General features: G+C 43.0%; 2 protein-coding genes across 7 annotated transcripts in view; one reads left to right on the top strand and one right to left on the bottom strand.

Moving 5' to 3' along the window:
* klf5l (Kruppel-like factor 5 like) overlaps positions 1 to 1,955 on the top strand; it is a 24,764-nt gene extending 22,809 nt beyond the window's left edge. The window contains exon 4 of the mRNA XM_021563320.2: positions 831 to 1,955. Within this exon, the coding sequence (XP_021418995.1) occupies positions 831 to 1,009 (179 nt within the window). The 3' untranslated portion in view covers positions 1,010 to 1,955. The remainder of the gene's footprint in view (positions 1 to 830) is intronic.
* A 16,422-nt stretch (positions 1,956 to 18,377) lies between these two features.
* LOC110490127 (Krueppel-like factor 8) lies at positions 18,378 to 131,132 on the bottom strand. Of its 6 annotated transcripts, none has more exons than XM_036944432.1 (7): positions 131,003 to 131,132; positions 68,594 to 68,827; positions 44,310 to 44,624; positions 42,923 to 43,160; positions 34,619 to 34,730; positions 25,113 to 25,255; positions 18,378 to 22,825 (listed from the first exon to the last, which is right to left on the bottom strand). In XM_036944432.1, the coding sequence occupies exons 2-7, from the start codon at positions 68,639 to 68,641 to the stop codon at positions 22,644 to 22,646; spliced, it is 1,038 nt and encodes a 345-aa protein (XP_036800327.1). In that variant the 5' UTR covers positions 68,642 to 68,827; positions 131,003 to 131,132; the 3' UTR covers positions 18,378 to 22,643. The 6 variants fall into 6 exon arrangements, with proteins under 6 accessions (XP_036800327.1, XP_036800322.1, XP_036800323.1 ...); XM_036944427.1 differs by lacking the exon at positions 131,003 to 131,132 and adding an exon at positions 129,039 to 129,359; XM_036944428.1 differs by lacking the exon at positions 131,003 to 131,132 and adding an exon at positions 129,039 to 129,359 and having other exon boundaries at positions 44,310 to 44,621.
* Positions 131,133 to 135,841: the final 4,709 nt, after the last annotated feature.

Here is a 135,841-nt window from a genome sequence, read left to right as displayed (position 1 = left end):
AAAACAACTGTACAGGATATTCTCTCTCGCTCTCTCTCTCTCAAAACAACTGTACAGGATATTCTCTCTCTCTCTCAAAACAACTGTACAGGATATTCTCTCTCTCTCTCTCTCAAAACAACTGTACATGATATTCTCTCTCTCTCAAAACAACTGTACAGGATATTCTCTCTCTCTCGCTCTCAAAACAACTGTACAGGATATTCTGCTCTCTCTCAAAACAACTGTACAGGATATTCTCTCTCTCTCTCTCTCTCAAAACAACTGTACAGGATATTCTCTCTCTCTCTCTCTCTCAAAACAACTGTACAGGATATTCTGCTCTCTCTCTCTCAAAACAACTGTACAGGATATTCTCTCTCTCTCTCTCTCTCTCTCTCTCTCAAAACAACTGTACAGGATATTCTCTCTCTCTCTCTCTCTCAAAACAACTGTACAGGATATTCTCTCTTTCTCTCTCTCTCTCAAAACAACTGTACAGGATATTCTCTCTCTCTCTCTCTCAAAACAACTGTACAGGATATTCTCTCTCTCTCTCTCTCTCTCTCTCTCTCTCTCAAAACAACTGTACAGGATATTCTCTCTTTCTCTCTCTCTCTCTCAAAACAACTGTACAGGATATTCTCTCTCTCTCTCTCCCAAAACAACTGTACAGGATATTCTCTCTCTCTCTAAAAACAACTGTACAGGATATTCTGCTCTCTCTCTCTGTCACATTACAAAGTGTCACACATCCCTGTCTTAACAGCCACTCAGGCTTCAACAGTTTTGCCATACCCATAGTCAAGGACAGACCGTGTATTTATGTATTCTCTCTCTCTGTGTTTCAGGAGAGAAACCATACCGTTGCAGCTGGGAGGGCTGTGATTGGCGTTTCGCCCGCTCTGACGAGCTGACGCGACATTACCGTAAACACACGGGAGCCAAGCCCTTCAAGTGTGTGGCCTGCAGTCGTTGTTTCTCCCGTTCAGATCACCTGGCCCTACACATGAAGCGCCACCAAAACTAAACACACACACACACACACACACACACACACACACACACACACACACACACACGCTACGGCCACCTGAAGCATCACCCGAACTGAGGGACATCATCCTGAAGCCCCCAAAATGCATTGCACCGCACTGCATGAGGGCTGCGGATGGACTGCCTGACTGACAGACTTATCCTCCTTTTCAAAACTCCTTATCACGAAATATTTGACACCATCTACAACGATACAATGATCAAAATGTCTGCTCCTGACCTCACTACTATCGGGAGGTATGGACTTTCAAAGAGATAGCGGGCCATGGACGCCAGCCACCAATTGAACCCACGTAATAATGGATGTATGCCTGTCTGTCTGTATATATAGTTGTGTATAGTGTGTCGTTGTGTGTGTTTCTGAAAAAGCAAAGGATTTATTGACATTTTATACTTGACTATTATTATTTTTTTTTACACATCTGCAGTTGAGATTTCATTCCAATCATGACCATGTTGGATAATACTTTCATGTCACATGAGCTTCCTTATATGGTAACATATATCTTCGTGACAAATCAACAGAATACTCTGGAAAACGCCGTTGGACATCGTCTTACATTGATAATAACTTGTTTCTATTCAGGTGCCTGAGAGCCTGGAGCGTTTAGCCATGTTTATTATTCTTTCTGTAACCACGGAGACAAACCTCTTTGATAGGGGCTCGCAACAACATTACCCTGCATCTATTTGCAGTTTCATCTTTAATAGTTTGTCTAACAGTTCATGCATGTATTATAACTTCTTATTTTGATTATTATGTTTTAATGTTAATTAATTAGTCTTGTCCTGCGACCTCACTATTTATGTATAATAATTACGGAGTTGAATTTACTACAGCTCAAAAGACAATAGTTAACCACATTACCTTGAAATTAGAATCGTCCCCATGCAGATTTTGATATTTACAAATCAGTTTTTTTTTTTTTAATTATGTATTGTAGCCTGATAAGAGTTGAACTAGTGTGTGTGCCAAACGATTAGAGAACATGTTTCATACAGGTTATCATGTTGAAAGATATTGGCAGCAGGATATGAGACAATGCCCAACCCCTCCATGGAAATGTCACCTTTATTACACTATTAGTCAGTCCCAGTAATGATTCATTAAATAATGATGCTGGATGGACACTTTTTTACATGTTTTGTTTTAAACACGAGGGCACATACAGTACATTCATACATATCGGTCAAAGCAGTGGACATACATTTAGGGTTTAAGCCTAATTCTGGACAACAACAAAAAAAATGAAATAAATGGAAAATCTCCATTGGTGTCCAGGGAACTTTCCCTTTCTGCTGTCAGTTGTTTTTTACCTGTCAGATATGATTGGCTGACCTTTGCCCTTTAATAGTTATAAGGCTGGCAACTGTTTACCCTAAGTTGCCCTTATACCTATGTAATAACTGTAGTAAAGGGTTTAAATCATATCAGTTTGGGCAAATGCCCAGTTGGTTTTATACTCTGTGTCTGTCATTCTGCCTTTCTGAATGGAATCTGTCTCTCATGACCTTATCAATGTTTAGACCATTAAGCATTCTTCCAGCCAGTACTGTCGGCTACCTTTCTCTAGCCTTCCCACTAAGTACTGAGTTTCTGTACCTATTGTTGAACATGTAGGGACGAATTCCTGCCCCCCCTAGTGGATGTACATTCAACAAGGCGGACTTCCTCTCTGGGTGGAACGCAACGACAATGTGGACAAAAGTGCGAGCTGCCCCAAAAGAACAGTCCTTGCACATGCACGCATGTCGATCGACAGAGTGAAGCTGGAAGAAACCTTAAGCCTAGCCCTAGACTAAAAAAAGCACTTTGAATGGAGGTTGTTCATGAAGCAAGTTTTTTTTTAGTTGAGCACTCGGAGTAGGCTTAATCTGGGTCCGGGAAACCATCTGGGAGTATTCAACACTTATGAGGCCACTGAATGATACATTTCCGTCTCTCTGACAGAGAGACTGTTTTGTTTTTAACTCACTGAATGACTAAAGCACTTCCTTCACTCTAGGAACAAGTTCTCTGCGTTAACTTCCTTCAATGAGAGGGAGCTATGATGAATCACTGTATATACTGTCATTTTTGAATAGAAGACTTTAAGTTGTGAATATGTTTTCTCTAGTATAGGATCTTTTTGCTATGAACAAAAGGGGATTCTAGGTTGGTGTTTAATGGCTGGTTATTCATTTGGACACCTATTGTGTGTACGGTATGCAACAGAATCAGTTCTGTACGACTTTTTTTTGTGTATTTCATTCGTTTTTTTGTTTGTGCAAAATCCTGAAAGTGAATAAAGAGATTACAACTAGAGACAGTATGTTTTCCTGTTGATGTTTTGAGGTGGGCCTTTCGTAAGTGTTTTACGCTAGGTAGGACTTTCTGTTCGTTATCTTAGAGCTATCCGCGAGGAGATAGGCGGAGTGACTCTCAATAACATTCACCTGGAATGACTGACAGCATCCAAACCTGACATCAGAAATAGGGTAAGTAGTTATTTGGACTTCCACTTTCATGGAAAAACATCTTAATTCAGAGTATTACAGCTATAGGCTACATTAGAAAGAAAGCAGTGTTTGTAGAAACACAACATACAGATAGACAGTTATCTAGTCCAGATGATAGAGAAGCATCGGCATCCTTAAAACCCTAATACATTGCTTTGAACGAAATGTCTTCCTATAGCATTCTGAGTGATGTGCCTGTGCACTGCTGAGTATGACCAAAGGGCAGGTTTCTCTTAGATCACTTGTTAGAAAAATAGAATTTTCAACTAATGGTGAGATTTTAACCTTGGCCTACAATTTCCATGCCCCCGCGGAAATCGAATTAACTTAATAAAAAATCCCCATCAAAGTCTGTTTTGCATGGGCCGTGTCTCCATCCACCACATCCACCGATGTCGCCCTTCTGCATCTGTGGTGAAAGGTGGCAGAGTTAGAGCGGTGTTTGTCAGATCATGAGACATCCCGAAAATTGGTCTGTAAGCGTCCATACTGTTTGGCTTAATATTATGACACCTCTGTGGAAAGCTGAGACTCTAATGAACACTATTGTATTCTCAGTATTGCTCTGGGACGCCCACAAGACTCATCTTAAGGTCCCTGGATCCAGTTTAAAAAATGAATGGTAATACAGTGGACTCGGAAAGTATTCAGACCCCTTCCCCTTTCCCCCATTTTCTTAAGTTACAGCCTTATTCTAAAATGAATTAAATACAAATGTTCCTCATCAATCTACACACAATACCCCATAATGACAAAGCGTAAACAATTTTTGCAAATGTATTACCAATTTAAAACAAAAAATTCTTTATTTACATAAGTATTCAGACCTTTTGCTATGAGACTCAAAATTTAGCTCAGGTGCATCCTGTTTCCGTTGATCATCCTTGAGAAGTTTCTACAACTTGATTGGAATCCACTTGTGGTAAATTCAATTGATTGGACATGATTTGGAAAGGCACAAACCTGTCTATATAAGGTCTCACAGTTGATAGTGCAAGTCAGAACAAAAACCAAGCCATGAGGTCGAAGGAATTGTCGGTAGAGCTCCGAGACCGGATTGCGTCGAGGCACAGATCTGTGGAAGGGTACCAAAAAATGGCTGCAGCGTTGAAGGTCCCTTAGAACACAGTGGCCTCCATCATTCTTAAATGGAAGAAGTTTGGAGGAAGTTTGGAACCACCAAGACGCTTCCTAAAACTGAGAAATTGGAGAGAAGGGCCTTGTTAAGGGAGGTGACCAATATCCTGATGGGCACTCTGACAGAGCTCCAGAGTTCCTCTGTGGAGATGGGAGAACCTTCCAGAAGGACAACCATCTCTGCAGTACTCCACCAATCAGGCCTTTGTGCTAGAGTGGCCAGACGGAAGCCATTCCTCAGTAAAAGGCACATGACAGCCCGCTTGGAGTCAGCCAAAGAGCACCTAAAGATTCTCTGAACATGAGAAACAAAATGTTCTGGTCTGATGAAACCAGATTGAACTCTTTGGCCTGAATGCCAAGTGTCGCGTCTGGAGGAAACTTGGCACCATCCCTACGGTGAAGCATGGTGGTGGCAGCATCATGCTGTGTGGATGTTTTTCAGCGGCAGGGACTGGGAGACTAGTCAGGATTGAGGGAAAGAACAGAACAAAGTACAGAGAGATCATTGATGAAAACCTGCTCCAGAGCGCTCAGGACCTCAGACTGGGGCGAAGGTTCGCCTTCCAACAGAACTTTCCGAATGCACTGTATATATGTGAATAGGTTAGTGCTTAAAATAAGGGAATAAATACATGTAAAAAGTAAATAAAATAGTTTCTTGATCTTTGTTATATCTCTCAGATATGCAGTAGGACAGACACTTCAGAACAAACTTCCTATTTTTTGGGGACTATCTGTTGTTCCATGTAGTGAATCTGTTATTCAATGCGTTTCTATTGGCGAATAGCTGTAACGCCAAATTCAATGTTTCATCCAATATTTTTTTTTGTACATATATTTTTGTATACCTTGAGGGGTCTTGAAATAAAAAATCAAATAGCTATATATTCCTTGGTATGACCATCTTAAAACAATTCCATATGTTAGCTTAGAACCCCTCCTCCAGCATAGAAAGGTCTTTGACGCTAGAGAGATATTATTAAGAGAAGGTTATTGATGGTTTTTAACTTATCGGGGTAAAACACAGAGTGAATAATTGTCTCAACATTGACTTTTACACTGTTATCGCCCAGGTAGATTCCAGATTCTTTATTGTCTCTGGCCTGCGTGTTCCAACTGGTGAAAGGAGAGATTGCAAACAGGTCTGTGGAGCTTTGGAACACAAAAGCCCTGAATGAAAAGGCTGCAACTGCGGAGGAGAGAGCAGAGAATAGACAGGAGGGTGGAGTCCCTCCCTTCAGTTAGCTGCTGACATGAAAAATTATAATTATGTTGATGTCAAGATCATTCATAGCAGGGATCCTGAACACGATCACTGGTGATTACCAAAGGCGGGCTACGCCCTGCTGTTAAAGGGAGAGAGAGAGAGAATGTGTGTGTGTGTGTGTGTGTGTGTGTGTGTGTGTGTGTGTGTGTGTGTGTGTGTAAGCTGTGGAATTGTACAGAAAGACACTTATCTTAAGTTTCAAAAAGAAGAGCACGTAATTCTGTCTCCAGTGCCTTTAGGCCAAAAGACTGCAGCGTCAACTAGTACACTAAATATAGGGTTCATAGGTTTAAGCTTCTCCACCATTTGATACATACACTATCTTCCAAGAAAATAGAGACATTAAAAAGGTGTTTCTTTCCTCTAGCCAGGTTCCAGATCTGCTTGTACTGTTTTGCCAACTCGTGTTTGGCGCGACGGCCATAATGGTTGGCGATGCACCACAAACAGATCCGGGAGAGGCTATATTTTTCCCCCAGAAGAAAGGCACCATCTCCCTCCTCACATGGTGTACCTGACTGGAGGCCAGAGGCGTGGATAAAAAGCCTACAGGTTGATCTCTGTTCTGTTCATTCCAGAGTTCAGGGTGATTAGCACGGTAGTAAAGACCCATCCAGTCAAAACATGTCGAATTCCTGCCCCGTGAGAAATCTCTGGGGAACAAGCACTGAAACATACCGCTGCTTTTAGGAATAAGTCAGGTAGCTCATTTATAGTGCAATATGGAATACTAGAACTGGAATCAGAAAAGATGACCAACGTCGTCAGAGTTACTTAGAAGCGGGGAATCGTATAACATGTCTCGCTCAAAGGAACAGTTTCCATTCAGAAAAGCAGCCCCCGAGTCTCCCGAGTGGCGCAGCGGTCTGAGGCACTGCATCGCAGTGCTGAGGCATCCCTTGAGCCTCGGTTCGATCCCAGGCTGTGCCACAGTCGGCCGTGTACGGGAGACCCATGAGGCGGCGCACAATTGGCCCAGCGTCGTCGAGGTTAGGGGAGGGTTTGGCTGGTATTTCCTTGTCTCATCGTACTCTAGAGACTCCTTGTGGCATGCTTGCGCCTGCAAGTTGACTTCGGTCATCAGTTGGATGGCGTTTCCTCTGACGGCTGGCTTCCGGGTTAAGAGAGCAGTGTGTCAAGAAGCCGTGCTGCTTAACAGGGTCGTGTTTCAGAGGACGCAAGGCTCTCGATATTCGCCTCTCCTGAGTCCGTAGGGGAGTTGCAGTGATGAGACAAGACTGTAACTACCAATTGGATACCACAAAATGAAGGAGAAAAACGGGGTATAACATATTTATATATTTTTAAAAGCAGCCCCAGGCTGCCAACCACAACATAACCTCACATGACGTGACCCTGATAGAGGAAGAGGGTGAGAGCCTCAGAGGTGTCACATTTTAAAGGTGTGGTGTATCAAAGCACAACACAAAAGGAAAAGACAAAAGCTATTCACAAATCATGAACAGATGGCATGTGGGAATAGAGGCAGAGATATGTCAACTTCACCTCTCTATCATAGCAACCTGGTCGGTGTCCCAAATGGCATTCTATCCCCTACATAGTGACCTACTTTTGACCTGGGCCCATAGGGATCTGGTCAAAAGTAGTGCACTTTGTAGGGGAAATGGTGCCAATTTGGATGCATCTTAATTGAGTTAGGATCAGTATTTCTATTCAGGTGCGCTGACTCTTGTCGCTGAATAGGCAATAGTACAGGAAATAGAATAGGCAACTTGAATGAACACAACCCAACATGTTGAAGTAGGCAAAGTAGACTGTTGAACAGTTCAACATGTCAGTGGATATGCAATGGTATTTAAGACATAGTCCTGAACTAAAAAGAGCAACTCAAATGTTGATTCTCAGTTAAGCATGTTTTTAGTCCATGACTAGTTTTATTCTGGGCCCAGGAAACAGGCATCTAAGATTCTTTGCACTGTAAACAATTCTCACTACTTTACAGTGATGCAACCCCACTGGTCCGTATCAAACTGGGTTGGGTTCCATGCATGTTTAAATGTTTTATGTCGCCTACTCTACTCTGTCTGCCTCTATTAAATCATCATGTGTCAGGTACACTGTTAATGATTGGCCGACCTGTTGGCCAGTAAGACGCCATAAAACCTGGGTCTGTCAACCACCTGGTAGGATAACTCCCTCTCCAGCCGTACACAGACCATAAAACATCAACCTATCTGGAGAGCAAACAGGGGAGGGGTCAGCACAGGTCCACTCAGGGATGTACATTCACAAGTGCACATACAATTTCAATGTTTTACTCGAGTTTCTGCAAACCAAAACCTCTGACATAGTGTCTGTTTCTGAGCATAAATATATATATATACAGTTGAAGTTGGAAGTTTACATACACCTCAGCCAAATACATGTAATTCTAAATTGTTCACAATTCCTGACATTTAATCCTAATAAAAATTCCCTGTCTTAGGTCAGTTAGGATCACCACTTTATTTTAAGAATGTGAAATGTCAGAATAACAGTAGAAAGAATGATTTATTTCAGCTTTTATTTATTTCATCACATTCCCAGTGGGTCACAATTTGACATACACTCAATTAGTATTTGGTAGCATTGCCTTTAAATTGTTTAACTTGGGCCAAATGTTTTGGGTGGCCTTCCACAAGCTTCCCACAATTTTGGCCCATTCCTCCTGACAGAGATGGTGTAAATGAGTCAGGTTTTTTGGCCTCCTTGCTTGAACATGCCTTTTCAGTTCTGCCCACAAATGTTCTATGGGATTGAGGTCAGGGTTTTGTGATGGCCACTCCAATACCTTGACTTTGTTGTCTTTAGACCATTTTCCACAACTTTGGAAGTATGCTTGGGGTTATTATCCATTTGGAAGACCCATTTGCAACCAAGCTTTAACCAAGCTTTAACATCCTAGACTGATGTTTTGAGATGTTGCTTCAATATATCCACAGAATCTTCTTCCTCATGACGCCATCTATTTTGTGAAGTGCACCAGTCCCTCCTGCAGCAAAGAACCCCTGTGTGTAACGAACCTCGTCCTCCTCTTCTGAGGAGGAGAAGCGAGAAGGATCGGAGGACCAATTTGCAGCATGGTTAATGTCCATAATGTTTATTTTAATACATAAACTGAATACTCTGAAATAAAAAACAATAAGCGTGAAATGAATGAAACAGTCCCATGTGGTACGAACACTAACACGGAAGACAAACACCCACAACCCAAAAGTGAAACCCAGGCTACCTAAGTATGATTCTCAATCAGGGACAACAATTGACAGCTGCCTCTGATTGAGAACCATACTAGGCCGAACTCAAAAACCAACATAGAAAAACAAACAGACTGCCCACCCAACTCACGCCCTGACCATACTAAAACAAAGATATAGTAACAGAACTAAGTTCAGAACGTGACACTGTGCTTCACCGTTGGGATGGTGTTCTTCGGCTTGCAATCCTCCCCCTTTTTCCTCCAAACATTACGATGGTCATTATGGCCAGACAGTTTCTGTTTGGCCACATTCTTTCAAAAAGTATGATCTTTGCCCCATGTAGTCTGGCTTTTTATGGCGGTTTTGGAGCAGTGGCTTCTTCCTTTTTTTTTTAACCAGGCAAGTCAGTTAAGAACAAATTCTTATTTTCAATGAGGGCCTAGGAACAGTGGGTTAACTGCCTGTTCAGGGGCAGAACGACATATTTGTACCTTGTTAGCTCGGGGGTTTGAACTTGCAACCTTCCGGTTACTAGTCCAACGCTCTAACCACTAAGCACAGCTTGACAGTCAACCCTGCCGCCCAGCGGCCTTTCAGGTTATATCTATATTGGACTCGTTTTACTGTGGACATAGATACTTTTGTACCGGTTTCCTCCAGCATCTTCACAAGGTCCTTTGCTGCTGTTCTGGGATTGATTTGCACTTTTCGCACCAAAGTACGTTCATCTCTAGGCGACAGAACGCGTCTCCTTCCTGAGTGGTATGACGGCTGCGTGGAGCCATGGTGTTTATACTTGCGTACTATTGTTTGTACAGATGAACGTGGTACTTTCAGGTGTTAGGAAATTGCTTCCAAGGATGAACCAGACTTGTCGAGGTCTAAAAACAATTCTGAGGTCTTGGCTGATTTCTTTTGGTTTTCCCATGATGTCAAGCAAAGAGCCTCTGAGTTTGAAGGTAGGCCTTGAAATACATCCATAGGTACACCTCCAATTGACTCAAATGATGTCAATTAGCCTATCAGAAGCTTCTGAAGCCATGACATCATTTTCTGGAATTTTCCAAGCTGTTTAAAGGCACAGTCAACTTAGCGTATGTCAACTTCTGACCCACTGGAATTGTGATACAGTGATATATAAGTGAAATAATCTGTCTGTAAACAATTGTTGGAAAAATTATGTCGTGCACAAAGTAGATGTCCTAACCAACTTGCCAAAACTATAGTTTGTAATAAGACATTTGTGGTGTGGTTTAAAAAAAAACGAGTTTTAATGATTCCAACCTAAGTGTATGTAAACTTCCGACTTCAACTGTATAACATGAGAGTTGGACAGAACAACTACTGGACAAAAAAACATCTCCTGATGGAATCGTAACAGACAGCTTGACAGTCTGATGACTGAGATGAGGCAACCTTTGAGTTAGGACACACACACACACACACACACACACACACACACGTGGGAGATGAGTGGCGGGACAGACAGTCAGCCAATTTCTATAGTGGGAGATTGCTGACAATATTGTTGTAAATGAAGACTTCCTGAAAGGGCAGAAACAGACAGGAGAGTTGTGGCTGCGTGTTAGACAGGTACTCAAGTACAATACAACAATAGTGTTGAAATACCGCAGCGTCATTCTCTGTAATAGGGCTCCCCCTTGTGGTTGAATATTGTACTCTCATGCAAGTTATTCCTCCCACTCTTTATCATAGGCGACTGTGCCAACAGTCACTCTTAACTGTCATACTTCTTCTTTTCAAATAATACTTACAGGCCAACATTTTCGTAGTACAATAGAATTGTGCAAAGCGCAACCAATACCGTAAACCTTACTATAATCTTGCAGTGTGATTTAATTAAAAAAGTTTCTTCAACAATTTGTGAGGCACTTATTTCACTACAATTTATTAAACTGAGCTACACATAATTAGTCACTTCTTTATAAGGCACATTGTTGAAGAAAAGTTACGCAGACAGATTTTTACAAGGTTTATAGTCATTTTTGCACTTTGCACAATCCTTTGAGCTAGGTGAAACCAGATTGATTGCTGCATTCACCATTCTATTTCACTTTATATAATGGTGAACACAGTGATCATGCTCGTTCCACCAGACTACAATTATTTTGCATTAGGAAAATGTCACCCTTTTAACTCTCAGTTGAGCAGTGAATTTCAAGCACTGATTCAACCACAAAGACCAGGGAACCTCCCTGGTCCTCCCTTGTCCAATGCCTCGCCAAGAAGGGCACCTATTGGTAGATGGGTAAGGGAATTGTAAATATAAATGACACTTGTTTTAGATATATTTGTCCTTAAAATGGAGACAAATGTGAAACCAGTCATAAAGAAGCATAACTGAAGCATGTCAACACATCAACTTTCCCACAGTAAAGTTTCTGAAATGCTGTGCCATTACACAGAATTGAAATTTGCATGGCCTTTTAACTTGCTGGAATGGGCACTCTCGAATGTCTTAATTATAGGCTACCCCGACTTTCTCTGTTTCCTAATTCGATCATGTTAAATAGTAGCCACTATCAGTATCTAAATGTAGGCTAATTAAATCCTTATGGAGCGGAGCACAGACCAACTCGTAAAAGTTGGAACTTTTACACAGTTCCATGGTTAGTGCAGGCAATAGATGAGGGCATAGCCTACTATTGTATACTATTTTTCCTGTTATAATTCTATCTACACTAATCTTCCAACATTACAATGGGTTAAACAGCTGAATGTGGCAATTTTCCACCGATTTCTATCTTTCATTCATAAAGGCTCTCCAAACCTGTTTTTTTATGATTCATAAATACTTTCCTAACCCTAAATAATCTAGAAGATCAGAGTATTTTTAAATGTACCAAGTGGTGCTGTAACTGAGACGAATATTCATATACAGTGGGGCAAAAAAATGATTTAGTCACCCACCACTTGCAAGTTCTCCCACTTAAAAAGATGAGAGAGGCCTTTCTCATTTTGTCTGTCATAGTTGAAGTGTACCTATGATGACAGTTACAGGCCTCTCTCATCTTTTTAAGTGGGAGAACTTGCACAATTGGTGGCTGACTAAATACTTTTTTGCCCCACTGTATATATTTCCCAAGTTTTCTCCTAGATATATGACAGACACTTCAAAACCTTAGTATTTTTTTCCATTCATGAATGTGTTATTCAATGTGTTTCTCCAGGATATAGTAGTAAAGGATAAATTCTCAAGAATATTAAATATTTTCTGGGATACCTAAAGAGGTCCTCCTATCAAATATCTATATGATCCATGGTATGACCTTATGTCAGACTATTGAAAACAAACTACTGACCACAACTACTGAACTACACACCTACTTAACAAAACTACTGACCACTACTGACCACAACTACTGGCCAAAATGACTGACCACAACCACACATCCACAAACCACACAACTGTTGAACCATACAACTACTGACCACAACTCCCGACCACAACCACACAACTACTGACCACAACTGCTGACCACACAACTACTAACCACAACCACACAACTACTGACCACAACTGCTGAACCACACAACTACAGAACCACACAACTAATGACCACAACTACTGAACCACACAACTACTAACCACAACTCCCGACCACAACCACACAACTACTGACCACACAACTACTAACCACAACCACACAACTACAACTGCTGAACCACACAACTACAGAACCACACAACTAATGACCACAACTACTGAACCACACAACTACTAACCACAACTCCCGACCACAACCACACAACTACTGACCACACAACTACTAACCACAACCACACAACTACTGACCACAACTGCTGAACCACACAACTACAGAACCACACAACTAATGACCACAACTACTGAACCACACAACTACTAACCACAACTCCCGACCACAACCACGCAACTACTGACCACAACTACTGAACCACACAACTACAGAACAACACAACTAATGACCAAAAATACTGACCACAACACAACTAGAGAACATAACTACTGACCACAACAACTGAACACAATTACTGAACCATACACCTACTTAACAAAACTACTAACTGACCAAAACTAATACCCATAATACCCATAACAGTACAACTACTGAACCACATAACTACTGACCACAACCACACAGCTACTGACCACAACACAATTACAAACCATAATTACTGAGAACAACCACACACATACTGACAACTACTTCACCACACACCTACTTAACAAAACTGCTGAACATTACTGACCACACAATTACTTAACAACACAACTAATGACCACAACCATTAAACTACTGACAACAACTTCTGACCACAACCACACAAATACTGACCACAATCAACCAACTACTGATCACAACAACATAACTACGGACCACAACTACTGAACACCACTCCAGACCACAACCACAAAACTACTGACAACAACTACTGAACCACAACTGCTCACCACACACTACTGACCACAACTACTGAACTACACACATACTTAACAAAACTACTGACCCCTGCTGACCACAACTACTGGCCAAAACTACTGACCACAGCCACAAAACTATTAACCACACAATTATTGAACTACACAACTACTGACCACAACAACAGAACTACTGAGCACAACTACTGACCACAATTACTGATCACAAAACTACAGACCACTACTGATCACAACTACTGACCAAAACCGAACGACAACTGACCACAACCACACAGCTACTGACAATAAAACTACTAACCACAACAACACAATTACAGACCATAATTACTGACCACAGCTACAAACCATGACTACACAACTACTTACCATAGTGTCACGCCCTGGTCTTAGTATTTTGTGTTTTCTTTATTTATTTGGTCAGGCCAGGGTGTGACATGGGTTTTGTATGTGGTGTGTTTTGTCTTGGGGTTTTTGGTACGTATTGGGATTGTGGCTTAGTGGGGTTTTCTAGGTAAGTCTATGGTTGCCTGAAGTGGTTCTCAATCAGAGGCAGGTGTTTATCGTTGTCTCTGATTGGGAACCATATTTAGGCAGCCATGTTCTTTGAGTGTTTCGTGGGTGATTGTTCCTGTCTCTGTGTTTGCACCAGATAGGACTGTTTAGGTTTTCACTTTTCTTCTTTTGTTTATTCATGTATAGTTTTTCTTCATTAAAAAATCATGAATAACAACCACGCTGCATTTTGGTCCGACTCTCCTTCACCTGAAGAAAACCGTTACACATAGCTACTGACCATAATAAGACAACTACTGTCCACAACTACTGACTAAAAATCTACTGGCCACAAACACACAATTACTGACCACACGTTTAATGACCACAGCCATACAAATACTGACCATAACAACACAACTACAGACCACAACGACACAATTACCGACCACAATTACTGACCATAACCACACAACTACTGACCACAACAGAACACACCAACATAACTACTGACCACAACCACACTACTATTGACCACACAACTACTGAACCACACAACTACTGACCACAACAATACAACTACAGACTACAGACCACAACTCCTGAACACAGATATGGACCACAACCACATAACTAATGACCACAAGTATTCACCACTAGGGCTGTGGCGGTCACATATTTAGTCAGCCGGTGATTGTCAGCCAAATAACTGTCGGTCTCACGGTAATTTACCGTTAATTAACATAAACACATTAAGCATCACCTTGCTTCCACACATATCCCACAAGCCACTGATGCAGAACTTTTACTACACGAAGCCTTAGCTTATCCATCACGACTGGACTACCGACATAATCTGCACAAGGTTTTTTTTCCTTCTTCCAACAGGCCCCTGTCGAGACGTCCCCTGAATGCCCATCTGCTAGCCTGCTAACCGCGGCCCGCTAGCTGTCTAGTGCATATTGGACTGTTAGCTGAAGAGTTATAGGTATAGTGGCCCAATTTCTTGGGCCACTATACCTTTCTATTTTACCAATTGGACTAAACCCCTTTGCTACATGGAAACCTACTACTCCATCAAGACTGGTCTATTCGACGTAACCGAACGAGGAGACTATAACAGACTTCCTCCGTCATGACGTCCCTCTAAGGCCCTTTTGCTAGCTTGCTAGTGTGGGAGCAAGCGGTACATATGGGGACAAACATAATACTGTAGAGCAAAGGTGTACATTAGACCACAAGAGGAAGAGGATACACTTAGAGTGCATTTGCCATTCTGGTAAAAACAGGAAACCAAGAAATAACAGACGTAATGGCCAAAGCCATCAAATGCATAAATGTTTAGGGTAAAATGCATTGTCTATTGTAGAGGACAGGAAACCAAAGCACGGCCATGAGAGCATAGGACAGCTGGACATACCGAGGTCAGAGGGACACACAAAGGAGGGGGTCAGCCAAATGACCAACTGATGGACTATAGACATAGTACATATATTATTTTTAGGACATGAAGATGCTGAAGGAATGTTAGAAGAGACACATAGTCTACGAGTCCTAATAAGGACAGACATACCACAGAACACACCAAGCTAAACATAAGGGATAGGATAAGATGGGCATGTATTATTTTTGGGACATGAAGAGGTCCTGCCACCATTATAACTTAAGCTATCAACACCAAACCAACGTTGAGATGTTCAGTCCAACTTCTATGGCTTGTCAAAGGTGATCTGATACTATGTATCATTTGGAAATAAAACCATTTACATGTTTCATAAATAAACATGGGTTTGAATGAGAACAATAGGAATACAGTGGTAGCTTTCAAAATGGTCCAGGTCCAAATTTGAAAAGCTAAGTTTATCCTAACTTCCTAAAATCCTTTATAAACGATGAAAAATTTGAATTAGAATAAAATGGCACAACACAACTCACCAACAGTAACTCTTGATCCGTTCAAGCTAGAGACACCAAACCAATATCCACATGTTCAGACTATCCTAACTTAAAATCTGGTTCAAATGTTATAAATTATAACTGTACACATTTGCATAAATTAGCATAAAACAACTCACCAACAATAACTCTTGAACCGCTCAAGCTAGATACACCAAACCAACAATGTTCAGGCTATCCTAACATTTTTTCTAACTTTATCAACTATAACTATATATATTTTCATACATTTCCATAAAATAACCCACCAACAGTAACCTTTGAACCATTCAAGCTGGAGACACCAAACCAACGTTCACATGTTCAGGCTATCTAACTTCAAATTATTAAAAACGTTATCAACTATAATTATATAAATGAACTATAATTATAAACATTTGCATAAATTAACATAAAATAACCCACCAACAGTAACTCTTGATCGGTTCCAGTTAGAGACACTAAACCAACATTCACATGTTCCTCTTATCCCAAATTCAAATTCTTAAAAACGTTGATCAACTATAACTATAGATTTGCATTAAATATCCCACCAACAGTAAGTCTTCAGCCATTCAGGCTATAGGCACCAAACCACCTTTCACATGTTCAGGCTATCCTAACTTAACATTCTGTGAAACTTGCATGAACTGTAACTATATAAATGTGCATAAATTTGCATACAATAGCCACCAACGGTAAGCTAGAGACACCACACCAACTTTTACATGTTAAGGCTATCCTATCCTATCAATAAATGATTCACAAGATAGCATTCACACCACACTTTATTCAAGGAAACGCAGGACAGGCTTCAGGACAAGTCTCTGAATGTCCTTGAGAGGCAAAACCAGAGCCTGGACATAAAACCTGATCGAACATTTCTGGAGAGACCTGGAAATTGCTGTGAAGCGACGCTCGCCGTCCAACCTGACAGAGCTTGAAATTATCTGCAGAGAAGAATGGGAGAAACTCCCCAAATACAGGTGTGCCAAGCTTGTAGCGTCATACCCAAGCAGACTCCATGCTGTAATTGTTGCCAAAAGTGCTTAATGATGTAAATGTGATCAAAAATGTCTAAAATCCTGTTTTTGCTTTGCCATTATGGTGTAGTATTGTGTGTAGATTTAATACATTTTGGAATAAGGCTGTAACATAAAAAGTCAAGTGTTCTGAATACTTTCCGAATGCAGTGTATGCACTTAAATAGTGAACACGCTGTTCCCGTGTTTCATTTTGTTTTTTTATATTAGGAAAGTTGAGAAATAAATATAGTAGTCCCAGCCTATAGAAAGCTGATGGGATCCTCCTCTTTTAAATAGAGGCCATCACTCTTGTTTTCTAACACAATTGCATAGCCCATAGAAATGTTGCGCAACATGAATTCATGGGCTTTCATGAAGTGTTTGATTAGATTTTCCATTACATTTCCATTGATGTCAGAGTGATTAAAGGGACAATAGAGTGCTTGAGTACCAGTTAGCAAGTTTGGTAGGCTACTAATGACCATCAGCAGAGCTTGGAGAAGCCTAATTACGGTGACTAAATGGTCACGTGGAATTTGACTGCCTTCATGACTCGTGACCGCCGATGTGCCGGTAATACGGTCACCGCGACAGCCCTAACTGTCAATAGAGTCTCTGAATGTCCTTGAGAGGCAAAGCCAGTTAAATAAAAGGTTAAATAAAAAATAAACTGTACGTACCATTATCTTTTCCCAATGGTATTCTGTCTATACACACAGCGTATTGATAGTCTCACTAATATACCTACTTGGATTGTTATTTCTTGATTTGTTGTTAAGATACAAAAAAGGTATGTATTGCATTTGCGAGACATTCTAGTGCACTGTTGGAGCTAGTAACAACAGCATTCAGCTGCACCTTCATTAACATCTGCAAATCTGTGTATGCGACCAAAATTAGATTTGATACGAATAAAACAAAAAACTGAGTGAAAGCTTGAAATGTGCAGTTGAAATATTAATGTGCTGTTTAAATCTGTGTACCAATAACATTCGATTTGAAATGAATACACTTAAACTGAGTGAATACTTTAAATGTGCTGTTTTACATCCAGTTTAATTGTGCAGCCGCAGGAACGCCCCGAATTGCGGGCCGCAATCACACACTACTAAAAAATTATACAAAGACTCAGCAGAAAAGGACTAAATGCAATTTCAGGTTAAATAACAACCAAATGTTTATCTTCCAGGACAAATTAGCTAGCAACACCAAGTCCATGAATGTTTCATGTGTGTTTGTCGATGGACAAAATCAACGTGTGAGACGGCGCATGTGGACGCACGCCTGTGGCTGGTGTCGGCAGCACGTAAAAGTCAACAATAAAGACATTGCGTCATCAATCTGAACCAAAAACATTTTATTCTATAAAAGGAGTGGGGTAAATCACAACTGTACAGGGGGAAACTGACTTAATGAAACAACATCTCACAGTATCAAAAAGCTCACGTTTTCCTCACTGATCTTTACACATTTGTTCTGTACAAATACAAAAGAAATAATATTAATGACTTGTATTATTATAACGATAACTGCATTGCACTGAGTAATATAGTACTGGCCCATAAATTACTGCATTCAATAAAAAATACCTAAAATTATGATTTCTTAAAGAGTTTTGATTAATGATAAGAAAAAGCACACTCACACACGCTCAGTAATACACACGCGCGCACACACACACACACACACACACACAATCAATCAATCTACCCTTACATTATGTGGTGCCGTATTGTAGAAGTGATGGGTGACTAGCGAATAGTGGATAAACGTGCTTGTTCAGATACAGTAAGGAGCAGATGGTCATGAAGTCTTCAGTTGTATGCTGCCAAGTCTGAACCATAGATGCATGTTCTTGGTCAAGGGCATCACTATCGTGGTGTATTGATGTATTACTGGATGGTTTTCTTTGTGGTATATGGAGTACATAAAAAATTATTCTGATGTTATTTCATATGGATGAGTTGGTGTCTTGTATTGTATATCACTGGCATTGCCATGTCTATGCATTGAGGTGGGTTTGACCGACGACAACAGATATGACACATTATCAGTTTTTCAGCATTGGGGTGTGTCCACAATTGCATCCTTCTCTCTATATAGTGCACTACTTTTGACCAGAACCCTAAGGTAATGCACTACGTAGGGAATAGGGTGACTTTTGGGATAAGGATATGGTCGAGACGGTTCTTCAGATTTTTCAGTGCTTGTTGCAGGTCATCATAACTGTTAGGTTAGGGCACCATGTTCACACCGACATGCTCACCGACTTCACAAAAACAAATGCTACTCTCCATGCAACAACAGTGAGCACAACACAAAAGGGACCGATTTTGGGGGATTTTTTTTGTAAAGAAGGAATTTAACTTTTTATACACATTTCATTTGTAAATCCATCCAACAGAGGAGAAAAGAAAATACAAATGATATTTTCACATTGTCTAGTCAGTGTTAAAAATAGAACTCCACCTGTTACATTTATTTTGCTTTTTGATTTATATACAGAATGTACACTTCTTATTCTTTTTCATTATTCTCATAGTCCTTAACATCTAATATGAACAGTTTACAAAACAAAACAAGTTGCAATCAAATGCATATACTCTTCTAGAAAGATGTGCTTAGTATCATTGTTAGGAGTCGAAGCAGAGAATGAGAGAAACTCATAGGAACATTGCATTGCTCTGTGTGGACCAATAAGATCTCTCGCTGCTTCCGGCATGCGCTCAACTCAACTCACACCAAGGCTGGGCTCAGAGTCAGACAAGCATTATCTGCATTTAGTTTTTTAAATTGTCAACAGAAAAGGGATGTTACAATTCGCTCGTGTTTTATTTAGCTAGCGTTTGAAATGATTATGGCTGCTGCGACTGCTAACGAGACAGCCAAACAATTTGTTTTACATGTCCTCAAGTATGCCCTCTCTGTATGCATGTCCCACATAGTGCTGAGCGATTAGTACTTTTTGAGGTCGGTTCGGTTTCGGGTTCAACTATTCAAATATAATCGCGGTTTTGATGATTTAAAAAAAAAAAAAACATTAAATGCACTATGCATTATGCGGGTTGAATGCTGTAATAACACAGGACAAAACAAATAACAAAAGTCCCATGGAGGTAGTGACTGCCCATTACTGTGCATCACTTATATTAACCAACATTTATTCACATCACTTTACTTTAATCAAATATTTCAGCTGTTGTGTATATTACATTTGTTTTATTTGATGACTTTACAGCCAGAACTGTTTGATGTAGGAGGGAGGTGTAGTTTTGTATTTGTATTTCATTCCAACTCATCTCATCTCTATTGAGCTGCTGCCTGCTGTCTGACAAAATCACTATTTTAGTAGTGCTTCAAAGTAAATAACGCATATTTTATGACTGCTGAATACCAACTATCAATCACTTAGATCATGTATTTGCAGGTACAGATACCTTGCGAACCAACAGCTGCTCTCTGCATCCTCTCACGATCACGCATTCTTCTTCTTTTTAGCTGGCGTAAAAGAAAACATAGACCAGACAAGTAGATGCGCAATGGATTATGGTCATTGTAGTTATTCACCGCGTTTTATGAGCTAAACTATTTGGAATATTGGCCCTGTTGAAACTACAACTCCCTCCCACATCAAACATTTCAGTCTATATCTGATTTATTTGTACAGAAACTGTGCAATGAGCTCACTGAAAAAAAAACGGAACAATGGAATTTAAATAATTGAACTGATGTTGGTCAATTAGTTGTTTGAAAAACTTAAAATAACCGACATTTCAGTTAATCACTCAGCACTAGTACCACAGGAGCTGTGCGTTCCAGTGGCAACACGTACTTAGCCACTGGCTTCAGTACAGCCCTTAGGAGCAAGATCTGTGTATGTCCCAGTAGCAAGATGTATGTTGCTACTTACTCCATAACAGCACTTTGGAGTGAGCTCTTTGTATGTTCCACTAGCAACACATACTTATCCACTGACCCCAGTACAGCGTAAGGAGTGAGGTCTGTGGAAGTTGCATAATCAAGTGAACCCAGAGAGCAGGAGCTAAAAACAGCCAGCTTAAGACATGAAGATCAGTAAATTCCTGATCTAGGATCGGTTTTGCCTTTTTAGATCATAATGAATAAGATCGTATGGAAAGGGCAGATCTGATCCTAGATCAAAAATCTTACTCTGTGACTCTGTAAATACAAGCCCTGATCTGAGTCTGGGTAGAAATGCTTGTAACAAAAAAGAGAGTGCCTCGTGACCTGTCGTCAGGGCGATAAGACCCCGTTTCCTGGGTAACCCTGAAGACCAAAATAAATGCGCGTTTCTAAAACCAGAGTTTCTCAGATTGACTTTGATTCATTAAGGCGCCGACGAGCAAGAGGTAACACTCTGCTGCCCCAAACACACACTTCTAAAATCATCAGTTCTGATTATTTGTTCCACACACACACACACACACACACGTCCATAGACACGCAAAAAACACACACACAAGCTCCCCTAGATCCCTGCGAGAGTTCCATTTGTAATCTCAAACTTTTTTTTCTTATACTTTCACAGCCTCAAACACAATCTAAGGATTTGAAATATACAAAAAAAAGGGATGTTATTCTGTTAAGAGCCATTCACTGGCAAAGAGAAGGAGGGAAGGAGAAGAAGGAAAAAAGGCCTTTTTTAAAACAACAAATACTGTTACTGAACAAACAAGTTAAAAATGTGGGGCAAGTGAACATGATTTCATTTCTGATTGAAATGGAGGAAAACAGAATCTTAATAAAAATTCACAGTCTTGTAGCTCCCTGTTTTAGGGGAAGGGGGAGTGGAGGGGGGGTTGAATTAGATAGAATAGAACAGTTCTACCCCACACACTCCGAGGGGTCTGCGAACTCTGCTCGGGAAGAATATGGAGGAAAGGACTTTATGCATCTTCAACTGTCTTTAAATAGCACACGCTTCACTAACGCACGCACGCACGCACACACACACACACACAATGCAGGATCACAGAAGTTGAGAAGGAAAATACAGTAAAGGTATCTACAGTATCTTCCCCTCTGAAATCAACAAACAAGACAAAAGCCACATATCCTTCCCCGCCCCCTTCACCTCCTCTCCGTTCTCTTCCTCCCTCATCTTCTTCCTCAGAGCTGAGTGTATGGTTTAGGCATCCCTGCATCATTTCAAAGTCCGTTCTCTGTCTCTCTCTCAGTCCAGGATAGGATAGGAAGCCATAGAGGAGGATGGTGTCATGCCATGGTCACACTGAGTGGGGTGTGAGGGAGAGATGAGAAGGTAAGCATTGGGGTGAGAGTGGCTGTGAAGAGTGGTGGACTCCCCCTTCAGGTGCTGGGCAACCAAATAACAACAATGAACTGCTCTCATCATTTACTTTGCAATCTGTGTTCTCCACCTCTTTCATTTCCTGATCTCCATGATGACCCACAGTTCAAATTAGAGGACGAGGAGAGAAAAGAGACAGGAACAGGAAGTGACCATTCAGGGTTTAGCCCCTCCCTTCTGAGTTTCAGTTGAGTACCCGGGGGGGTGGGGGGGGGGGGGGGGGGGGGGGATGGTAGTAGGGGGAAGGGTTTAAAGATCAGGGGCCAGAGGTCATGGTTCACATCATGACGTGGCGTCTCCGGTGCAGGGCTAGGTGGTCGGACCGGGAGAAGGAGCGGTCACAGTCGGTGCAGCGGAAGGGCTTGATGCCCGTGTGTTTACGGAAGTGTCGTGTCAGCTCGTCTGACCGGGCGAACCTCCAGGTACAGCCCTCCCATGTACAGTGGTATGGCTTCTCTCCTACAGGGAAGAAGACAGAGTTAGTTGGTTGATTGGTTTAATAGGAAGTACATTCAGTGCATGTAATTGAAAAAAAACGAGGCATCTTCAGATAAGAAGTTATAGTATAGATCTACTGCCTATTTTTTTAAATAACTTTTTCCACCTTTATTAACCAGGTAGGCCAGTTGAGAACAAGTTCTCATTCACAACTGTGATCTGGCCAACATAAAGCAAAGCAGTGCGACAAAAACAACAACACAGAGTTACACATGGAATAAACAGACGTACAGTCAATAACGCAATAGAAAAATCTATATACAGTGTGTGCAAATGTAGTAAGAGTAGGGAGGTAAGGCAACAAATAGGCCATAGAGGTGAAATAATTACAACTTATCATTAACACTGTAGTGATAGATGTACAGACGATGATATGAAGTAGAGATACTGGGGTGCAAAAGAGCAAGAGGGTAAATAACAATATGGGGATGAGGGAGTTGGTTGTGCCATTTACAGATGGGCTGTGTACAGGTGCAGCAATCGGTAAGATATAAGTCTCCAGCTTCAGTGATTTTTGCAGTTCGTTCCAGTCATTGGCAGCAGAGAACTGGAAGGAAAGGCAGCCTACGGGGGTGTTAGCTTTGGGGATGACCAGTGAGATGTACCGACTGGAGCGCTTGCTACGGGTTGGTGTTGCTATGGTGACCAGTGAGCTGAAATAAGGCGGGGCTTTACCTAGCAAAGACTTATAGATGACCTGGAGCCAGTGGGTTTGGCGACGGATATGTAGTGAGGGCCAGCCAGTGAGAGCGTACGGATCGCAGTGAGAGCATACAGGGCGCAGTGGTGGGTAGTATATGGGTCTTTGGTGACAAAACAGACGGCATTGTGATAGACTGCATCCAATTTGCTGAGTAGAGTGATGGAGGCTATTTTGTACGAGGGTATGTTTGGCAGCATGGGTGAAGGAGGCTTTGTTTGCGAAATAGGAAGCCGATTCTAGATTTAATTTTGGATTGGAGATGTTTGATATGAGTCTGGAAGGAGAGTTTACAGTCAAACCAGACACCTAGGCATTTGTAGTTGTCCACATATTCTAAGTCAGAACCGTCCAGAGTAGTGATGCTAGTCGGGCAGGCGGGTGCGGGCAGCAATCGGTTGAAGAGCATGCACTTAGTTTTACTAGCATTTAAGAGCAGTGGGCTACAGCAGTGGATATTAATTGGCTACAGCAGTGGCTATTCATTGGCTACAGCAGTGGCTATTCATTGGCTACAGCAGTGGCTATTCATTGGCTACAGCAGTGGCTATTCATTGGCTACGGCAGTGGCTATTCATTGGCTACAGCAGTGGCTATTCATTGGCTACAGCAGTGTTTCCCAACTCCAGTCGTCGAGAACTCCCAACAGCATAAAAAGTGTGTAGCCTGGGTCAAACATACCTCATTGAACTAATTTAGGGCTTGATGATCAATTGAATCAGGTGTGCTTGTCTGGGCCTGCAATAAAAATGTGTACTGTTGGGGGTACTTGAGGACGGGAGATGGGCAACACTAGGCTCCAGAATGCGGGCCCTGGATCAGTCATTGGCTATAGATGAGTATGTGGGCAGGTCACGGTGTGTGTTACCCAGTGTTGGGGGTATCGCGTTACAGAACTAACAAGTAACGTAATCTGATACATTTTATGAGCAACAGAGTAAAGTAATGCATTACTTGGGTTATTTTATTACAGTTACTTTGTCAAACAACGTGTGTGTTACTTTCAGAATCTTTCCTCCACCGGGTGTGTTTCCATGATCCGATCTCGACTTGTTTCCTCATTTAGTTCTTGAGCGAGCGGAGAAAGGGTGTTTTGAGAAATATAATGACGGGCTGCTGTCCATAGAAATGTATAGAGGGCGCACCTCTGATGTCTATGCATCTCTATAGGCTGTGTATGTGAGGTCTAACAGAAAGAACTGGCGGCTCCAAGGAAAGATTTTCAATGAAAGGAGAGGAAATGTGTACAGATCTGTGGCTTACAGTATACAGTATACGGCTAATTAAGCAGCGCCACAGATGGAAGGAGAAAGCAGTGATCCAACCTGACTTAGTAAGTAGCCTATCAGTACGCACGGCTCGCCCTGCTCCCTCTGACAGTCAAACACACAATGAAATAAACGGTGAGATTGGGATTTTTTTCCCATGAAAGCAAAGCAAATGAATATAACTCGTTACTTACCACACAAAGTAATATTGTAAAGTAACGTTACTTTTGCCCAAAAAGTTTCAGTTAGTAATATATTACTTTCCCAACACTGGTGTTACCTGTGTGTATCCTGCGGTGGGCTTTAAGGTGTGAGCTCTTGGTGTACACCTTGTTACAGCCATCATAGTCACACATATGGACACGCCTCCTCTTCATATCCGGCGAATCAGGATCCACCTGCATGTCCATGTCTACGCCCGACCTGAGAGTGACAAAGAGAGAGAGAGGGCAGACATTATATGGGTGAGGCTGGAGTGAGATGCACTAAGTTATGTATTTAGTGAAATGACAGAATGTCAGAGGATCACCTGTATTAGCAGGATTACTAGAAAGCAGCTAGCTACCGGTATATTAACTCTTCAGACCTGGGTTCAAATCATATTTGAAATATTATTAGGATCATTATTTGAATTTGAATTTCACCGGGACAGTGCACATTAACCAACACGAATATTACAGTAGTGCAACTTCCATGGAAATGTGCTGGGGGTAGAAAAGAGGTCATTTGCACCAGTAGTCTCTGGGCAGGTAAGGGCCTTTACACAGCCACAATGCACATACAAATAGTCACTAAAACAATAGAAAACACAAGTACATGACATCCAATAGAATATGAGTATAACAACAACAACATATTGAAATACTTAATGTGGGCTTGATAAAAGGTCTTTAAATGTTAGTGTTACACAAGCAGACATGTTCTATAAGGTTTACCTCCCCAACCCCACCCATACTGTCTAAGCCCTAACTAAACCTAGAAGGAAAGGACTGTGATGTAACACCTATAGGGAACTGCCCTAGTGTGGCTGACTGGACAATTAAAACCTATCCATGAGTTTATTGTTCATGCACTCTATTGTACGGATCTGTGTGATTGATGAATAGAAGTCTTACAAATGATTTTGTCATTGCTGCATCATCATTAGGTGACACTATTCGGTGGCGAATCCTAACTTCCAATTTTATTTACTTAGTCAAGCATTGATATCAATGGGAAGTTGTGATTCGCCCCTACGTATTTGGACATGGCTACATGAGGGATCTACACTGAACAGAAATATAAACACAACATGTAAAGTATTGGTCCCATCTTTCATGAGCTGAAATAAAGATCCCAGAACTGTTCCATTCCAACAAACAGCTTATTTCTCAAAAATGTTGTGCACAAATTTGTTTAAATCCCTGTTAGTAAGCGTTGCCTTTGCCAAGATAATCCATCCATCTGACAGGTGTCAATCAAGACGTTAATTAAACAGCATGACGATTACACAGGTGCACCTTGTGCTGGGGACAATAAAAGGCCACTATAAAATGTGCAGTTTGGTCACACAACACAATGCCACAGCTGCCTCAAGTTTGGAGGGAGCATTGAATTGGCATGTTGACTGCAGGAATGTCCATGAGAGCTGTTGCCAGAGAATTGAATGTTCATTTCTCTACCATAAGCAGCCTCTAACATAATTTTAGAGAATTCGGCAGTACGTCCAGCCGGCCTCACAACCACAGACTACATGTGACTATGCAGCCCAGGACTTGCACATTCGGCTTCTTCACCTGCGGGATGGTCTGACAGCTGATGAAACTGTGGGTCTTAATCTGACTGCAGTTCAGCATCGTAACCGACTTCAGTGGTAAAATGCCCACCTTCGATGGTCACTGGCACACTGGAGAAGTTTACTCTTCATGGATGAATCCCGGTTTCAACTGTACCGGGCAGATGGCAGACAGTGTGTATGGCATTGTGTGGGTAAGCGGTTTTCCGATGTCAATGTTGTGAACAGAGTGCCCCGTGGTGGTGGGGTTACGGTATGTGCAGGCATAAACTATTGACAACAAACTCAAATGCATTTTATCGATGGCAATTTGAATGCACAGAGATACCGTGACGAGATCCTGAGGACCATTGTCGTGCCATTCATCTGCCGCCATCACCTCATATTTCAGCATGATAATGCACGGCCCCATGTTGCAAGGATCTGTACACAATTCCTGGAAGCTGAAAATGCCCCATTTCTTCCCATAGCCTGCATACTCGCCAGACATGTCACACATTGAGCATGTTTGGGATGCTCTGGATCAACGTGTACGACAGCGTGTTCCATTTCCCGCCTATATCCAGCAACTTTGCACAGCCATTGAAGAGGAGTGGGACAACATTCCACAGGTCACAATCAACAGCCTGTGTTGTGCCACATGAGGCAAATGGTGGCCACATGAGGCAAAATAATGACTGACCGAATACAAACAGTGTAGCCATTCCCTCCGCAAGGCAATCAAACAAGTTAAGCATCAGTATAGAGACAAGGTAGAGTCGCAATTCAACGGCTCAGACACAAGAGGTATGTTGCAGGGTCTACAGTCAATCACGGATTACAAAAAGAAAACCAGCCCCGTCGCGGACCAGGATGTCTTGCTCCCAGACAGACAACAACTTCTTTGCTCACTTTGAGGACAATACAGTGCCACTGACACGGCCCGCTACCAAAACCTGTGGACTCTCCTTTACTGCAGCCGACGTGAGTAAAACATTTAAACGTATTAACCCTCGCAAGGCTGCAGGCCCAGACGGCATCGCCAACCGCGTCCTCAGAGCATGCGCAGACCAGCTGGCTGGTGTGTTTACGGACATATTCAATCAATCCTTAGTCAATCCTTATCCTCAGTCTGCTGTTCCCACATGCTTCAAGAGGGCCACCATTGTTCCTGTTCCCAAGAAAGCTAAGGTAACTGTAGAACTCACTTCCGTCATCATGAAGTGCATCATGAAGTGCTTTGAGAGACTAGTCAAGGACCATATCACCTCCACCCTACCTGACACCCTAGACCCACTCCAATTTGCTTACCGCCCAAATAGGTCCACAGATGACGCAATCGCCATCACACTGCACACTGCCCTAACCCATCTGGACAAGAGGAATACCTATGTGAGAATGCTGTTCATCGACTACAGCTCAGCATTTAACACCATAGTACCCTCCAAACTCGTCATCAAGCTCGAGACCCTGGGTCTCGACCCCGCCCTGTGCAACTGGGTACTGGACTTCCTGACGGGCCGCCCCCAGGTGGTGAGGGTAGGTAACAACATCTCCACCCCGCTGATCCTCAACACTGGGGCCCCACAAGGATGCGTTCTCAGCCCTCTCCTGTACTCCCTGTTCACCCATGACTGGGTGGCCATGCATCCAACTCAATCATCAAGTTTGCAGACAATACTACAGTGTTAGGCATGATTACCAACAACGGCAAGACAGCCTACAGGGAGGAGGTGAGGGCCCTCGGAGTATGGTGTCAGGAAAATAACCTCACACTCAACGTCAACAAAACAAAGGAGGTGATCGTGGACTTCAGGAAACAGCAGAGGGAACACCCCCCCCTATCCACATCGACGGGACAGTAGTGGAGAGGGTAGAAAGTTAAGTTCCTCGGCGTACACATCACGGACAAACTGAATTGGTCCACCCACACAGACAGCGTGGTGAAGAAGGCGCAGCAGCACCTCTTCAACCTCAGGAGCCTGAAGAAATCACCAAAAGCACTCACAAACTTTTACAGATGCACAATCGAGAGCATCCTGCCGGGCTGTATCACTGCCTGGTACGGCAACTGCTCCGTCCACAACCGTAAAGCTCTCCAGAGGGTAGTGAGGTCTGCACAACGCATCACGGGGGCAAACTACCTGCCCTCCAGGACACCTACACCAACCGATGTCACAGGAAGGCCATAAAGATCATCAAGGACAACAACCACCAGAGCCACTGCCTGTTCACCCCGTTATCATCCAGAAGACGAGGTCAGTACAAGTGCATCAAAGCAGGGACCGAGAGACTGAAAACACCTTCTATCTCAAGGCCATCAGACTGTTAACAGCCACCACTAACATTGAGTGGCTGCTGCCAACATACTGACACAACTCAAGCTCACTTTAATAATGGAGATTGATGTAAAAAATGTATCACTAGCCACTTTAAACAATGCCACTTAATATAATGTTTACATACCCTACATTACTCATCTCATATGTATATGCTGTACTCAATACCATCTACTGCATCTTGCCTATGCCGTTCTGTACCATCACTCATTCATATATCTTTATGTACATATTCTTCATCCCTTTACACTTGTGTGTATAAGGTAGTTGTTGTGAAATTGTTAGGTTAGATTACTCGTTGGTTATTACTGCATTGTCGGAACAAGAAGCACAAGCATTTCGCTACACTCGCATTAACATCTGCTAACCATGTGTATGTGACAAATAAAATTAGATTTGGTTCTCTGATCCACGCTCCTACATTATATTTAAGGTATCTGTGACCAACAGATGCATATCTGTATTCCCAGTCATGTGAAATCCATAGATATGGCCTAATGTGTGGATTTCAATGAACTGTAACTCAGTAAAATCTTTGAAATTGTTGCATTTATATTTTTGTTCAGTATACATACATAATAGTCAAATACACCATGTTAATTTAAATGATTCTAACAGAGCCTCACTCCTGGTAATCACTGATGACTAAGTTTATTGTTTAGGTTTATCACAGTTAATAGTGATCTATGATCCCTGGGTGAAGTTACAGGCCACAGGCAGCAGAGAGGGCTAGAGAGTAAGTGTTGAAAACCCATACAGCTGGACAGCTTCCAGTTCAATGCTGATCTCTCCTCTCTCTTCCCTCCTTTCCTTCCTCTCGCTTTCCCTCCCATCCTCCGGGTTCCTCGCGGCCGGCCTTCCCTTTCTCCAGCCTGCCTGCCAACTAGTTCATTCCTTTTCCTCTCTCTCTCTCTCTCTCTCTCTCTCTCTCTCTCTGTCGTTGGCTCAAACACACTAAAGAATAGAATAGTATTCCTTCTTCACCCCATCCCGCCTCTAACACACTCACCCCGCTCCTTCTCTTTCTCTCTCTCCAAACCGTTTATAAGGAGGTGTGACGGCAAACTGCATTACGTAACCTTGTTTACACCCAGTTCTGTGACAACCCTGCCCAGCAACACACACAAACACACAAACACACGTCAGCTAAGTGAACTCTCCAAGCACACACCCTGCATTTCAGTTAGATCGAGTGCAGCAAGCTCTGACACACACACACACACACACACACACACACACACACACACACACACACACACACACACACACACACACACACACACACACACACACACACACACACACACACACACACACACACACACACACACACACACACACACACACACACACACACACACACACACACGTCAGCTAAGTGAACTCTCCAAGCACACACCCTGCATTTCAGTTAGATAGAGTGCAGCAAGCTCTGACACACACACACAAAGCTACGCCTTGGGGTGTTGAGGTTGCTGCATCCTCCTACCAAATAGAGATACACATGAATACATTCTGTCTCTCTCGGTTGCTGCCTCACTACACATTGTGTGCCACATACACACTGCCTCTCCTCCAGTGTTCAGAGGTTATGTAAGGGTCCAGAGAAGAGCAGTGCTGCAGTAATGTGATTAATGCCAGAGAGAGGAGAGGAGGGACGGGCCCAGCTCACCACAGCCAAACCCCCAGTGAAGGGGCAAATTCAACCTATATCACTTTTCTCTAATACACTCAACACCAGTCCTGCAAAACACTCTCCCTGTATCACTCTACTCCTACAGTGCCTTAAGAAAGTATTCATACCCCTTGACTTATTCCACATTTTGTTGTGTTACATCCTGAATTCAAATGGATTAAATATATTGTTTTCCTTATGGGAGGACCTGCCAATACCAAGTAGTGAAGACATGCTTTTACAGCTTTTAAAAAAAACATTCATTGAAAATTAAACACAAAAATGTCTCATTTACATAAGTATTCACACATTCCAAATTGAGCTCAGGTGCATCCAATTTCCTTTGATCATCCTTGAGATGAGTGATCCTCATCACTGTCAAACGCTCCCTAAAACACTTCTGCGAGCAGGCCTTTCTAATCGACCTGGCCCGGGTATCCTGGAAGGTTATTGACCTCATCCCGTCAGTTGAGGATGCCTGGTCATTCTTTAAAAGTAACTTCCTCACCATCTTAGATAAGCATGCTCCGTTCAAAAAATGCAGAACTAAGAACAGATATAGCCCTTGGTTCACTACAGCACAAAAACATCCTGTGGCGGACTGCAATAGCATCGAATAGTCCCCGCGATATGCAACTGTTCAGGGAAGTCAGGAACCAATACACGCAGTCAGTCAGGAAAGCAAAGGCCAGCTTTTTCAAGCAGAAATTTGCATCCTGTAGCTCTAACTCCAAAAAGTTCTGGGACACAGTAAAGTCCATGGAGAACAAGAGCACCTCCTCCCAGCTGCCCACTGCACTGAGGCTAGGTAACACGGTCACCACTGATAAATCCATGTTAATCGAAAACTTCAACAAGCATTTCTCAACAGCTGGCCATGCCTTCCTCCTGGCAACTCCAACCTCGGCCAACAGCTCGGCCCCCCCCGCAGCTACTCGCCCAAGCCTTCCCAGCTTCTCCTTTACCCAAATCCAGATAGCAGATGTTCTGAAAGAGCTGCAAAACCTGGACCCATACAAATCAGTCTGGACCCTCTATTTCTGAAACTATCCGCCGCCATTGTCGCAACCCCTATTACCAGCCTGTTCAACCTCTCTTTTGTATCGTCTGAGATCCCCAAGGATTGGAAAGCTGCCGCGGTCATCCCCCTCTTCAAAGGGGGAGACACCCTGGACCCAAACTGTTACAGACCTATATCCATCCTGCCCTGCCTATCTAAGGTCTTCGAAAGCCAAGTCAACAAACAGATCACTGACCATCTCGAATCCCACCGTACCTTCTCCGCTGTGCAATCTGGTTTCCGAGCCGGTCACGGATGCACCTCAGCCACGCTCAAGGTACTAAACGATATCATAACCGCCATCGATAAAAGACAGTACTGTGCAGCCGTCTTCATCGACCTGGCCAAGGCTTTCGACTCTGTCAATCACCATATTCTTATCGGCAGCCTCGGTTTTTCTAATGACTGCCTTACCTGGTTCACCAACTACTTTGCAGACAGAGTTCAGTGTGTCAAATCGGAGGGCATGTTGTCCGGTCCTCTGGCAGTCTCTATGGGGGTGCCACAGGGTTCAATTCTCGGCCGATTCTTTTCTCTGTATATATCAATGATGTTGCTCTTGCTGCGGACGATTCCCTGATCCACCTCTACGTAGACGACACCATTCTATATACTTCCGGCCTGTCCTTGGACACAGTGCTATCTAACCTCCAAACGAGCTTCAATGCCATACAACACTCTTTCCGTGGCCTCCAACTGCTCTTAAACGCTAGTAAAACCAAATGCATGCTTTTCAACCGTTCGCTGCCTGCACCCGCACGCCCGACTAGCATCACCACCCTGGATGGTTACGACCTAGAATATGTTGACATCTATAAGTACCTAGGTGTCTGGCTAGACTGTAAACTCTCCTTCCAGACTCATATCAAACATCTCTAATCCAAAATCAAATCTAGAGTCGGCTTTCTATTTCGCAACAAAGCCTCCTTCACTCACGCCGCCAAACTTACCCTAGTAAAACTGACTATCCTACCGATCCTCGACTTCGGCGATGTCATCTACAAAATAGCTTCCAATACTCTACTCAGCAAACTAGATCCGTTTTGTTACTAAAGCACCTTATACCAAACACCACTGCGACCTGTATGCTCTAGTCGGCTGGCCCTCGCTACATATTCGTCGCCAGACCCACTGGCTCCAGGTCATCTACAAGTCCATGCTAGGTAAAGCTCTGCCTGATCTCAGTTCACTGGTCACGATGGCAACACCCACCCGTGGCATGCGCTCCAGCAGGTGTATCTCACTGATCATCCCTAAAGCCAACACCTCATTTGGCCGCCTTTCCTTCCAGTTCTCTGCTACCTGTGACTGGAATGAATTGCAAAAATCGCTGAAGTTGGAGACTTTTATTTCCCTCACCAACTTTAAACATCTGCTATCTGAGCAGCTAAACGATCGCTGCAGCTGTACATAGTCCATCTGTAAATAGCCCACCCAATTTACCTACCTCATCCCCATACTGTTTTTATTTATTTACTTTTCTGCTCTTTTGCACACCAGTATCTCTACTTGCACATGTTCATCTGATCATTTATCACTCCAATGTGAATCTGCTAAATTGTAATTATTCGCCTGCCTCCTCATGCCTTTTGCACACAATGTATATAGACTCTTTTTTTTCTACTGTGTTATTGACTTGTTTATTGTTTACTCCATGTGTAACTCTGTGTTGTTGTCTGTTCACACTGCTATGCTTTATCTTGGCCAGGTCGCAGTTGTAAATGAGAACTTGTTCTCAACTAGCCTACCTGGTTAAATAAAGGGAAAATAAAATAAAAAATCTAGGGGGTGTTGCAATTTTCCAAGAGCACAGTGGGAAATGGAAAAAGGATGGAACTACCCAGACTGTCTAGAGCTGGCCGTCCAACCAAACTGAGCAACTGGGCAAGAGGTGGTGACCAAGAACCCAACGACCACTCTGACAGAACTACAGAGTTCCTTGGCTGAGACGGGACAACAGTCTCTGTAGCACTTCACCAAATTGGGTTTTATGGGAGAGTGGCCAGACGGAAGCCCCCCCCCCCCGAGAAAAAGGCACATGCCTGGGATCAAACCCGTGTCTGTAGTGACGCCTCGAGCACTGCGATGCTGCGCCACTCGGGAGGCCCTGTATTTCAATACATATGCAAACATTTCTACAAATATGTTTTCACTTTGTCACTATGGGGTATTGTGTGTAGATGGGTGAGAGAAAAAATATATTGAATCCAATTTGAATTCAGGCTGTAACAACAAAATGTGGAATAAGTCAAGGGGTTTGAATACTTTATGAAGGCAGTGTATGACAGGACTACTCAACTACCCACAAATCATGCAAGATATCTTCTGAAATAAGTATTGTTCTCGTACATTGATGAAAAAAACAAACAATGTATCACCCAGCCTCCATCCTCTGAAGGCGTCAGCCTGCTTCAGTTCGTTCGGCTGGCGCTTGCCGAGCTCGTTCCCTTAAAAGACCTTCGCTTGAAAAAAAACGTTTGTCCATTTTGAGACGCCGTAGCCAGGAGCCAGATTTATCTATGATAACTCGAGAAATCTGTCATACATTTTTGCAGAGGAGATACTTAGTTGCGCAATTTTGCATCTGACTAAGATGTTTGGTGCAGTATTTCTCAAGTGGAAAAATGTGCATGAGTACAAGTCTCTTGTTGAATGACAACAGGCACTTCATTGAAGAATCCATACTGTTGACCAATCGCCGACAAGGGGGCGTAGACTTCGGCTACCGAGAAAAAAAACGGTGTGCCCGAACAGCTGAAAAGACCCTTGCCGAAGTCCAAAACTAACAAAAACGTCACAAAATGTTGTCATAATAGATGCACAAACTGTTTCCGAACTCTTTTGGCTGGGAAGCATGCGGAAGCCTTAACACTCACCCTGTGTCCAAAGAAGGAAGCCTACAGTACCACCAACCCTGTGTCCAGGCCTATACCACCACCTTCCATTATCTGACACTCACCCTGTGTCCAGTCCCGGTGTACTGAAGGAAGCTGAGCCCGACTCTGTCCCACTCTCCACATCACTGTCACTCTGGTACTCCACTGGGGACGCCGAGCCAGGCTTGATACGCACTGTAGGGAGGAAAGGGTAGACAGAGAAAGGGGGGGAGGGAGAGAGATGAAGATGAAGAGCGAGGGAAGAAAGAGAGAGAGGAAGAAAGATGGGTATAAATAGAGAAAGACAAACAACAGGGGTTAGCAACTTAAATCCAGCATTAAAACACAGTACTTGGCAACACAAAAGGTAAGTCAAGACATCCCAGCTGAGCTCATTTTAATTTCTATTTGGGTGTGAGAGAATTCCTCATTATACTTAGGTATGGTTGGCTGTGCTGCGGAGGCTGCTGATTGTATTTGTGAACCCCCCTCTCCCTTCTCCTTTAGTGGGTCAGAATGTGGTGAGTGCACTGTTTAAAGGTTATCTTGCCTGAGGATGAGTGAGGGTGAGGGTTGTTTGTGATGATGGGGTTCGGATGGGGGTAAATAACTGTCCTTTGTACGTTGGGATAACCCACCACCTGTTAACCCTAATACCCCTGAAACCCACCTTATTCAAAGGCAAAACGACCCACCTCCTCTCTTCTAGAACACTTCCCCCTTCTAAAAGTCCCTCCCTCCGTACTCCACACTCTTCTCCGTACTCCACCCCTCTCTCCCGTGCCCCACCCTCTCTCCCGTGCCCCACCCTCTCTCCCGTGCCCCACCCTCTCTCCCGTGCCCCACCCTCTCTCCCGTACTCCACCCTCTCTCCAGTGCTCCACCCTCTCTCCCGTGCTCCACCCTCTCTCCAGTGCTCTACCCTCTCTCCAGTGCTCTACCCTCTCTCCCGTGCTCCACCCTCTCTCCCGTGCCCCACCCTCTCTCCCGTGCCCCACCCTCTCTCCCGTGCTCCACCCTCTCTCCCGTGCCCCACCCTCTCTCCCGTGCCCCAACCTCTCTCCCGTGCCCCACCCTCTCTCCCGTGCTCCACCCTCTCTCCCGTGCTCCACCCTCTCTCCCGTGCTCCACCCTCTCTCCCGTGCGCCCCCTCTCTCCCGTGCCCCACCCTCTCTCCCGTGCCCCACCCTCTCTCCCGTGCCCCACCCTCTCTCCCGTGAAATAAAAATAAAATAAATTGATTTCATGTAAGGAACTCAGTCCGGCTTTCAACTTACTCTTGAAAGTTGTAATAGTATAACGCACATGGTGCAATTTGGAAATATTGACATGAATACACGTTAGACATGGCAAAATGTATAGAATTGCAAGAAAACTTGCTTTAAAACCTGTAAAATTATCTCTCCGCCAAACAAGAGGGGTGTGAACAGTTTGTGTCATGAACAGTGCTTGTCCCCATAGAAACAGACATGGCAAGGGATTGCACCCCTCTCCAGCATGGCCTCATGGTGAGTAGTCAGTCTGCAAACATTTTGGAGAAAATGGTGAGCAAGTTAGTAAATCTTCATGGATAATAAAAAAAATTTTTTTTAATGTCACTACCGAACATCTAATTTATCAAGAAATATGTAAAGTACGGTTTTGGGACTAAAGTACAGGTAACTGCCAAAATAAAAGGACACACCAACAGAGTGTCTTAATAGGGCGTTGGGCCATCACGAGCCACCAGAACAGCTTCAATGCGCTTTGGCATAGATTTTACAAGTGTCTGGTATTCCATTGGAGGGATGCGACTAGGGCTATGGCCGTCACGAAATTTAGTCAGCCGGCGATTGTCAAGCAAATAACTGTTGGTCTTGCGGTAATTGACCGTTAATTAACATAAACAAATTAAGCATCTCCAGGCTTCCACCGATGCAGACCTTTGGAACAGCTACATTTTAAAAAGTCTAATAAAGCCATGTAATATAGCCAACGCTTTCACAAATCCATTATTTCTTTTAGACAGGTCTAAAGAACATGATATCATGAAAATGTAGTTTATTTCAGAAGAACAGAATGGCATATAGAATTTGCTATTCTGCATATTTAAGTGTATGATTTGATAGAGCAGTCTGAGCGGTGGTGGGCAGCAGCAGGCTCGTAAGCATTCATTCAAACAGCACTTTCCTGCGTTTGCCGGCAGCTCTTAGCAATGCTTGAAGCACAGCGCTGTTTATGACTTCAAGCCTATCAACTCCCGAGATTAGCCTGGCAATACTAAAGTGCCTATAAGAACATCCAACAGTCAAAGGTTAATGAAATACAAATGGTATAGAGGGAAATAGTCCTATAATTGCGATAATAACTACAACCTAAAACTTCTTACCTGGGAATATTGAAGACTCATGTTAAAAGGAACCACCAGCTTTCAAATGTTCTCATGTTCTGAGCAAGGAACTTAAATGTTAGCTTTTTTACATGGCACATATTGCACTTTTACTTTCTTCTCCAACACTGTGTTTTTGCATTATTTAAACCAAATTGAACATGTTTCATTATTTATTTGAGACTAAATAGATTTTATTTATGCATTATATTAAGTTAAAATAAAAGTGTTCGTTCAGTATTGTTGTACTTGTCATTATTACAAATAAATATATAAAAACGTCAGAGTAATCAGTACAGGCTTTTTTTGGTTCTCTAATAATGGGTATTGGTGTTGAAAAATCATAAATCAGTCAACCTCTAATCAAAAGTGACCACAAATGCATTTTTGCATGGTATGCTTTTACTAGAAATGTGCATTTTTATGGTGAAAATTATCTTCCCCAAACTCGAAACTCACACGCTCCTTATATATGCTAGTTTGGCTCTACACACCTTCAGTAAAGCAGATTGATTTTAAAAGAGGTTATTTGGCCACTTTAGTTGTGATACAAACCTTATTACAACATTTAGGACTATGGACTAGACTACATGAGGTGTGATACAAACCTTATTAAAACATATAGGACTATGGACTAGACTACATGAGGTGTGATACAAACCTTATTAAAACATATAGGACTATGCACTAGACTACATGAGGTGTGATACAAACCTTATTATAACATGTAGGACTATGGACTACATGAGGTGTGATAAAACCTTATTAAAACATATAGGACTATGGACTAGACTACATGAGGTGTGATACTAACCTTATTAAAACATATAGGACTATGGACTAGGCTACATGAGGTGTGATACAAACCTTATTAAAACATATAGGACTATGCACTAGACTACATGAGGTGTGATACAAACCTTATTAAAACATATAGGACTATGGACTAGACTACATGAGGTGTGACACTAAGTTGCAAAAAAAAGGCATTGTTTCCTATTCTGGGCATCATTCACAAGTGATAATGTATCATTCAAGCGTGATAGGCTAATATCGTCACCCATCAGACTGTTCTTGATTGAATCTTGTCTTTATATATATTAAATATGGGCAGCGGAAAAAATACATGTCATCTATGCACTTAAATAGCGAATCAAGGATGCTTTTCCTGTGGTTTATTTTCATTTTCACACTCCGTCGTAAAGTGAAGCAGTGTGCTTAATATTAGGAAAGTTGAGAAATACATTTAGTAGTCCCAGCCTATAGAAAGCTGATGGGATCCTCCTCTTTTAAATAGAGGCCATCACTGTGTTTTCCCTCGCAATTGCATAGCCTATAGAAATGTTGCGCAACATGAATTCATGGGCTTTCATGGAGTGTTTGATTAGATTTTCCATTACATTTCCATTGATGTCAGAGTGATTAGAGGGGCAATAGAGTGTTTGAGTACCAGGCAGTTAACAAGTTTGGTAGACTATTAAGGACCATCAGCAGCATCAGAGCTTGGAGAAACCTAATTACCTTAACTAAATGCTCATGTGGAATTTGACTGCCTTCATGACTCGTGAACGCCACGGTCACCGCAACAGCCCTAGATGCGACACCATTCTTCCACAAGAAATTCTATAATTTGGTGTTTTGGTGATGGAAAACGCTGTCTAAGGCACCACTCCAAAATCTCTTATAAGTGTTCAATTGGATTAAGTTCTGGTCACACACACACACACTTTAAACCCCCTATGCCTCTTTGAGACCCCTCTTTCGAAGAATAGCCATCGTCACCAATGGGCAACTGTGCATTTTTATACATGATCCTATGCACAAATTGATGTTAATTGCTTAATTAACTCAGGAACCACACCTGTGTGGAAGCACCTGCTTTGAATATACTTTGCATCCCTCATTTAAACAAAATGTTTCCTTTATTTAGGTAGTTACCTATATAAGTTTGCTGTGATGTACACAGTAGGAGGTAGGCGGCACCTTATTTGTGGAGGACGGGTTCGTGGTATTGACTAGAGCGGAATCAGTGGAATGTTATCAAATAATTCAAACACATGGTTTCCAGGTGTTCGATGTCATTCCAATAGCTCCGTTCCGGCCAATATTACGAACCATTCAACCCCTCAGCAGCCTCCACTGATATAATCTTTCATTTGGACAGATGTACATCTCTTATTTTCATCTTTGTATCTGTGCCATTATTACTGTGCTTTACTGTACTGTACTGCAGGATTTCCCAAACTGGGTCCTGGGGCCCCTCCTGGGTACATATTTTGGTGTTTGCCCTAGCACTACACAGCTGATTGAAATAATCAAAGCCTGATGATGAGTTGGTTATTTGAATCCGCTGAGTAATGAAAACTACATGTGCAACCAGGGGGGTCACCAGGACCGAGTTTGGGAAACCTTGCACTTCTGTACTGTGCTCTATTGTATCCTGCTCTACTGGTCTTTACTAGATTTTACTGCAGGGGTCAGCAACTAAATGTAACATTTATTTAACTAGTAGGTAAGTCAGATTTATTTTGGCACGCTAAAGTTTTTAGTAACGTTTTTTTATTTTTTTTGGGGGGGGGGGGTTTAGTTTTTGGTAAAAAAATTTAAAAAGACTAAAATCACCAGGAATTCAGCAAAAAAATTGGCTTATTTTAGGAAATCTGTTCCCAACTATTCCCACAAATAATACAAATTGACATATGTGATCGTGTATCAATGTAATCAAGATATCATTTTCAAATACAATTTATTTTGGGGCTTAGTTGTTGTCAATTTGCAGTGCACAAATTAGTAGAATTATTAGTTCCGGACCCTTGACAAGCCACGCAAATTATGTTACAAGTTTCAGATTCATACAATCAACGTTGAACATTTCACAGAGAACAATAGAGGTTTTATTTCTCTAAAGGAAATGTAAAGGTTTTGAAAATACATGTTGTAAAATAAACCTGTAATAGATACTATACTATATAGAATACTAGGCATGGTTCTCCCTTCACTGCAACTTTTCTTTCGATAGGGACACATTTCGTGAGGTGGTAAGAAATTCGGGTAAAGATTTCAAATATGCAATACAAACAAAGTGTGTGAGAAGTGTCTACCTGACATGCAGTATCAGTCAAAAGTATGGACACCTACTCATTCCAGGGTTTTTCTTCATTTGGACTATTTTCTACATTGTAAACAATAGTGAAGACATCAAAACTATGAAATAACACATATGGAATCATGTAGTAACCAAAAAAAGTGTTAAACAAATCAAAATATATTTTATATTTGAGATTCTTCAAAGTAGCCATCCTTTGCCTTGACGACAGCTATGCACACTCTTGTATGTATTAAGACATGTGTGCTGAAAGCTTGGGAAAAGCAGAATACAGATTTGCACCACTTCCGTAGAACGCCCCAAATAGGGAATAATGTAATCTTTGGGACACAGATTGACTCCTCAGGAAGAGACATACTGTACTATCCGGAGAGCTCTGCTTATGAATTAACATGTCAGTCTGTATATGCAGTGCATCATTAACGTGTGTGTGCGCACGTGTGAAGAGGGATCCTTAGAAAGACAATACGGGGCCGTGCCAGTGGGAGAGAGCGTGGCGGGGGTGAAAGAGAAACAGTGACTGAAAGAGAGGGAAAGAGAGAAGGAGAAAGTCCATGACAATGACATACAACTACTGTGTGTGTGTCTGTGATAGAGCGAGAGAAAGAGCTCATGCGTGTGTCTGTGTGTGTGTGTGTGAAGATAAGCCAGTATGGTTTAAAGAGAGTTAGCATGGACGAGACTCGAGAGACGTATTTGCTTGCGAGGAGGATACTGTTCAAGAGGTCAAGAGACCGAGATGATGAGATAAAGTGACGAAGATAAAGAGCAGGGGAGAGAAACTGTGTGTTAGTGAGAGGATTTACTCCGCCCAAAATCTGCTGGTGTGCGATAAGCCATTTTTTGTATAGAGGTCTATGAGAGAGTGTCGAATTACGCGAGGCTTATTTGATCGAATAGAAGTTCCGTAAGGTTTAGGCTGTTACAAATGTACTGACATACAGTGCATTCAGAAAGTATTCAGACCCCTTGACTTTTCCCAAAATAAATGACTTTACAGCCTTATTCTAAAATGGATTCAATTGTCCCCCCCCATCAATCTACACACAATACCCCATAATGACAAAACAACATTTGGGGGTTTAGGTTTAGAACATTTTGCAAATGTATTAAAAATAAAAAACTGAAATATGATACTTCCATAAGTATTCAGACCCTTTACTCTACTTTGTTGAATGACCTTTGGCAGTGATTACAGCCTCAAGTCTTCTTGGGTATGACGCTACAAGCTTGGCACACCAGTACTTGGGGAGTTTCTCCCATTCCACTCTGTAGATCCTCAAGCTCTGTCAGATTGGATGGGGAGCGTCGCCGCACAGCTATTTTCAGGTCTATCCAGAGATGTTCGATCGGGTTCAAATCCAGTTTCTGGCTGGGCCACTCAAGGATATTCAGAGTCACTCCTGTGTTGTCTTAGCTGTGTTCTTAGGGTCGTTGTCCTGATGGAAAGTGAACCTTCACCCCAATCTGAGGTCCTGAGCACTCTGGAGCAGGTTTTCATCAAGGATATCTCTGTACTTTGCTCCGTTCATCTTTCCCTCGATCCTGACTAGTCTCCCAGTCCCTGCCGCTGAAAAACATCCCCACAGCATGATGCTGCCACCTCCATACTTTACTGTAGGGATGGTGCCAGGTTTCCTCCAGACGTGACGCTTGGCATTCAGGCTAAAGAGTTCAATCTTGGTTTCATCAGACTAGAGAATCTTGTTTTGCATGGTCTGAGAGTTCTTTATGTGTCCTTTGGCAAACTCCAAGCGGGCTGTCATGTGCCATTCACTGAGGAGTGGCTTCCATCTGGCCACTCTAATATAAAAGCCTGATTGGTGGAGTGCTGCAGAGATGGATGTCCTTCTGGAAGGTTCTCCCAGCTCCACAGAGAAACTCTTGGTCACATCCCTGACCAAGGCCCATCTTGCTCAGTTTGGCCAGGCGGCCAGCTCTAAGAAGAGTCTTGGTGGAGGCCACTGTGTTCTTGGGGACCTTCAATGCTGCAGACATTTTTTGGTATCCTTCCCCAGAGCTGTGCCTCAACACAATCCTGTCTCGGAGCTCTACGGACAATTCCTTCGACCTCAAGGCTTGGTTTTTGCTCTGACATGCACTGTCAACTGCGGGACCTTATATAGACATGCGTGTGCCTTTCCAAATCATGTCCAATCAACATTTTTTAGCACAGGTGGACTCCGATCAAGTTGTAGAAACATCACAAGGATGATCAATGAAAACAGGATGCACCTGAGCTCAATATCGAGTCTCATAACGAAGGGTCTGAATACATGTGCAAACAAGGTATCTGTTTTTTATGTTTAATATAGTTGCAATGTTTTTTTTAAAACAAACTGTTTTCGCTTTGTGGGGTATTGTGCGTAGATTGATGAGACCTTTAAAACATTAAAAAACATTTTTATTTTAGAATAAGGGTGTAACGTAACAAAATGGGGAAAAAGTAAAGGGGTCTGAATACTTTCTGAATGCGCTGTAAGTGGATGCATGTGGCATTTTGGCAACTTTAAGAAAAATGTCTTAGTTGGGCCTGTTGTGTATCTGCCCTCTCATTGGCTAGAATGGTCCCACCTGATCTCGCCTGCCTTCAATCATTGACGACATGTATTTCAATCGTTAGTCAACTCGTTAGTCAAACAATCGTTTGTCAACATAATAGATGAACTTTAAGTGAGAGAAATCGGAGAGAAGAGAGTGTGTATAGGGAGAAGAAGAGGACGGACGTGACCAGAGAGAACTCAATTATAATTTCTCCAACTTTGAAGCTTTCATTTCAACACTTATTTCACAAGGTTGCACTTACGACGTTCATGTTGTAATTGTTTCAGCCTCACCATTTCTATGCTCTAGGGAATAGCTTCATCTCAACAAAACGGAACATATCCTTCCCTCCCTTTCCCTCGGACTCACCGGATCCCTCAGAGCGCCCGTCGCTCCCGATGAGGGGCACTGTGATGGCAGCGGTGGCCACCCCGTCCGTGGGCATGGTGGTGTAGACCAAGGGCAGAGACTGGACCACCACGGGGATGGTCTGCAGCTGGCCCATCTTACTGGGCATGTTGACCGACGGGATGGTGTGGATGACATGCAGGATCTGCTGACCGCCTGCCCCCTGGGTGGATGCTAGGATGGACCCGGGAGAGAGCATCTGGAGGAGGGAGGGATGGAGGAGAGCAGGGTGTTAAGGTGGGTATACAGGGGGGGGGAGCAGTACTGTCTGAAATGGCACCAGATTCCCTATATAGTGCAGTGTTTCCCAAACTGGGTAGTACATCATCAGTTCCTCTTGTCGTGTCAGTCATTACAGACCTCGGAGAGGTAGAACTTGTCAGAAATGTCCAGATCAACTTGCCCATGCCGGCAACTTTTTGTTGTAGGGTTTGAGTCACTCCATGTTGCGAATTACAGGGGAGCCAGGGGGCTCAGCCCCCCTAAATCCAACAAAAGTCAAACTTTGGTGGGGTCTCTAAATTGTATACCCATTTTAGGTATTCCAACTTCAGGCTACTAAAAAGGGCGATTTGTCAACAAGACGCATCAATTCATGTAGGCCTAATCAATAGAAATCACTGAATGTCATTCAGCACACTATGGTGTTTTATAACAGATGTCTATTTCCATGAATCAGATGGCACGAGTATACATGCAGTTTGGATGTTGGAATTATTTTGGAGTGTTTGACAATCAGATTAAAATATCATAACTGGTTGTGTTCATGCCACATTAAACGGTAATAATTGTGTAGAATAATGTGTAGAATTGTGGGAATTAAGCTTGAAACCAGCAAAATGTTCTCTCCACCAACAAGAGGGGTGTGAACAGTTTGTGTCATGAACAGTGCTTGTCCCCATAGAAACAGACATGGCACGTCCGGGGTGGGGTCCAATGCCTGAGTGAAAAAGTTTGGGAAACCCTGACAAAGTGCACTACTTTTGACCAGAAAGGGAAATAGGGTGCCATTTTAGACAGACATTGAGTCAACAGCTAAGCTGAGAAGAAAATAAAGAGCATGTCAGTATGAGGTAGGCCGTCGTTGTAAATTCGAATTTGTTCTTTAACTGACTTGCCGAGTAAAATAAAAAGGTTAAATAGAAAAATAAAAAACAATTGTTAAACTGAAAGACAGAGCCTGTCAAAATAAAAAACATTGTAAACTAAGTTACTACATAAGACACATTTTTGGCAGGCCCTAATTTGTGTGAGTGATTTCACTTTTCAGCCAACAGACACGACTACCCATCATTCCAAAAGAGGAGCTAGCTAACGAGCCGACTGGCTTAATAACTGGCGTGGTTACCATGGTGTCTAGAATGGTTACCGTAGGGATGTGGTTTGCCGACAGTGTGGGCGGCGCCACGGAGCTGGGGGCGGGGTTGGCTGTGGTGGACGGTGTAGAAACGGGCAGGGAGGGGCGTGGCTTGCCAAGTGACAGGTCGACAGGTTCTGTCTGGTCCTCTGAGGGGCGGGAGGAGTCGTCTTGTGTGTCTGTTGTGGTTGTGTCTATGGTCATGTCTGTGGCTGTGCAGAGGGGAGGGGGAGACTCAGGTTGGGTCTTCTCTGTCTTGATCTTCAGGTCTGTAGGCTGGGGAAACTCCTCACCCACTTCAGCCTGCTAGAGAGAGAGAGGGAAGAGGATATGAGAGAGAGGAGGAGAGGGAGGGGATGGGCGTGAGGGAGGGTTGGAGAGAAAGAGAGGAAAGAAAGAGAGGGTAGAGAGATATTAAGAAGAATGATTGACAGAGTCAAGGAGAAAGAAGTGAGATGAATAGTGAGAAAAAGGAAGAGAAAGAAGGAAAGAAGAGAGATGATCAGCACATGATTTTCCTCCACATACATACACACACACACACACACACACACACACACACACACACACACACACACACACACACACTGCTCTCCCTTGGCTCAGCTCAGCTGTACTCTCTGGCTGCACAAACAGAGCAGAGCAGAGCAAAGCTGGGTAGGGGAACAATGGCTGCTGTGTGGGGCCCTGGGAGCTGAGAGGGAGAGGTGGGGCTGGGAGGTGGAGAGCAGAGCAGCAGGCCTAAAGATGGCACGCTGCCAGGAGAGAGCTGCCCTGCCCTGCCTAGCCCCGGCCAAGCCCTGCACTGAGGCACAGAGTGCACCCAGCTACAGCATACAGAGCAGAGAGCACTAAGCATAGAGCAGAACACAACATCCCTATCCAGCCTGGAGCAGAGCATGACCCAGTGCTCAGGCATACGCCCAGCCCAGGGGGGCAGGCATGCACATACCTACACTCGCCCACGCTGACACAACCGCCACCATGCACACACGCACAAGAAAAGGCAGGGGTTTGTTAGTGACTGTACACAGACACTGAGCCTCAGTGCATGTGAGATGAATGATGGGTATGAGTTCATCATTACTGAAGTCATTTCAAGACAAACACACAATTCCTGCTTTTGGGTTGTCTGGTTCAGTATTCAGTGAGAGATGGCTATAGGGATGATGGGCTAAACCCACTACCCAAACTCTCCTAGCCTACATAACCACACTTAGAGAGTGGACACAGGTGGACCCAGAGAGGGAAGGAGGTCAGTCAGTGTACATAACATAGGAGGTTAGGATACATGTTGTTGGGAAAAGGAAAGAGAGAGAGAGAGAGAGAGAGAGAGAGAGAGAGAGAGAGAGAGAGAGAGAGAGAGAGAGAGAGAGAGAGAGAGAGAAAGGGTGGCAGAGTGAGAGAGAGCGAGGGTGGCAGAGTAAGAGTGAGAGAGAGCGTGGCAGAGTGAGAGAGCGAGGGTGGCAGAGTGAGAGAGAGCGAGGGAGGCAGATCGAGAGAGAGCGAGGGTGGCAAAGTGAGAGAGGCCGAAGGTGGCAGAGCGAGAGAGAGCGAGGGTGGCAGAGAGAGAGAGAGAGCGAGGGTGGCAGAGAGAGAGAGAGCGAGGGTGGCAGAGAGAGAGAGCGAGGGTGGCAGAGAGAGAGAGAGCGAGGGTGGCAGAGAGAGAGAGAGCGAGGGTGGCAGAGAGAGAGAGAGCGAGGGTGGCAGCGAGAGAGAGAGAGCGAGAGTGGCAGAGAGAGAGAGCGAGAGTGGCAGAGAGAGAGAGCGAGAGTGGCAGAGAGAGAGAGAGAGAGGGTGGCAGAGAGAGAGAGAGTGGCAGAGAGAGAGAGAGTGGCAGAGAGAGAGCGAGGGTGGCAGAGAGAGAAAGAGCGAGGGTGGCAAAGTGAGAGAGGCCGAAGGTGGCAGAGCGAGAGAGAGCGAGCGAGAGAGAAAAGGAGAGTGGGTGGGAAAGGCCTCTGGTTGTCATGGAAACTGGGAGGTATCAGCTGACAATTTTTTCCCCTCATTCTATCTTCACGCCTACCCACTCCCTTCCTCCCTCTCCTCCTCTCTCCCTCCCAGTCTCTGCTTCCACTCCCTTCCTCCCTCTCCTCCTCTTTCCCTCCCTGCCTCTGCTTCTACTCCGTTCCTCCCTCTCCTCCTCTTTCCCTCCCTGTCTCTGCTTCCACTCCCTTCCTCTTTTCCTCCCTGTCTCTGCTTCCACTCCCTTCCTCCCTCTCCTCCTCTTTCCCTCCCTGTCTCTGCTTCCACTCCCTTCCTCTTTTCCTCCCTGTCTCTGCTTCCACTCCCTTCCTCCCTCTCCTCCTCTTTCCCTCCCTGTCTCTGCTTCCACTCCCTTCCTCCCTCTCCTCCTCTTTCCCTCCCTGTCTCTGCTTCCACTCCCTTCCTCCCTCTCCTCCTCTTTCCCTCCCTGCCTCTGCTTCCACTCCCTTCCTCCCTCTCCTCCTCTTTCCCTCCCTGTCTCTGCTTCCACTCCCTTCCTCCCTTCCTCCCTCTCCTCCTCTTTCCCTCCCTGTCTCTGCTTCCACTCCCTTCCTCTTTTCCTCCCTGTCTCTGCTTCCACTCCCTTCCTCCCTCTCCTCCTCTTTCCCTCCCTGTCTCTGCTTCCACTCCCTTCCTCCCTCTCCTCCTCTTTCCCTCCCTGTCTCTGCTTCCACTCCCTTCCTCCCTCTCCTCCTCTTTCCCTCCCTGCCTCTGCTTCTACTCCCTTCCTCCCTCTTCTCCTCTTTCCCTCCCTGTCTCTGCTTCCACTCCCTTCCTCTTTTCCTCCCTGTCTCTGCTTCCACTCCCTTCCTCCCTCTCCTCCTCTTTCCCTCCCTGTCTCTGCTTCCACTCCCTGTCTCTGCTTCCACTCCCTTCCTCCCTCTCCTCCTCTTTCCCTCCCTGTCTCTGCTTTCACTCCCTTCCTCCCTCTCCTCCTATTTCCCTCCCCGTCTCTGCTTCCACTCCCTTCCTCCCTCTCCTCCTCTTTCCCTCCCTGCCTCTGCTTCCACTCCCTTTCTCCCTCTCCTCCTCTTTCCCTCCCTGTCTCTGCTTCCACTCCCTTCCTCTTTTCCTCCCTGTCTCTGCTTCCACTCCCTTCCTCCCTCTCCTCCTCTTTCCCTCCCCGTCTCTGCTTCCACTCCCTTCCTCCCTCTCCTCCTCTTTCCCTCCCTGCCTCTGCTTCTACTCCCTTCCTCCCTCTCCTCCTCTTTCCCTCCCTGTCTTTGCTTCCACTCCCTTCCTCCCTCTCCTCCTCTTTTCCTCCCTGTCTTTGCTTCCACTCCCTTCCTCTTTTCCTCCCTGTCCCTGCTTCCACTCCCTTCCTCCCTCTCCTCCTCTTTCCCTCCATGTCTCTGCTTCCACTCCCTTCCTCCCTCTCCTCCTCTTTCCCTCCCTGTCTCTGCTTCCACTCCCTTCCTCCCTCTCCTCCTCTTTCCCTCCCTGTCTCTGCTTCCACTCCCTTCCTCCCTCTCCTCCTTTTTCCCTCCCTCTCTGCTTTCACCGCATCCTCTCATGCTAGTCTGTTTGTCCCCCACACCTTCCCTCCAGATCACGTTCTCTCGCTTTCTTTCTAGCCATCTCTCTCCCATATCCTCTTCACAATGGTCTACATTTGGAAGGGCATTGAGACACATACATGTCATTCTCTCCTGGCTCAAAGTAGAAGAGAGATTGACTTCCTCACTACTTGGTTTGTAATCAGTGTTGACATGCTGAACGCACCGAGCTGTCTGTTTAAACTACTAGCACACAGCTCAAACACCCACCATACCACACAACACATGCCACCAGAGGTCTCTTCACAGTCCCCAAGTCCAGAACAGACTATGGGAGGTGCACAGTACTACATAGAGCCATGACTATATTGAACTCTATTCCACATCAGGTAACTGATGCAGCAGTAGAATCAGATTTAAACAGATACACACCTTATGGAACGGCAGGGACTGTGAAGTAACACAAACTTAGGCACAGACACATGTATACACACACACATGATAACATACGCACTATACACATGTACACATAGATTGTGTGTTGTAGATATGTGGTAGTGGAGTAGGGGCCAGAGGGCACACTTAGTGTGTTACGAATGTATTATAATGTAAAAATTGTACAACTGCCTTAATTTTGCCAGACCCCAGGAAGAGTCTGCTAATGGGTATCCATAATAAATACAAATACACAGACAATATTCTCAGCTAAAACATTTAAAACAATGCTCCTGAAAATCAGATAACAAATTACACCCTGTTCCTACTACACACTAACAAATGGCACCCTATTCCCTATTTCAGGGGCATTCAACATTTACCCTACGAGGTCCGAAGCCTGCTGGTTTTCTGTTAATTAATTAACCTGTTAATTAATTACACCCACCTGGTGTCTAAATAAGTGCCTGATTAGAAGGGAAGAATTTATCAAAACAGTGAAACTTGCTCCGAGGTCCAGAGTTGAGTTTTCAGGCCCTATATAGTGCATAAGGGCTCTGGTGTAAAGTAGTGCAGCATATAGGAAATAGGGTGCCATTTTGGACAAACCCAGTGACTGTATGAGCGGTGGAGAGCTCACCAACACTGAGAGACAAAGTTGGCCACATCACACACAGAAAGTGGTGTCAGAAGTTAGGCAACAATAGGTTATAACATCTAACTCAAGCAAACCACTGGGGTCACACTGGTTGAATAAACGTTGTTTCCACGTTATTTCTTTGAAATGACGTTGAAGAGACGTTGAACTGACGTCTGTGCCAGAGCGAAGGCTTGGTCTCAAAGAGAAGACAATGCCATGGAGATCCTGAGGCTGGAGTGTGGTTGCAACAGGCCTAGCGAATGGGAGAAGTACTGTAAGTACAAAGACATGGAGGGCAGCAATGAAGTGTTCTCTGCACCTACTTTTACTACTACACCACTGAACACTCAGAGATCCTGAGTATCTCTCTGTACTCTATACTGAGTGACTTTCTATCAGTCTCTAACCCTGTATTCTCTGTACTCTATACTGAGTGACTTTCTATCAGTCTCTAACCCTGTATTCTCTGTACTCTATACTGAGTGACTTTCTACCAGTCTCTAACCCTGTATTCTCTGTACTCTATACTGAGTGACTTTCTATCAGTCTCTAACCCTGTATTCTCTGTACTCTATACTGAGTGACTTTCTATCAGTCTAACCCTGTATTCTCTGTACTCTATACTGAGTGACTTTCTATCAGTCTCTAACCCTGTATTCTCTCTGTACTCTATTACTGAGTGACTTTCTATCAGTCTCTAACCCTGTATTCTCTCTGTACTCTATACTGAGTGACTTTCTATCAGTCTCTAACCCTGTATTCTCTCTGTACTCTATACTGAGTGACTTTCTATCAGTCTCTAACCCTGTATTCTCTCTGTACTCTATACGGAGTGACTTTCTATCAGTCTCTAACCCTGTATTCTCTGTACTCTATACTGAGTGACTTTCTATCAGTCTCTAACCCTGTATTCTCTCTTTATACTGAGTGACTTTCTATCAGTCTCTAACCCTGTATCCTCTGTACTCTATACTGAGTGACTTTCTATCAGTCTCTAACCCTGTATTCTCTCTGTACTCTATACTGAGTGACTTTCTATCAGTCTCTAACCCTGTATTCTCTCTGTACTCTATACTGAGTGACTTTCTATCAGTCTCTAACCCTGTATTCTCTCTGTACTCTATACTGAGTGACTTTCTATCAGTCTCTAACCCTGTATTCTCTCTGTACTCTATACTGAGTGACTTTCTATCAGTCTCTAACCCTGTATTCTCTCTGTACTCTATACTGAGTGACTTTCTATCAGTCTCTAACCCTGTATTCTCTGTACTCTATTACTGAGTGACTTTCTATCAGTCTCTAACCCTGTATTCTCTCTGTACTCTATTACTGAGTGACTTTCTATCAGTCTCTAACCCTGTATTCTCTCTGTACTCTATACTGAGTGACTTTCTATCAGTCTCTAACCCTGTATTCTCTGTACTCTATACTGAGTGACTTTCTATCAGTCTCTAACCCTGTATTCTCTGTACTCTATACTGAGTGACTTTCTATCAGTCTCTAACCCTGTATTCTCTCTTTATACTGAGTGACTTTCTATCAGTCTCTAACCCTGTATCCTCTGTACTCTATACTGAGTGACTTTCTATCAGTCTCTAACCCTGTATTCTCTCTGTACTCTATACTGAGTGACTTTCTATCAGTCTCTAACCCTGTATTCTCTCTGTACTCTATACTGAGTGACTTTCTATCAGTCTCTAACCCTGTATTCTCTGTACTCTATACTGAGTGACTTTCTATCAGTCTCTAACCCTGTATTCTCTCTGTACTCTATACTGAGTGACTTTCTATCAGTCTCTAACCCTGTATTCTCTCTGTACTCTATACTGAGTGACTTTCTATCAGTCTCTAACCCTGTATCCTCTGTACTCTATACTGAGTGACTTTCTATCAGTCTCTAACCCTGTATTCTCTCTGTACTCTATACTGAGTGACTTTCTATCAGTCTCTAACCCTGTATTCTCTCTGTACTCTATACTGAGTGACTTTCTATCAGTCTCTAACCCTGTATCCTCTGTACTCTATACTGAGTGACTTTCTATCAGTCTCTAACCCTGTATTCTCTCTGTACTCTATACTGAGTGACTTTCTATCAGTCTCTAACCCTGTATTCTCTGTACTCTATACTGAGTGACTTTCTATCAGTCTCTAACCCTGTATTCTCTCTTTATACTGAGTGACTTTCTATCAGTCTCTAACCCTGTATTCTCTGTACTCTATACTGAGTGACTTTCTATCAGTCTCTAACCCTGTATTCTCTCTGTACTCTATACTGAGTGACTTTCTATCAGTCTCTAACCCTGTATTCTCTCTGTACTCTATACTGAGTGACTTTCTATCAGTCTCTAACCCTGTATTCTCTCTGTACTTTTTACTGAGTGACTTTCTATCAGTCTCTAACCCTGTATTCTCTGTACTCTATACTGAGTGACTTTCTATCAGTCTCTAACCCTGTATTCTCTGTACTCTATACTGAGTGATTTTCTATCAGTCTCTAACCCTGTATTCTCTCTTTATACAGAGTGACTTTCTATCAGTCTCTAACCCTGTATTCTCTGTACTCTATACTGAGAGACTTTCTATCAGTCTCTAACCCTGTATTCTCTCTTTATACAGAGTGACTTTATATCAGTCTCTAACCCTGTATTCTCTCTGTACTCTATACTGAGTGACTTCCTACCAGTCTCTAACCCTGTATTCTCTGTACTCTATACTGAGTGACTTTCTACCGGTCTCTAACCCTGTATTCTCTGTACTCTATACTGAGTGACTTTCTATCAGTCTCTAACCCTGTATTCTATCTGTACTCTATACTGAGTGACTTTCTATCAGTCTCTAACCCTGTATTCTCTCTTTATACTGAGTGACTTTCTATCAGTCTTTAACCCTGTATTGTCTGTACTCTATACTGAGTGACTTTCTATCAGTCTCTAACCCTGTATCCTCTCTGTACTCTATACTGAGTGACTTTCTATCAGTCTCTAACCCTGTATTCTCTCTGTACTCTATACTGAGTGACTTTCTATCAGTCTCTAACCCTGTATTCTCTGTACTCTATACTGAGTGACTTTCTATCAGTCTCTAACCCTGTATCCTCTGTACTCTATACTGAGTGACTTTCTATCAGTCTCTAACCCTGTATTCCATCTGTACTCTATACTGAGTGATTTTCTATCAGTCTCTTACCCTGTATTCTCTGTACTCTATACTGAGTGACTTTCTATCAGTCTCTAACCCTGTATCCTCTGTACTCTATACTGAGTGACTTTCTATCAGTCTCTAACCCTGTATCCTCTCTGTACTCTATACTGAGTGACTTTCTATCAGTCTCTAACCCTGTATCCTCTCTGTACTCTATACTGAGTGACTTTCTATCAGTCTCTAACCCTGTATTCTCTCTGTACTCTATACTGAGTGATTTTCTATCAGTCTCTAACCCTGTATTCTCTGTACTCTATACTGAGTGACTTTCTATCAGTCTCTAACCCTGTATTCTCTCTGTACTCTATACTGAGTGACTTTCTACCAGTCTCTAACCCTGTATTCTCTCAGCAATGACTAACAGCTTGACCTCCATCATCAGCCTCTGCCTCTATATCCTTGTACTTTGAGCTAAGTATCTATCCTTTCCCTGCAGCCTCCATCTCTCTCCCTGTACGGTCTCTGAGTGATCCACCTCCTTCTCTATCCTCGTAGGCTGCCCTCCCAGCACTACTTTATATATAGACCTCTATCTAGCTCTGTGCACTTCTATAAAAGCTAAGCCTCCAGCCCCGCACCGCAGCCCCCACTATCACCACAGAGAGATAAAGGGAGGAGAGAAAGAGATTGAGAGAACGATAGAATGAGAGAGCTGGAGATGAGACTTACAGGATGAAGAGAGAGAGAGAAAATGTATGGGCCCATTAACAACGTGATTGGGTAAAGACGATGGCGACACATTAAATGAAGGAAGTAACAGAGAACAATATTGGTGGCAGAACTGTGTCAGACCCCCTGGAAGGTTGGCAAGAGACGAGAGGGGTATTTACTCTGACTTTTAATTCAACAACTCTGCCATATAAATGGGTCACCAGATGCAGAGTAGTTGATGCCATTTAAACGTGAATGGCTTGCTATGCACGGGTGTATGTCTTGTGATGTGCTATGCATGCCAGGAATAGCCTGTATTGTTGCCAGACACATTTCCCTATGGTACAATACAGTATTCATTCATGCTACTGCACTGCAATGCTGGTGTTGATATTGCATTGTAAGGTTATTGCAATGGAGTGCTGAGAGGGAACCTATAGCTCTGGCAGTCAACTCAGTTGAACCCCAATAGGCTCTGACTAAGTCACTAAGTTATTCTAAAGGAGGAAATCAATAGGTCACAAGGTGAGAGAAACAATGCTTTGTCTGTGTGTGTGTGTGTGTGAGAGAGTGTGAGTGTGAGTGTGAAAGAGAGAGAGAGCGAGAGAGAGTAGAGAAGGAGGCATGAGAGTAGAGAAAAGGAGGCATGAGGACAGAGAGAAATGCAGGAGGAGAGAGAGAGAGTAGATTAAAGGAGGCAGGGGGAGAGAGAGAGAGAGAGAGAGAGAGAGTAGAGAAAATAAAAGGAGGCAGACAGAGAGTGCAAGTGCAAATGGTACCTCTCCCAATTTCAGTGACCCTCTCTTTCTCCCTTCCTACCCCTCACTCTCTCCAGGCTTATCGGTCGGTCTCCAGTCAATAGCTCTCTGCCGTGGCCCTGAAGGTCATGCCTAAAGTCTGAGGTGAATCTTAATAGAGCCAACAGCTCAAAGGGTTAATGGATTTCTACTCACAGCCAGATAGAGAGAAGAGAGGAGAGAGAGAAATAGATACTAGAGTACAGTCATACGCCCTGGTTAAGGTCCATATGATGATGGAGTCAACAATGTTGTGTTCCAGCTATAGTACTACCTAGACAACTAGATAGCAGTGGTGAGAGAGAGAGAAAGAGTAAAACTACTTTGAAATAGTACTTAAGGAGTTTTTGGAGAACCTATACTTCACTTTACTATTTATATTTTTCACAACTTTTACACTACTACATTCCTAAAGAAAATATGTACTTTGAAATTTTTACATTTTCTCTGAAACCCAAAATTTGTTACATTTGGAAAGCTCAGGCAGGACAGTAATATGAGCCAATTCACTCACCTATCAATATAATGCGTTATCAACTTTACTGTCTCCGATCTGGCGAACTCACTAAACACAAATACTGTGTTGGAGAATGGCCTTGCCTGTCCGTAAATTAAAAGTACAAGAAATCTGAGCCAGACGGTTTGCTTAATATAAGGTATTTGATGTATAGCATTTACTTTTTACTTAAGTAAGAACATGTTTTACTTTTTCCACCACTGTAATTAAGTACATTTTAAACCAGATAATTTTAGACATTCACTAAAAGTAGTTTCTAACTGGGTGAATTTACTTGAGGTATTTTCTATTAAAAGGCATCTTTACTTTTACTCAAGTATGACAGCTTTGCACACTCTTGGCATTCTCTCAACCAGCTTCACCTGGAATGCTTTTCCAACCGTCTTGAAGGAGTTCCCACATATGCTGAACACTTGTTGGCTGTTTTTTCTTCACTCTGCGGTCCAACTCATCCCAAACCATCTCGATTGGGTTGAGGTCGGATGATTATGGAAGCCAGGTCATCTGATGCAGCACTCCATCACTCTCCTTCTTGGTCAAATAGCCCTTACACAGCCTAGAGGTGTGTTGAGTCATTGTCCTGTTGAAAAACAAATGATAGTCCCACTAAGAACAAACCAGATGGGATGGCGTATCACTGCAGAATGCTGTGGTAGCCATGCTGGTTAAGTTAAGTGTGCCTTGAATTCTAAATAAATCACAGACAGTGTCACCAGCAAAGCACCACAACATCACACCTCCTCCTCCATGCTTCACGGTGGGAAATACACATGCGAAGGTCATCCGTTCACCTACTCTGCGTCTCACAAAGACACAGCAGTTGAAACCAAAAATCGTAAATTTGGACTCATCAGACCAAAAGACAGATTTCCACCGGTCTAATGTCCATTGCTCGTGTTTCTTGGCCCAAGCAAGTCTCTTCTTATTATTGGTGTCCTTTAGTAGTGGTTTCTTTGCAGCAATTTGGCCATGAAGGCCTGATTCACGCAGTCTCCCTTGAACAGTTGATGTCGAGATGTGTCTGTTACTTGAACTCCGTGAAGCATTTATTTGGGCTGCAATTTCTGAGGCTGGCAACTCTAATGAGCTTATATTCTGCATCTGAGGTAATTCTAGGTCTTCCTTTCCTGTGGTGGTCCTCATGAGAGCCAGTTTCATCATAGCGCTTGATAGGTTTTGCGACTGTACTTGAAGAAACTTTCAAATACTCCTTCCCGATTGGCTGACCTTAATGTCTTAAAGTAATGATGGACTGTCGTTTCACTTTGCTTCTTTGAGCTGTTCTTGCCATAATATGGACTTAGGGCTGACTTCTGTATACCACACCTACCATGTCAAACTGATTGGCTCAAATGCATAAAGGAAAGAAATTCCACAAATTATCTTTTAACAAGGCACATCTGTTAATTGAAATGCATTCCAGGTGACTACATCACGAAGCTGGTTGACAGACTGCCAAGAGGGTGCAAAGCTGTCATCAAGGCAAAGGGTGGCTACTTTGAAGAATGTCAAATATAAAATATATTTGAATATGTTTAACACTTTTTTGGTTACTACATGAGTCCATATGTGCTATTTCATAGTTTTGATGTCTTCACTATTATTTTACAATGTAGAAAATAGTTCAAATAAAGAAAAACCCTGGAATGAGTAGGTGTGTCCAAACTTTTAACTGGTACTATATGTTAGGGCTGACCACATTTAGTCAACTGGTCAATTGTTTGGTCGATGGGCTGTTGGTCGACTGATCATTTTTTTAGTCGAGCAGTTGCAAAAAAACGAAATGGTTATGGGACATTTTGATTGATGCATTTCTCAGTGGACTAATCCTTTGCGGAGGCCACGCACACCAGTACCACCACATTCACCGTTAATTGACAGAATGTCTAATCTTCATTGTTTGTATTGTTACTGTCATTTCTGTTAATGCTTTCAATATATTATTACTATTACATTATTTTACAGTTCTCATTGTCAGAGTGGAACACTCTGACAAGGACGAGCACCTGATTATGCACAGAAGTATACACAGTCGAAGTCGGAAGTTTACATACACTTAGGTTGGAGTCATTAAAACTCATTTTTCAACCACTCCACAAATGTCTTGTTAACAAACTATAGTTTTGGCAAGTCGGTTAGGACATCTACTTTGTGCACGACACAAGTAATTTTTCCAACAATTGTTTACAGACAGATTATTTCACTTATAATTAACTTTATCACAATTCCAGTGGGTCAGAAGTTTACATACACTAAGTTGAATGTGCCTTTAAACAGCTTGGAAAATTTCAGAAAATGATGTCATGGCTTTAGAAGCCTCTGACAGGCTAATTGACATGTTTTGAGTCAATTGGAGGTGTACCTGTGGAAGTATTTCAAGGCCTACCTTCAAACTCAGTGCCCCTTTGCTTGACACAATTGGACAAATCAGCCAAGACCTCAGGAAAAAATTGTAGACCTCCACAAGTCTGGTTCATCCTTGGGAGCAACTTCCAAATGCCTGAAGGTACCACGTTCACCTGTACAAACAATAGTACGCAAGTTTAAACACCATGGGACCACGCAGTCATCATACCACTCGGGAAGGAGACGCGTTCTGTCTCCTAGAGATGAACGTACTTGGGTGCGAAAAGGGAAAATCAATCCCAGAACAACAGCAAAGGACCTTGTGAAGATGCTGGAGGAAACAGGTACAAAAGTATCTTTATCCACAGTCAAACGAGTCCTATATCGACATAACCTGAAAGGCCACTCAGCAAGGAAGAAAGCACTGCTCCAAAACCGGCATAAAAAAGCCAGACTATGGTTTGCAACTGCACATGAGGACAAAGATTGTACTTTTTGGAGAAATGTCTTCTGGTGAAACAAAAATATAACTGTTTGGCCATAATGACCATCGTTATGTTTGGAGGAAAAAGGGGGAGGCTTGCAAGCCGAAAAACACCATCCCAACCGCGAAGCACGGGGGTGGCAGCATCATGTTGTGTGGATGCTTTGCTGCAGGAGGGACTGGTGCATTTCACAAAATAGATGGTGTCAAGAGGTAAGAAAATTATGTGGATATATTGAAACATCATCTCAAGACATCAGTCAGGAAGTTAAAGCCTTCCAAATGGACAATGACCCCAAGCATACTTCCAAAGTTGTGGCAAAATGGCTTAAGGACAACAAAGTAACGGTATTGGAGTGGCCATCATAAAGCCCTGACCTCAATCCTATGGAAAGTTTGTGGGTAGAACTGAAAAAGCGTGTGCGAGCAAGGAGGCCTACAAACCTGACTCAGTTACCCCAGCTCTGTCAGGAGGAACGGGGCAAAATTCACCCAACTTATTGTGGGAAGCTTGTGGAAGGCTACCCGAAACATTTGACCCAAGTTATACATTCTAAAGGCAATTCTACCAAATACTAATTGAGTGTATGTAAACTTCTGACCCACTGGAAATGTGATGAAAGAAATGAAAGCTGGTATAAATCATTCTCTCCACTTTTATTCTGACATTTCACATTCTTAAAATAAACTGAGTTTTAATGTATTTGGCTAAGGTGTGTGTAAACTTCCGCCTTCAACTGTAGGCTAATGGGCTACCTAGCCTGCGTGCAAATGTAGGCATATAAATGTGCCCATTTGGGAATCTGATAGTACTTCTGATTGTCTTAACTAACCGCCACAAATGTCGAGCTTCTCAAAGTAATTTTTTCTTCACCTCAAAATGCAAGTAAACACAGTCTGTTTTTACATACATTGACATTCTCAATCTTTCCTCAATGTGGCCTATTTGAAAAATATGTCCAGCTCTCTCCCTTTCCATAACCACACTGCGAGAAAGGGAAAAAATGGTCATGCTCTGACCTGGTGGAAAATAGGACTTCCTGATTACTTCTTATGCATTGTGCAAATAGCCTACAGCCGTCTGTCCGGAGATCACTGGCGCACGAAACTCTGAGTGTCCAAAATATTTGATACAACGTTTGTCAGCACCAACCTCAGGCTAGACCAAGCTGATAGTTGGCAGAGAGTCCATGCATAGCAAATGTGATTTATTTTGATCAGGATTTATATCTACCTGCAGGCTGCAATGTTTTTATTTGTTGCCTTTACGTAGGCTATTTTTACATAGTTGGCTATGACAATAGAAATTTGTATCATTTCCACATACTTTTTCATTTATTAATCAAGACAACGATTTTGAGATGAAAAGACTATTATAAAAGAAACGAAAATGTGCATATGAAAATCATAACTGGCACACAGATCTGTAGAAATGGTCAGATAAATTGGCACTCCAAATGGAAAAGATTGCTGACCCCTGGTGTAGCCTATTACTGCCAAAATCGGGAGTGTAATGACAGAATTTATGAAGGCCAGCAGCCTTGGTTCGGCAACAGCTTTTTTTCTTCTCGTTAGGCTCCTTCGAGTCATTTGTGTATCTTAATAATTATATCACAGTGTGCTTAAAGCGTCAAACAAGCTCAGTAGCCTACATATATAGTTGATTTTACTCAAGCACATGGTGTGCAATGATATGCATGACTGGGAACACAGATATGCATCTGTTGGTCACAGATACTTTACCTTAAAAAAAAGGTAGGAGCGTGGATCAGAAAACCAGTCGGTATCTGGTGTGACCACCATTTGCCTCAAGCAGCACGACACATCTCCTTCGCATAGAGTTGATAGAGTTGATCAGGCTGTTGATTGTGGCCAGTGGAATGTTGTCCCACTCCTCGTCAATGGCTGGACATTTTCAGCTTTGGGAATTGTGTACAGATCCTTGCGATAAAGGGGCCCTACATTATCATGGATGAATGGCACTACAATGGGCCTCAGGATCTCGTCACAGTATCTCTGTGCATACAAATTGCCATTGATAAAATGCAATTGTCTTCACTGTCCGTAGTTTATGCCTGCCCATACCATAACCACACCGCCAACATGGGGCACTTTGTTCACAATGTTGACATCAGCAAATCGCTCGCCCACACAACACCATACACATGGTCTGAGGTTGTGTGGACGTACTGCCAAATTATCTAAAACGATGTTGGAGGCAGCTTATGGAAGGGAAATTAACATTCAAATCTCTGGCAACAGCTCTGGTGGATATTCCCATGCCAATTGCAAACTGTGACAAAACTGCACATTCTACAGTGGCCTTTAATTGTTCTCAGCACAAGGTGCACCTGTGTAATGATCATGTTGTTTAATCAGCTTCTTGATATTCCACACCTGTCAGGTGGATGGAATATCTTGGCAAATAACAAATTCTCACTAACAGACGCAAACAAGTTTGTGCAAAACATTTTTGAGAAATACGTTTTTTTTATGGAACATTTCTGGGATCTTTTATGTCAGCTCATGAAACATGGGACCAACACTTTGCATGTTGCATTTATATTTTTGATCAGTATTGAACACCTGTTAGGCAACTGTATAAAACACATGGTCAACCCTCAGTCTCGAGAAATACTGGGTGTGCAGGCTTTTCATCAAGCCCTGCTCAAACACATCAGACATAGTTTTATCAAGGTCCGGTTGAGCAGCTCATTTCTAAAAATGTATTTTTAGAGGGGGACTGGAATAAAGGCCTGCTATCCATTAGCTCTCCTGGAGGATGGTGGACCACCCTTGATGTAAAACATTGCGACATCACAACCAAATACGTTTTATGCCTTTTGAAATAATTATCTCACTCAATATCTCAAAGATCAAATGGCTATGGTAGGCTACAAGTCATTTTATTCAGCTGAAGCATGCCCACACATTTTCAGGAAATGTACCTTTTCTAGGTTAGTCATGTTTATCTTAGCTTAGATGTATTTACTTTGCAGGCTGACGAGTATGTAGAGTTGCAATGTCCAAATCAACTGGAAGTACTATCTACAAAACACGTTGTGAAGCAACACCATCCAAAGGGAAGGCTACATCTAAAATCAATGTTCATGATTTAAAATGTATTATTTTGATTCACATGATTAGATTCACCGCGATTGAACCGAATCCCAACTAATACAATGGAGAAGTGAATCATTTGTTTTTGTCAAAAATAACAGTTTAAATGAATCGTTGAAAAAAGTAATTTGCGAGTGTCGGTGGAAGATATTTTGGGGCATGACGAAAACATGAATACAAGCTAATAACAGCTGAACAGTTAACTAGAGAGTACAATATATGATTTTAATTGTCTACCTAGTTCATCTGTTCTCCATCATATTTTATAGGCCATGCCTACCAGCTGCTGTGATGTCTCTCTCCTTGAGCAATGGTCCACTCACCTCGCAAACATGCAGCTGATGCACACAAACACAGATGTGCTAGTGTCATTCCCATCCTGGCTGATATGTTGATTTTTGTTTAATTTGTAAAATATTTGAAAATTGTGCCTAAATAAATTACATTAGCAGAAATAATTCGAATGATTTCCATGACTTTTCTAAAACTTTTCCACAATTTTCATGACCGTACATACCTTGCATAAATGAGTACTATTTTAACAATAATGTTAAATAATACAACATTGGATGTCAAGCCAGTTATATTATATGACTGTAGCCTCCGAATAGTTGATGATAATTATGTTTGTGTTGCTATAGAATCTTCTACCTAGCTAACGTTGGCTGCTATGAGTTAGCTAGCTAGCTTTGGCTGCTATGAGAAAGCTAGTTAACGTTGGCTGCTATGAGTTAGCTAGCTAGCTTTGGCTGATATGAGTTAGCTAGCTAGCTTTGGCTGATATGAGTTAGGTAGCTAGCTTTGGCTGATATGAGTTAACTAGCTAGCTTTGGCTGATATGAGTTAACTAGCTAGCTTTGGCTGATATGAGTTAGCTAGCTAGCTTTGGCTGATATGAGTTAGCTAGCTAGCTTTGGCTGCTATGAGTAATCTAGCTAGCTTTGGCCGCTATGTGAAAGCTAGCTAACGGTGGCTGCTATGAGTAAGCTAGTAAGCTAACTTTGGCTGCTATGTGAAAACTAGCTAACGTTGGCTGCTATGAGTAAGCTAGCTAACGTTGGCTGCTATGAGTAAGCTAGCTAGCTTTGGCTGCTATGAGTTAGCTAGCTAACGTTGGCTGCTATGAGTTAGCTAGCTAACGTTGGCTGCTATGAGTTAGCTAGCTAACGTTGGCTGCTATGTATAAGCTATCTAACGTTGGCTGCTATGTGTAAGCTAGCTAACGTTGGCTGCTATGTGTAAGCTAGCTAACGTTGGCTGCTATGAGTAAGCTAACTAACGTTGGCTGCTATGTGAAGGCTAGCTTGAGTTGCTAGGAAAGAGGAAAGTAACTAAACAAAATGTTTGTTTTTTTATCACCTGAAACAATATGTTTGTCCTGTCTTGAATAAAAAGGTAATATTTTGCAATCTCCAAAAATTAATGCGATCTCTGACAAGAGACCGTCTCTCCATCTTGCGTTACAAACACTACACTTGTGCAACCAGTTCACACACACACAAGCTCTGCTACCTGGCCTGAGCCCAAAGGGCCCGTTTTTTCATCAATAACTAGGGTATGGGTAGGACTCGGCTATCACTAATTTGATCATTAACATTTTGAAGCAAAGACATTTGCTTGTGATCTGCTGCGTAGTATATATCATGGTATCAGAAGTGCTTCAACCTCGTCAAAAACATGATCAGAATATTATCAGAGTCCACAGCAGAGATTCTTTCCCAAAAATAATAATGTTCCTTGAGTTTTGTCAGACTTTAGAGTGAAGAAAGCAGAGGCGTTGCTATGGATGTTCACACAAGCAGAGCCATGCACAGAGCGCATGCTGCGCAGGGAGCGAAAGACAGACAAGCAGCTAATGGATACTACAGGAGGAAGTAATTTCAGATTTTGGGTTTGCCTTAAATTTGGCAGAAGCAAATTGGGTAGGGCCTGAATGTCTCGGACATGGGTAGGGCTTAAAATTCATTCCTGTGCAGGGCTTTAACACACACACACAACCTGTGCTTTAAAGCAGGGTGGAGCCCACAGTTGATTGTAGTTACAACAGTTGAAAACACAGAATCTAAGTGCATGGCACGAACACACACAATAAAGAGCCGTCAGTCAAACCCAAACAACAAACACATCAATGTAAAGTCTTGAAGATTACCGATTATTACAAACAATAACACAACACAACTTGACACAAGCACACACACCCCAAAGTGGAGTTACTGTCTCTGAGTCAGGAGAACTAACTCGCCCTGGACAACAACACCATGACTGACTGTGGGTGAACAGGGAACTGCATCCTAGCGATACTACAGTAATCTGTGTGTGTGTTAGACAAACGTTTAAATCCTTAAATGTTAAAACTCAAGGAAAATCACAATGCAATTATAAAAAAACTACCACTAAGTCCCGATCATCAGGGATTTTCTTTTTCAGAAAAGGAAATTGGTGGGCAGGCTTTTGTTAATAATGAAACAAACTAGGCCCCTAGATTAATTCTTACGAATACGCAATTTGCCAATTTGCCCCTAGGTTTAGGGGGGTTTTAACCTATTCTAAATGCCACTCCCGAGTGGCGCAGCGGTCTAAGGCACTGCATCTCAGTGCTATAGGGGTCACTACAGACCCTGGTTGGATTCCAGGCCGTGATTGGGAGCACAAATGGCCCAGCATCGTCCGGGTGAGGTTTTGGCCGGAGTAGGCCGTCATTGTAAATAAGAATTTATTCTTAACTGACTTGCTTAGTTAAATAAAAATACCATTAAAACAATTTTGCAGTTAGCTAAAAATCCTAAAAGAGCAGAGACGCATTTATTATTCCAAAACTACAACTCGTGGTTGAAACACATACTTCCCTACTTGACCTGTCCATTTTTAATTTGTGATAAAGTCGGCGTGATTAGATTTCCATCAGTTAGATTTTCAGTCATTTCTGTAGGCCTAATAGGTGCTTGGGTGAACAGCATGCATGTGTGTAGAGGGAGCGCTTGGAGCGAAACCGAGAGAATGTAGGGGGAAGAAATCACTTGGCTAGGTATCTTTTTTGCTGTGAGTTGCTAATGCACATAACAAATGAAAGGAACACTAGAGTCAACGTGAATTAACGGTAGGTAGTCTTCGGTACAACATTTCACCTGCCCGAAGCGGGTTCCAGATGCTGCCACCTATTGTATGACTATGGTAGAACTTCATTGCACACTAACGGTCATACCATGCAATAGGATTTGACATGGAATTGTATTAAATGTTCTTATTATTTTAACGAAAAACCGTGAGTGTGAGTGAGTGAGTGAGTGAGTGAGTGAGTGAGTGAGTGAGTGAGAGAGAGAGAGAGAGAGAGAGAGAGAATCCAAATGAGAATGTATTGCTCGCAGGTATTTATTTTTGTGTGTGTGTCAGTTTAACTGTGTGTATTTGTGTTTGCGTGTGCCTTTGGCTGTAGTGATGTGTTGTGCGGAGGGTTGCAAGGGAGGGGGTGGGTTAGCAGTGAAGAGGTGGAGGAGGGGGTAGGGAGGGGTGTGGGCAAGCAGACTACATCACACAGTCTTTCCAACTCCCGCCAGAGCCCCGTTGCCATGGCTACCAGAGAGCGGAAGCCTCCCTCGATATTAGGGGCCTAGGCGAGAGAGAGAGATGCAGCTTGAGCCCCACCCTCTTCAACATATACACACACTGTACAAAACATTAAGGACACCTGCTCTTTCCATGACACTAACCAGGTTTTCATATACGGTCAAACCGTATAAAAAAAAAACGTCAGCTGTGATGGAAACAGGAAGTTACGGTACAATTTTATAAATACAGACAGATAATTTGTTCGTTCGACGTGGTGGGATTTTTTTGTGTCGGTAAAATGTATTATGTGCAAAATGGAGGCGGAGATGCCTTTATGCACAGATATCGATATTAACCATCATATTGAAGTAAAAATGGATTCGGCAAAGACATGGTGTGTGGTGACTCGGGAAAGCATGCAGTTTATTAGGCTACAGATGAAATAAATGATGATGAACTGCACAGGGTGGTGAAAGTGCAAAGTGATGAGCTTGATGCTCCTTTCAATAAACCTGGTCTTATTCTGCTGACATGATGATCGCTACCTTTTGACTAACACGCATACTTTCAGCCTTATCCATACTAATCTCATCATGTAGAATAGGCTAACCACACAGCCTATCTGCGCTGCATCTGTGAGCTGTTGGCTAAGGTGCAAGTGCCAATACCAGAGTAGACACATTTACAGTTTGTGACAGTAGAGTTGAAAATGCGATGGAAACATATTAAACTGTAGATTTTTATTGAATACATAAAAACTTAAGCGGTATTAGGAAGATGTTCCTAATGTTTGGTATACTCTGCGTATATCAACAAATCAGGGAGGGCACTAGAACAGTCTGTAGCACCCATACTTATTAGCTTACTAGAATCTGAAGTCTACTGTTTGCTGATGATCTGGTGCTTCTGGCCCCAACCAAGGAGGGCCTACAGCAGCACCTAAATCTTCTGCACAGATCTGTCAGACCTGGGCCCTGAATCTCAGTAATACAAAAATAATGGTGTTCCAAAAAGGTCCAGTTGCCAGAAACACAAATTCCATCTAGACACCATAGCCCTAGAGCACACAAAAAATGAAGCCTACCTCAGCCTAAACAGAACCACAGGCAACTTCCACGAGCTGTGAACGATCTGAGAGACAAAGCAAGAAGGGCCTTTGATGCTACAAAAAGGAACCTACTGTAAAATTCAACAAATTGCCCTTTATGGTTGTGAGGTCTGGGGTCCGCTCACCAACCAAGAATTCACAAAATAGGACAAACACCAAATTGAGACTCTGCATTGCAGAATTCTGCAAAAACGTCCGCCGTGTATCAGCGTAAAACACCAAATAATGCATGCAGAGCAGAATTAGGCCAATGCTCGCTAATGATCAAAATCCAGAAAAGAGACGTTCATTTCTACAACCACCTAAAAGGAAATGATTCCCAAACCTTCCATAACAAAGAGAAATGAACCTGGAGAAGAGTCCCCTAAGCAAGCTGGTACTGGGGCTCTGTTCATAAACACAAACAGACCCCACAGAGCCGCAGGACAGCAACACAATTAGACACAACCAAACAAAAAGACAATTGCTTGACACATTGAAAATAATTAACCAAACAACAGAGCAAACTAGAATGCTATTTGTCTCTAAACAGAGAGTACACAGTGGCAGAATACCTGACCACCGCGACTGACCCAACATTGAGCGAGTGAGTGTGAGATGAAAGGGCGAGACAAATCAAGAGACTTACACCAGGCTCCCTTGAGAGTGAATCTAATGTTGTGGGGAATCCCTTAGTTCTCCCTCTCACTCTGTCCATCCCTTACTTCCTTCCCCCCTCGCTCTCCTTCTCTTACGTCTCTATCTATTGCCCACTTACTTACTTGTTCAGTCTAGTATTACCTCTAGTTCTGGCTGTTACTAGTGAGACAGTCTGGCAGGGTCCAGGGTTGTGTTCAGTAGGCACAAAATGGGAGGAAACATTTTGAATCAGAACGTGTCTAACAAAAATTGTCCATAAATGTCCTTTGACAAGTGAATTTAAAATGAAAAGCTGAAATATTGTGAGTCAACAAGTATTCAACCCCTTTGTCATGACAAGCCCAAGTCATATAATAAGTTGCATGGACTCACTCTGTGTCCAATAATAGTGTTTGACGTGAATTTCAAACACCGATTCAACCACAAAGACCAGGGAGGTTTTCCAATGCCTATTGGAAAATGGGTATAAAACCCCCCACAAAAAAAACCCACATTGAATATCCCTTTGAGCATGGTGAAGTTATTAATTACACTTGGATGGTGTATCAATACACGCAGTCACTACAAAATACAGGCGTTGTTTCTAACTCAGTTGCCGGAGAGGAAGGAAACCTGTACAGAAAAGGAGTGAAAAGAAGGAAGCTTGTACAGAATAAAAATATTCCAAAACATGCATCCCGTTTGCAACAAGGCAATAAAAGTAATACTGCAATAACTGTGGCAAAGCAATTAACGTTCTGTCCTGAATACAAAGTGTCATGTTCGGGGCAAAACCAATACAACACAAAATATTTAAAAAACTTTGCTTTTGCCCCCTTGTGAATGGGAGTGGGACCGGCGAGGGTACCATGTTACCAAAAAGTGTCTGCTGCTCCAGAAATGCCCCTCCACCCACCCATAGATCAATCTTTGCTGGGCGGCTCACGAGTGGTGGTCAACACACACACACACAGACGTGCACATACTCACAGGCACGGGCAAACATGTATGCGTGGGCAAACACAAACAAGGGTGCGGGCAAACACACACACGACAACCCAACCACACCCCTCTCTAAAGAGCACTTATGTAATGGTGGCCCACCCAGCCCCTGCCCCTCCCTCCCTTTCCCCCATCTAACTCTTCCTCCCTCCATTCACAACGTACCACATAGAAATGTAACACAGGCCTATAGAGCCAACATGATTACCTACTTCACATGACAGAGAATCTATTCTACACAACACATTTCTCTCTAGATGCTCTGTAACTTTGTATTGCTTACCCAACCTGTTTACCATATATGCATAGTCACTTTAACTATACATTAATGTACATACTACCTCAATTGGCCCGACCAACCAGTGCTCCCACACATGGGCTAACCGGGCTATCAGCATAACTCTCTTTTACGCCAAACTCTCTTTTACGCTACTGCTACTCTCTGTTCATCATATATACATAGTCCCTTTAACCATATCTATATGTACATACTACCTCAAATCAGCCTGACTAATCAGTGTCTGTATATAGCCTCGCTACTGTATATAGCCTCGCTACTGTATATAGCCTCGCTACTGTTTATAGCCTCGCTACTGTATATAGCCTCGTTACTCTATGTAGCCTCGCTACTCTATGTAGCCTCGCTACTCTATGTAGCCTCGCTATGGTATATAGCCTCGCTACTGTATGTAGCCTCGCTACTGTTATAGCCTCGCTACTGTATGTAGCCTCGCTACTGTATGTAGCCTCTCTACTGTATATAGCCTCTCTACTGTATGTAGCCTCTACTGTTTATAGCCTCGCTACTGTATATAGCCTCGCTACTGTATATAGCCTCGCTACTGTATATAGCCTCGCTACTGTATATAGCCTCGCTACTCTATATAGCCTCGCTACTCTATATAGCCTCGCTACTGTATATAGCCTCGCTACTGTTTATAGCCTCGCTACTGTATATAGTTTCGCTACTCTATATAGCCTCGCTACTCTATATAGCCTCGCTACTCTATGCAGCCTCGCTACTCTATGTAGCCTCGCTGCTGTATGTAGCCTCGCTACTGTATGTAGCCTCGCTACGGTATATAGCCTCGCTACTGTATGTAGCCTCGCTACTGTATGTAGCCTCGCTACTTTTATAGCCTCGCTACTGTATGTAGCCTCGCTACTGTATGTAGCCTCTCTACTGTATGTAGCCTCTACTGTTTATAGCCTCGCTACTGTTATAGCCTCGCTACTGTATATAGCCTCGCTACTGTATATAGCCTCGCTACTGTATATAGCCTCGCTACTGTTATAGCCTCGCTACTGTATATAGCCTCGCTACTGTATATAGCCTCGCTACTGTTATAGCCTCGCTACTGTATATAGCCTCGCTACTGTATATAGCCTCGCTACTCTATATAGCCTCGCTACTGTTTATAGCCTCGCTACTCTATATAGCCTCGCTACTCTATATAGCCTCGCTACTCTATTATATAGCCTCGCTACTCTATGTAGCCTCGCTACTCTATGTAGCCTCGCTACTGTATGTAGCCTCGCTACGGTATATAGCCTCGCTACTGTATGTAGCCTCGCTACTGTATGTAGTCTCGCTACTGTATGTAGCCTCGCTACTGTATGTAGCCTCGCTACTGTATGTAGCCTCTCTACTGTATGTAGCCTCTACTGTTTATAGCCTCGCTACTGTTAGAGCCTCGCTAGTGTATATAGCCTCGCTACTGTATATAGCCTCGCTACTGTATATAGCCTCGCTACTGTTATTTTTCACTGTCTTTTTACTGTTGTTTTTATTTCTTTACTTATCTATTGTTCACCTAATACCTATTTTTTACTGAAAAATTGCACTGTTGGTTAGGGCCTGTAAGTAACCATTTCAAGTATTCGGCGTACACAACAAATAAACTCTGATTTGATTTAAAGTTGCCACGATTCCCTATTCCAAATCATCTGTCCAACACCAAACATTTTATTCTGAATTTTCTGTTCTTAGTTTGCACAGTCCTAACCCAATGAACCCCACCCACTCTGCAGGTCCCCTCCTCCATCTCTCTCCACCAACCTCCCCCGCCCTTACTCTTCTTATCTAACCATCCACACCCTCTCCACCCTTCTCTCTCTCACTCTTTCCTCTCCAGCCAGTCATCACCACCCCACCTTTTCCTCCACCCTCTCTAACAGTCCAGAGACAGAGCCGGTCTCCATTTTCTTTCAGCCTCTCTCTACACCTACCCACCTACAACCATTTGTCCCTGTGTCTCTCTAGTCTTCCCCACCCCTCTAACTGTCCCTCTACCCCACCTCATTCACCCATTCCTATCCTCCTCTCACCGTGCACTCCACCTCTTCTGGTTCTGGTTTGATGTGTACTGAGGGCATGTCTTCTTCTTCCACCTGGGTCTGGGGCTCGGTCTTGGGTTCCTTCTTGGGAACCTTGGGTTGGGGCTCCTTCTTGGGTTGGGGCTCCTTCTTGGGTTGGGGCTCCTTCTTGGGTTGGGGCACCTTTGGATGTGGTTGGGACTGGGAGGTGGCACCACTGCTGGCCTTCTTAGGACTCGACTGGCACTGCAGAGGGAGAGACAGGACTGTTAGCCAGTAGTAGCACATACGGAGAAGAGAAAGAGTTACACTGGAAGAGATGACATGTTAAACACATCTAGAGAACGGCGATAGAGAGAGAGAGAGAGAGAGAGAGAGAGAGAGAGAGAGAGAGAGGCACAGTAATCAGGGGAACAGTCAGACTACCGCTACACAGGGAGAAAGGACATGCTAGCCAACTGTTACATACCCTGACATACAAACACAGAGAGATGAGAGGAGGAGGAGTTGGGTGAAAGCAGTAGAGAGGTGAGATAGAGGTCGAGAGAGGCAAAGAGAAAGATAACAAAGCCATAAGAGAGGAGAGGTGAGAACAGGGGGAGGGGTAGAAGAGACAGGTAAGGAAATGACACACAAATAAAACCAGCATTACCCTCTTCTCAAACGGTAGGCCTATTACTCTGAAACTGTGCTATGCAGAAAGACAAATAATATATAAAAAGGGTAGGCCTATGCGAGAGGAAAAGAGAAAGAGACATAGAAGTAGAGAGAGAGAGAGGGAGAGAGAGAGAGAGGGAGAGAGAGCCTGATCCTAGCCCTGCCAGTGAGGGAATGAGAGCGAAAGAGAAACAGAGAAGCAGCTCAACAGAAGTATTGTGTCCCCTCCCTCTCTCTCACTGGTAGGCAGTCACACCCTTCTCTAGAAGCAGAGGGGAGTGGAGAGAGAGAGAAAGACACACACAATCTCGACGCACACACTCGTTCAATTCAATTCAAGGGGGCTTTACTGGCATGGGAAACATTGGATTACACGACCAAAGCAAGTGAAATAAACCATGCAGAAAAGTGAGGAGAAACCAAAAACTATTATCAACTGTGTAGCGTTTTTAACAATGTGCAAATAGTTGTAATAGGAATAGTAGAGGAAGATCAATATGGGTTGTATTTACAATGTTTGTGCTCTACTGGTTGCCCTGTTTCCATAGCAACGGGTCACAAATCTTGCTGCTGTGACGGCACATTGCTGTATTTCGCCTAACAGACATGGGAGTTTATCAATGTTTGATTTGTTTTCTAATTCTTTGTGGGTATGATCTGAGGGAAATATGTATCTCTAATATGGTCAGACATTTGGCACGAGGTCAGGAATTGCAGCTCAGATTCCACCTCATTTTGCGGGCAGTGGGCACATAGCCTGTCTTCTCTCTATGGCGATCTCTCTCAACAGCAAGACCATGGTCACGGAATCTGTACATAGTCAAGGATTTCCTTAATTTTGGGTCCGTCACAGTGGTCAAGTATTCTGACCCTGTGGATTCTCTGTTTAGGGCCAGATATCATTCCAATTTGCTCTGTTTTTTGGTTGATTCTTTCCAGTGTGTCAAATAGCTACCTTTTTGTTTTCTCATAATTTGGTTGTGTTGCTGTCCTGGGACTCTGTGGGGTCTGTTTGTGAACAGCACCAGAAACAGCTTGCTGAGGGGGCTCTTCTCTAGGTTCATCTCTCTGTAGGTGAGGGTTTTGTGGTGAAATGTGTGGGCATCACTTCCTTTCAGGTGGTTGTAGCACTTAAAAACAGCTCTTTTCTGGATTTGAACATTAGCGGGCATAGTCCTAATTCTGCATGTACTGCTTGGGGTTTTGCTTTGTACATGAAGGTTATTTTTTAAAGAATTCTGCATGCAATGTCATTTACAAAATAGCCTCCAACACTCTACTCAGCAAATTGGATGCAGTCTATCACAGTGCCATCCGTTTTGTCATCAAAGCCCCATATACTACCCACCACTGCGACCTGTACGCTCTCGTTGGCTGGCCCTCGCTACATATTTGTCGCCAAACCCACTGGCTCCAGGTCATCTGTAAGTCTTTGCTAGGTAAAGCCCCGCCTTATCTCAGCTCACTATGGCAACACCAACCCGTAGCAAGCGCTTCAGACGATATATTTCACTGGTCATCCCCAAAACTAACACCCCCTTAGGCCGCCTTTCCTTCCAGTTCTCTGCTGCGAATGACTGGAATGAATTGCAAAAATCACAATAGCATGTTCATTAGTTTATGTTACTGTAGGATACATGTCAAAAACAAAAAACACCAACATTGAAGTGTTCAATGCATTATTTTTGTGGGATGCCTTTGTCATGAAACAGAAAGCATATGTGTTAAAACACAGGAAAATGTTATTTTTATAACAACTAAATAACATAACCCAACCCCAGATGCACGGTGAGCAATTAGAAAACGTCAGTAGGGAAAGTCTGCACAAAACCAACAATGGCATTGTAATGAATTTAAAAGTAATCGATATGACAGCAGTCAAATAGTCAAGTATTGTCTGCACTTGTTCCAAACGTCAGATTCCACGCGTATCCATTCCTCTTGGTCTTTTTGCCATTGTGAATTCCGGACACTCTCACTGCGTAGGAGTCGACTGATAAGACTGCTACGGTGGCGCGTGGATTGATATAGGGTACATACCATTTTGAGATTAGAATTAGAATATGTCGTATCAATACAATGGAATGGCCAGCCCTGCTCTTCATTCACAACTGGCGATTACATAATTATGCATCGTTCGCTTCCCCTCGCTCATCAACTCACCCATTCTCCCCAATCATACTCGACTCCATTGATTTCATCTGTTATATGTGTGAAATGAGTTTATGTTCAGTTGAGGAAATGATCAGGGTGATTATCAACTGGGCATGGCACCTTCCACTTCCACTGTCGGGAGGAGGAGGGGCAATGAGGGACAACCTTTTAAAAATAAATGACATGCCCTCTTAAAACTGGTTATAACTCCGGTTCTGTTTATGACATTACAATTCTAACAGCAGTAAGTTATATAGACTTATTTAGGAAATGGTCAGTCACAGTGGTATTCTGCCACTGTGTACTCTCTGTTAACCCTAGATTCACTAAAGCATTCATTTGACTTGCTCATGATTTTCTATTTTTGTTATTACTCTGCCATTTTTTTAAAGTCACGCCCCCCCCTCTGTCCTTCACCAAAATGAAGGAAAGCTTTGACTATATACACACTCGGTGAGCATAGCCTTGCTATTGAGAGAGGCTGCCGTAGGCAGACCTGGTTCTCGAGAGAAAACTGAGGACTGCACTTCCTAACCTCCTGCCAAACGTATGACCATATTAGAGACACATGCAGTGCCTTCAGAAAGTATTCACACCCCTTCACATTTTCTACATTTGGTTGAGTTACAACCTAAATTTGTCACTGGCCTACACACAATACCCCATCATGTCAAAGTGGAATTATGGCACCATTTTCATTTACCGGACATTTAAGAAAAGGACTGGATTCATATGCATCGGTTGCACAACCTGATTAGAGCGTCCACCCCCCCTGCTCAGAATGCCAGACATCCCTTTTACTTTATGTTAATTCATCTTAACAGAACATGCAACTGCAATGCAACGGCGTGCATCCTTCTTACCGAATACCCATGAGATGTTACAACACATAGGTGGCACATCCGTATGGCTAGGGGAAGCTTTCCCTAAAGTACACTGAATTAGCCTAAATAGCTTATATACATAAGTAAATACAATTATTAAAAATAGGGTACCACATCATAAAGCATGATTTGGCCACACAGGCTACACTTCTTAAACAAAAAAAGGCTGTGGATTTAAATCACATAGCCTACAGTTGGAAGGGCCCGCAATTTGGGCAGAGCAACAAAAAAAATACAATCTCAGAAAAACAGTTTGGATAATGAAATGGCTATTGCTGTAAATAGAAGACAACGAAAAGACTCCAATCTGTCTTTTAATTATGAAAATTCGCAACCTAAAGTTATCAGCCATCTCCCCGGTAAATGTGCATATTCACGGTCTGTCATTGGGTCAGTGCTACGTTTGCTTGTTTTAGGACAATAATTTTTTTCTTCCAGGTTAGATGAACGCCATATTGTATTTGTCTCTCCCAATAACGGCCGGCATTTTTTGGGATCGATTTTGTCGAGGCTACTTTAAAGCCAGGTAAGACGTGCTTCAAAGTATGTAGTGAAATGTCCAGCTGGGTAGTGTTTCCTCTGACACGTTGGTGCGGCTTGGCGGGGTCGTGTTTCAGAGGATGCAAGGCTCTTGACCTTTGACCTCTCCCTAGTCTGTAGGGCTGCGGCTGATAGGGCAACACGTTAATTACCAATTGGATAACAAGAATTGGGGAGAAAAAGGGGTAAAAGTGCCCAAAAATATATAGAAATAAAACATAAAATCCTTAAGAGTCTATTGATACACCCGTGCGTTTATCTGAGTAACATAATAAAACAATCCCCATCAAAATGTCAGTTGAAACTAGAGATACCTTTTTTTTTTTGTATTGGCTGCATCCGCCTATGTCGGCCTTCCGCATCTGCGGGGGAAGGTGGCCAAGCTACAGCGGTGTTTTGTCGGACCTTGAGACATCCAGAAAACATGACCCCACTGTGTAAAGGGGAGACTCTCACAAACAGGCGGTGTTCTCCGTTTCGCTCTACGACCAACACAAGTGTCACGGGACTCATCTGAAGCTAACCCATACAAATGAATGGAAGTATGGAGGTAGATGATTCGAACAAAAATAAGGGCTTCAATTTGTGACCATCTCGATACAATCCCATATGTTAGCTTAGTGGAAGCTAGCAATGATCAAACACCAATTTGACAGAGCTTGAAGAAGAACTTTGAAAATAATAAAATGGGCAAATGTTGCCCAATCCAGATGTGGAACACTCTTAGAGACTTACCCAGAAACCCTCACAGCTGTCATCTCTGCCAAATGTGTTTCTAGCATGTAGTGACTCAGGGGGTTGAATACTTAACTAATAATGATGTGAATATGAGTGGTTTTTTCCCACTTTTGACATCAAGAGTATTTTGGGCAGATCACTAGCAAGAAATGACACAGTTTAATCGCATTTAATAACACAACAAATGGGAATAAAGTCCAGGGGTGTGAATACTTTCTGAAGGCTCTGTAGCACATTTCCCTCCGATTATTTTTTTAAACATTTTTTATTTCACCTTTATTTAACCAGGTAGGCAAGTTGAGAACAAGTTCTCATTTACAATTGCGACCTGGCCAAGATAAAGCAAAGCAGTTCGACACATACAACGACACAGAGTTACACATGGAGTAAAACAAACATACAGTCAATAATACAGTATAAACAAGTCTATATACGATGTGAGCAAATGAGGTGAGATAAGGGAGGTAAAGGCAAAAAGGCCATGGTGGCAAAGTAAATACAATATAGCAAGTAAAACACTGGAATGGTAGATTTGCAATGGGAGAATGTGCAAAGTAGAAATAAAAATAATGGGGGTGCAAAGGAGCAAATTAAATACAGTAGGAAAAGAGGTAGTTATTTGGGCTAAATTATAGGTGGGCTATGTACAGGTGCAGTAATCTGTGAGCTGCTCTGACAGTTGGTGCTTAAAGCTAGTGAGGGAGATAAGTGTTTCAAGTTTCAGAGATTTTTGTAGTTCGTTCCAGTCATTGGCAGCAGAGAACTGGAAGGAGAGGCGGCCAAAGAAAGAATTGGTTTTGGGGGTGACTTTGGGAGAGATATACTTGCTGGAGCGTGTGCTACAGGTGGGAGATGCTATACCAATCGAGGATTGGTAGGATGGTCAGTTTTACAAGGGTATGTTTGGCAGCATGAGTGAAGGATGCTTTGTTGCGAAATAGGAAGCCAATTCTAGATTTAACTTTGGATTGGAGATGTTTGATATGGGTCTGGAAGGAGAGTTTACAGTCTAACCAGACACCTAAGTATTTGTAGTTGTCCACGTATTCTAAGTCAGAGCCGTCCAGAGTAGTAATGTTGGACAGGCGGGTAGGTACAGGTAGCGATCGGTTGAAGAGCATGCATTTAGTTTTACTTGTATTTAAGAGCAATTGGAGGCCACGGAAGGAGAGTTGTATGGCACTGAAGCTTGCCTGGAGGGTTGTTAACACAGTGTCCAAAGAAGGGCCAGAAGTATACAGAATGGTGTCGTCTGCGTAGAGGTGGATCAGAGACTCACCAGCAGCAAGAGCGACCTCATTGATGTATACAGAGAAGAGAGTCGGTCCAAGAATTGAACCCTGTGGCACCCCCATAGAGACTGCCAGAGGTCCGGACAGCAGACCCTCCGATTTGACACACTGAACTCTATCAGAGAAGTAGTTGGTGAACCAGGCAAGGCAATCATTTGAGAAACCAAGGCTGTCGAGTCTGCCGATGAGGATGTGGTGATTGACAGAGTCGAAAGCCTTGGCCAGATCAATGAATACGGCTGCACAGTAATGTTTCTTATCGATGGCGGTTAAGATATCATTTAGGACCTTGAGTGTGGCTGAGGTGCACCCATGACCAGCTCTGAAACCAGATTGCATAGCAGAGAAGGTATGGTGAGATTCGAAATGGTCGGTAATCTGTCTGTTGACTTGGCTTTCGAAGACCTTAGAAAGGCATGGTAGGATAGATATAGGTCTGTATTACACAGACTTGAATTTGAAAACAAATCCAATCTTGATAAACTCCCATATCTATTAGATGAAATACCACAGTGTTCCATCACAGCAGCAAGATGTGTGACCTGTTGCCACAAGAAAAGGACAACCAGTGAAGAACAAACACCATTGTAAATACAACCGAAGGTAAACATGTGTCCCATGCCAATAAAGCCCATTGAATTGAATTGAGAGAGAATGAGTTGGCTGCAATATGGAAATGTTTAGGTGTGGGGGTGGGGAAGGAGGGAGGGAGGGAGGAGGAGCAGACATGTGACCCAGCTGCAGCAGATTCCTCACAGAGGTGTGGTCCCCCAATCAGCCTAGGTGTGGCTCCACTCACACACACACACACACACACACACACCATCCCCCCACTACACAGACACGCCTCCCCCCACCACACACACACCACTTCCCCTTCACACATGCTGTCCTCTCCCAATGACCATTGTAGAGGAACAGAGACCCCTCTATAGTCACAAAAGTAAGCAGTGAGCTCAATGTGATGTGACACCTCTGACTAGCTAGCTAACCACAACAGACAGAGAGCAGTAGATCCACAGAGTCAGCCCTGTTTGTCCCACTACAAGAAGAGAGGGAGAGAGGAGAGGGTGGGGTGGGACCCCAGCCCTGTTTGTCCCACTACAGGAAGAGAGGGAGGGAGGAGAGGGTGGGGTGGGACCCCAGCCCTGTTTGTCTCACTACAGGAAGAGAGGGAGGGAGGGAGGGAGGAGAGGGTGGGGTGGGACCCCAGCCCTGTTTGTCCCATTACAGGAAGTTACAGAGAGAGAGAGAGGGAGGGAGGGAGGAGAGAGTGGGGTGGGACCCCAGCCCTGTTTGTCCCACTACAGGAAGTTACAGAGAGAGAGGGGGACCCCAGCCCTGTTTGTCCCACTACAGGAAGTTACAGAGAGAGAGAGGGAGGAGAGGGTGGGACCTCAGCCCTGTTTGTCCCACTACAGGAAGTTACAGAGAGAGAGAGAGAGGGAGGGGTGGGTGGGACCGGGTGGGTGGGACCCCCACCCAGACCCCCACCCACCCCTGTTTGTCCCACTACAGGGAGTTACAGAGAGAGAGAGAGGGAGGGAGTAGAGGGTGGGGTGGAGGGTGGGGTGGGACCCCAGCCCTGTTTGTCCCACTACAGGAAGTTACAGAGAGAGAGGGAGGGAGGGAGGGAGGGAGGGAGGAGAGGGTGGGGTGGGACCCCAGCCCTGTTTGTCCCACTACAGGAAGTTACAGAGAGAGGGGGAAGAGAAAGTAGAAGGCAGAAGGGGGAAGAGAGCATGGGGAGAGAAAGAGGGCGGGATAGAGGGAAGGGGAACAGAAACCGGACAGGGAGTGAAAGGGACAGCAAGGGTGGGATAGAGGGAGGGAATGAGGGGCAGAAAAAAAGATAAAGAAAAAGAGAGAGCATGATGAGTGTGAGAGAGGGGAAGACCGTGTGTGACAGAGCGGGAGAGGGGGGAACAGAGTGACTATTTGGGTCAGTGCTCTTCCCTCCTCTCCTCCCCTGTCTCCACACCTCGTGGCTGCCTGGCTGTGTCCCTCCCTGTGGGTCCCGCACGTGGGCACAGTGTGGCCTGTCGTCTAGAACACACACGCCTATATCCCACAGACACAAAATTGGACACAGGAGTCTCTGGGACCATTGTGGCTTTAACCTTTTGCGTGTAGGGGGCAGTATTTTCGTTTTTAGCTAAAAAAAAACATATCCATTTGAAACTGCCTATTTCTCAGCCCCAGAAACTAGAATATTCATATAATTAGTCAGATTAGTCAGATTTGGATAGAAAACACTCTAAAGTTTCCAAAACTGTAATAATATTGTCTGTGAGTATAACAGAACTGATATTGCAGGCGAAAGCCTGAGGAAAATCCAATCAGGAAGTGCCTCTTATTTTGAAACCTCTGTTCCTATGCATGCCTATCCTCCATTTAAAGGGATATCAACCAGATTCATTTTGCTATGGCTTCCCTAAGGTGTCAACAGTCTTTAGACATAGTTTCATGCTTTTATTTTGAAAAATGAGCGTGAAGGATCACATTGCGTAAGTGGAGAGGGGGGGCTCTCAGAGTGAATTTTGCGCAACTTGAGTAAAGCCGCTATTGGCTGTTATTGAAAAACCTACACACTCGGTTGATATATTATCGAATACTTATTTTAAAAACAGACTGAGTGTTGATTATAAAAAACGTTTGACATGTTTCTGTGGACATTATGGATATTATTTGGAATATATGTCTGCATTGTCGTGACCGCTCTTTCCTGTGGATTTCTGAACATAACGTGACAAACATACGTCGGTATTTTGGGTATAGAAATAATCTTTATGGAACAAAAGGAACATTTGTTGTGTAACTGGGAGTCTCATGAGTGAAAAAATCCAAAGATCAAAGGTAAAGATTTTTTTGATTGCTTTTCTGATTTTCGTGACCTAGCTACTTAATGCTTAGTGTACATAATGTTATGCGATGCTATCTATAAACTTACACAAACGCTTGGATTGCTTTCGCTGTAAAGCATAATTTCAAAATCTGAGACGACAGGTGGATTAACAAATGGCTAAACTGTGTTTTCCTATACTGCCCTTGTAATTTCATGAATAGGAATATTATTTGACTGTGGCGCTATGCTATTCAGCGGTTGCTGATGACAATTATCCCGCTACCGGGATGGATAGCGTCAACAAGTTAACAGCACACAGTGACACAAGGCCCATCACAGTGCCATCCGTTTTGTCACCAAATCCCCATATACTACCCACCACTGCGACCTGTATGCTCTCGTTCGCTGGCCCTTGCTACATATTGGTCACCAAACCCACTGGCTCCAAATGATCTATAAGTCTTTGCTAGGTAAAGCCCCCTTATCTTAGCTCGCTGGTCACCATGGCAACACCCACCCGTAGCACGTGCTCCACCAGGTATATTTCACTGTTCACCCCCAAAGCCAACTCATTAGGCCGCCTTCCCTTCCAGTTCTCTGCTGCCAATGACAGGAACGAACTGCAAAAAATCACTGAAGCTGGAGACTTATATCTTACCGATCGCTGCACCTATACACAGCCCATCTGTAAATAGCACAACCAACTACCTCATCCCCATATAGTTATTTACCCTCTTGCTCTTTTGCACCCCAGTATCTCTACTTCATATCATCATCTGCACATCTATCACTACAGTGTTAATGATAAATTGTAATTATTTCACCTCTATGGCCTATTTGTTGCCTTACATCCCTAATCTTACTACATTTGCACACACTGTATAAAGATTTGTTTCTACTGTATTATTGACTGTACGTTTGTTTATGTGTAACTCTGTGTTGTAGTATGTGTTGAACTGCTATGCTTTATCTTGGCCTGGTCGCAGTTGTAAATGAGAACTTGTTCTGAACTGGCCGACCTGGGTAAATAAAGGTGGAATAAAAAATAAAATAAAAAAATGGCCATTGACTATGAGGTAAGGAAAATGGGACAGATCCAGAATGAAGGAAATGACAGTATGTTCTGTCTACTTTAACGCGACTTCATGTTTGTTCAGTATGAGGTAAGACAGTATATGGTTTACCATCGCGACTCACAGATGACACGGCTGACACAAATAGAAGACCACAGCCAAGAGAACACAGACAGACACATAATTTTAAAAAACACACACACACACGCACGCGCGCGCACACACACATAAATTACACCACATATACAGCAAACACACACACACACACATAAATTACACCGCATATACAGCAAACACACACACACACACACACACACACACACACACACACATACACACACACACACACACAGTGACCTGGCCTTGCCCCCTCTCCTCCAGTTTCAGTCCTGCCTCTCAGTGGCTGCTATGAAGTCTGCCACTCTGACCTCTGTGTGTTCTGCTTAACAGTCATAATGAAAAAGGAGCATAAGTGTAGTGGGCACTCTGGACACACACAGTCTTCCTCTGGTGGAGAGTAGCTGATCAAGAAACGTCCATGTAAGAGAGAAAACGTCCTGTTTACCATGCAGACAGATGAGGGAGGGAGGTTTCTAGGCTCTAGTCTTAGGTTCTGCAGGCGGATGAGGGAGGGAGGTTTCTAGGCTCTAGTCTTATGTTCTGCAGGCAGATGAGGGAGGGAGGTTTCTAGGCTCTAGTCTTAGGTTCTGCAGGCAGATGAGGGAGGGAGGTCTCTAGGCTCTAGTCTTGTGTTCTGCAGGCGGATGAGGGAGGGAGGTTTCTAGGCTCTAGTCTTAGGTTCTACTAGGCTCATAAGCTCTACCACTGTTTGCTTTTCCTCCTAGAGCACCGGATGAGAGGAGAAGAGGGCGAGGAAAGAGGAGAGGAGTGGCCACATGAGATGATGAGAAAAATAAGACACTGTACAGGTATGAGAGGGAACAGAGAGCTGGAGGGGTAGTAGGAGAGAGAGGAGCGGGAACAGAGAGCTAGAGGGATAGTAGGAGAGAGAGGAGAGGGAACAGAGAGCTAGAGGGGTAGTAGGAGAGAGAGGAGAGGGAACAGAGAGCTAGAGGGGTAGTAGGAGAGAGAGGAGAGGGACCAGAGAGCTAGAGGGGTAGTAGGAGAGAGAGGAGAGGGAACAGAGAGCTAGAGGGGTAGTAGGAGAGAGAGGAGAGGGACCAGAGAGCTAGAGGGGTAGTAGGAGAGAGAGGAGAGGGACCAGAGAGCTAGAGGGGTAGTAGGAGAGAGAGGAGAGGGAACAGAGAGCTAGAGTGGTAGTAGGAGAGAGAGGAGAGGGAACAGAGAGCTAGAGGGGTAGTAGGAGAGAGAGGAGAGGGAACAGAGAGCTAGAGGGGTAGTAGGAGAGAGAGGAGAGGGAACAGAGAGCTAGAGGGGTAGTAGGAGAGAGAGGAGAGGGAACAGAGAGCTAGAGGGGTAGTAGTAGAGAGAGGAGAGGGAACATAAGAATTTGTTCTTAACTGACTTGCCTAGTTAAATAAAAGGTAAACAAATAAAATGAAATAAATAATACCTTTTGGTTTGCTATACATTTTTTCAGGATAGTCCTTGGTAGTAAGAATCCTTCCAGGTAATTCTGTCAAAAATCAAGGTTTTTAGGTATGGAATTTTGATTTGGAGTCAAGGTTGTTGTAGAGGGTAGTATCCTCTAAGTCTTTGCAAAATCAATTGCATTACATTTTTCTTGCAGGAAAAAGTCAGGCTCTCTCTCAAGGTGGAGTAGGGGCGGGGTCAGAAGAAAGGGGGGCGAGGTGTGCAGCCTCAGTAACAGGAGGCTTGACATGGGGGGAGGGAAACAGAGAAGGGGTGGGGCAATAAAGCTCTCTCTCTAGAACTGTGTCAAGGGGGGGGGGGGGGGGGGGGGGGGTGTGACTGGAGAGAGGACAGTACACACGAAAGCACGCAGGCGTGACCACTTCAGACCACACGCTGTAACGTCTGACTGCTGATAGTTTTCAGACCATTCGACATGACTGAGCCCTCCCTCTCTTCCTATGGATATTATGGACCTCCAACCTCCTCAGATCACACTCTATCCACCAGTCTGTACAATATATGTGTCAACTCCACCAGCCCCAACCCTGCCAGCCCCTACCAATTTCACTAGCCTCCTATCTATTGCTCCAATCAGCCCCTTCCCTAGCCCCAAGCCATGTCCATGTCCCAGCCATGGCTCAGTTTGGCATAGGAGTGGGACATACAGCAAATGTTACACATTATATCCAGGAAAACTAGCTGAGACCCAGCAGTACCAGGTGGCTACTTCTCACTACATACAGTCCCTCAACATAGACACTAAACACAAATAGAAACGCAACATATCAAGTTGAAGCTGAAATAGAAAGAGCCCAGATATTTACCATACGCACACATTTGTTTACATCCCTGTTAGTGAGCATTGATCAGTGTGTGTCAGTGAACAGCATGATCATTACACAGGTGCACCTTGTGCTGGGGACAAGAAAAAGCCACTTTAAAATATGCAGTTTTGTCACACAACACAATGCCACAGATAACTCATTTGAGGGAGCGTACAATTGGCATGCAGAGTGCAGGAATATCCACCAGAGCTGTTGCCAGAGAATTTAATGTTCATTTCTCTATCATACGCATAGTCGCTTTAAAAAATGTGTAAGTACGTTCAAAATATAGGTCGACCGATTAATCGGAATGGCCGATATCAAGTTTTCATAACAATCGGAAATCTGTATTTTTGGGCGCCGATTCAAAAAAATTATGTTTTTTAATAAAAAAAATTAAAAACTTTTATTTAACTAGGCAAGTCAGTGAATAACATATTCTTATTTTCAATGACGGCCTAGGAACGGTGGGTTAACTGCCTCGTTCAGGGGCAGAACGACAGATTTTCACCTTGTCAGCTCGGGGGATCCAATCTTGCAACTTTACAGTTAACTAGTCCAACGCAATAACGACCTGCCTCTCTCTCGTTGCACTCCACAAGGAGACTGCCTGTTACGCAAATGCAGTAAGCCAAGGTAAGTTGCTAGCTAGCATTAAACTTATCTTATAAAAAACAATCAATCATAAATCACTAGTTAACTACACATGGTTGGCTTTTTTTTGGTCCTCCAATAATCGGTATTGGCGTTGAAAAATCATAAACTGGTCGACCTCTACACAACACCCCATAATATCAAAGTGACTGGACCACACACACCACACCCCATAATATCAAAGTGGAATTTTGTTTTTAATTCAACCCCTTTGTGATGACAAGCCTAAATAAGTTAAAGAGTACAAATGTGCTTAACAAGTCAGATAATATGTTGCATGGACTCATTCTGTGTGCAATAATAGCATTTAACATGCTATTAAGTTTTCTAATGCCTCGCAAAGCAAGGAACCTATTGGTAGATAAAAAATAAAAAAACAGACATTGAATATCCCTTTGAGCATGGTGAAGTTATTAATTACACGTTGGAAGGTGTATCAAGACACCCAGTCACTATAAAGATACAGGCATCCTTCCTAACCCAGTTGCCAGAGAAGAAGGAAACTGCTAAGGGATTTCAACATGAGGCCAATGGTGACTTTAAAACAGTTATAGAGTTTAATGGCTGTGATAGGAGAAAACCGAGGATGGATCAACAACATTGTAGTTACTCCACAACACTAACCTAAATGACAGAGTGAAAAGAAGGAAGCATGTACAGAATAAAATATTCCAAAACATGCATCATGTTTGCAACAAGGCACTAATGTAAAACTGCCAAAAATGTGGCAAAGAAATTACATTTATGTCCTGAATACAAAGTGTTATGTTCGGGGCAAATTCAACACACCACCGAGTACCACTCTTCAAGCATGGTGGTGTCTGCATCATGTTATGGGGTGTGCTTGTCAATGGCAAGGACTAGGGTTTTCATGTTGATAAAAAAGAAAACGAATGGAGCTAAGCACAGGAAAAATCCAGACACTGGGAGACAAATTCACCTTTCACCTAAAACACAAGGCCAAATATACGCTGGAGTTGCTTACAAAGACAGCACTGAATGTTCCTGAGTGGCCTAGCTAGAGTTTTGACTTAAATTGTCTCAAAAATCTATGGCAAGACTTGCAAGAATGGTTTTCCAGCAATGACCAAGTTGACAGAGCTTGAAAATGTTTTAAAATAATGTGCAACTATTGTACAATCCAGGTGTGTAAAGCTCTTAGAGACTTACCCAGAAGGACTCAACTGTAAATCGGTGCCAAAGTTGATTCTAACATGTATTGATTCAGAGGTGTGAATATTATGCAAATGAGATATTTCTGCATTTCAATTTGCAGAGAATTTCTAAAAACATGTTTTTTCTTTGTTATTGAGTGTAGATGGGTGAGAGAGACAAATTATGTAATTCATTTTGAATTCAAGCTTTGACAACGGCAGGTGGCCTAGTGGTTAGAGCGTTGGACGAGTAACCGAAAGGTTGCTATATCGAATCCCCAAGCTGTTCTTCTGCCCCTGAACAAGGTAGTTAACCCACTGTTCCTAGGCCGTCATTATAAATAAGAATTTGTTCTTAACTGACTTGCCTAGTTAAATAAAAGTTAAATGAATAAATAAAAAACACCAAAAATGTGGAATTAAGTCAAAGGGTATGAATACTTTGAAGGCACTATCTACATTTTAATTTTGTATGTCAGGGCAGTGTGTGTGTTGTAAGGGCAGCCCTGGGGCACACAGTGTTCTGTACCAGCCAACGCCATCCCTCCCTTGTTCCCTCCCTGCCCCTCTGTCCTGCATATGGCCAACTGCACTAACACACAGAGCGACAGAAGGGAGAGAGAGAGAGAGGGAGAGAGCAATGGGACCGGATAGAAAGAGAGCACCACTGCGTCACTGACTGCCTCCTCCACTGTGTGTCACTAACCTCGCTCTCTCTCTAATATGGTCATACATTTGGCTCTCTCTCTCTCTCTCTCTCTTTTTTCCTTCTCTGCTCCCCCATCCCCCAAGCCAACCCCACACAGATGTGACCTTACATGTGTATCCTCCTCTCTGCCTCCCTCAGTCCTTCCCTCTCCCGGTCCCACCCTGTCCTTCCCTCTCCCAGTCCCACCCTGTCCTTCCCTCTCCCGGTCCCACCCTGTCGCTCCCTCTCTGTCCCCCTCTCTCTCACTCTTTCCCCGTTTATTCCTCTCTGTCTGGCTTTGGCAGTGGTTCTTAAAGAGCGACTGCCACTAAAACCAACTAATCCTTTTTAAAAACAGCCTATGTGGCATCGATATGATACAGAAACATTTATTTTGGTGTAAACATTGCCTACAAAGTGTGAATTGGATAATTTTGGTCATAAAGTCAGTCTCGTCCAAAACTGAGTTTGGAACCTCAGTGCGTCACAATGAGTAAATTAAGGTTGGGTTTAGATTATACAATTATGTCAACAAATCATGCCCCCTTTTGCCAAGCTCCACGTGCAAATCGCCCCTCCACACACTCCACTTCCCTTCATTGAACGGGGTTCCGTTGTTTCATTGCCCCCAGCGACCTCAAAGGTCACGGTCGTTTGAGACTGAAAAGTCCTAGCTATACGGATTGACCAACTATGGTTTCCATGACCTACCGAAGGTCCCTATCTTGTGGAATCGGTGGTTGGATTTTGTTGGTCCCCAGTGGTGGTGAGTATACCAGTAGCTAAACCATAGACGGCTGGTTATATATATTTTGATAATCATTATCATTCCAAGCATAACTGCCGTTAGCTAGCTAGCTACCTAACTAACGTAAACTCACCCACCCCATTCTGTACAAATGTGCGCAACCGCAACATTCAAACAAGGCTACAAAGAAAACTAATGGGACTGTAGCGACTGTGTTGACTTCAAAATCAGGGGTGTGAATTAGGTTTCTATTCAAGCGTTGATCTACATGGTAATGGCTCTATAGTATTGGAGAAAAGTTGAAAAAAACTGACCCTCCGTTACATCTAGACGTGTCATGTCGTAACGTACAGCACGCACAAAGCAACTATTTCTGTCTTACAATCTCTCTCCACCAGGTGTAGCACTTCTATCATCCTTTAAAAACAAGAAATGGACAGTGACGGGGGTAAGGGGGGGATACCTAGACATTTTTTGCGTCATCATTGCATGCGATCATCATTCTCAAAGCTGCTGTTTACTTCTAAGATCACTTTAGCACCGCCATAAAAACCTGATTCAAATTCGACACAAACCTTCAAATAGGTATGTAATGACACATTATATAAATTCTTTATAGTGTTTTATTTACATTTTAGAGATGATAAGGTGATAAGTTGGACAGATCGAGTGAAAAAAAGCAATTTTCCCACACGACATCTCTCCTTCTCACTATCATGCATTAGTTTCGCTTCCCCACCTACCATTTTTAAAAAGACGCAACGGGGCTCATTGCCTTGTTGAATCATGCAGAAACGGGCAGCGTTTAGGTCATGTAATTGATTCTGTTGGAAAGGGGAGAAATTGTGCTTTACAATGGTATTGACATTACAGTTGATCTGGAAGTATTACGTTTTTGGGGCGCTAAAATAAGGGCAATTGTACGGACCAAGGCGATGTACAAGTTTACGTTAGCTAGCTACCTAACTAGCTCGCTGGCTAACGTTAGCCTACCACAATACAACTCGGATTTGGCTTGGAAACACAATAACAATTCAAAAGAAAGCAAATAATTAGTAATAAAACCTTTAGGCATGATTGTGATGTCGCCAGACTGATGTTAGATGCAGTATAACTTTAGCCAGGTAACTAAGACTGAGGGGACCACTGTATTTTACCTTGCTAACATTAGCATTGCTAGCTATTTGACTAACTTTGCAAGAAACAGTAATTGCCATCCCTCTTAAGGTAATTTTACAACATCATAATATGGCAAATTTGTTTCCTTCTAAATTATTTGCCTACTTTACCAATGTCATCGTATTTCCATGCCACTCTAAATTGGTGTAATTTAGTCTGAGGTGCAACCCATGTCTAGGGCACAAATAAATATTAGATGCAGCTATGGTGGTACAAGCTAACTCATGTCTGACTACAACCATGACTAACTAGCAACAACAGACTCAAAACCAACCCAGGGCCATAGCAAAACATGTCACAGTTGGTTGCGTAGTGTAGTGGCTTCACCAACCTGAATCTAAACCATTCTGGAGCCAGTCAGTCTACATCTGTAAAGCATAGAATTAGCTTCCAAACGAGATTACGATATTTTCTCAAGCTATGTTTATAATTGAGGGATGATGACAATCGGTGACCTTGTTTTTCTGTTAGACAAAGTGTACAGTTGGGTGCCAGACTGATTCCCTTGTCATGAATGGATGCTGGGACCTACCAGAAGGAGCAAAGGTGGCTATCACAACTTTTCCAGCAACGTGATTGCAATGGTATAGGGACCTCCAAAAATCATTTAATTCATTGTTCACTTGCTGTTTTCACAGCTTGTCAGGCAAGACCTCAGAATAAAAGTGTGTCATGCGACACAAGTACCCTTGTGATTAGAGGTTGACCGATTACTGAGCATGGCCGATAAATTAGGGTCGATTTCAAGTTTTCATTACAATCGGTAATCAGCATTTTTGGATGCCGATTATGGCCAATTACAATGCACTCCAAGAGAAGACTGCGTGGAAGGCTGACTACCTGTTACGCGAGTGCAGCAAGGAGACAAGGTGAGTTGCTAGCTAGCATTAAACTTATCTCATAAAAAACAAATCAATCTTCACATAATCACTAGTTAACTACACATGGTTGATGATATTACTAGGTTAACTAGCTTGTCATCGAATCACAGCCTACTTCATTTCGCCAAAAGGATGATGATTTAACAAAAGAGCATTCGTGAAAAAAGCACAATCGTTTGCACCAATGTACCGAACCATACACATCAATGCCTTTCTTAAAATCAATACACAAGTACATATTTTTAAACCTGCATATTTAGTTAAAATAAATTAATGTTAGCAGGCAATATTAACTAGGGAAATTATGTCCCTTCTCTTGGGTTCAGTGTAAGCAGAGTCCGGGTATATGCAACAGTTTGGGCCGCTTGGCTCGTTGCGAACTGTGTGAAAACCATTTCTTCCTAACAAAGACCATAATTAATTTGCCAGAATCTTACATAATTATGACATAACATTGAAGGTTGTGCAATATAACAGTAATATTTAGATTTAGGGATGCGACTCGTTCGACAAAATACGGAACGGTTCCATGTTTCACTGAAAGAATAAACGTTTTGTTTTCGAAATGATAGTTTCCGGATTTGACCATATTAATGACAAAAGGCTCATAGTTTTGTGTGTTTATTATATTATAATTAAGTCTATGATTTGATAGAGCAGTCTGACTGAGCGTTGGTAGGCAGCAGCAGGCTCGTAAGCATTCATTCAAACAGCACTTTCCTGCGTTTGCCAGCAGCTCTTACCAATGCTTGAAGCACAGCGCTGTTTATGACTTCAAGCCTATCAACTCCCGAGATTAGGCTGGCAATACTAAAGTGCCTATAAGAACATCCAATAGTCAAAGGGAAATTAAATACGAATGGTATAGAGAGAAATAGTCCTATAATTCCTATAATAACTACAACTTAAAACTTCTTACCTGTTAGAAAGGCAGGGCAGGATGGATATAGGTCTATAACAGTTTGGGTCTAGAGTGTCCCCCCCCCCCCCCCCCCCCCTTTGAAGAGGGGGATGAGCGCGGCAGCTTTCCAATCTTTGGGGATCTCGGACGATACGAAAGAGGTTGACAGACTAACAATAGGGGTTGCAACAATGGTGGCTGATAATTTTAGAAAGAGAGGGTCCAGATTGTCTAGCCCAGCTGATTTGTACGGGCCCAGGTTTTGCAGCTCTTTCAGAACATCTACTATCTGTATTTGGGTGAAGGAGAAACTGGGGAGGCAAGTAGCTGCGGGGGGTGCGGAGCTGTTGGCCGGGGTAGAGGTAGCCAGGAGGAAAGCATGGCCAGCCGTAGAGAAATGCTTCTTGAAATTCTCGATTATCGTGGAATTATCAGTGGTGACAGTGTTTCCTAAACTCAGTGCAGTGGGCAGCTGGGAGGAGGTGCTCTTATTCTCCATGGACTTTACAGTGTCCCAGAACTTTTTGGAGTTAGAGCTACAGGATGCACATTTCTGTTTGAAAAAGCTAGCATTTGCTTTCCTGACTGACTGTGTGTATTGGTTCCTGACTTCCCTGAAAAGTTGCATATCCCGGGGTCTATTCGATGCTAGTGCAGTACGCCACAGGATGTTTTTGTGCTGGTCGAGGGCAGTCGAGTCTGGAGTGAACCAAGGCTATATCTGTTCTTCATTTTTTGAAAGGGGAATGCTTATTTAAGATGGTGAGGAAATTACTTTTAAAGAACAACCAGGCATCCTCTACTGACGGGATGAGGTCAATATCCTTCCAGAACACCCAGGCCAGGTTGATTAGAAAAGCCTGCTCGCAGAAGTGTTTTAGGGAGCGTTTGAAGTGATGAGGGGTGGTCGTTTGACCGCGGACCCATAATGAATGCAGACAATGAGTGAACGCTGAGATCCTGATTGAAAACAGCAGAGGTGTATTTGGAGGGCAAGTTGATCAGGATAATATCTATGAGGGTGCCCATGTTTAAAGATTTAGGGTTGCACCTGGTGGGTTCCTTGATGGTTTGTGTGAGATTGAGGGCATCTAGATTAGATTGTAGGATGGCCAGGGTGTTAAGCATGTCCCAGTTTAGGTCACCTAACAGAACGAACTTTGAAGATAGATGGGGGGCAATCAATTCACATATGGTGTCCAGGGCACAGCTGGGGGCTTAGGGGGGTGAGAGCGACAACGGTGAGAGACTTGTTTCTGGAGAGATTCATTTTAAAATTAGAAACTTGAACTGTTTGGATAGACATAGACATGGAAAGTATGACAGAACTTTTCAGGCTATTTCTGCAGTAGATTGCAACTCCTCCCCCTTTGGCAGTTCTATCTTGATGGAAAATGTTTTAGTTTGGGGATGGAAATCTCAGAATTTTGGGTGGCCTTCCTAAGCCAGGATTCAGACACGGCAAGGACATCAGGGTTGGCGGAGTGTGCTAAAGCAGTGAGTAAAACAAACTTAGGGAGGATGCTTCTGATGCATGCATGAAACCAAGGATTTTACGGTTACAGACATCAACAAATGAGAGCGCCTGGGGACACACAGGGCCTGGGTTAACCTCTACATCACCCGAGGAACAGAGGAGGAGTAGGATGAGGGTGGACACGGCATTCATAAAGTTAGCAGGCCGGGGCTAGCAGAAGCGTCTTCATCGACGTCCGGCAAAGGCCGGTTGAGGGCACAACGGATGGAATTACGTTGGCAGACCAGTCGGAATGGATCTGCGGGGCTCCGTGTTGACAAAGGCTTCAGGCCAGTTGGCAAAAGAGGTAATGTAGCTGGAGTAATTTAGTTTGCTAGCCGGGAGATGCGCCTGGCTCAAGCCTAACTGGTGGTAGCTTCGGGACAAGGGCGTTAGCCACGATAGCCACTTGGTAGCGGCTGGCTAGTTGCGATGCAAAGGTCCAGAGCTTACGGCAGGAATCAGGCGATGTAGTGGCTTCTAGTCGTGTTAGTTTAGAGTCCTGGAGGCATCAGCTATGTAGCCGAGTGATCATAGGGTCCGCTGAGCAGGCCGGGAGATGGGCCTGGCTCAAAGGCTAGCTTCAGGGCTGGGCCACTCGGTAGCAGCTAGCTAGCTTCGGGGCTGGGCCACTCGGTAGCAGCTAGCTAGCTTCTGGGCTGGGCCACTCGGTAGCAGCTAGCTAGCGTCGGGGCTGGGCCACTCGGTAGCAGCTAGCTAGCTGCGAGGATCTAGAGTAATGGTCCAGTAATGGAGTAATCTGGAGTAATGATGGAGAAAAGCAGTCCTGATATGCTCAGGGTTGATATCGCGCTGTGCAGACTGCCATTGTGCAGGGTAAAAGTGGTGTCTGAGGGTAAAAGTCCAGGGTAAAAGTGGTGTCTGAGCTAGAGGCAAAAGCCGCAAGCAGTGGCTAACAATGACTAAAAGCTTTGATGCATTTGAGAACTCAATTGCGACATAATTTATGTAAACTGACATTATTTGTTGCTTATTTTGTATTTCATAGATGCATATAATGTCCAGGGCATAACCTAGCCTAGTGGAACCAGCCTGATCACTGTGTTCACCATATAATGTCCAGGGCATAACCTAGCCTGGTATAACCAGCCTGATCACTGTGTTCACCATATGATGTCCAGGGTATAACATAGCCTGGTATAACCAGCCTGATCACTGTGTTCACCATATAATGTCCAGGGCATAACATAGCCTGGTATAACCAGCCTGATCACTGTGTTCACCATATAATGTCTAGGGTATAACATAGCCTAGTGGAACCAGCCTGATCACTGTGTTCACCATATAATGTCCAAGGCATAACCTAGCCTGGTGGAACCAGCCTGATTACTGTGTTCACCATATAATGTCCAGGGTATAACCAGCCTGATCACCATATAATGTCCAGGGCATAACATAGCCTGGTATAACCAGCATGATCACTGTGTTCACCATTTAATGTCCAGGGCATAACATAGCCTGGTATAACCAGCCTGATCACTGTGTTCACCATATAATGTCCAGGGTATAACATAGCCTGGTATAACCAGCCTGATCACTGTGTTCACCATATAATGTCCAGGGTATAACATAGCCTGGTATAACCACCCTGATCACTGTGTTCACCATATAATGTCCAGGGTATAACATAGCCGGGTATAACCAGCCTGATCACTGTGTTCACCATATAAAGTCCAGGGTATAACCTAGCCTGGTGGAACCAGCCTGATCACTGTGTTCACCATATAATGTCCAGGGTATAACATAGCCTGATGGAACCAGCCTGATCACCATATAATGTCCAGGGTATAACATAGCCTTGGTAATAACTACCATTGGTAATAGAACAGTGACTGTGTGTCAGATGTCACCTATCCTAACTGCCATTGGTAATAGAACAGTGACTGTGTCATATGTCACCTATCCTAACTGCCATTGGTAATAAAACATTGACTGTGTGTCAGATGTCACCTATCCTAACTGCCATTGGTAATAGAACAGTGACTGTGTGTCAGATGTCACCTGTCATAACTACCATTGGTAATAGAACAGTGACTGTGTGTCAGATGTCACCTGTCATAACTACCATTGGTAATAGAACAGTGACTGTGTGTCAGATGTCACCTATCCTAACTGCCATTGGTAATAGAACAGTGACTATGGAGCACATGGAGACTTGCACGATGATGTGATGAAGTCCAGACTGACAGACGGGCTTGACACCAATGTCCCTGAATGGAAAGAGACCTGGCACTCAGACAGACTTGATACTGATGTCTCTGAATGGACAGATACCAAACAATAGTACGCAAGTAGAAACACCATGGGACCACACAGCTGTCATACCGCTCAGGATGGAGACGCGTCTCCTAGAGGTTAACGTACTTTGGTACAAAAAGTGCAAATCAATCACAGAATAACATTAAAAGGACCTTGTGAAGAATGCTGGAGGAAACAGGTACAAAAGTAGCTATATCCACAGTAAAATGAGTCCTATATCGACATAACCTGAAAGGCCACTCAGCAAGGAAGAAGCCACTGCTCCAAAACCGCCATAAAAAAGCCAGACTACATTTGCAACTACACATGGGGACAAAGGTCATACTTTCTGGAAAAATGTCCTCTGGTCTGATGAAACAAAAATAGAACTGTTTGGCCATAATGACCATCATTATGTTTGGAGGAAAAAGGGGGAGGCTTGCAAGCTGAAGAACACCATCCCAACCATGAAGCACAGGGGTGGTAGCATCATGTTATGGGGGTGCTTTGCTGCAGGAGGGACTGTGCACTTCACAAAATAGATGGCATCATGAGGGGGGAAATGATGTGGATATATTGAAGCAACATCTCAAGACATCGGTCAGGAAGTTAAAGCTTGGTCACAAATGGGTCTTCCAAATGGACAATGACCCCAAGCATACTTCCAAAGTTGTGGTAAAATGGCTTAAGGACAACAAAGGCATGGTATTGTAGTGGCCATCACAAAGCCCTGACCTCAATCCTATAGAAAATTTGTGGGCAGAACTGAAAAAGATTGTGCGAGCAAAGAGGCCTACAAACCTGACTCAGTTACACCAGCTCTGTCAGGAGGGGGAAGCTTATGGAAGGCTACCTGAAACGTTTGACCCAAGTTAAACAATTTAAAGGCAATGCTAACAAATACTAATTGAGTGTATGTAAACTTCTGACCCACTGGGAATGTGATGAAAGAAACAAAAGCCTGAAATAAATCACTCTCTACTATTATTCTGACATTTCACATTCTTCAAATAAAGTGGTAATCCTAACTTACCTAAAACAGTGAATTTTACTAGAATTAAATGTCAGCCATTATGAAAAACTGAGTTTAAATGTATTTGGCTAAGGTGTATGTAAACTTCCAAATTCAACTGTATATATATCCTACCAACGGGACATTAAAAACTCCAAGTAATATCTTATGTTTCACAGAGTCGTGGTTGAACAACGACATGAATAACATAAAGCTGGTGGGTTATACACTGTATCGGCAGGATAGAACAGGATTCTCTGGTAAGACAAGAGGTATATTTGTAACAACAGCTGGTGCACAGATATCTAAGGAAGTCTCAATGTTCTGCTCACCTGAGGTAGAGTATCTCATGATAAGCTGTAGACCACACTATCTGTATTTTTCGTAGCGGTCTACATACCACCACAGACCGATGCTGGCACTAGGACCGCACTCAATGAGCTGTATACCGCCATAAGCAAACAGGACAATGCTCATCCAGAGGCGGCGCTCCTAGTGGACGGGGACTTTAATGCAGGGAAACTCAAAACCATTTTACCTCATTTCTACCAGCATGTTAAATGTGCAACCAGATGGGGAAAAAAACTCTAGACCACCTTTACTCCACACAGAGACACGTACAAAGCTCTCCCTCGCCCACCATTTGGAAAATCTGACCATAATTCTATCCTCCTCATTCCTGCTTACAAGCAAAAACTTAAGCAGGAAGCACCCGTGACTAGATAAATAAAAAAGTGGTCAGATGAAGCAGATGCTAAGCTACAGGACTATTTTGCTAGCACAGGCTGGAATATGTTCCGGGACTCTTCCGATGGCATTGAGGAGAACACCATAACAGTCACTGGCTTCATCAATAAGTGGATCGACATCCCCACAGTGACTGTGTACGTACCTACCATACATAAGAAATCCCGCTATGTCCTCTGATGAACCATCAAACAGGCAAAGCGTCAATACTGGACTAAGATCAAATCGTACTACACCGGTTCCGACGGACGTCGGATGTGGCAGGGCTTGCAAACTATTACTCCAAAAGGGAAGCACAGCCGAGAGCTGCCCAGTGACACGAGCCTACCAGATGAGCTAAATGCCTTCTATGCTCGCTTTGAGGCAAGTAACACTGAAACATGCATGAGGGCATCAGCTGTTCAGGACAACTGTGTGATCACGCTCTCCGCAGCCGATGTGAGTAAGACCTTTAAACAGGTCAACATTCACTAGGCCGCAGGGCCAGACGGATTACTAGGACATGTACCCCGAGCATGCGCTGACCAACTGGAAATTGCCTTCACTGACATTTTCAACCTCTCTCTGTCTGAGTCTGTAATACCAACTTATTTCAAGCAGACCACCATAGTCCCTGTGCCCAAGAACACGAAGGTAACCTGCTCAAATGACTACGGGTGCTACGGGTCGTAGCACTCACGTCTGTAGCCATGAATTGCTTCGAAACGCTGTTCATGGCTCACATCAACAACATTATCCCAGAAACCCTAGACCCACTCCAATTTGCATACTTCCCCAACAGATCCACAGATGATGCAATCTCTATTGCACTCTATTACACTTCCCTTTCACACCTGACAAAAGGAACACCTGTGAGAATGCTATTCATTGACTACAGCTCAGCCTTTAACACCATAGTGCCCTCAAAGCTCATCAATGAGCTAAGGTTCCTGGGACTAAACACCTCCCTCTGCACCTGGATCCTGGACTTCCTGACGGGCCGCCCCCAGGTGGTAAGGTCAGGTAACATTCGCTACGCTGATCCTCAACACGGGGGAGAACACGGGGGCCCCTCAGAGGTGCGTGATCAGTCCCCTCCTGTACTCCCTCTTCACTCATGACTGCACAGCCAAGTACGACTCCAACACCATCATAAAGTTTGTCGATGACACAACAGTGGTAGGCCTGATCACCGACAACGACGAGACAGCCTATAGGGAGGAGGTCAGAGACCTGGCCTTGTGGTGCCAGTACAACAACCTCTCCCTCAACACAATACCCGATAATGACAAAGTGAAACAAATGTTTTTAGAAATATCTCATTTAAATAAGTATTCACACCCTTGAGTCAATACTTTGTAGAATCACCTTTGGCTGCAATTACAAACTTTCTGGGTAGATCTCTTTGCTATACAACCATTTCCATGTCTTGCCATCGATTTTCAAGTAGATTTAAATCAGAACTTTAACTCGACCACTCAGAAACATTTACTGTCTTCTTAGTAAGCAACTTCAGTGTAGATTTGGCCTTGTGTTTTAGGTTATTGTCCTGCTGAAAGTGAATTCATCTCCCAGTGTCTTGTGGAAAGCAGACTGAACCAGGTTAACCTCTAGGATTTTTGCCTATGCTTAGCTCCATTCCTTTTCTTCAGTCCTGAACGATTACAAGCATACCCATAACATGATGCAGCCACCACTATGCTTGAAAATATGGAGAATGGTAGTCAGTAAATGTGTTGTATTGGATTTGCCCCAAACACAACACTTTGTATTCAGGGCAAAAAGTGAATTGCTTTGCCACATTTTTTTTGCAATATTACTTTAGTGCCTTGTTGCAAACAGCATGCAAGTTTTTTTATATTTTTAATCTGTAGAGGCTTCCTTCTTTTCACTTTGTCAATTAGGTTAGTATTGCGGAGTAACTACAATGCTGTATATTTGTGGTGACTGGGTGTATTGATACACCTTCTAAAATGTAATGAATAACTTCACCATGCTCAAAAGGGATATTCAATGTCTGTTTTGATTTTTTATCTACCAAAAATGTACCCTTCTTTGAGAGGCATTAGAAAACATCCCTGGGCTTTGGTTGAATCTGTGTTTGAAATTCACTGCTTGACTGTGGGACCTTACAGATCCTTTTATGTGTGGGGTACAGAGATCAGGTAGTCATTCAAAAATCATGTTAAACACTATAATTACACATACAATGAGTCTATGAAAACTTATTTAGGCTTGCCATAACAAAGGTGTTGAATACTTATTGACTCAAGACATTTCAGCTTTTCATTTTTTATTAATTTGTAAATAAAAAATTTAAAAAAACAAGATCACTTTGGCATTATGGGGTATTGTGTGTAGGTCAGTGACAAAACATATATATTTAATCAATTTTAAATTCAGGCTGTAACGCAACAAAATGTGGAAAAAGTCAAGGGTGAAGTGTGAATATTTTCTGAAGGCACAGTAGGCCTGTAGATATTGAACTCAACCTGCAGGAGGTTTGTTTGTTGTGATTGAGTGGGGGGGGAAACAGCTGCAGCAAGGTTCTGACAGATGGCTGTGTCTTGGTGGTGACAAGGACACACCCCCACATCATGCCACACCCCCCAAACCATCTAACATTAGGCTTCTGTCATGGCCGGCAACTTTTCTTGAGGAGCAAGTAAAAAAAACTAGGACAAATCAGCGGGTGTGGTTTCCCTTTAAAAAGGTACAGGCAGTGCCTGAAAGCTCTACCCAAGCCTGAGTGCTCCTTATATAGCTCCCCTTCATCCCCCTGAAACTTGGTGCTGGAGCTGGGGGATAGGATAGGGTCTGAAACTGAGAATGAAGCTGGGTACTGAGATAGGCTATGGCTTGAGTAAGGGGTTAAGACTGGGTTACTGTCCACCTCTCTCCCAAGATGAGCAGGAGCAGAAAAACTAAGGAGTGGTGTTCACTGACAGGCTGGGATCAAAGGTGAACTGCTGTGGGTTATGCAACATGTTGTCACACTGACTTGTTATTGTGTTTTTGTCTATCAAGAAGGAGAGAATAGGGATGGAGAGAAAGGAAAGTGGGAAGAGAAAAGTTGTGGTTTAAAAGGGGAACTAAATAGAAGAATATAGTACTTTATCAGAGGGCGCCATGAACACCAAAAAGTGTGTTCTTCCTCTGTACCCTCAAAAAGGCATTTATTGACCTTGTCACACAGATACCAAACGAAAGACACAAACACTACTATTTAATTGTTTTAAGGCTTTAGCAGGCTTGGTCACAAAAAAAAGGAGTCTATGTACACACACACACACACACACACACACACACACACGGGAGTGTCTCCCTTCTGGTTGGCAATAAAGAGGAGAAGGGAGGAGAGGCTGGGTCTTATCTTACCACACCCTGCTGATGCAAGGCTGGCTACCACTTCCGACACGCCCTAAAAAGGCACTGCACACTGTGCACAATACTCTCTTGTCCACACAGACAGAAACACACACATGCCCACCCCAAATAAACACTAACTGGGATTGGGATCCATTTGAAGAGAATTGGAGTTTGAATATCCAATCTACCTGCCTGCCTCCCAAACTCTTCCTAACTGACTCACCCGCACACTTAAAAAGAGAGTGTGAAAGAGAGAGAGAGAGGGCGGAGAGACAGAGTGGGAGAAAGAAATGGCAAACAGTTCTCAGAACTATAAAATAGCTTGTTCCCTGGTAGCAATGTTTATCTAGGGGGGGGGGTTCTCTCTCAACAACCAGAAGACAGTCACACAGCTGTATCTGAAATGGCACCCTATTCCCCATGTAGTGCCCATAGGGTTCTGGTCGAAAGTAGTGAACTATATAGGGAATAGGGTACCCTTTGGGATGTACATGATGGCTGATTGACACCATATTAGACACAGGAAGGAAGGAGTTTGGCCTAGTGACTGCTACTTCTCGAAAAGACAGCTCATCTGTACTGCAGACTGAAAGAGGCAGGCCAGGGTCCCTATTCAACATGTATCTATTCTATTAATTATAGGATTTATCAATGCTTTAAAACATTTATTATGCCCTTCTTTTTGATCTATCTACAGCGACATACAGTGCATTCAGACCCCTTTACTTTTTACGCATTTTGTTACGTTACAGCCTTGATCCTTAATCTTTTTTTTATCCTCATCAATCTACACACAATACCCCATAATGACAATGCAAAAACAGGTTTGTAGACATTTTTGCAAATGTACATAAAAAAAATGGAAATACCACATTTACATTGCCTTGCAAAAGTATTCATCTCCATTGTCATTTTTCCTATTTTGTTGCATTACAACCTGTAATTTAAATTTATATTTATTTGGATTTCATGTAATGGATATACATAAAATAGTCCAAATTGGTGAAGTGAAAAAAATAACTTTTCCCTAAATAAGATCTGGTGCATCCAATTACCTTCAGAAGTCACATAATTAGTGTGTGCAATCAAAGTGTCACATGATCTCAGTATATGTACACACACCTGTTCTGACAGGCCCCAGAGTCTGCAACACCACTAAGCAAGGGGCACCATGAAGACCAAGGAGCTCTCCAAAACAGGTCAGGGACAAAGTTGTGGAGAAGTAGAGATCAGGGTTGGGTTGTAAAAAAATATCCGAAACTTTGAACATCCCACGGAGCTCCATTAAATCCATTATCAAAAAATGGAAAGAATATGGCACCACAACAAACCTGCCAAGAGAGGGCCGCCCACCAAAAGTCACAGACCAGGCAAGGAGGACATTAATAAGAGAGGCAACAAAGAGACCAAAGATAACCCTGAAGAAGCTGTAAAGCTCCACAGTGGAGACTGGAGTATCTGTCCATGGGACCACTTTAAGTCGTACACTCCACAGAGCTGGGCTTTAAGGAAGAGCGGACAGAAAAAAAAGCCATTGCTTAAAGAAAATAATAAGCAAACACGTTTTGTTTTCGCCAAAAGGCAGGTGGGAGACTCCCCAAACATATGGAAGAAGGTACTCTGCTCAGATGAGACTAAAATTGAGCTTTTTGGCAATCAAGGAAAATGCTATGTCTGGCGCAAACCCAACACCTCTCATCACCCCGAGAACACCATCCCCACAGTGAAGCATGGTGGTGGCAGCATCATGCTGTGTGGATGTTTTTCCATCAGCAGGGACTGGGAAACTGGTCAGAATTGAAGGAATGATGGATGGGGCTAAATACAGGGAAATTCTTCAGGGAAATTCTTCAGGGAAACCTGTTTGTGTCTTCCAGAGATTTGAGACTGGGACAGAGATTCACCTCCAGCAGGACAATGACCCATTGCATACTGCATACTGCAATGATCCATAGGCATACTGCTAAAAAAACATTTGAGTGGTTTAAGGGGAAACATTTTAATGTCTTGGAATAGCCTGGTCAAAGCCCAGACCTCAATCCAATTGAGAATCTGTGGTATGACTTAAAGATTGCTGAACACCAGCCGAACCCATCCAACTTGAAGGAGCTGGAACAGTTATGCCTTGAAGAATGGGCAAAAATCCCAGTGGCTAGATGAGCCAAGTTTATAGAGACATACCACAAGAGACTTGCAGCTGTAATTGCTGCAAAAGGTGGCTCTACGAATTATTGAATTTAGGGGGGGGTGAAGATATGCACACTCAAGTTCTGTTTTTTTGTCTAATTTCTTTTTGTTCCACAATAAAAAAATATTTTGCATCTTCAAAGTGGTAGGCATGTTGTGTAAATCCAATGATACAACAACCCCCCCCCCCCCCCCCCCCCCCCCCCCAAAATCAATTTTAATTCCAGGTTGTAAGGCAACAAAGTAAGAAAAATGCCAAGAGGGGGTGAACATTTTGCAAGCCACCGTACATAAGTATTCAGACCCTTTACTCCTTTGGCAGCAATTACAGCCTTGAGTCTTCCTGGGTATGACGCTACAAGCTTGGCACACCTGTATATGGGGAGTTTATCCCATTCTTCTCCTCTCAAACTCTGTCAGGTCTCTCCAGAGATGTTCAATCGGGTTAAAGTCCGGGCACTGGCTGGGCCAATCAGGGACATTGATATTTTTCCCGAAGCCACTCCTGTGTTGTCTTGGCTGTGTGCTTAGGATTGTTGTTCTGTTGGAAGGTGGACCTTCACTCCAATCGAGGTCCTGGGCGCTCTGTGGCAGGTTTTCATCAAGGATCTCTCTGTACTCTGCTCCGTTCATCTTTAACCCTCAATCCTGACTAGTCTCCTAGTCCCTGCCGCTGAAAAACATCCCCACAGCATGATGCTGCTGCCACCACCATGCTTCACTGTAGGGATGGTGCCCGGTTTCCTCCCGATATGATGCTTGGCATCGAGCCAAAAAGTTCAATCTTGGTTTCATCAGACCAGAGAATCTTGTTTCTCATGGTCTGAGAGTCCTTTAGGTGCCTTTTGGCAAATTCCAAGCAGGCTGTCATGTGCCATTTACTGAGGAGTGGCTTCCGTCTGGCTACTCTACTATAAAAGGCCTGATTGGTAGAGTGCTGCAAAGATGGTTGTCCTTCTGGAAGGTTCTCCCATCTCCACAGAGGAACTCTGGAGCTCTGTCAGAATGGCCATCAGGTTCTTGGTCACCTCACTGACCAAGGTCCTTCTCCCCCGAACTACTTCCATTTAAGAATGATGGAGGCCACTGTCTTCTTGGGGACCTTCAATGCTGCAGATGATCAATGGAAACAGGATGCACCTGAACTCAATTTCAAGTCTCATAGCAAAGGGTCTGTAAATAAGGTATTTCTGTTTTTCACTTTGTCATTATGGGATATAGTGTGTAGATTGATGAGGGAAAAAAGTAACTTAATCCATTTTAGAAAAAGGCTGTAAAGTAACAACATGTGGAAAAATGCAAAGGTTGTGAATACTTTCCGAATGCACTATACTATATGTTACTGATCTAGGATCATCCTCTTCTTCAAATGTAGGACGGTCGTTTCAATTCTTTCTTCATGTGTTCATTTGAACTTGCATGTAAAAGTAATAAACCCAGAGAACGATGTGGCCCGTGGTTATGGATGGGTTGGACTGGACTAGATACACACACACTCACTAGGCCAGTGGTCAACCAACCTTTAAGCCTAAGATTACATTCCAAGTTCAAATGTAAACCAAGATCTACCACTTGCAAAACAATGATGAAAAAACAAAGCCACTATGGAGTTCCACTTTGACATTCTTTATTTTGTTACCTGTCAGTCACAAGCAAAGTATTCATTGAATTACACAAATAGTATAATCAGAAGTCAAACTATCATTCAACATTGTATAACAGTCATATTAAATCGTTCTATATTTCCACAGGCCTATTACTCATTCACCATTCATATATAACCTCAAAAATCTGTCAAATACAGGCCTAAGCCTATCATGTACAGTACTGTTTCACTTTCCCCTTTTAAACATCACATTTCAAGACACTTCAAAATGACAATACTCAAATAAGTGCAACTAGCATTCAAAATACTATGAGTCACATCATTCAGTTGTTAAAAAAATATTTTCACAAAAATCACAGCCCTACTACCATTCTCAATAAAATCAGTCAACTACAGGCCTCAGCCAACCACGTACAATATGGTTTCACTTTCCCTTTTTGAACAGCAACACAGATCATATCCTTTTGTTAACAATATGGCCTACAACAGATTTCAAACTGGCAATACTCACTCACTCTGATGGCTGTGGATTAGATCCCCTCCCCACACACAAACATCCAATGTGATGGCTGTGGATGAGATCCCCTCCCCACATACACACACATTCAATGTGACGGCTGTGGATGAAATCCCCTCCCCACACACACACACACACATTCAATGTGATGGCTGTGATTGCACACTATCAAGTGCTCTGTAGTCTGGCTCATACTTTGACACAGCAAGTCTGACACTGTCTGTGAGATGTCTATTAGTTAGACAAACCTGTTCTTTGACTTGATTATTTTCATCTGTGAAAAGGCCATCTCACAGAGATATGTCGATCCAAAGAGAGATATGTCGATCCAAAGTAGGCCTTCACGCAGGATGAAAAGGAAGGGAAACTTTTCAGTGTTTACAAGACCCCAAAAGTCACTGTCTCTTGATCTTGCTTTCAACTCCATGTCATTTTGCAATTCAATTAGCTCCATGTCAACTCCGATTGGTAAAGCAAATACTGTCTGGAATCTGTCGGACACCTCCTCAATCTCAATGGGGAGGAAAGGGTTTGAGATAAATGCAACAACCTCCCCTGAAAACGGATGCCAGTTTCTCCAGGTTTACACAGAATTCTTGCGGGAGAAAAGCATCTTTTAGTTTCCGATGTTTTGCAACATTTTCTCCAGGTTTGGGAAGTGCACCAGCCTTCCATTCCTCAGCTGAGGCCCACACACCCACCTTGGCCTTAAAGGCATTGACAGCGCTGATCATGTGTTCCACGTCTCTGTCTTTTCCCTGAAGCTCATAGTTGAGCTGGTTGAGTTTTGCTGTTATGTCCGTGAGGAAACCTCAGTCTAGCAGCCATGCATCATCAGACAGTTCCTCATGCTCCTCATTTCGTGACTCCAGAAATGAGTTGATCGCGGGCAGCTAGTCAACAAATCGCTGCAGTACTTTCCCGCGACTCAACCACCTTACACAAGCGTGGAGAATCAAGTCACTGTATGCAGCATCAAGTACATCTAATAAAGATTTAAACCAGTGGTGCGAAAGTCCTTTGGCGCGAATCAAATTAACAAACAACAAGTGTTATGATAAGAAACAAGTCCACTACTTTACTAGATGGTGTCATGACATGAGACAAGTCCACTACTTTACTAGCTGGTGTCATGACATGAGACAAGTCCACTACTTTACTAGCTGGTGTCATGACATGAGACAAGTCCACTACTTTACTAGCTGGTGTCATGACATGAGACAAGACCACTACTTTACTAGCTGGTGTCATGACATGAGACAAGTCCACTACTTTACTAGCTGGTGTCATGACATGAGACAAGTCCACTACTTTACTAGCTGGTGTCATGACATGAGACAAGTCCACTACTTTACTAGCTGGTGTCATGACATGAGACAAGTCCACTACTTTACTAGCTGGTGTCATGACATGAGACAAGTCCACTACTTTACTAGCTAGTGTCATGACATGAGACAAGTCCACTACTTTACTAGCTGGTGTCATGACATGAGACAAGTCCACTACTTTACTAGCTAGTGCTTGCTGATGGATCAAAAACTTGGGGGGGGGGGGGAACAAAAAAAAGTGGGATCACGACGGCACAGTGCAACGAAACCCGAATGCACCCCGAGCATTGCCGGTGCCCCGTCTGTAGTGATCTCTACCAGCTTATGAACGGGGATGCTGTTATCAAGCACATAACGTTTAAACTCATTGTAAATGTCCCCACCTATTGTCCTCCCTTTTAAGTGGTAAAAGGGTGAGAAAATCCTCCTTAGTAGTTGAGTACTTAAAAGCCATGAGAACAAACACCATCAGCTGTGCAGTGTTCGTCATATCCTGGTTGATTCACGTCCTCCGACAACAACTCTACCCTTCTTGTCACAGTGGCTGGGCCAAGTGGCACACCTCCGATAGCATTTTGAATGTCCTCTTTGTTTTTTAAAATTCTTTGAATAACGTCTCGGCGGCAACGGCCATTGCCTCCTTGTATAGCGCTCCATCGTTGAACAGTTTCTTACGTTTAGCCAAGGGATGGCTGACATGGAAGGATGCCTCTGTTGCTGCCTAAGATTTAACTGTCGGTTTGGTAAAAAGCGACTGCTGTGCTTTCAATACAGACTTGAGCTCGAAGCGTGCTCTTTAGCGGGTAGGTTTCTTTGAACTTGGGGTGGATGGTGTTGTGGTGCCACTCCACATTAGCCCTTTTCGCGAGCGCTACAGCCTGGTGACAAATCAGGCTAATCAATTTGTCCTTAACTACGTGAACAGAAAAAAAAGTCTTCCCCAATCTACATGAAAATGATATGTTTTTTTGCTTTTTCCGTTGTGCCTCTGCCATCGTTTTCGTTAGCTTGCGTAGTGTTAGCTTGAAAGCTCGTGAGCGTTACAACAAGTGCCTGAGCTAGTTAAGGTGGGAGTCAGGAACGTACTTTGTCAGACGTTAAACCTAGAAACTATATTTGATTGGCCAGATATACCCCTCCCCCCTCACTACACACAGGGCTCACACATGGTGCATTTGAAATTAAATGAATAAATAATAAATAAATCAATGAAAACGTTTCTGACTTTTTTTCTCTTATTTTGAAAACTCCTCACGATCGACTTGGAATGCTTCCAAGATCGACGGGTTGGTGACTCCAGCACTATTTATCCTACCTTGGTGGATGTTGAACCAGGGTGAGTACAAGGTAAGACAGAGCTCATACAGGCAGTAGGCAACAGCGTAAAATATTTATACTTTTCAATTCACATTACATTCTTGCCTTACCTTTTGTTATGGCTGGCAATGCGACATTCTTGGACCGCAGCTCAAATTGACCACAAATATCACAGCAGCCACTAGCCAGTAAGCACAAACTACACAGAACAAATATGAACGCAACATGTTTCATGTTCCATGAGCTGAAATGAAAACAATCAATAAAAATATGCACAAAAAGTTTATTTCTCAAAAGATTCCTGCACAAATTTGTTTACATCCCTGTTAGTGAGCATTTCTCCTTTGCTAAGATAATCCATCCACCTGACAGATGTGGCATATCAAGAAGCTGATTAAACAGCATGATAATTACACAGGTGCACCTTGTGCTGGGGACAACAACAAAAAAAGCCAATCCAATCTAAAAATCTACAATGCCACAGATGTCAATAGTTTTGAAGCAGCGTGCAATTGGCATGCTGGCTGCAGGAATGTCCACAAGAGCTGTTGCCAGAGAATTTAATATTAATTTCTCTACCATAACGACATTTGGCAGTACGTCCAACCGGCCTCACAACCGCAAACTAAGTGTAACAATGCCAGCCAGGACCTCCACATGCGGCTTCTTCACCTGCGAGAACGTCTGAGACCAGCCCCCGGACAGCTGATGAAACTGTGGGTTTGCAAAACCAAATCATTTTTCTACAAACTGTCAGAAACCCTCTCAGGGAAGCTCATCAGCGTGCTCGTCGTCCTCATCAGGGTCTTTACCTGACTGCAGGTTGGCGTTGTAACCGACTTCAGTGGTAAAATGCCCACCTTCGATGGCCACTGGCACATTGGAGAAGTTTACTCTTCATGGATGAATCCCGGTTTAAACTGTACCGGGCAGATGGCAGACAGCGTGTATGGCATTGTGTGGGTAAGCGGTTTTCTGATATCAACATTGTGAACAGAGTGCCCCGTGGTGGTGGGTTTACGGTATGTGCAGGCATAAACTATGGACAACAAACTCAAATGCATTTTATCGATGGCAATTTGAAAGTACAGAGATGCCGTGACGAGATCCTGAGGCCCATTGTCGTGCCATTCATCTGCCGCCATCACCTCGTGTTTCAGCATGATAATGCACGGGCCCATGTTGCAAGGATCTGTACACAATTCCACAAGCTGAAAATGTCCCAGTTCTTCCACGGCCTGCATACACAACAGACATGTCACCCATTGAGCCTGTTTGTGATGCTCTGGATCGACGTGTACAACAGCGTGTTCCAGTTCCCGCCAATATCCAGCAACTTTGCACAGCCATTGAAGAGGAGTGGGACAAAATTCCACAGGCTACAATCAACAGCCTGATCAACTCTATGCGAAGGAGATGTGTCGTGCAGAATGAGGAAAATGGTGGTAACATCAGATACTGACTGGTTCTCTGATCCATGTCGCTACCTTTTATTAACGGTATCTGTGATCAACAGATGCATATCTGTATTCCCAGTCATGTGAAATCTATAGATTATTGCCTAATGAATTCATTTCAATTGACTAATTTCCTTACATGAAATGTAACACACAAAAATCTAAGAAATTGTTGGGTTTATATTTTTGTTCAGCGCATTTAACAATCCAAGCAACTTCTTTTCTAAAACATATTACAATGAATAAGCTGACAATACACAGCTAACTCGGGCTAGCTAACTAACAACATGCTTCATGATCAAGTAACGTTAGCATATAAAAAATTAACGTTAATCATATTATAACATAAGCTACACAGCTAGGTAACATTAGCTAGATGGCTAAACAAAACCAGTTTGAGTCCTCACATCAACGTGCTGGCTGTAGCTGAATGCTGACGTTTAGCTGAACCATAGCTAGATAGGAGCTCTTAGGCTTACACTAGCTACCATATTAAAATTACCTTGGCACTAACCAGGCTTCATTTTTATCAATATCATGGAAGTCATTACATATGAGGTAAAAGCAAACTACAACTGAAAACGTTGATAATTCCCAGGGGAGTTGCTTCTTGCCTGGACCTTCCTTTAGTGCAGTCAAGTAACGACAAAAAAATCAACACTCGAGAATAACAGTTATGGCGACAATTTCAGAATGTAATGGCTGTTGTCACTATCATTTCTGGTACAAAATCAATAATGGGCCAAAATACCAGCAACAGTGTGTGAAAACCTTGTGAAGACTTACAGAAAACGTTTGACCTCTGTCATTGCCAACAAAGGGTATATAACAAAGTATTGATATAAACTTTTGTTATTGACCAAATAGTTATTTTCCACCATAATTTGCAAATAAATTCATTAAAAAATCCTACAATGTGATTTTCTGGATTTTTTTTCTCATTTTGTCTGTCATAGTTGAAGTGTACCTATGATGAAAATTACAGGCCTCTCTCATCTTTTTAAGTGGGAGAACTTGCACAATTGGTGGCTGACTAAATACTTTTTTGCCCCACTGTATGCCAAACAAAAACCATTTCTTTCAAAGTTTATCAAACCACACAACTCTTCGCATAATGACAACTTTTAACAATTTACACTGAACATTTTACAAAAACTCATTTACTGGAAAAACTGTGCACGTTTTCTAAAATCTCTTCAATATCTGATCTGAATTAAGATTCAACGATATCTGCAGACAGAATGGGGTGTCAGCTATGGCATGACACATTGACTTTGGAAAAAATTATCTCTTTTGGTTATCGAACTACTGTAAGAGAAGTGGATTTACACCCGGTAACGGAATTTCATCATGAGTCCCTGATCTGTACCAAACTTGATTCTAGATTCTCTATTGTACTCTACTGTTATGTACTGTACAATTTGGTAACAGAATTTGAATCACTTAATAATTCATATTATGGATATGGATAAAACACTATAACTAATTGATAGGTGTATCTTTACTTACATTCACAGTTAACAGTTCACAGTTCATTCTGTGAACTTTCATTATCCTCCCTCATGAGGAATATCTTCAAGATATGTGGGTTTTTGGTAACATAATCTCAAGGCATAAGGCAAGGTTTCTTAAACTTACAGAAGGCAGAATCATTTCTCCAAAACTAAGTAAAAGTGTTGGTATTAGTTGACAGGGTCTTTACTTCAGCGTTATTGTGTTTTAAAGCATGTCTAATTCCTGTTAAGACTTTTTCTGGTAGATGTTTCATAAGACCCCTTTTCCATTTGTTTGACAAGATATCAAAGCCTTTACTTATTCAATATTTTTGGGATGGAAAATAATTGAAAAAAATTGCATATGCCTTCATTTCTCAAAAATATAGATGCTCATCTTTCATTTGACACCCAATTTGACATTGTCCTATGAACTTTACATGTTGGTGCTCATGGATCTCTCACTCTCTCACTCCATTGCCAAAGCAAGTTAAATAGATAAACAAAAGTGAAATAAACAACACAAATTTACAGTAAAAATGACTCATAAAAGTTCCAAAAGAATAAAGACGTTTCAAATGTCATGTCTATATACAACGATGTACAAATAGTTAGTGTACAAAAGGGAAAAAAATAAACATAAATACAGGTTGTATTTACAATGGTGTTTGTTCTTCACTAGTTCCCTTTTCTTGTGGCAACAGGTCAAAAATCTTGCTGCTGTGATGGCACACTGTGTTATTTCAACCAGTAGACATGGGAGTTTATTGTGGGTCTGTGTAATCTGAGGGAAATATGTGTCTCTAATATGGTCATACATTTGGCAGGAGGTTAGGAAGTGCAGCTCAGTTTCCACTCCATTTTGTGGGCAGTGTGCACATAGCCGGTCTTCTCTTGAGAGTCAGGTCTGCCAACGGCGGCCTTTCTTAATAGCAAGGCTATGCTCACTGAGTCTGTACATAGTCAAAGCTTTCCTTAAGTTCGAGTCAGTCACGATGGTCAGGTATTCTGCCACTGTGTACTCTCTGTTTAGGACCAAATAGCATTCTAGTTTGCACAGTTTTTTTTGTAAATTCCCTCTCTCATACACATTGACACACCCTTCACACCCCACCTCCTCCTCTCGCTTTTCAGCCTGGCCCTGTGCGCTTGGCAGAGCTGCAGGGGTTGCTATGGGGACAGAATTATTTCACTGGTTAATGATTGTGGTGCGATGGTAGGGGGTCACTCCGTCACATCAGCCCTAATCTGGAAAGACATGGACAATATCCCCCCCCCCCCACACACACCTATCAGAGGCACTCAGATACAAGAGCTGTTCTCCCCTTCTCGTCTCTCCCAAACAGCCTTCATCCCCACCCTATCCAACAGGAAAAAAAACGCAGTTCCTTTTCACCAAGCTAAACCACACAGCCAGCTAGCCAGGCAGCCCCCTCCTATCCTACTAAACCCAACCCAGACTGACTCCCTCCCTCGCAGTTCCCAGCTCCCCTCTGCCTGCAGTCTGCCTTCATCCTCTCACCCAGCCAATTGCTCCTCCTTTCCCCAAGACCCACACACAAAGACCCATAACACACACACACACACACACACACACACACGTTCCTCAGAATCCTCCAACTAGAGGCTCCCACTAAGTAAACCTTCCCCCGGCTGATAACATCTGCAGTGTGCGTGTGTCTCAGCTGCCACCCTTCTCTTTGAAGCAGCCCTAGTTCTAAGACATAGGACAGGGTCTACGAGGCACCACAAAACATTCTGTTTCAATACACCTGATTCATGGAACAGTGGTTCTATGTGCCAGACAGACCCAGATTGAACCAAACTGGGCTCTATCTTACTGGATTTACAAGAAGCGCTAGAGGAATAGCAGAGTTCCAGGAGAGCACTCAGGGCAAAGGAGGACAGAGAGCGAGAGCCATATGACATTTCAAAAGTTTATATTCCTTTCTTTTTCCAAAGGTTTCTATGAAATTTTGTGAGTTTAATGTTTACGGTTCATTTTTGTTTATTTCAATTATGTTTATTATCCCCTTCACTTGCCTGGGCAACGTAACACGTGTTTCCCATGCCAATAAAGCCCTTTGAATTGAAATGTAGAGAATGAGTGAATTAAAGAGAGAAAATGAGTGAACAAGAGGGAGACCATCCTTAAGCCACAATGAGATGTGTTCTTGCCATAACCTCATCTCACCACCTTCAAACAGGCTTCCAGTAAAATAACATACATACACCGTGCATTCCATCTACACATCCATTGTCCTACTCTAAGAAATCCATAACCAAAGTATAGTGTGAACGCTTCTGGTTTTGGTTCTGAGGTAACATCGACAGTGCATTTGGAAAGTATTCACACCCCTTCACCTTTTCCACATGTTACGTTAAAAGCATTATTCTAAAATTGATGAAATTATTATTTTTCCTCAATCTACACACAATACCTCATAACGACAAAATGAAAACAGGTTAAGAATTGTTTGCAAATGATTTTTATTTTTTTACCTGTAAATATATTATTTACATACAGTTGAAATCCGAGGTTTACATAGACCTTAGACCTCTGACAAATCAACTGTAAATTTCGGTGTTCCTCAAGGTTCCGTTTTAGGACCACTATTGTTTTCACTATATATTTTACCTCTTGGGGATGTTATTCGAAAACATAATGTTAACTTTCACTGCTATGCGGATGACACACAGCTGTACATTTCAATGAAACATGGTGAAGCCCCAGAATTGCCCTTGCTAGAAGCATGTGTTTCAGACATAAGGAAGTGGATGGCTGCCAACTTTCTACTTTTAAACTCGGACAAAACAGAGATGCTTGTTCTAGGTCCCAAGAAACAAAGAGATCTTCTGTTGAATCTGACAATTAATCTTAATGGTTGTACAGTCGTCTCAAATAAAACTGTGAAGGACCTCGGCGTTACTCTGGACCCTGATCTCTCTTTTGAAGAACATATCAAGACCATTTCAAGGACAGCTTTTTTCCATCTACGTAACATTGCAAATATCAGAAACGTTCTGTCCAAAAATGATGCAGAAAAATTAATCCATGCTTTTGTCACTTCTAGGTTAGACTACTGCAATTATCTACTTTCCGGCTACCCGGATAAAGCACTAAATAAACTTCAGTTAGTGCTAAATACGGCTGCTAGAATCCTGACTAGAACCAAAAAAATTGATCATATTACTCCAGTGCTAGCCTCTCTACACTGGCTTCCTGTCAAAGCAAGGGCTGATTTCAAGGTTTTACTGCTAACCTACAAAGCATTACATGGGCTTGCTCCTACCTATCTCTCTGATTTGGTCCTGCCGTACATACCTACACGTACGCTACGGTCACAAGACGCAGGCCTCCTAATTGTCCCTAGAATTTCTAAGCAAACAGCTGGAGGCAGGGCTTCCAACTTCAAGTACTCAGACTCTTTGCTATAAGAATCTAAATTGAGCTCAGGTGCATCCTGTTTCCATTGATCATCATGTTTCTACAACTTGATTGGAGTCCACCTGTGGTAAATTCAATTGATTGAACATTATTTGGAAAGGCCCACACCTCTCTATATACGGTCCCACAGTTGACATTGCCTGTCAGAGCAAAAACAAAGCCATGAGGTCGGAGGAATTGTCCGGAGGCACAGATCTGGGGAAGGGTAACAAAACGTTTCTGCAGCATTGAAGGTCCCCAAAAACACAGTGGCCTCCATCATTCTTAAATGGAAGAAGTGTGGAACCACCAAGACTCTTCTTAGAGCTGGCCGCCCGGCCAAACTGGGCAATCGGGGGAGAAGGGCCTTACTCAGGGAGGTGACCAAGAACCCGATGGTCCCGCTGACAGAGCTCCTTTGTGGAGAAGGACAACCATTTATGCAGCACTCCTCCAATCAGGAATTTATGGTGTAGTGGCCAGATGGAAGCCACTAAAAAGGCACGACAGGCCGCTTGGAGTTTGCCAAAAGGCAGCTTAAGGACTCTCAGACCATGAAAAACAAGATTTTCTGGTCTGATGAAACCAAGACTGAACTCTTTGGCAAAGTACAGAGAGATCCTTGATGAAAACCTGCTCAAGAGCGCTCAGGACCCCAGACTGGGACGAAGGTTCACCTTCCAACAGGACAATGCCCCTAAGCACACAGCCAAGACAACGCAGTCTTTGAATGTCTTTGAGTGGCCCAGCCAGAACCCGGACTTGAACCCGATCGAACATCTCTGAAGAGACCTGAAAATTGCTGTGCAGCGATGCTCGCCATCCAACCTGACAGAGGTTGAGAGGATCTGCAGAGAAAAATGGGAGAAACTCCCCAAATACAGGTGTGCCAAGCTTGTAGTGTCATACCCAAGCAGACTCGAGGCTGTAAATACTTCCAGAGGTGCTTCAACAAAGTAGTGAGTAAATGGTCTGAATACTTATGTAAATATGATATTTCCTTCTTTTTTTTTCTTCTTTTTTTTTACATTTGCAAAAGAAATATGAAAAACCTGTCCTTGCTTTGTCATTATGGGGTATTGTGTGTAGATTGATAAGGGGGAAAAAACTATAATACATTTTAGAATAAGGCTGTAACATAACAAAATGTGGACAAAGTCAAGGGGTCTAAACAGTTTCCGAATGCACTGTATATGATGAGTAGGATGAGGTGAGGGAGGATGGATGAGGGGATGCATGCGTTCCAAATGGTACCCTATTCCCTATATAGGTATTGTGCTATTTTTAACTCTCGCAGGCTTGGAACTTTTAGAAGTGCCATCTTTATTGTATTACTTATCGTCATGCCAACTAGGGTGTGTTTTGGTGTGTACAAGCACCTTTCCCCCCCACTCCTAACAAATGCATTCTGTCATTACTAAATGTGTAATGTGATAGGTATTAACATGACTGTTTTTTTAGACAAATAAACATTTGATTAATTACATATCGAATCAGTAATCTTCCTCAAATGAAGGGGATAACACCTGAGTGGAGTTAGCCTGCCCTGGAGCAGGTTAGTTCTGAATGCAGGATAGTGGAGTTAGCCTGCCCTGGAGCAGGTTAGTTCTGAATGCAGGATAGTGGAGTTAGCCCTGAGTTAGCCTGCCCTGGAGCAGGTTAGTTCTGAATTCAGGATAGAGGAGTTAGCCTGCCCTGGAGCAGGTTAGTTCTGAATGCAGGATAGTGGAGTTAGCCCCGAGTTAGCCTGCCCTGGAGCAGGTTAGTTCTGAATGCAGGATAGTGGAGTTAGCCTACCCGGAGCACGTTAGTTCTGAAGTATTGGTGAGCAACTTTTGTAGTACCGGTTATCCCGAGTTACCTTGGTAACTCCTCAAACCTGGTTCATAGTATAGGGCTCAGGTCAAAAGTAGTGCATTAAAGGTAATAGGGGTAAATGTGGGACGCAGCCCTGATAGTAGAACCCTTTAATGTTTTATCACTGAGTGTTAGTCCACCATAAAAAGACAGGTGTAGCTTACTCTCTCTATCCTTATCAGACATGAGAATCCACAAAACCCACTCTTCATACAAACTTCAGTCTGTGTGTTCAACCCTGACAGAAATGACACCATACATTCCCTGTCCCTTCCTCTGTCCCCCTCTCTTTTTCTCCTTTATCCTGCGGCTCCCGCCACCTCATACTGCATAGAGTCCCGAATGAATCTTCTCTGAGAGGAGCTACTTTAGCTGAAACCAGCATCAGTGAGCAGGTTGACAAGCATATGAACTGAGTCCTGACAGGTAGAAGTGAGAGAATACCTGTGTCTTGTCTTCACACCTTAACGGAGAGACAGAGGATGCATTCCAAATGGCAACCTATTCCCCATGTGACAAACACAATTTGATTTGTAGTGCACTACTTTTGACCAAGGCCCATAGGGCTCAGGTCAAAAGTTGTGCACCATATAGGGAATAGGGTGCCATTTGGGATGTAGCCAATGAGACAGAGACTCAGAGACAGAGTACTGGAGTATGCATTCCTAGATGGTGGCTGCAGGGTTAGGGTATAGCAGCTAGCTGATCCTTGTTATAGCAGGCGAGAGTGTTGGGGAGTTATTTTTCCAGCCAGAGCTCTCTCTATGTCTCCACTCCTCTCCATGTTGGGCAGGGGGAGGCTGGTTGAGGGAGGGGCAGAAATAAGAGCGAGGAGGGTGGTGTGCCTGTTGTCTCTGACAGCACCTCTGCTTGACTGCTTCTCCTCACAGTCAGCCTCGTCCCTATAACCCTGCCCCCATCAGTGTTTTCCCTAGGTGCCTAAACAGCCGATAAGAGTCATTGTCGACCGGCTACTTTCCCCACTTCAGGCTTTTTTCCCCCTCATTTAAAAGTTTCAGTTCGCTAGTCAGAAAAGTCTGTATAGCCTTCTACCGCTCAAATAAACTATTGCATCTTCTAGTGATCTATTGATAGGACAGGCGCCTGTCAGTCACAAAGCCAGCTATGACATGGAAACACTGCTGGTTTGTCAGTCTACAGTCTGTCCCGCCTCTCAGTACCGGTGTTATTTTTGTGCAATGTGGTTGGTTGCGGTCAAATTTATTTTCACGGAAGAGGGAGAGAGCATGATGTTTCTTCATCGTCTCCTGTGAGTGAATGTACACGTACCGACGAGACAGCCTATAGGGAGGAGGTTCATAGACCTGGCCATGTGGTGCCAGAAAAACAACCTATCCCTCAAAGTAGCCAAGACTAAGGAGATGATTGTGGACTAAAGGAAAAGGAGCACCGAGCACGCCCCCATTCTCATCGACGGGGCTGTAGTTGAGAGCTTCAAGTTTCTTGGTGTCCACATCAACAACAAGCTAGAATGGTCCAAACACACCAAGACAGTTGTGAAGAGGGCACGACAAAGCCTATTCCCCCTCAGGAAACTAAAAAGGTTGGCATGGGTCCTCAGATCCTCAAAAGGTTCTACAGCTGCAACATCAAGAGCATCCTGACGGGTTGCATCTCTGCATGGTACGGCAACTGCTCGACCTCTGACCGCAAGGCACTACAGAGGGTACATCACTGGGTCCAAGCTTCCTGCCACCCAAGACCTCTACACCAGGCGGTGTCAGAGGAAGGCCCTAAAAATGGTCAAAGACCCCAGCCACCCCAGTCATAGTCTGTTCTCTCTACTACCGCATGGCAAGCGGTACCAGAGTGCCAAGTCTAGGACAAAAAGGCTTCTTAACAGTTTTTACCCCCAAGCCATAAGGCTCCTGAACAGGTAATCAAATGGCTACCCGGACTATTTGCATTGTGTGCCCCTCCATGTTCGTATAGGCACTTTAGTATTACCAGTGTAACAGTATAGCTTCCGTCCCTCTCCTCGCTCCTCCCTGGGCTCGAACCAGCAACACAACGACAACAGCCACCATCGAAGCAGCGTTACCCATGCAGAGCAAGAGGAACAACTACTAGAAGGCTCAGAGCGAGTGATGTTTGAAACGCTAGTAGCGCGTGCTAACTAGCTAGCCATTTCACTTCGGTTACACCAGCCTTATCTCAGGAGTTGATAGGCTTGAAGTCATAAACAGCGCAATGCTTGACGCACAACGAAGAGCTGCTGGCAAAACTCACGAAAGTGCTGTTTGAATGAATGTTTACGCGCCTGCTTCTGCCTTGATTGTTTTTTATAAGATAAGTTTAATGCTAGCTAGCAACTTACCTTAGCTTACTGCATTTGCGTAACAGGCAGTCTCCTTGTGGAGTGCAACGAGAGAGAGGCAGGTCGTTATTGCGTTGGACTAGTTAACTGTAAGGTTGCAAGATTGGATCCCCCGAGCTGACAAGGTGAAAATCTGTCGTTCTGCCGCTGAACAAGGCAGTTAACCCACCGTTATTGAAAATAAGAATGTGTTCTTAACGGACTTGCCTAGTTAAATAAAAGGTATAAAATAAAATAAAAATCGGCGCCCAAAAAATACAGATTTCCGATTGTTATGAAAACTTGAAATCGGCCCTAATTAATTGGCCATTCCGATTAATGGGTCAACCTCTAGTAAATACTACCTCAATTGGGCCGACGAACCAGTGCTCCCGCACATTGGCTAACTGGGCTATCTGCATTGTGTCTCGCCACCCACCACCCCTTCTTTTACGCTACTGCTACTCTCTGTTCATCATATGTGCACAGTCACTTTAACCATGTCTACATGTACATACTACCTCAATCAGCCTGACTAACCGGTGTCTGTATATAGCCTGTCTTTTTACTGTTGTTTTATTTCTTTACTTACCTATTGTTCACCTAACCCCTTTTTTGCACTATTGGTTCGAGCCTGTAAGTAAGCATTTCACTGTATTTTACTACACCTGTTGTATTCGGCGTACATGACAAATCAACTTTGATTTGACCATGTAATGTAAGTGGTTACGATGAGTTTATTTAGCTTAATTGTTTTGTGGCACATTCATACATTTTATTTGGTGTGTTTCAACTTTCATATTGCCTGCCATAGAGTCGGGGCGCTTAGGCTATTTACTGTGCCTTGACTGGACGACCGAACAGCAAGTCTTGACTAGTTTATAAAAGGTGTTGAACTGGCTGGATAAAGTCAATCTCCTATATCCCTTTGCCATTCAGAAATCATACAATGTAGTTAGTTATACAGTATGTCCATGGTTTCGCATGGGGACAAGTAAACCAAGATCTTGTTTTAATTTTTTTTATGCCGAGACTTGCCAGTGACCGCTAAAGTGACTCATCAGTGATGAGTTGTTTGGGAACGAACGGCTCTTTTTGAACAGATCAGGAACCGAATCGCATTGGTGAAAGAGCTGTTCATTTGGCTACCTAATTTGCATACTGGTAGGCTACTACTGCTTTTAGGTGATTATCTGCAGATAAATTATGAAAACATTTGAAGAAGATGTTGAATCCTCTCTGCAGGAACAATAGAGAGAGAGCCTCATTCTAGTCCAAAATGTGTGGGGGGGGGGGCTCCCGATGAAGAAATCATGGGCCCCCGGGGGCTTTGTTTTTTTCCCATTCTGACTCACCTTTTGATGAAGATGTAAGCTACTCATGGTGATGGCAGATGTGCTACTTTGAAAAACAGTGCTGCTGTTTCAATTGGTTTCCAAACTGTACGTTTTTTCCCACAATTGTATTTTGAAACTTTCAAAAACGACAGCTGCGACCAACCATAGAAATATAAATCAATAGACGGCAGTTCACATTCAAGACAAGACTGGCATCCATTGCTAGTGTACCCATGAGTTCAACAATCAAATTGACAGGGTAAGAGGTTCCAATACCCTTCTATGGACTATATTTTAATGGCCACAATGCAACAAGCTGTATATTTGATGCGCATGCTGCACAAACTGCAGCCTTCCCGACTGTCGGCATACTGGTAACTGCCAAAATGAAGGTAACACATACAGTGGCAAGAAAATGTATGTGAACCCTTTGGAATTACATGGATTTGTGCATAAATTGATCATCACATTTAATCTGATCTTCATCTAAGTCACAACAACAGACAAACACAGTGACCTTAAACTAATAACACACACATTATTGTATTTTTCTTGTCTATATTGAATACATCGTTTAAACATTCACAGTGTAGGCTGGAAAAAGTATGTGAACCCCTGGGCTAATGACTTCTCCAAAAGCTAACTGGAGTCCAATCAATGAGACGAGACTGTTGGTTAGAGCTGCCTCGCCCCAAATTTTTTTTAAATAATTAATGCCAAAATTTAACTCACAAAATTTGAGTTTGCTATCCACAAGAAGCATTGACTGATGTGAACCATACATCGAACAAAAGAGATCTCAGAAGACCTAAGACAAATAATTGTTGACTTGCATAAAGCTGAAAAGTGTTACAGAGTATCTCTAAAAGCCTTGATGTTCATCAGTCCACAGAAAGACAATTTGTCTATAAATGGAGAAAGTTCAGCACTGTTGCTACTCTCCCTAGGAGTGGCCGTCCTGCAAAGATGACTGCAAGAGCACAACGCAGAACGCTCAATGAGGTTAAGAAGAATCCTAGACTGTCAGCTAAAGACTTACAGAAATCTCTGGAACATGCTAACATCTCTGTTGACGAGTCTACGATACGTAAAACACTAAACAAGAACAGTGTTCATGGGAAGACACCACAGAAGAAGCCACTGCTGTCCAAAAAAACCTCATCCCAACTGTAAAGTATGGTGGAGGGAGCATCATGGTTTGGGGCTCCTTTGCTGCCTCAGGGCCTGGACAGCATGCTATCTTCGACGGAAAAATTAATTCCCAAGTTTATCAAGATATTTTGCAGGAGATTATAGGCTATCTGTTCGCCAATTGAAACGCAATATAAGTTGGGTGATGCAACAGGACAACGACCCAAAACACAGAAGTAAATCAACAACAGAATGGCTTCAACAGAAGAAAATACGCCTTCTGGAGTGGTACAGTCAGAGTCCTGACCTTAACCCGATTGAGATGCTGTGGCATGACCTCAAAAGAGCGGTTCACACCAGACATTATTACAAATAATTAAATAAAATTGTCTGATTAATCGGTATCGGCTTCTTTTGGTACTCCAATAATCGGTAGCGGCGTTGAAAAATCATAAAATCATCGGTCGATCTCTAATATATATATATTTGTAATAATGACAATTACAACAACACTGAATGAACAATGAACCCTTTTATTCAAACTTAATATAATACATAAAGAAAAATAAATGTAGTCTCAAATAAATCATTAAACATGTTCAATTTGGTTTAAATAATGCAAAAACAAAGTGTTGGAGAAGAAAGTAAAAGTGCAATATGTGCTATGTAAAAAAGCTAAAGTGTAAGTTCCTTGCTCAGAACATGAGAACATATGAAAGCTGGTGGTTCCTTTTAACATGAGTCTTCAATATTTCCAGTTAAGAAGTTTTAGGTTGTAGTTATTATAGGAATTATAGGACTATTTCTCGCTATACCATTTGTATTTCATTAACCTTTGACTGTTGGATGTTCTTATAGGCACTTTAGTATTGCCAGCCTAATCTCGGGAGTTGATAGGCTTGAAGTCATAAACAGCGCTGTGCTTCAAGCATTGCTAAGAGCTGCTGGCAAACGCAGGAAAGTGCTGTTTGAATGAATGCTTACGAGCCTGCTGCTGCCTACCACCGCTCAGTCAGACTGCTTTATCAAATCATAGACTTAATTATAATAAACACACAGAAATACGAGCCTTTGGTCATTAATATGGTCGAATCCGGAAACTATCATTTCGAAAACAAACTGTTTATTCTTTCAGTGAAACACGGAACCATTCCGTATTTTGTCGAACGGGTGGCAACCCTAAGTCTAAATATTGCTGTTATATTGCACAACCTTCAATGTTATGTCATAATTATGTAAAATTCTGGCAAATTAATGACGGTCTTTGTTAGGAAGCAATACAGTTCTCAACGAGCCAGGCGGCCCAAACTGTTGCATATACCCGGACTCTGCTTGCACTGAACGCAAGAGAAGTGACACAATTTCCCTAGTTAATATTGCCTGCTAACATGCATTTATTTTAACTAAATATGCAGGTTTACAAATATGTATACTTCTGTATATTGATTTTAAGAAAGGCATTGATGTTTATGGCTAAGTATACTTGTGCAACAAATGTGCTTTCTTCGCGAATGGGCTTTTGTCAAATCATCACCCGTTTGGAGAAATTAAGTAGGCTGTGATTCGATGATAAATTAACAGGCACCGCATTGATTATATGCAACGCAGGACAAGCTAGTTAAACTAGTAATATCATCAATCATGTGTAGTTAACTAGTGATTATGTGATTGCTTATAAAATATTGTTTATAAAATAAGTTTAATGCTAGCGAGCAATTTACCTTGGCTCCTTGCAGCCACAAGGTCCTTTTGACGCTGCACTTGCGTAACAGGTGCTCAGCCTGCCACGCAGTTTCCTCATGGAATGCAATGTAATCGGCATTCAAAAAGGTTGATTACCGTTTGTTATGAAAACTTGAAATTGGTCCCATAGCCGATTAATCGGTCGACCTCTGGTTTAGACATGTTTTTTCTATAATTTGTTACTATTTTCTACATTGTAGAATAATAGTGAAGACATCAAAAAACTATAAATAACACATTTGGAATCATGTAGTAACTGTGTAAAAAAGTGTTAAACAAATCTAAATATATTTTATATTTGAGATTCTTCAAAGTAGCCACCCTTTGCCTTGATGACAGCATTGCACACTATTGGCAAAGCTTTCCCCATTTTTTCTATATTTTTAATCTAACACGGAACCCAAACCGGCTGCGCGCGTGCGCCATCGTGCATACATTTATTTTGTCCCCCTAGACCAAATGCAATCACGATATGCAGGTTAAAATATCAAAACAAACTTTGAACCAATGACATTAATTTGGGGACAGGTCGAAAAGCATTAAACATGTATGGCAATTTATCTAGTTAGCTTGCACTTGCTAGCTAATTTGTACTATTTAGCTAGCTTGCTGTTGCTAGCTAATTTGCCCTGGGATATAAACATTGAGTTGTTAATTTACCTGAAATTCCCAAGGTCCTCTACTCCGACAATTAATCCACACATAAAACGGCCAACCGAATCGTTTCTAGTCATCTCTCCTCCTTCCAGGCTTTTTCTTCTTTGAACTTATATGGTGATTGGCAACTTTTTACCACGATGACCGGCAAAACAGGTCGTCTTTCAATCACCCACGTGGGTATAACCAATGAGGAGATGGCACGTGGGTACCTGCTTCTATAAACCAATGAGGAGATGGGAGAGGCAGGACTTTCAGCGCGATCTGCATTAGAAATAGAAAGGAGCTCTATTTTAGCCCTTGGCATCGTAGACGCTTGTTGGCGCGCGCGAGCAGTGTGGGTGCAATAATTGAATAACATGGATTTATAACTGTATTTTGCAGCGCTTGCGCTCACGACTTGTCCGGTCTGGTCAGCATGTAAGACGTTGGCGTGAGGGATGGGTGCTAAGCTGATATACCACATAGAATTGTTCCGAGAGCCAATCCGTAACCCACCATATAAAAATAAATAATAATTCTAACTTTATTAGCATTATTATTTGTCTATTATTACTATTCCCTGCATGAATTAATTTGTCTGTATGTCTATTCGATATTTGGATAAAAGGAAACTATGCTATGAATTAAGAAAAATATTTTTATTTTCACAATGCGTTGAGTCACTCAAATTGCTTTGAGAAAAAGAGCCTTCTAATCTAATTACCTAATAAAAGCCTATAGCCAAAATAACAAAACAATACATATACATTCAATATTGTTAAGATAATCAAATCGTTTAGGCTTAATTAAAACTTGAATAAACCATTCCCAAAGTCGAATATACCGCGCAGTCGGAAGTATTCAGACTCCTCGACTTTTTACACATTTTGTTACGTTACAGCTAGGGATGCACGATATATCGGTGAACATATCGGAATCGGACGATATTAGCTAAAAAATGCCAACATAGACCCGAAGTCTAGTATAACGCCGATGTGCAAAACCGATGTCAAAGCTGACGTGCATACCCATACAATGACGTACAATGACGTAATGACGCCAGATAAAATGTTGCGCTACATGTGCAACACAGCATTCCTAACCTAGCCCACAATGTCTGCTGTGTGGATCGAGCAGTCAACAAGTCGAGCAGTCATTTGAAAAGAGTAAGAACATTTTAGCGAGACAACTCAAAGGTGAAATCCATTAACGCCAAGATAATTGAATTCATTGCCCTTGACAATCAACCGTTCTCTGTCATGGGAGACGTTGGCTTTCGGCAATTGGTCGAGCACCAGTACACGCTACCAAGTGCGCTATTTTTCAGATGTTGCCCTACCGGAGTTACACAGTAATAGCGTCACTGCTATTAGCTTCACGACTGACATTTGGACCAGCAATATCAGCCCCATGGCATGCTCATGTCTGACAGCACAGTGGGTTGTCGAGGTTTTCGTACTGAGGAAAGTCGTATTGCATGCTCATGAATGTGCTGGTTGTCATACCGCTGCTGCCATTTCAATGGCATTTGAGAACATGTTTGAAACATGAACACACTAGCTAGCTCCATTCGAACAACTGACTCGCGAAATAAGCTCATCAACTGTGCCTGCAGCAGACGTGATACCCTCTGTCATGGCATTGAAACACCTGCTCAACAAAACTACCGACACAGGCTGTGAACAAGCGATTCGGTGGCATTCGCTCTTTACTGTGTTGCCACCATGCTCGATGCTATGTAAAAGGACCGCTACATCGATGCAGACAAGAAACCGGGTTTACGTGAAATGTTATAGACACAGCTGGACAAGATGGAAACGGACACAGTGACAGTGCCCACCGAAGAAGAGGACCCACGACAGAAGAGGCCACGGACAGACAGAGCTGAAACTTCACAGCTTAACATGTATGATGAAATCCTGGTTGAGAATGAAACGATTGAACAAATGACCATGAAACAGCACAGAAAGTAAGTGAAAGAAATAGGTTTTGATTGTTTTACTGGTAATGGGACATACATAAATGCGAACAAATTAACTTTTTGGTCAGTGTGGTGTGTAACCTTTATTTAACTAGGCAAGTCAGTTAAGAACAAATTCTTATTTACAATGATGGCCTACCCCGGCCAAACCCAGACGACGCCGGGCCAATTGTGCGCTGCCCTATGGGACTCCCATCACGGCCAGATGTAATACAGCCTGGATTTGAACCAGGGACTGCAGTGACACCTCTTGCACTGAGATGCAGTGTCTTAGACCACTGCGTGCATGTGTGTGTTTTAACTATTTAACTGTACTAGAATGCTTAAAAGGCAGCTAAAACTTTAAATATCGTTTTTTTGGCAAGGAAAATATTGGATATCAGTATCGGACAAAAATGTTATATTGGTGCATCACTAGTTACAGCCTTATTCAAAATGTATTAAATAGATGTTTTCCTCATCAAATCAACACACAATACCCGATAATGACAAAGTCAAAATTTCATCAATTTCAGATTAAGGCTGTAACGTAACAAAATGTGGAAAAAGTGAAGCGGTCTGAATACTTTCAGATTTTAATAGATTTTTTTTACGGTTCTGACGATTATTTTATGTTCATAAAGGTCTTCATCCATAACTGTCCATTACACAGTCACAGGTCTATACTGTAATTGTGCCAGCCCTAGTGACACGCTTGACACCCCCCTTACCATCGCCCCACCTCTCCTGTCCTCCAAAACTAATACCCTTATGACACCACCCCAACCCTACCACTCCTTCCCTTCCTTCCAAACTAACACCCCTGTTAACCTATCCACCCCAACCCCACTCAACTGTCCTTCCCTTCCTTCTAAACTAATACCCATGTTAACCCTATCCACCCAAACCCCAATCAACTGTCCTTCCCTTCCTTCTAAACTAATACCCCTGTTAACCCTATCCACCCCAACCCCACTCAACTGTCCTTCCCTTCCTTCTAAACTATTACCCCTGTTAACCATATCCACCCCAACCCCACTCAACTCGCCTTCCCTTCCTTCCGAACTATTACCCCTGTTAACCCTATCCACCCGAACCCCACTCAACTGTCCTTCCCTTCCCTTCCCTCTAAACTATTACCCCTGTTAACCCTATCCACCCGAACCCCACTCAACTGTCCTTCCCTTCCCTCTAAACTATTACACCTGTTAAACCTATCCACCCCAACCCCACGCAATTGTCCTTCCTTTCCTTCTAAACTAATACCCCTGTTAACCCTATCCACCCCAACCCCACCCCTCCTGTCCTTCCTTCTAAACTATTACCCCTGTTAACCTATCCACCCCAACCCCACTCAACTGTCCTTCCCTCCCTTCCAAACTAATACCCATGTTAACCCTGTCCACCCCAACCCCACTCAACTGTCCTTCCCTTCCTTCCAAACTAATACCCGTGACTGTGACACCATCCACCCTGTCTCCCCACCCAGCTCATACCCCCGTGACTGGCTGCTCCACAAAGTCAGCTAACGCCCCCAGTCTGCCAAATCAGGGTCACCTCACCTCTCTTTACCCCCTGTTGTGACACTCTCACCAATGAATCCCCTCTCCCTCAAATATCATGCACCACATGCTACAACCCTGTAATAGTACAGGGCCACTCCTGTCTCAAACAAGCTGAAGCCCGAAATGGGCTAATGCTCCTAGCCTGGGTGCCAGTCTGTTTCTGCCTTTGTCAACTTGTCAACAATTAATTTAGTAATGTGACAATTTGGCATGCTTGAATGCAAAACTGTCAGGTTCAGGCCTAGGTTTGTATTTATTATGGATCCCCAATCGCTGCTTCCAAAACAGCAGCTACTCTTCCTGGGGTCCAGCAAAATCAAGGCAGTTTATACAATTTTAAAAACATTACAATACATTCACAGATTTCACAACACATTGTGTGCCCTCAGGTCCCTACTCCACCACTACCGCATATCTACAGTACTAAACCATGTGTATGTATAGTGCGTTTGTTATTGTCTGTGTATGTTATCGTGTGTGTGTGCATGCATGCATGTGTCCGTGCCAATGTTTGTGTTGCATCACAGTCCCCACTGTTCCATAAGGTGTTTTTTTAATCAAATTTGACTGCTTGCTTCAGTTACTTGATGTGGAATAGCGTTCCATGTAGTCATGGCTCTATGTAGTACTGTGCACCTCCCATAGTCTGTTCTGGACTTGGGGACTGTGAAGAGACCTCTGGTGGCATGTCTTGTGGGGTATGCATGGGTGTCCGAGCTGTGTGCCAGTAGTTTAGACAGACCGCTCAGTGCATTCAACATGTCAATACCTCTCATAAATAAAAGTAGTGATGAAGTCAATCTCTCCTCCACTTTCAGCCAGGAGAGATTGACATGCATATTATTAATATTAGCTCTCCGTGTACATCCAAGGGCCAGCCGTGCTGCCCTGTTCTGAGCCAATTTTTTGTGGCACCTGACCACATGACTAAGGGTCTGTCGGACCTGCCTTGTTGATAATGTTGTTAAGAAGGCAGAGCATCTCTTTATTATGGACAGACTTCTCCCCACCTTAGCTACTGTTGTATCAATATGTTTCGAAAATGACAGTATACAATCCAGGGTTACTCCAAGCAGTTTAGTTCTCTCAACTTGCTCAACTTCTACATTATTTACAAGATTTAGTTGAGGTTTAGGGTTTAGTGAGTGTTTTGTTCCAAATACAATGCTTTTAGTTTTAGAAATATTTGGGGCTAACTTATTCCTTGAAACCCACTCTGAAACTAAGTGCAGCTCTTTGAGTGTTGCAGTCATTTCAGTCGCTGTAGTAGCTAACATGTATAGTGTTGAGTCATCCGCATACATAGACACTCTGGTTTTACATGCAACTAAGCCAGTGGCATGTCGTTAGTAAAAATTGAAAAAAGCAAGGGGCCTAAACAGCTACCCTGGGGAATTCCTGACTCTAACTGGATTATATTTTAGAGTCTTCCATTAAAGAATACCCTCTGTGTTCTGTTAGACAAGTAACTCTTTATCCACATTATTGCAGGGGGTGTAAAACCATAACACATACAGTTGAAGTCAGAAGTTTACATACACCTGAGCCATATACATTTAAAACTTCGTTTTCACAATTCCCGACATTTAATCCTAGTAAAAATTCCCTGTCTTAGGTCAATTAGGATCAACATTTTATTTTAAGAATGTGAAATGTCAGAATAACAGTAGAGGGAATTATTCATTTCAGCTTTTATTTCTTTCATCACATTCCCAGTGGGTCAGAAGTTTACATACAGTCAATTAGTATTTGGTAGCACTGCCTTTAAATGGTTTAATTTGGTTTAACAAATGTTTCAGGGAGCTTTCCACAAGCTTCCCACAATAAGTTGGGTGAATTTTGGCCCATTCCTCCTGACAGAGCTGGAGTAACTGAATCAGGTTTGTAGGCCTCCTTGCTCGCACACGCTTTTTTCAGTTCTGCCCACACATTTTCTATGGGATTGAGGTCAGGGCTTTGTGATGGCCACTCCAAGACCTTGACTTTGTTGTCCTTAAGACATTTTGCCACAACTTTGGAAGTATGCTTGGGGTCATTGTCCATTTGGAAGACCAATTTGCTTTAACTTCCTGACTGATGTCTTGAGATGTTGCTTCAATATATCCACATAATTTTCCTACCTCATGATGCCATCTATTTTGTGAAGTGCACCAGTCCCTCCTGCAGCAAAGCACCCCCACAACATGATGCTGCCACCCCTGTGCTTCATGGTTGGGATGGTGTTCTTCGACTTGCAAGCCTCCCCCTTTTTCCTCCAAACATAACAATGGCCAAACAGTTCTATTTTTGTTTCATCAGACCAGAGGACATTTCTCCAAAAAGTACGATCTTTGTCCCCATGTGCAGTTGCAAACTGTAGTCTGGCATTTTTATGGCGATTTTGGAGCAGTGACTTCTTCCTTGCTGAGAGGCATGCCAGGTTATGTCAATTAGAGTTCGACCGATTATGATTTTTCAACGCCGATACAGATAATTGGAGGACCAAAAAAAGCCGATACCGATTAATCAAGCAATTTTTTTTTAATTGTGTAATAATGACAATTACAACAATACTGAATTAACACTTATTTTAACTTAATATAATACATCAATAAAATAAATTTAGCCTCAAATAAATAATGAAACATGTTCAATTTGGTTTAAATAATGCAAAAACAAAGTGTTGGAGAAGAAAGTAAAAGTGCAATATGCAAGAAAGCTAACGTTTAAGTTCCTTGCTCAGAACATGAGAACATATGAAAGCTGGTGGTTCCTTTTAACATGAGTCTTCAATATTCCCAGGTAAGCAGTTTTAGGATGTAGTTATTATAGGAATTATAAGACTATTTCTCTCTATACAATTTGTATTTCATTAACATTTGACTATTGGATGTTCTTATAGGCACTTTAGTATTGCCAGTGTAACAGTATAGCTTCCGTCCCTCTCCTCGCTCCTCCTTGGGCTCGAACCAGGAACACAACGACAACAGCCACCCTCGAAGCAGCGTTATCCATCGCTCCACAAAAGCCGCGGCCCTTGCAGAGCAAGGGGAACGAGCACTCCAAGTCTCAGAGAGAGTGACGTCACCAATTAAAACGAGCGAGTGACATTTGAAACGCTATTAGCGCGCAACCCGCTAACTAGCTAGCCATTTCACATCGGTTACACGAGCCTAATCTCGGGAGTTGATAGGCTTGAAGTCATAAACAGCTGCTGGCAAAAGCATGAAAGTGCTGTTTAAATGAATGCTTACGAGCCTGCTGCTGCCTACCATCGCTCAGTCAGACTGCTCTATCAAATCATAGACTTAGTTATAACATAATAACACACAGAAATACGAGCCATAGGTCGTTAATATAATTACGTAAAATTCTGGCAAATTAGGCAGCCCAAACTGTTGCATATACACCGACTCTGCGTGCAATGAATGCAAGAGAAGTGACAATTTCACCTGGTTAATATTGCCTGCTAACCTGGATTTCTTTAGCTAAATATGCAGGTTTAAAAATATATACTTCTCTGTATTGATTTTAAGAAAGGCATTGATGTTTAGGAACACATTGGAGCAACGATACGCACCGCATCGATTATATGCCACGCAGGACACACTTGATAAACTAGTAATATCATCAACCATGTGTAGTTAACTAGTGATTATGATTGATTGATTGTTTTTTTTAAGATAAGTTTAATGCTAGCTAGCAACTTACCTTGGCTTCTGCATTCGCGTAACAGGCAGTCTCCCCGTGGAATGCAATGAGAGGCAGGTGGTTAGTGTGTTGGACTAGTTAACTGTAAGGTTGCAAGATTGAATGCACCGAGCTGACAAGGAAAAAATCTGTCGTTCTGGCCCTGAACGAGGCAGTTAACCCACCGTTCCTAGGCCGTCATTGAAAATAAGAAAGTGTTCTTAACTGGCTTGCCTAGTTAAATAATGATTAAATAAAGGTGTAAAAAAAAAAAAAAAACGGCCAAATAGGTTGTCCAAAAATACCGATTTCCGATTGTTATGAAAACTTGAACTCGGCCCTAATTAATTGTCCATTCCGATTAATTGGTCGACCTCTAATGTCAATATAGGACTCGTTTTACTGTGGATATAGATACCTTTGTACCCGTTTCCTCCTTCATCTTCACAAGATCCTTTGCTGTTGTTCTGGAATTGATTTGCACTTTTTGCACGAAAGTGCGTTCAACTCTAGGAGACAGAAACGCGTCTCCTTCCTGAGCGGTATGACGGATGCGTGGTCTGTGGTGTTTGTACCTGCGTACTATTGTTTGTACAGATGAACGTGGTACCAGACTTGTAGAGGTCTTGGCTGATTTCTTTTGATTTTCCCATGATGTCAAGCAAAGAGGCACTGAGTTTGAAGGTAGGCCTTGAAATACATCCACAGGTATACCTCCAATTCACTTAAATTATGTCAATTAGCCTATCAGAAGCTTCTAAAGCCATTACACCATTTACTGGAATTTTCCAAGCTGTTTAAAGGCACAGTCAACTTAGTGTATGTAAAACTTCTGACCCACTGGAATTGTGATACAGTGAATTATAAGTTAAATAATCTGTCTGTAAACAATTGTTGGAAAAATTACTTGCGTTATGCACAAAGTAGATGTCCTAACCGACTTGCCAAAACTATAGTTTGTTAACAAGAAATGTTTGGAGTGGTTGAAAAACGAGTTTTAATGACTCCAACTAAGTGTATGTAAACTTCTGACTTCAACTGTACGTTTTTCCAGCAGCAGACTATGATAGATAATGTCAAAAGCCTCACTGAAGTCTAACAAAAGAGCCCCAAAATCATTTTATCATCAATTTCTCTCAGCCAATCATCAGTAATTTGTGTATGTGCTGTGCTTGTTGAGTGTTCTTCCCTATAAGCATGCTGAAATTCTGTTGTCAATTTGTTTACTGTGAAATAACATTGTATCTGGTCAAACACAATTTTTTCCAGAAGTTTACTAAGTGTTGGTAACAGGCTGATTGGTCGGCTACAGACACTACTGGCCACCAAATGACTGGGCCTCTCCCTCCACAAAACTCAGTGGTCACCACCATTAGGCCTGCTGAGGCTGCTGCTGTCTTGCATAGGAATGTGTTATAGGCCCTGCGTATAGATTACACCTTCAGAGCTGGCCTAATCCATGCCATGCACACAGATAGAGGCGTATACAAGCCAAACTCGCACACAGAGAGAATACCCGCGGACGAGCACACACACACACACACAAAGAAGCACGCTTGCACACACACATACAGGAAAAGGAGTGTGCTCTGTGTCTCTTGTGTAGCAGTGACGAGTGACAACATCCGATTCATGTTTCATTACAGCATGAAACTGTCAATCATCATAATAAGGCAACTACACAGACTACAGACATGATAAGAAATGGATTTGTGTCATGCTTAGAGAAAAACAATAACTGAGGCCAAAAGTAATGTGGAGGTATCTCAGACATAATGCATAATTTGTGTCAACATGATGATTGATCAGTACCTGTTTAATGTATAATGCATAATGAAACCTTTATTCATATTGCTGTTGAAGGATAACGATCGTGTGAATGATGAAAAGTCTTGACACCCCAGACAAGCTTGAAGGATGGGTTATTTCCTGTCCCTGGTTGTTCTTTCCTGTCCCTGGTTGAGCCTGAATACTTGTCTTGCACTCTGACCTTTTGCTACTGTACCTGACGGCTGTACCAAAATATTTACAGCAGGCTTCCAAATTATGTAAAGTTCTGTGCACGAGATACGGCAGGCCGAGGCAGTAGGCCTACACCTGGCTCGTTCCCAGGGTTGGGATGTGAGCGAGTGCTACTGTCCCTTTAAGGAACTAAGACTGTGTCCTACCAGCTCATAGAGATAGATAGAGATCTAATCTTTGTATCTGTACCATTATGGTGGCATGGGCAGCACCATTGAGGCCATCTCCATTTTAAAAGATGTAAATTTTCATATTTTGTGTTTGAAAAAAGCATTAAGCTAATATTGGTGATTTACCACCACCTGCAGTGCTGGAGTCCTCAACCAAATCTTGTGTCATTCATCTATTGTGGCCACTAGATGGCAGTGATATAGCTTAAAGCCATAGTCAACCCAATTTGAAGAAGACAATGCTCTGATCATTAGCTGATCTCTCTCCCAACCCATAGGAATAAACCACCCAGTTCATGGTGGAAACCCTCAATGGCAATGCCCATACTAAAAGGGGTTATATCCATCTAGAGATCTCTATCCATCTCTATGTACTAGCTGCAGTTCCTGTGTTTCCTTCCTGCCTCACATAGATCACAGCGCACTTTAAAAAAACCTGTACCCCAAAGCTCGCACAGAGAGAGGGGATGAGAGAGACAGTTACCCGAGAAGGGGTATATAGTTAACACGTTTCAGTTCCTTCCATTTCCATGCACGTTAAATCGTTAACGTTTACAGAGGAGAGAACATTGTTTATTAAGAGACAGGGTGAGAGAGGCAACAGCACAGTCTGCGGTCGATTTGTCGGAGCTATCGAACCTCTTTCTTTGCTGTGGAAGATGCGAGAGTTTGTGTTCTCGGAAGTAGCCTACGGCAACAGTCTCCTCCGTTGCAAAAATACTGAATCTTATGAGTCGATTCCTAGCAAAATCGAAGCTTGACACACACAACTGGGAGTCGAGGAATCGATTCGACTCTCCACCTCTAGCTCTCAGTAGCCTGCGTCAGTCACCTAGCTAGCTAACATGCTATTATTATCAGTGCCGTTGCCTAGTAGTTGGTCAACTAGCTAGCTAACTGAATGTAAGAGTCAAGCTTCTTACATATGCCTTTCCCTTTGTCGGACACTCTCCAATTGTCTTTAAATTGGCACATGTTAAACTGACAATGTGAACTCATTTAAATATCGGCCGATAGCAGTTTGCTGGACAGGGCAAAGTCAATAATGGTCAAGACAGACTTACTTTCTTGCTTCGAGTCTCCGTGTGCATCTCGGTAGCTAGGGTGCAGAGGGGGGGGGGGTTGATCGGGTGGGGTGAATTTGAATAATAGTAATCTTTTTGGCAGTTTTCCACCTTTTTGAATCAATTTGCTATTTGGGAGAAAGTTGTATTGTTTGCCTCTTCGGATACTCTTTTAGATCATATCCACGGCGTCGACTATTCCTCTTTCTTCACCAGTAAAGTCTCTCCCTCTCTCTCTCTCTCTCTCTCTCTCGGTGTGTTGTTGCCGTGTACAGGGTTGGGCGCTCTCTCTCTTCGTTTCTCCTCCGCCTCTCCCTGCTTGTGACCCCACCCTGCGTCTCCACCCCTCAACCCTGTCAATCAGAAGCTGAGCAGCCAGCCACAGGCCAGACCTACCCGAGCTTGCAGCAACGCCAAACTATCCCCCAAAAACCACACACTAAATGTGCATGCATTTCGCCGTCATAGCTTCTGTAAAGGCACACACACATCCATGTCAACCTAATGATGTAAAGTAAGTTGTAGTGGATGTCTATGAGGCAAATTGATATGTCACAGCTGAATATTGCAATGTCTCCTATTAACTAACTTGGAACATGTATTCAATGCAATTCAAGAAAGCCTGGTCCAAAAAGACATGAACTAATGTGTTATTACATTCTGAATATTCTGTTTATGCTGGTGTAAGGGGAGGGGAGGATGGCTTTCAACCACACCCTCTGTTATGACGTAGGAAGGGTGTGGTCTCTGTCCTGACATCGGAAGGGTGTGGTTCCTAAAAAAATTTTTTTTTGAAGGGATAGCTTAGGTGCCCAAATTACTACTGTACATTTATGATCAGTACCGTGTCAATATTATCTACAGTAGAATATATTGACGAGTATGAAAACAAATGTAAAAAATTGACATATTTTCCTAAAAAAGATATACACTCTGGGAGCTCTTTCACAACTCTAGAAAATGTATTAAATAGGTGTCCTCCAATATTGTATAGCCTATTCATAAGATGACTATAAGGAAAATTTGACATTAAGGTGAATTATCATTTCACAACTATCAACGAGCATTTCACTACATCCCCAATAAATCTGCTAAACTTGCTTATGTGACCAGTACAATTTCATTTGATCTGAGTGTTGATCCAACAGAGATGTTTCAACCACATAATCTATGGTTTCAGCTAAACAGCTAAATGCTATTACAATTATATTACTGTCAATGCTGACAGGTTTTCCTTTTAGTGCAACAAATTGAAACATTTCAGGATCTGGCTTAACCTACCTTTGTAGACTTTCTACACTAAACCTAAGGCACAGCTATGTGGGAATGGCTTCTGTCCTCAAATGCTCTTCCATTAACTCCCTTTAAATGCTATTATTATAGATTAAACAATCATTCCCTCTGGAGTCAGTGAAATTGAGCTAGCACAATTTTACTCCATTTCCCAAAATTCCGCGCTGCGTCCCAAACTCCTCCTACAGGAGAACAAAACGGAAATATGCGACGGTAAACAACGTTCTCTGCTAACAAGCTCACATTACATTGATTTACTGCGGTTTTATTGGCCTAATTTTGCTGTATAATATGCACGCATATATGAGGTGTTTATGTAATCGTGTTGCCAAAAGCTGTCTGTCACTTGCATTACTAACATTGTGTAGCTGGAATGCGATGCACTAACGTTAGCTAGCTAACGTCAGCTACTCCAGTGATAGCTGCACCGTTAAAATTGGTTGTATATTTAATGAAAATGTATAGAGTAATGTGTATGACACTGTGTGTGTGTGTGTGTGGACAGGTGAGCCTCCACATACACAATTACAATGGCACCACCCACACAGTTTACATACAATAGCCTACACTCCTACTAAATAATAATCATTTGATTTGGATTTCTATAGCGCTTTTTTTTTCTTTTTACCAACACAAGCTCAAAGTGCTTTACATGTAAGGGAGAAACTCACCTCATCCAACTGTTTATTTTCTTCTGCAGCATGACAATAGCAAGTTGCAACAGCCACACTATTTACATATTCTTATATGTCTGAACTGACCTCAGGGGAGGGTCTACATTCCCCTGTGCATTCCAGTACAGGTTCACCTAAGGACAGCCAGCCAGCCAATGATTTGTCAACGTCTAGACACATGAACTCGTCAATTTAGCTTAACCCAAGCCGTTAATTAAACAATGTCTGAAAGTCAGAGAATAAGATAAGAATTCCTCAACTCTCGTGTTATACCTGATTGAGTCTTGAGTTTTACCTTTAAATGATCAAGGCATAATAACTAAATGATTAAGTATTACTGCTAAATGTCATTATGTACTTTCAGACCACATTCAGAGAGACTTTTAGACCTCTCATGTGTTGTCCCAGATGTGTTGCCAAGAGGAAGTGTTTTGCCCCTGTGGCGCTGTACAAGCCTTTGGGGAGCAGGATGCCTGGGTGAGGAGTATATCCCAGTTCCAGGCTCACCAGAACGGGGGGAGGGAGCTGGCCAGTCTTAGGGATTTGGGGCTCTCAGACCTGGAGATAGAACTGTGGTTCCCCAGAGACCAGCCTTAAAACACTGAGATGGTGAATGTTATTTATTTATGTAATTTATGCCATTTACTACCAGGGACAGTACATTTGGACAGCCGTATAAAAGGAAGAATAGGTCAAAATAGTGAAGAGAAGGTGATTGTTGCTCCCCAGACAGTGGGCAAACTGGTTGAAATGTCTCTACAACCAGATTGTAATAATGTCATTTTAACTAGTTTTGCCCACTGTTTTTGCCAGCTGCTGGATATACTGCTGGCTGTAACGACGAGATGTTTTATGAATAGAGACAATGTGTGTGGTTGTGGTTATCAATTACACCTCCTGAGAAGGAATACATGTTAGTGATATTGACTGATCAACTATGAGTGTGTTGTCAGACATGAAAAACATCCTGGTGGTGTAGCCTGTTATTGATTCTTTGACTCAGGCATCCATCCAAACTGGAAGAGATCAGGGTGTAACTTTCCTCAACTCTATTTACTTCAATACTCACTGATAAAAGGATGCTATTATTATTCCACCTGTATTACCGGTTGGACTCATTGAACAGTATGGTCAAGTAGGCAGCTGTGTGTGTGTGTTCAGGGCTGTGGGGTGTGTGCTTCAGGCAGCCACGTTGTGTGTTCTGCCCTACAGGGTCATGGGGTGGGTGTGTGTGCCCCCGGGGTGCGGCAGCAGCGTCTGCAGGTGATCCAGGACAAGATGGCGGCTCGGGCAGAGCTCCAACTTTGCTTCTCAGCCAGCTGACCCCTGTCCCGCAGAGAGATGGTCGAGTAGGCCCTGTTCCATGGTAATGACCACCCGGGCTTCCTCACTGCACTCTATCACCAAGGTGGGGTGATGTTATACAATGCTAAGTGTCTGGTCGCTCACACTGCAACTTCCATAGACCAAGAGGTTAGAATGCCTGAACGAGTTAGAACGAAAAGGAGTTTTGGAGGAGTGTGAACAAGTCCTATGTGTGTTGGAAGTGTCTTTGAAAAGACACAATAGGAGTTGGGTGCTGGGCTTGAACCAGAAAATATAATGTTGTAAGATGTTTTATTATTAATGACCTTGGCATCACTGTGTTTTTTTTGTGTATTTTGTGTATATGTTGAATGATTTGTGCTGTTGGTGACTGTCATGTATTGAAAAAATTAAGTCAAATGTTTAAAATAAATAAAATAATTCAGCTGTCCATCATCCTGTTTGTCATTTACAATATTGGAATCTGACAGTAAGCAATTACCCTGTATTGATGTGTAATATTGTTATTATTGTTGCAATATGTTTCGTTTTTAAATGACCCTGTAACTACCTAGTAAGTAGGCTACAAGCTGTCATGGAGTACTAACGCTTACCTGCTCACGTTTTTGGTATTTCCCTTAGAGGAAGATACCCTGGCTGACCAGTAGGGGGCATCCTCCTCAGACCTCCTGGACTCTGTACAGCAGGGGTGCCCAGACTTTAGTTACATAGGATCTACTTTTTCCACCCTGCTTCCTAACGCGGTCTACACCGCACCTTTTTGATTGGATGGTTTGCACTGAACGCTATCAGCTAGCTTAGCATGGTCTGGGTTGTAGCTACTGATTGCTAGCCTCAAGCAGGTGTCCAGGTGGAGGAAAAATATCCAAAGATGTGAAAAGTTGCCATGTACTTGACAGCATTTTTTGGATCTACCTACCTTTGCGAGTCAGCATTTTAAGACATGAAGATCATCAAGTCAAAATAGCGGTCCACTCTAACAGATGTTCCCCCAATGCCCTCGATTTGATTTTGAGGTCGCTTTGCAGAGTCAAAATTTCACTCTTGACAGCTGATGTCTCCATGTGAAAACATGATGCAATGTTTGTTGCAATTTCAACAACATCAACTTCCACACCAAACAGAAAGCGCATAAATGTTGCCACAGGTTCCAGGATTGCAAAGTCTTGAAAGCGTCGGTCAAAGTCTGCGATAATGTTGTGTACCTGTTGAACGTATCGACCAGTCACAAAGTGCAGGTGCCTTTCCCTGACTCGAGTTCTGACATATTTTTGAAATTCCTCAGTTCATGTCGCTGCAGGTGTCAGGACAGCAATTTTAATGTTTGATTAAAAGCTGTCACATGGCTAATTATTTCAACAATATTTTTGTATTTTCCTTGCAGCTTTAAATTGAGTTCATTCAGCCGAAAAGTTACATTGGTCAAAAAAGATACATCTAACAGCAACACTTTGCCTTCCAACTGCTTATATTCGGCATATTTTGAGGCCAGAAACTCCTTGATTTCAAATCCTTAAATCTCTGCAGGAATGTACCTCTACTAAGCCTCCTTACATCTGTGTGTTGCAAGAGGTCTGTGTTCAGCTTCACTTTCTTCCAGTTGAGACCTGAAGAGATCTGCAGACTTCTGGCCTGAATCAAATTCACGATTTTGAGCGCGATATCCATGACATCTTTCATATTCAGCATTTTACCACACAAGGCTTGTTGATGGATTATGCAGTGATAATTGAGGAAGTCTGGAAAGTCATCACTTTTGCAAAGTTGATGCAGCCAGTCATGCTGGTGCTCCATCTGTAGTTTGTAAATGGGAAACTGATTGCTGTTTAAAAAAAGTCCTTGAATGCCACAAAAATTTCCTCCCCTCGAGTTTTCATTTTAGCGATACGATTGTGAGCAGTTCCTCTTTGGCAGTCATATCTTCAAACACCATTCTGATGAAAATGCACAACTGAGATGTGTTGATCACATCTGTCGACTCGTCAGATTGAAGTGAAAAGAGCATTTATACTCATGTCTTTTTTAAGATGCTCCCTCAAATCCTCATCCATCATTTCACAGTATTTCTGGATAGGTGAACATCCTTAATATTGGAAATATTTCTGATTTCTTTTTAAAACATCAAACAATGAGTCTGTTGCCTCTAAAAAGGCCTATTTGACTATTTCTCCATCCTGGAACGGTTTCTTGTGCTTTGCTAGTATGCAACTCACCCGGAATTATGAAATCGTGGCTGCCTTTGATTTTGAGCTGGGCCTTGTAAAGATTGATTGTTGGGCAGCTAGTTGAGACTTCAACTCTTACTTTTCTCTTACGTAGTTCACTTTTAGCTGGAAAGTCACTTTCATATTTCTTGTGAACAGTTTTGAAATGCCTCTCGACATTTCCCTTCTTATCAAGAGCTACGTTTGAATGGGAATTCAGTCACACACATTTAGAATTTGTTGTGGGGAAAAAATGATCTCACTGTGAAAGTGGTAGATTTTCGGTTTCTCGCTGCTTGGTTCAGCACTCATATTAAAAATGTAACTGCAACTTCATAGGAGAAAAGTAGTAAAAAAAAACACTGGAACAACAAAAAATATTGTGTTACAGGTGTGTTTCAGGTCTGGCAAGCATGGAAATGGAAATGTACTAACTGCAGACGGTTGCTATGGTAGCGACAGTTTGGAAAACAAATGTAGCAACTATAGTGCCAGGGGTTGGTCCAATTTTATGTCAATCAAGCAGTTTTTAAATATTGCAGCAATATTTGAGAAAGAAGCTAACCTGTAAGCAAAGCATACTGTGCTTCAGAACTGTGGACCTCATTATTTTTAAGCAGATTCGATGGTAACGCTGTGAATTGCCAAAATGTATATTTTTTGTGCACATGTAACCGATGTGAAATGGCTGGCTAGTTAGCGGTGGTGCGCGCTAATAGCGTTTCAATTGGTGACTTCACTCTGAGACCTTGAAGTAGTGGTTCCCCTTGCTCTGCAAGGGCCGTGGCTTTTGTGGCGCAATGGGTGTAATATTCATATGTGTAAACATACTGAATTGTAATTGGATGCATTTTACCGCCATATCATACTGTGCTATGATTGGTTAAGACCACCCAAATGGTTAGGTCATGGTCAGTTTGATCCTGGTTGGCGATAAGTGATCATGCCAGTTATAGCTAGCTAATAAAGAGCTACGTTAAGAAATATCCTGTAGTACTGCATTTTATTATTTTGTACAAAGTGTGCAAAACAAGACAATGGGTAACGATGCTTCGGGGGTGGCTGTTGTTGATGTGTGCAGAGGGTCCCTGGTCGAGCCCAGGTTGGGTCGAGGAGAGGGACAGAGGCTATACTGTTACACAAGTTACATTTTGAAAACTTTTATGTGGTCTACTAGAAAGAAGTTTGCGGTCGAACGTGACCGACGTCCTGGATGCCAATGCTGTACAGAGATGGCCCTAGTGATGGGAGAAAACAGACTGTATCAGAGAATTCTGAACTGAAAACCACAGGAGACTCATCTCTA

Source organism: Oncorhynchus mykiss, chromosome 15 (assembly GCF_013265735.2).
Source record: "Oncorhynchus mykiss isolate Arlee chromosome 15, USDA_OmykA_1.1, whole genome shotgun sequence".
Classification (NCBI taxonomy): domain Eukaryota; kingdom Metazoa; phylum Chordata; class Actinopteri; order Salmoniformes; family Salmonidae; genus Oncorhynchus; species Oncorhynchus mykiss.
Note: the sequence above shows the minus strand (reverse complement) of the source record. Positions and strands in the feature narration are given on the sequence as shown.

What these genes read in the sequence shown, in the direction of transcription:
- LOC110490127 (XM_036944427.1), bottom strand. Translation starts at nt 129,065, where the DNA reads ATGCACACGGAGACTCGAAGCAAGAAA. An exon ending in CAGAAGAGGTGGAGTGCACG is followed by an intron (nt 44,625 to 68,593) that starts GTGAGAGGAGGA and finishes CTCTCTCTCTAG; the next exon opens with CAGGCTGAAGTGGGTGAGGA. An exon ending in CGGGCGCTCTGAGGGATCCG is followed by an intron (nt 34,731 to 42,922) that starts GTGAGTCCGAGG and finishes TCCTCCCTACAG; the next exon opens with TGCGTATCAAGCCTGGCTCG.